This window comes from Melanotaenia boesemani, chromosome 1 (genome assembly GCF_017639745.1).
Source record: "Melanotaenia boesemani isolate fMelBoe1 chromosome 1, fMelBoe1.pri, whole genome shotgun sequence".
NCBI classification, from domain to species: domain Eukaryota; kingdom Metazoa; phylum Chordata; class Actinopteri; order Atheriniformes; family Melanotaeniidae; genus Melanotaenia; species Melanotaenia boesemani.
The window spans coordinates 12,803,762-12,916,818 of record NC_055682.1 but is presented as its reverse complement, the minus strand read 5'-3'; the positions used below and the strand labels follow the sequence as shown (position 1 = coordinate 12,916,818).

General features: G+C 38.2%; 5 protein-coding genes across 6 annotated transcripts; 2 read left to right on the top strand and 3 right to left on the bottom strand.

The window, feature by feature from the left end:
- Positions 1-13,976: 13,976 nt before the first annotated feature.
- On the top strand, positions 13,977-17,258 carry LOC121648088 (E3 SUMO-protein ligase ZBED1-like). Its single transcript, XM_041998402.1, has 3 exons — positions 13,977-14,996; positions 15,771-16,381; positions 16,605-17,258. Exons 1-3 carry the CDS (start codon positions 14,159-14,161, stop codon positions 17,016-17,018), a joined length of 1,863 nt encoding a protein of 620 aa, XP_041854336.1. The 5' UTR covers positions 13,977-14,158; the 3' UTR covers positions 17,019-17,258.
- Positions 17,259-27,512: 10,254 nt separating this feature from the next.
- LOC121639257 (SHC-transforming protein 1-like) lies at positions 27,513-45,590 on the bottom strand. Of its 2 annotated transcripts, XM_041984447.1 has the most exons (14): positions 45,353-45,590; positions 45,065-45,134; positions 44,437-44,978; positions 43,276-43,346; positions 40,016-40,076; positions 39,822-39,941; positions 39,663-39,716; positions 35,177-35,228; positions 34,946-35,066; positions 34,669-34,861; positions 32,331-32,403; positions 28,673-28,760; positions 28,416-28,563; positions 27,513-28,312 (listed from the first exon to the last, which is right to left on the bottom strand). In XM_041984447.1, the coding sequence occupies exons 1-14, from the start codon at positions 45,356-45,358 to the stop codon at positions 28,184-28,186; spliced, it is 1,728 nt and encodes a 575-aa protein (XP_041840381.1). In that variant the 5' UTR covers positions 45,359-45,590; the 3' UTR covers positions 27,513-28,183. The 2 variants fall into 2 exon arrangements, with proteins under 2 accessions (XP_041840381.1, XP_041840438.1); XM_041984504.1 differs by lacking the exon at positions 45,065-45,134.
- Positions 45,591-47,719: 2,129 nt separating this feature from the next.
- On the bottom strand, positions 47,720-65,552 carry secisbp2l (SECIS binding protein 2-like). The gene is made up of 18 exons (XM_041985936.1): positions 65,329-65,552; positions 60,296-60,504; positions 59,047-59,374; positions 58,773-58,911; positions 57,881-58,104; positions 56,038-56,062; positions 55,790-55,902; positions 55,351-55,461; positions 55,148-55,258; positions 53,199-53,366; positions 52,954-53,095; positions 52,636-52,811; positions 52,354-52,486; positions 52,115-52,277; positions 51,191-51,411; positions 50,725-50,879; positions 50,358-50,577; positions 47,720-50,216 (listed from the first exon to the last, which is right to left on the bottom strand). The coding sequence occupies exons 1-18, from the start codon at positions 65,347-65,349 to the stop codon at positions 49,612-49,614; spliced, it is 3,264 nt and encodes a 1,087-aa protein (XP_041841870.1). The 5' UTR covers positions 65,350-65,552; the 3' UTR covers positions 47,720-49,611.
- Positions 65,553-65,946: 394 nt separating this feature from the next.
- cops2 (COP9 signalosome subunit 2) lies at positions 65,947-72,263 on the bottom strand. Its single transcript, XM_041991495.1, has 13 exons — positions 72,108-72,263; positions 71,519-71,632; positions 71,361-71,438; positions 71,154-71,279; positions 70,975-71,064; positions 70,800-70,877; positions 69,203-69,377; positions 68,939-69,117; positions 68,658-68,710; positions 68,226-68,323; positions 68,066-68,148; positions 67,184-67,242; positions 65,947-66,867 (listed from the first exon to the last, which is right to left on the bottom strand). The coding sequence occupies exons 1-13, from the start codon at positions 72,159-72,161 to the stop codon at positions 66,723-66,725; spliced, it is 1,332 nt and encodes a 443-aa protein (XP_041847429.1). The 5' UTR covers positions 72,162-72,263; the 3' UTR covers positions 65,947-66,722.
- Positions 72,264-103,005: 30,742 nt separating this feature from the next.
- fgf7 (fibroblast growth factor 7) lies at positions 103,006-109,971 on the top strand. The gene is made up of 4 exons (XM_041987901.1): positions 103,006-103,775; positions 104,201-104,810; positions 107,754-107,860; positions 108,034-109,971. Exons 2-4 carry the CDS (start codon positions 104,525-104,527, stop codon positions 108,250-108,252), a joined length of 612 nt encoding a protein of 203 aa, XP_041843835.1. The 5' UTR covers positions 103,006-103,775; positions 104,201-104,524; the 3' UTR covers positions 108,253-109,971.
- The last annotated feature ends 3,086 nt before the right edge of the window (positions 109,972-113,057 follow it).

Below are 113,057 nucleotides of genomic sequence, written 5' to 3'. Positions count from 1 at the left end.
TGTATGTCAACTCATTTGCATACTAAACACTGATTGGTTGTTTTCTGTGGTGGTGGGAAGGACTTGTTGAAGACAGTACAATGGATCCTGTGAAGCTCCGACACACAGAGTTCAGTACAGAGGGGAGAGAGCGTTTGGAGAGATTTGCCCATTTCGGCGCATTTGATTGAGGGGGCAGAATGTTTGTTTGAGGGGGCACTGCCCCCTCTTGCCCCTGCGTAAAGCCGGCCTTGGTTGCCACTGTTTTCAGTTCTGTTCTTGTGTATTTTGGCATACACCAGCCTTTTCTTCCTTTTCCCCCTCAATTAAAAAAGTCTTCTTGACAGCCATCCTTCCATAGAGACCATTTCTGATGAGGCTTCAATGAACAGTAGATGCAGTAGAGTAAATGAATGGACAGAGCATCTCTCAAATCCTGAAGATGGATTTTTTGCCTATTTCACCCTCAGACACTGTTTTGTTTGTTTGTTTGTTTTTTTTGGTTGGTTGGTTGGTTGTTTGGTTGGTTGGTTGGGTTTTTGCTGCTTGTTGGTGGAAAAAATACAATTTCATTTCTCTCAAAATGTGTTATTTTTGGATTTTCTTCAGATGAAACTAAAGAAATTGGAATTATGTCTTTGCAACAGACTGTAGCTTAAAAAGCACTTTTAAATTAAACATTTGTTCTTTGCTTAGTTGTTTTGTTTTGTGGAGGCACAACATTGATTTAATTGTTTTTTTTAAATTCTTGAATGCCTCATAAGACAGGGTTGAGCAGTTTAATCAAAACACATAGAAGGAAAGTACTGAAATGAGTAAGAAATCAGTAAATATCCCAAGAAAGCTTTAAAAAAGACATCCAGAAAGCCTGGAGAACTATTGCTCAAGACTACTTTAAAATATTACAAGAAAGTCTGGCTCCTTGGGAGCAAAATGGAAAGAAATTAAGTAGCTCAAGAATTTTGCACAGTACTGTATATGACATTGATAAAATTCTTACATTATATATTTGGTAGACATCTAGTTATAAAGGAGATTTGATATCTATATATCAGCAAATTAAACACAAAAAGTAACCCTCTACCGTGAGCCTACTGTATGATGTCAGGAATTTTGTCCAGTGCAGTGATAGTTTTCACACACACATTGCCTCAGGTCTGCTGACACACCCTGTAAATACAGTCAGCCTAGTTGCCTCTGAAGTTTCTACCACCCTAAATCCAAAATCAGCCACATTATATTCTGCTATACAGCCTTACCTTGTCAGCTTTTTTTGTTCTGGTCTCTTCTCTACCCATCTGCCTTTCTCATATATTTAAATGAAGCCACAAGTTTTAATGCATGTCAGATTTAAAACTTGAACTGTTGCAAAAGACAGAGAAATGAAATGAGAGACATTTTTGTGCAATCAGTTCATTTTTGACCTGCCTCAGCTGCAGTGATCTCTCCTCATGTAGCATTTCCTCTGGTGTACCGGATTACACATCAACTCAACTTCCACAGCATTTTTCCCATCCTCTACCGCTGACATTGAGACACACACCTCCTGTAGCCTTTCTGACATCTTCACTTGGATGTCTGCACCACCTCCTCCTCAAGCTTAGCCTCAACAAAACTGCTGCACTTCTTTTTCTTCATAAAGTCCTGCCCTCTGCGAGGCCTCTCCGACACTGCTGACAAGCCCATGTTTACTCCTGAACAGACTGCCAAGAATCTCCATCCCTTCAAGACAGCCTACTGTTAGGCAGCAGCCAGAGTTCAACCACTGTGCAATCCTGCAGGTTTGCTCTGCTTCTAAACAGAGTCCTGACAGAGCATTTTACTTTTACTGTTAAACCATGTTTGGGCTACTACAACGTTCTCAAAGACAGGTGTCTTAAATGTGAACTCTTAGAAATTTAAGGGATGCTGCCCCATCTTTAGTTTTACCATTTCATTCTCTATGTAAACTCCAATTTCCTTTTTCATATTAATGTTATAGACCTCTTTTCCATGATGGCATGTTTTGCAAGATTTGATCCAGATTGTTTTGTTTATTTCATTGCTTTATTGTTTGTTTGTTGCATGATTTGACCAACAAGCTGTGCAGATTTTCACTTAGACAGGGGCTTTGTTGTATATCTTTGTGTTGATTACATCACTTCTGAATGCAAATATTTGGGGGTTTTCTATGTACATGATACACACAACTATACTGATAAGATCCAGATCTTAGTATTCAGTACTACTATCTCTACACTTTACTCGTGTTAAAACAAATTTTTCAAAACTCCTAAATTTATAATTTCACATCAGTGATTAATAAATTATTATTATTATTATTATTATTATTTTAATTTCTGTTGCTTTTCTAATTGTTTTATTTGCTTTTGGAATGTTATCCAGAATTTTATTCTATTCTATATTGTTAGGGGGTTCTATACTTATTTATTTATTTATTTATCTGCTGTTATGTTAAGGACTTTGTAAAGTTTGTTTAGAGAAGTGCTAAATAGATCAAGTTTTCCTATTACTATTATATTAATAATATAATTAACTTATTTACCATGTCTTTATCCCCTTTAAGTTAAGGTTTTTTCAAAAAGGTCTCAAAGTCTCTGGAGCCAGATCTGTTACAGATTGTGAACTTGTCTTTAATCTTCCCAGAGCTTCCAAAAACAGCTGGAATCGAACCTCTGCTAAAAAAGGGACAATCTAGACAAGACACAAATGAACAACTACAGGCCAATTTCAAATCTTCAGTTTCAAAGTAAAATCATTGAAAAAAGCTGTTTTTCATCAGCTAAATGACGTTTTAACACAAAACAACTGCTATGCTGTCCTCCAGTCAGGTTTTAGACAGCACCACAGCACTGAGACTGCTCTGACCAAAGTCATTAATGACATATGTTTGAATACAGACAATGGAAAAATGTTTGGACATCAGTGCTGCATTTGAAACAGTTGACCACCAATGTTGGGAGTAACGCGTTACAGTAACGATATTACTTTTTTTGGGTAACAAAGTAAAGTAATGCATTAAACTTAAAATATCGGTAATGAAATTACTTTACTGGACTACAGTAAGGCATTTTTCTACGTTACTTGAGCCGTGTTTGCCTAAAGTTTGTGTAAAGTCCTGATCTGTTTGCCTGGGCACATTGCCACAGAGATTGATTTGCATGACTTAGCTGAAAATAAAAAACGGAGCTGGAGACAGAGAAAGGGACTTTTGGTCAGTGGCGATATTCGCATTATTTTCAGTTCAGTCCAGTTTCAGTCCAAACTTGTGGTGAAACATTCTGCTCGCCGGTCAATGGAAGGAGTCCTTCAGCAGCCGACCCGCCTAAACAAGCTAAGCTTTTTTCAACATTCAGCAGCAGCCGGTAAGACAGAAATTAACATAGTAGTTGCAGTGTTCATTGTAGGAGACATGCTCCCCCTGTCGACTATTGAATTGCCCAGGTTTAGAAAAATACTAGATAAAATGATTGTGAGACAAGTGTGCCCATTTCTTCCCACAGACAGGGATGTTGTTCTTATGGTTTTAAAGCAATTTTGTTTACAATATACAATACACTATGCAGACAGGCAGTGATGATTCGGCTATAAAGTTTTCCATGTCTACACGTTGAATTAAGAAATGGTAAAGTAATAAGTAGTGAAGTTACTTGTCAAATGCAGTCACTAGTAATTACAGTTTACAGAAGTAATGAGTAACTAGTAACTAATTACGTTTTTAGAGTAACTACCCCAACACTGTTGACCACAATATATTGCTCTCTGGCAGTGTGGGCCTCTCTGGCATGACACTATGCTGGTTTAAAACTTATTTAGAGAACAGAAAGTACTTTGTGTCAATAGGTAACTTTACATCAGAGCAGACAAGAATTACATGTGGAGTTCCCCAAGGTTCCATCCTGGGGCCTCTTCTGTTTAAATTTACATGCTCCCACTGGCATAGGTAATAAGAAAAACAAAATTAGTTACCATAGCTACGCAGATGACACACAGATATATATATTACAATGTCACCAGGAGACCGAGGCTTCGCATAGGCTCTTGGTAATTGCACTGAGGAGATTAATGACTGGATGTGTTTAAACTTTCTTCAGTTTAATAAAAACAAAACTGAGGTGATGGTCTTTGGAGCCAAAGAGAAACAAATTAAAGGTCACCACAGAGCTTCAGTCTATGCCCCTAAAAACCACCAACCAGGCCAGAAATCTGGGTGTTTTGATGGACTCAGACCTAAACTTTGAAAAACACATTGAGGGAATCACAAAATCAGCCTTAAGAATTGTCACAAACCCAGAGATAGGACTCAAATAATCAGAGCTCCAGAGATAGGTAAAAAGGGATTTATTGAACAATAAGAATGTGCAGTGGTGTTCAATCCGGTCTCTCACGGTCAGCTCTTCTGTGGGGGTATGAGAACAGGTGTAAGTGGGCAGAAAGTCAGTGGCAATGATGCAGGATAATGTTACTCCACGTACCAGGTGTAGTTGGGTTGTCGGAGAGAGGGCCTAACTTGGCGGGGTCTGGGACTCCAAACGACAGAAGCGGGGGCTTCTGAAAATCTCCGCTGGGGCAGAGAAGATAAGTCCGTGATCCAGAATCCAAATCCAGTTAACGGTCCTGAGGTCAGTAATCCAAGAATCCAATAAACAAACAAAACAGAGTTACCAGACAAAGGGCAGGCAGAGATGAAAATCCAGGTCCAGAATAACAAGGTCAACGGCAGGCAGGCAGGCAGGCAGGCAGGCAGGCAGGCAGGCAGGCAGGCAGGCAGAAAAACAACGGCTGGATACGTGCAGGGAAGAACCAAGACGATCTGGCGGAGAGAAGCTGTCACAGGCAAGTATTTAAAGAGCGCCGTACAGGTGAAGCGCATCAACAATCAATATGGGGAAAGAGGGTGCGTTCAGGGAAGCTGGGAAGTCCGATAGTTATCAGACGAACCATGACAAAGAATAGCCTTAACTTTAGGAATATATCAAGGGTAAAAGATCTGATGTCTCAGCAAGTCTTGGAAAAACTAGTCCATGCTTTCATCTTTAGTCGGCTTGATTATTGTAACAGTGTTTTTACAGGTTCTACCTAAAACATCAGTCAGACACCTGCAGCTGATTCAGAACTCTGCTGCTCCAGTCCTCACTAAGACCAAGAAAGTGGACCACATAAGTCCATTTTAGAGGTCTGTACACTAGCTGCCTGTTTGTCAGAGAATGGATTTAAAAGTTCTGCTGCTGGTCTATAAAGCTCTGAAAGGTTTAGAACCAAAATACATCAGTGGCCTTTTGACCCAGTATGAACCTGCCAGAACCCTCAGGTCATCTGGTTCCAGAGTCAGAACCAGACATGGAAAAGCTGCATTCAGCTTCTAATTGCCACATGTCTGAAACAAACTCCCACAAAAGCGTCAGATCAGCTGAAACACTCAGTTTATTTAAATCCCATTTAAAGACCCACCTGTTCTCTCGCTGCATTTCAATTGGTTTTATTTAGAAGTCCAAATCTGCATCTGTTTCTTTTAAGCTTGAATTTTTAAACTTGATCATGTTTTCATACTGTTTATCTCCATACTGGAACTTTATTTCTTGCATTTTATCTATTTTATTTGAGCTTTTTCTTTCTGTTTTTATTTCTTGTAATGTTTGTTTTTTATGCACTTGTTATTGCTTGGGTCTTATTGTGGCTTTATCCTCTTAACGCATGAATTTATTTACAATTATATAAAAAATAAATACAGGAAAAAATCTGGGGGGAAAAATTCTGGAATAAAAAAAAAATACAATTAAATATTCAATGAATGAATAAGAATTTATTTTAAAAAAGATAAAGAATTAACAAGATAATATAAAAACTGAAAATACATTATACACAACAGATAAATAAAATTAATTATTTTGATAAAAAGAAATAAAATAAACAAAGGTTAGAAGGGGTTTAATTTCTGAAAACATGCATCAAAGGGTTAAGAAAATGCTGGTTTTTTTTCTATTATACTGGAGCTCACCATTAAGTTTCATTTTCAGTTCTGAAATGACCTCTTTTACTATGTGCATTGTCATAACTTAAAAAGTAAGATTGAATGTTTCAACAACGATTTCAGAAATGCCCATTTTTTAAAACATTTTTCTTATTATCAAATCTTTGACAACATGATTGGGCGTTTTCACGGTCAGTCAAGTCCCACTTTTGGCTCATTTAGAGTTCTCTGTAAAAATCCATTCAACTTCTTGTTCCTTCTTATGGTGCTATCAGCTTGTCACAAGAGTATTATACTATTCCTGTGCTCTCTAATAATAATAATAATAGTAACATAATGATAGAGCTGCTTGTAAGTGTCTTTGGTAAATGTGAATGGAAAAGATAACTGAAACTTAGCAACGTATGAGTCATTGTAAGATACTAAGATTAGCTTCTGTGCATGTTATTCAAGAGAAGCAAGAGATGTTGGCAGCGGAGACAAGAACTCACAGAATGAAAAGTCTTGTGTCAAGGAATGAGAGTCAGGGGTAGAGGTAGAGGGCAAAAGTGGCTGTTGCTGATTGGAGTGGTTGTTTTGACAGTAAGAAGGCCTCTCCCTCATCATCTTTCAGCCTCAGCTCCCCCTCTTTCTCTCTCTCTCTCTCAAAGCATAGTTGAGATCAACCTCGTCAACATAAGCATGACCTGGGTGGGAGCTAAGATGAGGTAGAAACATTGAGTTCTACAGTGAAAAGTGGTTTGGGGTGTATTGGAGGAAGGTAGGGATCTGTCTTTGACACCAGTAAACTCTTGTCTTGGGGCAGTGACCTGCCTCTTTCACATGTTCTCATTCTTTCTTACCTTGTCTGTATGCGAATATGAAGCTTCAAACAGCCAAAAATATATGCCAAAAAGTTACATTTGTAAAATGTAACTATACCCCACCAATTTTGGGGTACAGAAATACAATTTAAAGTCCTCTTTCACTAAAAATCAAGTTTTTTATCATTGTTGTCATGTTCATAAGGTATTTCTCATGTGTCAACACACACCATGAGCAAAATCAATCATTGTTTCTGTAACTGAGGGATTCAGCTTTCAGCCTCCAGAGCATCAGTTATAGTATCAGAGAGGTGGGATCAGACAGCCCATATGTTCCCCCCAATGTAGAACATTGGAGGAATCTATCCTGACTATTAAGGGTATTTGAATGTGCTGCAATGTAGCTACCAATATGGAAAAGCTACTTGCAGTTAAGATGGCAGACGTGACATGTTCTGCTGTGATGGCAGGAAATCAGATTCTCTAGGCCTTCATGTCTCACTCTGTTATTGAAATATGACAGCAGTGTTTGGAGAGATGGAGGGGTCTCATCACATCACCAAAGGAAGGAATTGGGAGGAATTCTCTAGAGATTGACTGACTCTGCCACACTTTGATCTATTCATTGAGACCAGGGCAACTCTGCTGGTATATCTGATAAGAGCATACAAGCAGGTGTCACCATAAAAAATGCATAAGTCAGCAGGCCTCATCATTGTCAGGCCTCATGCTACTGCTGTTTGTCTCCTACAATATGAGCATAACACAAAGCTTTTGAGCAGCAAGTAAGATTATGTGGAAAAATTAAGATGGGCCATGTTATTTATACATTGATACCATTTACTGAGTGAGGGATGAAGTGCAGGTGCCATATTACAACCATGAGTTTTTTTTCTTTTCTTCCTCTACCCAAACCCAGCCAGTGCTGCCAGAGTGATGCCAGTGACTTCAGAGCTGCATCTGTTTTTTGGGAAGCTTAAAGTCATGGTTCTCTTCAACGAGACAAAGTGTGGGAGAAAGCTGATTGCAAGCAGAGCTGGGTTGCTTTCTGCTCTTTCTCCACACAGAATGGGTGTCATTTACAGTAAGATACACCCCTTGGCCCCACCCCACCCACTCATCCACCCACCTCTGTGTCTCACCCCATCCTTTACTCAGTAATTCTTCTTACTGCTTGGAGCTAAGCATGGGTTTCATTTCAGGGAATGTTTACACCTCCAGCCTAAAATGGCTGAACTAAAAAGCCTGAAATAGCAAGACTAAAGCAGAGTTTAGATAAACATCTAACAAGTAGCTTGTTTGTGCTGAAAGTTTCACAGACAGCCAGGTTACTGCAGTTTGATAATAGCACACCTCATTCTCTATAATTTCCTTGTTCCTTGTTTTATTGTGGCAGAAGACCATTTTTCACTTGCTGCCTCCCAAGTTTTCTTTCATCATCTAATCTTGTGTTTAATGGATCCCAAGGTACTTTTCAATGGCTTAGATTGAGATTGCCTCTCAGTGTGCTGTAAGCAGTTACTGCAGCGAGACTTTCTCACACTGTGTGTTGTCTTTGGCTCCAGCAGCCACAGTTCATTTCCTTTTGTCTTCTGCAGCACAACTACTGCCAATATTCATGTGAAATATTTTAAGAAAAGGAGCTGCAGCAGAAACGACTCTCCCCATCTCCCCACTCTTCTTTCTCACACACTCTTCACATGTGTGTGTACATGTGTGTAATGGGACTCATGTGATTCAGCAGTTTGGCTTCCTTTGTTTGTGTTTTTAATAATATGATCATAATGTAATGATAGAATTATATCAACTTTTTTGGCTATTTAATATCACATATGGCCTCCTTTTAGATAAACACATGTTACATATATAGAGGCTTCAGCAGGAGTACAAACATAACCACAAAAAATCTTGGAGGAATCCTTTATGTCTCCGAATGGATCACTTTCCTTGTGTGTACCTAGCACTGCATGAACTCATTTCCCCTTAAAATTGTTTCCCCAGAGGAGTGAAATTGAATTCTTTGAGGTCGTAAAGAGTTGTAAATGGTCCTTTTTGTGGTGAGGATGCTTCTTCCATGAAATAAAAATGGGGGGGGGGTTGGGGGGGGGGGGGGGGGGGGGGGGGGGGGTTGAACACAAGTATGAGTCATATCTGAGTGTCCTGGGAGCATGCGGTTTAAGTGCTGATGCTCTCAACCTGGATGTTTCTTGTTCTTACTCATGCACTCTGAGAAGACATTTCAGATTAGCCTCCAAATATTTCCCTTATGGACGGAAGAAAGTAGTAAGTAGATGATTCCACCTCAGACTAATCCCTTTTAAGAGCTTGTTACTAGAGGAATGAATCACTCTTGAATCTGCTAGTATACACATGAAGTCTTTTTTACACATATGCACCCAGTGTACAAATAGTTCTTAGGAAAACAATGTTGCCTTCAAATCTCCCACTAATGTGGAAGAAATAAAAGATAAGGGTAAAAATGGTCACAAGAAAAGAAACATTTTCTTAAATGGTAGTAAGACTGATATATGATGTCATTAATCATTTCTACAGAAGCATATGTGAGCAGCATGTTACTGTTGTAGCTGCTGGAGGTGGAGTTATGCTGAATTCCTTTGAGCTCCATAGTGAACATTTTTATCCACAGAGACTCTGAATAACCAGCCAGAATAAATAAATAAATAAATAAATGGTGGAGTTGTTAAAAATTGTAGACACCTTTTTTTCTTTTGTTATTAGATTATTTATTACATTTTTGACAGACAGAACACATTAAAAGAGCTCAGATATGACAGGAGAGCAGAGCAATAGAGTATGGACATGTATAATAGATAAAGGATTAAAAAAAAATAAAGGATTAAAGAAAAAATGTAGACACTTTAAATGTGACCCCTGACTACACAGTGTTTCTTGTTGTTGGAAGCTAAAATGATTGGATGCCATTGGTTTAGTCTTAAATAAAATGTTGTAAGAGATTATTATTGTATTTTTTAAATCTTCATCTTAAGAATAATTCATTAAAGCTGACAAATAAAATGATACCACACGCAAAATGTCCCATGTTAGTCACTTGTATTCAAAAAGCTCACGACCTCACCTGGCCAGGGCTGGTAATCCTCCGGCAGCTCTCCTCAGATTCTCCACACCTGGTCCTGATCTGCTCATCATCATCAAGTCCAATCTGTCACACCTGTCCTCCAGTCCTTATAATCCCCTGTTCTGCCCTCAGTCTTCTTTGGACCTTGTCCTACGCAACACATGGACGCTGTTCCAGTCCCTTCCAGGCTCCCTGGTGACCCACGTCTGCTCTGCCTTGGTCAGATCCAGTAAGATTCTTTATCTGTGTTCTTTCCAATAAAGATCTGGTAACCTGTCCCTGTCTCCGAGGGGTCCATGCATTACAGCTGGAAGGCTTAACCTGACTCAGGGATCTGGACTACACTTGAATCAAATTTCCTTTGGAAATCTAATGAAATATGTGTATAAAGCTGCAGAAAATGTAAATGTTAATAAATATCTTGACATCAGACCATCAGACAGCAAACCAATGCTAAACCTACAGAGTTGCTGTGCATCTTAGCTTTCTGATAGTCTGAAATACACCTTCCTGTAGTAACAACACATTGCAGAAAAACAGACGGTAACCTCCATGGCTGGTCAGCCTGGTCTGTTAAATCATGATGCTCATATGGAACACACCTGTACAATGTAACAGGCTGTAATCAAGCCTGGTTTGAAGTGAAATGCTGAAAGTCTGTCTATCTTTAAGGCTAGGCTTAAAAATCAAACCTTTAAAACTCACTGAACCTTTAATACCAAATTTTTTTTATTATAAACGTCTCTATTTTTTACTTAATTTAATTTGCTTTATTGCATCATATTAGATTTTACTCATATGCCATTTTTTCTTCTAAACTGCTTTCTAAGTATTGATTACTTTTAATCTTAAAGGTGTCTATGTGTGGTTTTTTTCGTTTTTGTTTTATTATTTTTTTTTTTTTTTTTTGCGTCACCGTTCTATAGCAGCATGGGACAGAAATGTGCTATATAAATAGAGTTGAAGCCAGCTTTGAAGTTGGAGTCTGTTAATGTCTGTTAATAATTTGGAGAATCGTGAGCAAGCTAAAGCAAAAAGCCTTTATTCTTTCAATTTAAAATAAAATTCACATATTGAGTGATAACTATATTGTGTTTATTTACGCAATTACATAATCACCAAACCTTCATCAAAAAGTTGTTGACACTTTCTCAACTGTAGAACATCATGTAGTAGCTCAGTATGTGGTGCATTCAAAACAGCTAAATATGTTGCAATATGGACCATATTACACAAGCCTAGTCTGCGTGGCAATACAGCAGAAAACTGCTGCAGTGTGTAAATATCCACAATATAGTCTTGCTTGACATTTTCTAGGTGTGAATTGTTTTCTATGCTAAAAATTTAGCTTTTCTGGCATCCCCTTTTGGCCCTAGCTTTTAGCTTAGCTCATGAACTGGGAAGCAATCAGATTCTTGCTGACATTATCCATGAAACCCAACTAACAAACAGAGATGACTGACTGACTGACTGACAGACACAGGACAACAAAGAAGGCAGTACAGGAAAGACAAGAATTTGACAATGAACAGAACAAACCAAGGAATATTTATACAGGGGGATCTAATTGCAAATAAAGAGCAGGGGTTGCAATAAGCAACTGAAGACCAGTTATGACATGAACAGGGAGTAATAGAAAAAGAATAAACTGAATATCACTTAAAATGCTAGAAGTTACTTTAAAGGTCCCATATTATGCAAAATTCACTTTTTAATGGTTTTGGAACAGTCATACTGGTCCCCCCGCATGTGTAGGAGACCCGTAAGTGTGAAACTCTTTCAGGCGCTCTCTCTCCCCCCTGCTCCACCTCTAGGGAAGTAAGCGAGTTTGAAAGCCTGTACGTTAAGACGTCATAAGGGACAATAACCACTCCCCACAGAGCGATGGACCCGCTTACCGGCTCTCAAAGCCCGCCCTCTAAAAATCACCTAGCGCCCAGTGTTTTTCCTTTTCGGCAACCCTCGTTAGCGGACATGGCTAAGCGACAGAAGCACTGTTCTGTTTGTGGCTGCATAAATGAACACGAAAACGTTTTTTTACTTCCATCCACTGAACCCACGAGGACTGAGTGGATTAATTTTATTTTTGGAGGAAATGTACCCGGAAAACTTCCAAAGGTTTTGCATGTCTGTGGCCAGCATTCCAAAGAGGACTGTTTCCACAACATGGGGGCATGGAAAGCAGGCTTCGCCAACCGTTTGAAGCTGAAGCCAGGTTCAATACCAACTGTCCGTGACACAGCTGGAGAGGTAAGAGCTGGCAGTTATTTTATCGTTTCGGCCTTATTAGTCTGATAGCTTGAAAATATATTAGCACTGTTGTAAATGTAGCCAAGTCACTGTTTCTACTGTTTGTATCCGGTGCCATTGTGCATCAGATTGATGAGCGTAGCTAGCTGTGTTCTCCGTGCGTCGCGGTTTGGGTCGGTAATGGGGGCTTCAGGAATGGGTTCCGGTGTTCCGGCGTTTGTTTATCCTTCACTACGCTGTAATCAGCGTCTAGTTACCGCTAAGGCCTAACCTGTCAATCACCTCATGACGGGCGATGCGATGGGCGGAGCCAACAGCTGAGCTGCTCCACCAGGGTTCCGCCCACCATAAACGGCACATTTCTGAAGCTGCTAAAAAGAGGGAGGTGAAGAGAAGCCGCTGCACTCAAACTGAGGGTCGATTTGTCCATACCATGGCGGAAATATTTCATTTAGATATTAATGAATGGTCTCAGATTGGGAATAAAGTGTGTAATATGGGACCTTTAAATATGTTCCTTATGTTTGCTTGTATTAATTAAGTTAGCTGTAGTGACCATAGTTTTTGTTCCTACATTCATAGTCTGCCCTGGAGACAGTAACACATGTTTATTAGCACAGTGAGGCAGTCTTTTGTGAAGTGAACCCAACAGACATTACCTTGTTGAAATACAAGTGTTCAGCAGTGAATAATGCAAGTTAATGATAAATTTCCCCCAATATGGTGTTAATCAAACTCTACTGCATTTTTTTAGGGAGCGCTGTAGTTTGTAATATTGAAATGTAACATGATATCAGGTGTTAATGTTATGCTGTCCACACCCTGTGTCTGAATACACACGCATTTACTCAGGTTCTATCCCTTGTGGGGCATACTGGATAGTATCCAGGCTGGTCTAGCAGCCTACTTATCTCCCCTCTACATGTGATTTATGCAGTCTGTGTCTCTCCCCCAACACACACACACACACACACACACACACACACACAAATGTGACCATCTTAGGGATGGAAAACATTCCCTACTGTGTTTTCCCGCTGATGGTTCACCGCTACCATCTGTAGAAGACGCTCACAGATGGAGATGCATAAACACTCCTTACAAACAGAATTACACTGCCATTCACATCACTCCAGCATTAATGTGATTCCTCTATGATAGTGCATCAATCTAAGTATAAATATATATTCTCGTTGCAAAAGGGAGAGCAGAGGAGGAGTTGAGGAGGATGACAGGCAGGAGAGTTGTCAACAAAGATAAAAAGATGAGGAGAGTAGCAAAAGAATGTATTGCCTAAGCTCTAAGTTAAGTTGATTCTGGCTTAAGTTTCCAAAGCAAAGACTAGACCACACGACTATGTAAAAACAAGAGTAAGACTTGGTCATGTTTCCAGCTCTATGAGACCGCTTCTCATCTGAGTTCATCAGTACTTTGTGCTACACCTACATCAGCATACTAACATGGATACAATGTGAGTGACCTGATCAAAAGTGCACATTTTAACAACACACTTTATGCCAGCATTGCATGATTGGTGTGATTATTTTCCCCTAAAAATGTATAGCTGAGTGTAATAATGGCCAAATATTTCTCGATTTGTGCAGGTTTTTGCTCTGAGCATTTGGCATGGTGAAATTTGCTGTGGTGAAGGTGCATGAAGACAAAAAGGAATTTCTGTGTCTTGAACAGAGCTGGTACAAATTTGGGGAGTAGATGTGTCCTCAAAGTAAAAAGTCAAGGCATTGTGAAAGTCCTTACATTTTCTGGGGTGTATATTTATGTTTTAGATAAAGGTAATTAGGGGTGTAGTGATATTCCCAACAGGTCCTCCAACTGAAATTATCATATATTCTTAAATATAGGGCTGGACGATTAATCGAAATTTGATCGTGATTTCGATTTTGCCTTGTCACGATCATTAAAACACTGTAATCGAAGAAAAACGATTACTGTTGTGCATGTAAATTCCTGCGCTGTTAAGGCGCCATCAACACACCTCTGTCACGTGCAGCTGCAGCAAGCGTGCGAGATGTGTTGATTAATTGAGCGATTGACAACATGGCAGAAAGCCAGCCAGAACCCTTAGCAGAAAAGAAAGGTAGGACAACTTCTGTCATTTGGAGACATTTTGGCTTCAAATTGTCAGACGTGGAGCAGAAGGAGATTACTTGCAAAATTTGTCGCGCCGTCGTGTCTGCACCCCAAAGCAACACGACAAACTTATTCAACCATTTAAAGTTCAGCCATAAAGTGGTCTACGAAAAAGTCCTGAAGGAACAAAAGACCCCACAAAGCGCGTCAACTTCAGCCACCAGAACACAGTCTTCCATTGAGAACACGCTTTACAATGCCACTCCATATCCCACCGGATCCCGGCGACATCAAGAGATAACGGAGGCTGTGACATTTATGCTAGCTAAAGACATGTGCCCCATCAGTACAGTTAGCAACCCAGGCTTTAAGACACTGGTTAAGACTTTGGACAAGCGTTACGTGTTGCCATCACGTAAACACTTCAGCAGAGTTGCATTGCCTGCTTTGTACGATAAATGTCGCGCTGAAGTGGAAAAAGATGTCTCCACTGCCGAGTATTTTGCCACCACAACGGATTTGTGGTCAAGCCGCTCTATGGAGCCGTACATTTCCCTCACCGTGCATTACATTGATGCAGATTTTGCCATGAAGACAAAATGTCTCCAGACAGCATTTTTCCCTGATGACCATACAGGGATTAATATTGCTGATGGTTTGAAGCAAGCTATGGCGGCATGGAATTTGGAGGAGGATAAGCTTGTGTGCATTACAACTGACAATGCCTCAAACGTCAAGCTGGCAGCTGAACTCAATGGATGGATAAGGCTGCAGTGCTTCGGGCACAGACTTCACTTGGCCATAGGTGAGAAATGTTCTTTCTTCCTGTCTGTGTGACATATGCGATGATGTTATTTATTAAATGATACATTAGAATACGGTATTACTGTCACAAAAGTAGGGATAGGCCCATATTACTATAGTGGAAGTCACCTAAATATTTTACTTCAAGTAGTAAATTAACCATTGTGTTATGTTCGTTTCTAAGGTAGATCAATTATGTTACGGGGTCTATTTGATCCAGGGCCTTATAGCTTTCCAAAATGTTCAGAAACCAAAAATATTCCAGTAAACATATGTCGTTATTAACTATTAATATCCCATTCAATCAATATTTAGTGGATCGATGTTCTTTACCTCTCACAGTTCAAGGTTCAATGAGTATAATTTGTTTTTTTTAAAAAGAAATTCATGTTCAAAATGTGTTTATATACACTTTTAATACTTAAAGATAAAACAATACTTTGACATGACAAATGTTTTTTAGAAATTATTTTATATTTGGATTTTTTTAAATCAAGTTTTGTTGTTAAATTAATATGATACACATCTTCTGTATAGCATCCCAATGAGATATAAGAATTTGTTTTAAAAGAAACTTTATTTAACCACTCTTTTTATTAATTAGAAATTCACAAAAATCAAAACAAAACTAAAGATATTATATATATTATATAATATATATATTATATTAAATATATTATATTATATTACACACACACATACACACACACACACACATATATATATATATATATATATATATATATTTTATAAAAAAAATTTTTTGTCATTCCAGAGAATGCAATGAAGGACAGCAGGATTGAACGTGCGATGGGGGTCTGTAAAAAAGTGGTCAGCACCTTCTCCTACAGCTGGAAAAAAAAGAAGGAGCTAATACAGGCCCAGAGGGAACTGAAGCTGCCTGAGCACTCCTTGAAGACAGAGTGTCCCACCAGATGGGGATCCCGACAAGCCATGATCAACAGGGTCCTTGAGCAGCAGAAGGCAATCGCCCAGGTCCTCTCCAGTGACCGCAAAACCAGACATCTGACCCCAAGATGGCAGGACATTGAGGTACTAGAGGCTGTCAACAACTCACTAAGCCCTCTAGTTGAGTTTACGGATGCGCTCTCTGGGGAACAGTATGTGAGTGTATCACTTGTAAAGCCAACTCTCCACCTCTTCCACACATCCATACTAGCAGTCAAAGAGAATGACACAGACCTCTCCAAGTGCATTAAGCAGAAGATCATGGGTTACCTCAAAGAGAAATATGATGACTCGAAAACACAAGAGCTCCTCGACATGGCGTCTGCAGTGGACCCAAGGTTTAAGCTGAAATATGTGGCTGAAGAGAGTCGTGAAGCAATTGAAGCCAGACTGACATCTGAAATGAAGACTGTCATGGTAATACTACTACTACTACTGATACTACAACTAAAAAACAATAATAAAAATTGTTTTTACTATTTTAGCAATTGAAATGAATGTATTGAAAATACATATCTTACAGTAAACTCAATAACATCATGTAAACTTAAAATGCTGAGTAATACAATTATGTGTAACTACCATACTTCAGTTGAAATATAAATTCATATTGTCTTCTATTTATTTCCCCATCTTCAAGGAGAGGACCCCTACTGAGCCAATGATGACACCAGCTGCTGACACTGATGCTGCAACCGGGGGAGCACAGAAGAAGAAGAGGGGCTTGGGCAGCTTCTTCAAAACCACAGAAGACACGGTTCCAGGACCATCTCCTCATCAACCAGACCAGGCCATAGTTTTGGAGCTTCAGGCCTACCTCCAGGCAAGGCCCCTTGATGCTGAGGCTGACCCACTTGAGTGGTGGAAATCATCACAGCCATACTACCCACGGCTCTCCAAACTGGCTAGGAAATACCTGTGCATCCCTGCCACAAGTGCTGCATCAGAACGGGTTTTTAGCACAGGTGGAAATGTTGTCACCTGCCTACGTTCATCACTGAAGCCAGACCAAGTGAACAGACTGGTGTTCCTAGCCAAAAACCTCAGTTTGTAGTAAGTGAACCACAGGGAGTATAGACTGGGTATTCATTTTTTTATTGCTAATATTCTTTTAATATTATTTTACTCCTTGTTTTAATTTATAGCCGGATGTTTGTTCCAAAAGTTATTGAGGTGGATTTCTTTTTGGTGGTTCAATAAACACTTTTTTAAAATCAGTGAATAATTGTGTATAATAATCGTGATTTCAATATCTATCAAAATAATCGTGATTATTATTTTTTCTATAATCGTCCAGCCCTACTTAAATATGACCCAAATCTGTAATGACTGAGTATCTGATGGACTTACTGAAGGGCCAGTAACAACACTATAAAAAAAGATAAGGTTTTAAGTGGTTTATTAACAGATTGAATGTTGTGCAGGAACTAAGATGTAGTTAAGAGAATGCTGGCAATGTATGCTGAACAGTAATTCTCAGAGTTGTATAGATGTGTGTGAAGAACCAGGTACAGGAGACAGTGGGGCCAGAGGCAGAGATCAGGGTCAGGTCCAGAACAGGTCAGATCAGACTGACATTCAGGTGCAGGATACAGAAGTCAGTGGCTGTAAACAGGATTGCAAACTATCTGGCATGGGACTGGCCTGGGGTTGACTGGAGCCAGTCTGCTCGAGCATGTGACATGGAGTGAGCATTGCTCCAATACGGTGGTTCAGCAAGACAAAAGTCACATGACCACACCAATGAAGGCCTCGGTATGGCGTACGTGTATCGAGCTACTTCCGGGGATTTCGAAAGGACTGCAGCCTTGCAAAAAGCAGATTTTTAAGCTAAACATATAAACATAATCCAGACGCATCAGAGGAAACGTCCCGGTCTGCAGCACTAGAGGAACACCACAAGCTGTGGAACCTTCAACAGCTCAGCTGGTTTCTAATCAGCATAGAGTTATCCATCCATCCATACATCCATACATTCATACATCCATACATCCATACATACATACAGACATAGATAGTTGGGTCGCGGGGGCAGCTGCCTAAGCAGGGATACCCAGATTTCCCTCTCCCCGGCCACATTCACCAGCTCATCCAGGGGGATCCCGAGGCATTCCAAGGCCGTCCGCGAGATGTAGTACATCCAGCATGTCCTGGATCTTACCCAGGGCCTCTTTCCAGTGGGACGTGCTCGGAACACCTCACCAGGGAGGCGTCTAGAAGGCATCCTGACCAGATAACCGAGCCACCTCATCTGGCTCCTCTCGATGGGTTAGGGTTATAGGTTAGGGAGAACCGACTCTACTCTGAGCCCCTCCCGGATCATCGAGCTTCTCACCCTACCTCTAAGGGAGAGCCCGGCCACCCTGCAGAGAAAACACATTTCGGCCGCTTGTATTCGCGATCTTGTTCTTTCGGTCACTACCCACAGCTCATACCCATAGGTGATGGTAGGATCGTAGATTGACGAGTAAATCAATAGCCTTGCCTTTTGGCTCAGCTCCTCTTCGCCGAGACAGACCGATGCAGAGTCCGCATCACTGCAGACACCGCACCGTTCCGCCTCTCGATCTCCTGCTCCATCCTTCCCTCACTCGTGAACAAGATCCCGAGATATGTGAACTCCTCCACTTGGGGCAGGACCTCATTGCTGACCTGGAGAAGGCATTCCACCCTTTTCCGGCTGAGGACCATGGTCTCGGATTTCTCATCCTAGGCTGCGAATCACTCTAGTGAGAGCTGAAGATCATAGCCCGATCAAGCCAACAGAACCACATCATCCGCAAAGAGCAGAGACCCAGTCCTGAGGCCACCAAACCAGATCCCCTCAAGTCCTCGGCTGCGCCTAGAAATTCTGTCAATAAAAGTTATGAACAGAATCGGTGACAAAGGGCAGCCTTGGTGGAGTCCAACCCTCACCGGAAACGATTCTGATTTACTGCCTGCGATGCAGACCAAGCTCTGACACCGGTCGTACAGGGACTGGACAGCTCATACAAGGGGGTCCGGCACTCCATACTCCTGGAGTACCCCCCACAGGAGTCCCCAGGGGACACATTCGAACACCTTCTCCGAGTCCACAAAGCACATGTAGACTGGTTCAGTGAACTCCCATGCCCCCTCCAAGACCCTGAAGAGAGTGTAGAGCTGGTCCACTGTTGCACAACCAGGATGAAAACCACACTGCTCCTCCTAAATCTGAGGTTCGACTATCCAACTGACCCTCCTCTCCAGCACCCCTGAATAGATCTTACCAGGGAGGCTGAGAAGTGTAATCCACCATGTAGTTGGAGCCCACCCTCCGGTCCCCCTTTTTGAAGAGGGGGACCACCACCCCAGTCTGTCAGTCCAGGGGAACTGTCCCCGATGTCCACGTAATGCTGCAGAGGCATGTCAGCCAAGACAGCCCTACAGCATCCAGAGCCTTAAGAAACTCTGGGAGGACCTAATCCACCCCCAGGGCCCTGCCACCAAGGAGCTTTTTAACCACCTTAGCAACCTCAGCCCCAGAAATGGGAGAACCAACACCAGGGTCCCCAGACTCTGTTTCCACATCGGAAGACGTGTTGGTGGGACTGAGAAGGTCTTCAAAGTATTCCCTCCACCCCCTCACAACGTCCTGAGTCGAGGTCAGCAGCCCCCCATCCCCACTGTACACAGTTTTGATGGAGCACTGATTTCCCCTCCTGAGCTGCCGGATGGTGGAGCAGGATGTCCTGGAAGCCGTCCAGAAGTCATTCTCCATGGCCATGGCATAGATTTTTGATGATTGTGGGTAATTGCAATTTAATCTTTGTGTTTTTTTCAAGTGCAACCTCTCCTAAGCTGGAGAGCTAATGTGACAGAAGAGGAGCAGAATGAAGCCTAACATTATTGAGAAAATACATTTAAAAAAAAATAAATCTATGACACTTCACAAAGTTGCACAAGTATTTGACTCAGAATTCATTTTAATACAACTGTATGAAATCAATAACACAATCACTATTCCCATTGCACAACCATCCATTCTCTCACATGTTCTTGCTTACAAATACAAATGTAGCTGCAAGTAGCCGACTACTGTCGTTACAGATTAGTATATTTTAAATTACACCACAATCTTGTTACCTAAACCAATGTTACCTAACAGCCCCCTTTTATATGAACAACAGAAGAAGATATTAACACAGGTAGAAAACATCGTTTATTGAACACATATTAAAAAATGAGACAGGGATGACAGACGTGCAGTGAGGAAGCCTTGTCAATGCTGTCCCTCTGATGCATCAGACACCCACAGCCAGCAGATGGAGCGCTTTGACCATGTCAAAAGTTTCAACACAGTGAGGCGATTTCAGGCAGTTGTGTCAAAATTGACTCGATGTTTCATGAGGCCTCGGTTTTACCATCGCTAGGGTTGACACACCTCCTTATGAAGAAAGAGGGACCGATGAAACTGATTTGGTAAATAGTGACTTGTTGTTGTGAACAGAGAGAGGGTAGAGAAGTCACAGGAAACATGACCAAATAAGGCATGGACCAGGAAGCCTGACTGGAAACTGACAAAATCTCACAAAGTACTGCAGCAAAGCATTCTTGATGCAAGTTTGAGACCAATATATCAATGTAATTTGGACTTCTGAGTTGCATTCAGTTAATAACAAAAGACTTTACTGAAGCACTTTTGTCAATTAATTCAATAATATAGTTTGTCTAAGATTAGAAAAAGATCATGGTTACCACTAAAAATTTTTGCTCTTACTAAGGGGTGTGTGATACTTTAATTCAAAGATTAATTTGTGGAATAAATGCATTAATTTTTTTTAACACTTTAACAACGACGTTATTACAACATAAAATCCATATTTGTCATTATCTCGGTGAGAGAAGCTGGCTCTGGCATGTAGGTACCTTGTCATAGCAGTGGACCGAATCCACCAAAAACCACTTTATCTTCCTGATTAATGAAGATTCTGACCATTTTCAAGCCTTTCATTTAAGTATCAACGTTATCACACAAGTCAGAGATTCTTTAAACCTACAAAGAAAGTTATTTTGTCGTGCATGAGCAAACATCCAATGGGAACTTTTGAGCACTGTCTTGATATACCAGTACTGTTACACTGGAATAACATTGTTATTGTAAATGCTCTTAGCCACAATAATAGGCTCATGAAAATCCGATATTATGAGAGCCATAGTAGTAGTTGAGATTTTTAGGTTATGATAAAACACATATAATATATAAATATATATATCACATCTATATAAGATTTCACTGGATGTGATATATCACATCCAGTGAAATCTTTTTTTCTTTCATTTTTTTTTTCTCATGTGCTGCAGCATGTTTGAACATGTGCTGAGTTTATTAACCTAAAAGGAATCCACCCACAAGGAAATGCATGCACAGTTTATTAGTCTTAATTGTGTTATTTGGAATCACAAGTGATAAAAAAATAGAGTAAAAGAAATCTAATTCATCTTATCCTGGGGGCTCAGAATTTTGTGTAACACGAGAATGAAAAGAATCTCAGGTTTTTTGAGGGGTTTAAGCAGGTAAATTATTATTTTATTTACAGGCTCTGATGTAAATCATGACCTGAAAATCATGATTAGAAATTCTTGTAAATAATATAAAAAAAATAAAAAAAATAAATCAAGGTGATAAAACAACTAAGGGGCATGCTTTTTAAGCTGCTGCATTTTTTCAACAACCCCAGACAGAAAATCCTGCATGAGAAAGAGTCTTAGTCAGAGTCATCTCTCCTGCTTTTTGGAAGGATCCAAGCCTTTGCTTGAAGTCAGAGAGAGAAGTGTGAGCTGCTGGCCAAAGCATGAGGGAACGGCTGAGGAATGGAAAGCAACACTGGAAGAAAAGTCGCCTTTTGAAGTTGGCCAACAGAACAGTTTATATTCAAGTCTCCCACATCTGTCTGCTGCTTCATGCAAAAATCCTGGAATCCCCCACCCCCTCATCATCCCTGTGTCTCACACACACACACATACACACTACATACACAGAAATGCAAACTCGATTCCAATCCTCCTGCACAGAGCATGAAAACAAACATTTTTGAGGAAGTTCTTAAGCCAAATGGCAGATAAGCATGGCTGCTGCTGCTAACTGAACATGAATGTGCGCGCTCACACACACACACACACACACACACACACACACACACACACACACACACACACACACACATGCACATGCACAGCTGGAGCAGAAGCTAATGACATTAAACTGACACTGACCTATTTTCCAAAAAGGCAGTGATAAAGAAAGAGCGGAAAGACGAAGATTTGGAAGAGGTAAAGAAACTCTAGGGCATATTGTGCTTGGGGATAAAGTGTGTTGCATGTTAGAGTGTGTTTCTCTTTGCAGAGGCCTGCCAACAGTTCACACATCCATCATATCTTCAACTACAAGCTGTCATGTTAAGCCAGGGTAAAGAGCTGAGGCCAGAGAGCAGAGTGGGATAACGGCTCTGGTTGAGGTTTGCAAAGGAGTGAGAGGATCATTACACTAAAACACAAATGCATACATCCCACTCCAGCCAGCAGGGACGTACTGTATACTCATTTAACAGAAACTGTTGGCTCACTGCTCCACTGCACGCCCTCACGGGATCCTGACTTGAGGAAACAGGAAACAGAACCAGGCACAGAATTTGCTGTTCTCTTTGTTGATGTGCATTTGTTTGCAAACCTCACATGACTCACATGTCTCCTCCTCTGAGCTGTTTCTGGTGGAGCATAGGCTGCATGTTGTGCATGGAAGAAACTACTGCAACATGGCTCTCTCAGCAGCCAGGCCTTGCTTTATTTCCTTCCAGATCTGAACTCTGTGTGACTCTGATAACATTGAATCCAGGAACAATTTCATGCTCTTGTACACTGGATGCTTTTTATGGCTATAATTGTTCCATTAAGGCGCTTCAAGGTCTGGGAATGCTTTGTCATATGTGCATGTGAGTGTGTGCGTTGTAAGTTAATGCCCTCAGGCTCATCAGCGCTTCAGTTTATTCTACAAAGGAATTCAGAGAGTTCAGGCCTTTTCACACTCTGGATCTGACCCAAAGCTACAGAATTTGAAGATTATACTGAATGTTTATCATTTCCTGTTTCTGGGTCTGTCGTGACACTAGTTGGGTTCAAAGACTGCACATGCTAACAAATGCACAGTCGACACATGGTTGCATAATTTAAGGTCCCTACTGCGGTTTCAGTAGCTGACTTTTAATTCCCCAGTGCCTTTAATTAAACTTCGAACAAAAGTAAACTCAAGACCCCTTGGTGTCTTGTAGAGTTTGAGGAGCTCATATAATGTCTACATCTACTACTGGTGCTCCTGCTTTATTTTTATAATAAACCTCAAAAAGATCATTTAAAGTTAAATATGGAGGTGATTTTCAAGAAAAGTTTGGACATTATTCTGTAAGCTAAAAAATTTGTTTGAATAATTACAATAGTTTTAGATAATGGGCGCTGCACTTAAATTACCATTGTTTTGCTTGATTTGCATAACCATCAACAAAAAAAACTTTTCCAAATGTTTGCTTTAAAAACAGTCAAAAAAGCAGTTTGTAAAATTTCCAATACTATCAATACTGGAAGAAATCATTTCTGCTCTAATGGCAAGAAAATTAAATATTTTTTTGTTTTTCTTTTGTGACTGAAATATATATATATATATATATATATATATATATATATATATAAAGCTTCTATAAATGATAATAAGTGACGATAAAGTAATACGCTTATCATTCAAACACTACATTGAATCTAAGATTGTACAAAGACTGCTCACTAAATGTTATACTGTAAAAGTTCATATGGTTATTTTATAAGTGAAAATAAAATAAAATAAAATAAAGGCTGCAGTGGTAAAATGTATGACATAATTGTCATAGTGATATAATATAATTAGTCACCTATAAGATTAAAATGAAAATTTTTAAAAATTGGTCAGCCTCGTTGTTTTTCAAAGTGCTCTATAAATAAAGACGGCAGGGTCCAGAGACATTTCTGTACATGGGGGAAGAAGGAATGAAAAACAGTAATGAACTGCTGTAATCTTTGGGCCTTCAGAAGCAATAAAAAGTAATAAAAAATAGGCCTAATTTTACATCTGAAATAACTGCATGAGCTTTGAACACTTCTGAAAACCATCATCAGGGAACAGAGTTCACGATTACGTTCACAAATAGACTACACCTGCTCTGCCCCTGAGCTCATTTGAAAAAGATTGAGATGATTGCTAAACTGGCCAACATGCAGTCCAGACATGTCGGTGACTCAGAGCGAGGTTTGAGATACATTTAGCTTTAAAAGTTAGACCACACGGTCTCCTCAACTCCTCAACTACTCAGTGCTGCTAAAACAACAGTTGATGGAAACAGAAATAAATAAAACAATGTCCCAGTTCTACTGATGAGTATTTATTTTCAAAGAACACTATGGCATTGTAGACATTCACACGAGATAATCATATTTTTGTGTGCAGTTGCTCCTTTTTCACATGCAAACACTGCTAATGGACACGGGAGACAAACATTTTGAAAATGCCTTCCAACAACACAGAACCCACCATCAACTTTGAAGGTGGTCGACCTGGACTTGTTGGGGCAACTCCTGTTGTTAAAAATACCCACCTTCATGTGCACTTAACCTTAGTGGCATTTCTGATATTTTGCCTTTTGTCTTATTTTTACCATCACATATATGATTAAACAGATTTTTAAATAATTTTGAAATGTTTACATTGGTACCTTACACAGTATCCAACTTTCTGGAAACCAGGCTGTCCAACAATCTAATGTTTTGTCAAAGTAGCATAGCAAGGGGCCTAAAACTGCTCTTGTACAAACATCACACAGGTTGCTGTGGCTGTTTTGACATTAATAGGTAGTCAGAGGTCAAACAATGACCTCACAGCTTTGACAACATGTGACAATCAGCAGGCCTCACAGGGTTGACAGAATGGCATCACAGAGGAGGTCATTGTTGTTCTTGGTGAGTTGTTATGGGTGAGGTCCTGAGAGAAAGTCCACAGGGAAGGATTAGAAGTAGGAAAACTGCTTCACTTAGCTGAAAAATCAATGTTTTTCATGCTTCTGATCATTTCTATTTTAACAGAAGATAGTTTTCAGTTTGAGGAGGAATTCCTTTACCCTTCCATTTTTATTGACTGAATCAAAAGATGCTCATTATCACATTAAACTAGTGCATAAACTATGTAGGAAACAGCAGAGATAGCATTTCAAGCATGCCCATTTCCCGTCCTTTAAGACATCCCATAAGCTAGGAATTGTGTGAAGTTAAGAAGTCTGTGAATTCTATGATAACATCTGTCAGGATTATCTGAACAGAAAAGCTTCAAGTGTTGTTTTTCTTTAGATACCCTTTCAGAGTTTATCTTTTTTTTATATAGGTCCTAAGCAGAGCGGCTTCTTCCGCCATCAGCAGCCAGTCATTCCCAAATCTCTGGCTAACAAGCTGTGCCGAGGGTGATAAATGTGGGAGAGACCCTAAAAGCCTCTCTCAGAGGACAACAAGGGACACAGCCCAAAACTGTCAAGAGCATGCTTTCAGCACAGTCATTTTTATTGCACCAAAATCTACAAGTGACAGGGTGCTGAAAGCTGTTGCTGAAGTTGTAACAGGCTGTTTATTAGTAGCCATTTTCACTGCTCCATCAGAAACACATCTGTTGAAACAAGACCAAAACCACCATGGAAATGCAGGAAGTTATTGTTATTTATCGCCATTTCAGCAGACATATGTGATCACATGAAAAATGTATATTTAGAAATGTAGTCAGACGGTTAGTAGAACACAGTATTTTGGTGCATGATGTAGTAAAAAGACCTTCTTCAAAGACTCATAGCACCATCTTGTGGCTAAAGAATCAAAACAATCATGAGTTCTGACTATATTATCCAGAATACAGAATAGTATTTATAATTTTTCACTTCACATATCAAACGTTTAATAACCAAGTTCCATTATATCCTAAAAATAACCTGAACATAGCACTTCACTCTAGGATTTACTTGTGGTTCTTAGTTTCTAAAGCCACTATGTGAAGGCAGCGCCTTTAGTTATGAGGCACCTCTCGTGTGGAACCAGCTTCCAGTATGAGTTCAGGAGGCAGACGTCCTCGTTACCTTTCAGATTAGGCTTATACTTTTCTTTTTGATGAGCTTATGGGGTAAAGCTTACTTGGATGACACCTAGCCAAAATATATGCTGCTATATTAAGGATGTAAAACTCCATCTCTGTCCTGCAAGTTTTAGATGTTTTCCTGCTTCAACACACTTGACTCAAATTAATGGGTCATTGTGCAGAGCTTGACAACAACTTAGATCCATTTTATTTGAATCAAGTGTGTTGGTGCTGGAAAGCATCTAAAACATGCAGGAAAGTGGCCTGCAAGGACCGGACTTTGACATCCTTGTACTATAGGCTTGACTTTTGGGGAAACACCCATGATGGTCTGTGCTCTTCTCCTCACCCAGTGCTCTTTACCTTACATTTATATATGTCATTACTGCCTGGACTACATTTCTGTTTCCCTTTGTGCTATATATACCCAACCCGGTGTTATAGTGCTCATTGACGTCTTTGTCCTGTCTTTGCACATCTTCATTTGGTTGGGGCAGAACATCATCATCCCTGAATCTGGTTCTGCTGGAGGTCTGTTCCTTTTGAAAGGGAATTCTTCCTCTCAGCTGTCACCTGGTAAACCTCACGAAGGTTGGACTGAGGTGAAGATTCAATACGATTCATTAGTTTCCTTAGCTAGGGAATTTTACATAAATTGTCATTATGCTGTATGAATACAAATGTAATGTGATGGACTGAATTTAATTAAAATGAATCTTACCAAATTGGATTACACTGAACTGGATTGAATTTGATTATAATTTGATTAGACTCTATTGCATTAAGCTTGTATTCAACTTATTTACTTTCTTTTCAAAGTGCCATGAGATGACTTTTGTTGTTGATTTGTGCAATATCATAAACGGAATTGAATTGACTTTCAGTATATGTTAATCAAACGGAATCAGTTTTTATTGGCTGGCTGTCACCACAGTTTGTGCAGAAATTCATCTGCATTCAACCTGCATGATGTTAGTTCAGCCAGAGGACAGAACCACAGCAGTGTTATGCATGCGATCCCTTACCTGCAGTCCGTCATACTGTTGTGACACTAAAGTTTCAAACTTCATATGCCATTGATTGTTTTGATAAAAGAAGTCATAAAACCAAAAAAATGCTTTCTCTTTGTCAAACTAAGTATCCTAACTAGCTGTTACTCATACAGGAAATAAGACTTTTGCCATTTGTAGATTCTGCAATGTAATTTGACATGATTATTTTTGTATTTAGCTCTTAGATATTTTTTTATAAACTAATGAACTAATGAACACAATCTTTTTGTCATGACGTGATAAATAGACTGCGATTTTGGATCTGTTCATATGATTTGTAATAAATTAGTGGTTTTCCCATCACAAAGGGAAATTACAAACTCATTCTGTGAAAGAGCTGAAGATGAATTTTATTTCATGGGAAACAGATTATATCCAAATATTTTCCAGCTAATCTGAGACAAACAAAACCACCTTTTTTTTTTTTTTTTTTTTTTTTTTTTTTTTTTTTTTTGCATGTTCTTATTAAAAAAGAGCATTTGAAATGCAGACTAAGACAGCAATGAAAAGCTATTTTCAAAAGACAAGCATGGGAAACAGAGGCATTGGACTATAACAAGAAAATAAATCTAAACAATGAACATGAGACAAATTTAGCATGTAAAAAATGATTTGGAAAGTCAGCCAACATTCTTGTAATTTCCCCCAGCACCGCAGATTATACTTCAACTTTGAGTAAACACCAGTATATTCAGCCTGAGAGGGACCGGATGTTCTGCAGGCCAACGGTTTTTCTTGGGAATAAGTTGGGACTTTACTCATGTCAAAAGAAATAAATGAAAACCAAATTATCATAAAAACAACAAACATACAGCAGCGAACAAAGATTACAACATTGTCCTCACAAGTTGATACACATGTGACCACCAGAACTCATGTCCAACTGAGACCGCATTTTAATGTGATCGGGCAGCTAAAAGTGTTGAAGAGCTTTTACTTGGGTTAGATTTGTCTCAATTCAAAAACTGGTGGTCAAAGTTCGTTTATGCTTGTGACAGTCTGTGGATTTGTGTGCTAGTGTGTTTGCAGGATTGGCTGCCTCAGACACAGCGAACTGCTTCCAGAAATGATGGGCAGCTGCTTCTCCATGTGGAACCGCACCAGGTGACTGACACTGTGAAACACCTGGTCACGTGTACGCACCTGGTCATACACACACGAAAACACAAAAAACAAGCTTTAATGACTGAACCCTTTTTATGTTTTATCATGCTTGCATGCTCAAAACCGTGCAACATAACTCTACCTGACCATGTGGGTCAACCAACAGTAGGTGTCGCATGGTTTGTCCCTCCATACCACTAAGTACATACTGACCAGAGGCAGAGCTGCTTTCTCTGACCAGGAAGTCCCCACTACATGTGAGAAGTGACTCTGCCTGCTCTCTGCCCAACCTGGGGAAAAGTGCAAAAGGGAGTGGGAGATTTATATTTGCAGACAGACATTTCAAAGGTTGCAAGTCATTGATATAAAAAAAGAAGTCCAGATATAAAGATGACCTACCTGCCATGAAACCAGCCTTCTTCCTGGATCATGTCTACCTGGGTCTCAGAGACAAGACTGCATTGTTCAGGACAGCCTTCAGACCTCACTGAGAAATATACCAATGAAAAAAGGGTAAGTTGTGTATTCAATTTACTCCTGATTATATTATTTCATTTTAATTTAATTTTTACTTTTGGGGTTAATTGTAGATCACTTTAAACTGACATCTGATGTTTTCATGGTTGCATTTTAATGTAGCAAACAAAGCAGATTCTCCTACGGAAAAGTACCTTCTCCCATGTTTAATGATATTTCTGAATGATTTAAAAGAATTTAAGCCTTTGATATGAGAAAGAGTTTAACAGGGTTCACCCCATGAAAACATCTGTTTAATGCAAATTAAAATGAGAGCTGTTCATGAACAGTTATAGAGAGCGAGTTTAATTTGGACTGAGTAATGGATATCTATACACACAGACGCACACAGACACACGCACACACAGCTACACACACACAAATAGATTTTTTATTTGCACCTAATAACTGTTATCTGTTTATTTAGTAAAGACATGCCCATAGATAACTATAGTTAGCATCTTTTAGCAGGAAAACATACAGAAGTTCTTATTGTAATCTAAATGAAGAAATAAATTATTGGATAATTGGATAAATTTGGACAGTTTTTTTTTTTTTTTTTTTTTTGTAAATTAAGCTATTACCAGTATTTATTAGCTGCCATCTTTGACAGTATTTTCTGTGGTGATTGTATCTTAAAAGGATTAGTTCCGGTCAAATCAAAGTAATCTGGCCTTCCAGCTGTAAATCCCATGAGCCCTTTATACCCAGAAGTTGTATTATCGGGCAAATTATGTAAGAGACGGCTGACATCCAGACCTTATGACGTTGAATGTTAAGGGGCAGTAAGAGTCATGTATGAATTATCCTTACTATGTAAAAGCATCAGCAACCAAACTTGTTTAGTCCTTCAAATTGATTTAATTTATACATGCTAAAATGAATGGAACTGAAGCATCTGTAAGAAAGAAGCCCATTACTGAGACATTAGTTCAAAAACTGTTTTACATAAGGAGACACCAGATAAATATGATGTGTTATGAGATGATTAATCAGAGAAAAGAAGAAAGAGCCATGCATGTCCTCATAAACAAAATTGTTTTCATTTTTTTTTTTTTTTTTTTTTGTTTATTTGTTTATCTGTTTATTTTAATAGAGGAAGAAATCAGCATTTGGTAGTGGTGGTTGAGCATCTTGCATGACAGCTTCTGCCATCAGTGTGTGAATGTGTGTGTAAATGGGTGAATGTGATGTATATTGTACAGCTCTTTGGGTAAAAGTGCTATATAAATACAGACCATTTACCATTTGGTGAAGCTGTTGCTAAAATGTGACCCTGAGGACTAAGTGTTTTTTGCAAGATGCCAAAAACCAAACAGGTTTGAATTTATTAATCTAACCTGTAAAATTTGCTCTTTTTAAAAGCTAGTCAGTTTGTTAATAATGTAAAAGCTTCCACTTAAAGGTAGATGGAACTTTAGCTATCTAATGGCCACTGTCCTGCTTCAATAACCTGACTCAAATTAATGTGCTTGTGCAGAAATTGATGGGTTTTGCTGTAATACTGTAAGTTGCAGTGATAATTTGATTTTGAGACTTTTATTTTCTTTTAAGATTAAGGTATTTCAAATCACACCTACTCCTCTGGGCTCACTTTACATCAATGTACTCATTGTAAACTATCTGATAATTATTGGGTGGGTTCCCAGACAGGATTTAAATTATTCCAAGGATAAGTTTTTTAAATTGTGAAAATACTCACACCATGATAGAGTCATGAACTTAAGGAAACAAGACTAATTTAAAACCTGCATTTGAATCTGTTCAGCAAATTCAGTACAAGTGACAAAATGTCTACAAGAACAATCCAATTGCTTCAGGTAGGCAGGCTTAAATTTGTCTCCTGTTTATTCTTATTACCTGTAATTTGTAATGTCAATGGACTGGCATTTTATTTACTCACTACAGGATCTGAGGAAAAATGTAAAAAATGTACCTAAAACAGCTACAGAAGCCAGAACAGAGGTTTAAGATTGTTGGAGAAGCAACAAATAGAGACAATGACCAGTTAGATGGTTTACTGACAGGACTAATGGAGAAATTATATATTCAGCTTCTCAGTGGATTTCATTTGGCCTTTAATTTCTCTCCCTCCAAGCTATTATTTTCTCTTTCATCTGATGTGAAGTATTTAACATTTATTGCAAATGTATTTAATCATATAAACAGCTTTTGCTTCAAGGAGACAGTCAAACATACCAAACTGAGGAGTTGCAAACTAGCTTACAATCCAAATCCTCTGATATGAGAATAGCAGTGATTTGCGGATCCAAGTACATACACTTTCAGAATGTATCCATTTACTAATTGCATGCAAAAAAAAATTGTATCCCATCCATTAGAAAGTTACAAAAAGGTAAATCTGGGATTTAGTATTCTTTCAACAGTGCTTGAGAACTGTAACTAGGGAGTGCATACACCATGAACATTGATAAACAATTTACTAGAATAGCCATACTTCTGGCACTCTGATGCCACACAAATCACCAGTTTCTCTGAATGGTGACATGCACCAAAAACCACAAACTTATGAACACCTGCAGTCTAAGTGGCACTGCCCTTGCTCATTAGGTAAGAGATGAAATCATGGGCTCTTAGACTGAAAAAATCTCATCATTTTTTACTTCATGCATTTGAAAAAAATCGTGGAAAACTTTAAAAAAATTGCAACGAGTCACTTCTGTCAACAAGGACTTTTCTAGCGTGTGGCATTTGTTGATCTTCGCTGACATATTTCAAGTAATTCATGTATTTTTTAAAATAAATATTCACCTGAAGTTTAATCAATTTAATCCAAAAGTAATTGTAATTACATGGGTGTCTCAGTCATACCCAGGATAATAAAGAACCAGGTTGGTGTTTGCTGAAAGAGGAATCATGTGCAGACAGCTGATGATGTAACTGTTTCTTTGTGGTATAAATGATGTGACAGAGAAAAATAGTTTGAGCCTGTATACCAGAGATGCTGAACTGCTTTTGCCATTTACATTCCCTGATTGATCAGCTTAATAAATCTCAGAATGACAATTTGCTTGCTTTGAGAATCATTCACTGAGCCTTTATTTTAAATTAATGGAAATTAACTTAGTTTATTCAGAACTAAGCTTTAGTAAATATTCCGCAGTTGTGTCTCTAAACCAGGCCTACTCAATTCGGTCCTACGAGGGCCGCAATCCAGCAGGTTTTCCATGTATCCCTGCACCAACACACCTGAGTCAAATTAGGTGGCTCTAACAGCCAATCAGGTTCTACACAATGACTCATTAATTTGACTCAGGTGTGTTGGTGCAGGGATACATGGAAAACCTGCTGGATTGCGGCCCTCGTAGGACCGAATTGAGTAGCCCTGCTCTAAACTGTTGTGAAGTAGAAGTACCATGTAAAGAAATACGGAAGTGCCTCAAAACTAAACTTAAGGGCAATATTTGAGTAAATATATTTGGCACATCAATGAATTTAGCCTCACAAACACATGCAGACTCACTTTCAAACAGTGTATAAATGCATTAGTTTGGGCTGGGAGACTATTAGAGATTTTCACCTGCAGGTAGAGCTGGGGCGTCCTCTGTAATGGAGCAGTTCTCATACAGCGAAACAGGCCAAGACAAACAGACCTGCAACAGCACTTGATGAGTCACTTAACCCAAACATGACAAACATCATCGTTAGTGTGTGTGTTTAAATGTGTGTGTGCTCATTCGGGGGCAGTGATTGCCTAAAGGTTAAAGATGTGAAGTCGTGACAGGAAAGTCTCAGATTCAATTCCCAGACCAGCACAGTAATTCTGGGACGTGAACGAGCCATGCTGAAGAGCATACTTTATTACCAACCACTGAGCAAGGCACTTCCTGTTCAATTGCTTCTCCCAAGTGACAAACAAATGAAACTAGGCTGTCGTGGGCCACTCTAAGATGTAATTACAATTGCACTCAATGAAGCAATCTTGGTCAACGACAGAGCATAAAAAGTTTGTGAACAATAATTATTTTACTGGAATGACTATTTTTAACTCTACAGTAGAGTAGTAGCAACCAAAATTATCAGCACAGGCTGCCTAAACCTGTACTCCTCAAAGTCTTTAAACAAAATCACTTCTTTAAATTTAATTAACCTTTATTTAACCAGATGATTCAAATGAAAACCAATTCTCATTCACAGTGACAACCTGGGCCAGAGGCCACAACAAAATATACACTGGGTCTTACAAAATGCACATGTCAAATTACAAAATATTAAATTCAATATACATAGTTAAGTAAAATGAGAAAAAAATCCAATAAAACAACAGTTCCAAACATTAAGGAGCAGTTAATAACAGGAGCAGTGGTCATGGATTTTTTTTCCAACAAGTTTGTAAAAGAGGAAAATGGAATAAATGAGCCAAGTTTTAGATTCTGTTGTAAATGGTTATAGTCATTAGAAGCTGCAAAATGGCCAAAGCCTGTAAGGGCTTTTGGGATTAGTAAGTTAATGTAGTTAGTGAGGCCTAACTTGCTATCATTGTTATGGATAATGAGTATAGAGCGGGGGTAAGCAGGAGTTTTGCTGATTAAGATTTTAGAAATACACTTATACCAATGGATCAGCATCCGGGAGTGAAGTGATGGCCAATTGGCACGAGAATACAAATCACAGTGGTACATGTTGGAGAGAACGCTAGTAACGAAGTGAGTGACAGCATGGTAGATAGTGTCCAGCTTAATGAGGAGACTCTTAGCAGCAGTTCTGTCATCATAATCAAATAATGGGAGAAGTGACATTTTAACCAACAAGTATTTTGCAGTGTGACTGAAACATGATTTATTACGATATAAAAAAAAAAAAAAAATCCTAAATTTAACTTTGGAAAGCAAGATGCTGATGTGCACATCAATTGAGAGAGAAGTATCAAGCCAAATACCAAGTTTTTTATGGGTGTTAACGAATTGACATTTGCAGCCATTCAGACACGAGATTTTGCCATTGGTTTTGTGGTAAATTTCTTTTAAAAATTATATAATTTGTTTTACTTGTATTCAACAGAAGATGAAGGTTTGAAAAAGCCAACTGTAAATGGTTTAAACTGTCTTGTAAGGCAGTTAGAGCAGTGTTTAATGATGGACTACAGGTGTATAGAATGGCATCATCTGCATACAATTGAGTGTCAGAGTTACCTGTGGCATAAGCAATATCACTCAATATCACAGCAGATCAGACAGAGAGCCCCAACCTCTCACAATTGTGCACAATCAGAGCAATAACCCCTAAACCATGCCAAGAAACTAACTGAAAGTCCAATGTACTTTAGCCTAACAAGCAAAATGTTATAATCCAGTGAATCAAATGCCTTTGCCATATCAACAAATACAGCTACACAGTATTCTTTTTTGTTAATAGCACATATTATGTCATTTGAGAGTTTAAATGTTGCAGAGATACAACTATGTCCTGCTCTAAAACCAGACTGCATAGAAGATAAGATACTGTGGAGCTCCAGGTAATCAGTGAGCCCTTTGTTGACCTTTTTTTTTTTTTTTTTGAAGATTTTGGATTAACAAGGCAAAATCTAAATAGGTTTATAACAGTTTAAATCTAACTATTTTAAATAAAAATGTAAATATTTTAGCTACTCAGTTACTTATAAAATATACAATATACATAATATGGGGTTAATACATTAATATGGTATTGATTATTACTACATCATCTCCATAACTGTGACAAAAGTGTAATGTGAAAAAGATGTGGTCAAAAGTGTCTGAAACATTTTAAATGTTTGTTTTTTTTTTGTTTTGTTTTTTTTTTGCTTGTGTTTTCAGGTTAAATTTATGTTTCCAAAGCGAAAAGATACAGTAGCTCAACTGACACAGTTATTTAATAGTGTTTTAATAAACGCTCACCTCCTGTATGTCAGCATCATATATTTTTTCCTCCTTTGTGACCTGCAGATCCTCTTTTCCACCAGGTGGTAGTGTCTTTCCAGGAATGACATTGTAATAGTCTCTCTGGTCGGTGACTTTATCTTCCTGTTTGACCTTTAGGTCTGTTTTTGTTTCTTCTGGGCAGCAGTTGGGACAGACTCTCACTGCAGACCTGGATGTAAACATTTTCACCAAGTTTAGATGTTGTTTGCATGTGTGAATTAATTACGTTGTGTCACACCAACAACCCAACAACCTTGGAGAGAGGATTGTTGATGTTTGGCTGAGAAGCTGTCGAAAACGAGTCTCAAAGGCCTGACCAATGCTGTTGATAACCTCAGTAGCCCGACCCCTGGGACACTCCAAGATGTGACAAGCTGCCAGAAAATAAAAAAGAGACATGTTTCCATGATAACCACCATAAAGTCTAGATTTTTACAATGAAGCAAAAAATGTATTTTAGTTTGTAGCCCAAACTGTAACCTACCTCTCTGATTGATGGTGTCCTTTGCAACATAAGCAATGTAGTCTGCCATGTCCTGTAAAAAAATTGAGACACCATCATTAAAGTCATGGCTCAAAGCAAGATAATGTTTCTTCTGCTCAACAGCAGCCACAGTCACAACAAATGGTAATAACAAGACACTGAAGTAATACATACAAAAAGCATATACAGAAGTCCTTTTTCACAGCTTGTTTAAGGTCCAACTCTTATTGTGATTCATTGTTAACAAGCAAAGCAGCACAATAAACTGCTAACAGTATTGTTACAACATAACCTAACCTGTTCTCATTCAATCGTTTCCATATATCAAAAATGATGGCAGACATATTCACTAGTAGTCTTTTCACCATATTTCCTTATGGCAAAGTCTGAAAATGGTAACCAGTGATCCAAATGACACATTTGATGTTAATATTGACGACTTTTAGCACTTTTCACCTGGCTATGACACTAGCAATATTCTGTGGGCCAGAAGTGGCCAGAAGATCACTAGTTGATTCTAACTTGGGTTAGCACATAATGTATGGACCAGATATGATCCAACTGTCACAAGCTGACTATAACTTTGACAATGGAAAGTGTAGTGAAAAGAAAATGTAGTTTTGGGCCATATCTGGTGAATAAATGGCAGCTTTACATTGTTGTACATGGACAAGTGTTGGCTAACGATAACTGTAGGTGTGGGCCATGTTGGGAATATGAACATTGCCATCTAGGAATGTGATCATAAGACTTTGATTTGACCAAAATACAAAATTTTTCTGTGAATTTGCACTTATAATTTGATTAAGCTGTGCTGCATGCTGAGAGAGCACCAACATCTCATATGGAAAGTGCTCAGATGACCTCAGTTTACTTCTGTTGTTGATTATTTAGAGTTTCCTCTCTTTGAATAAAATGGCCAAATCTAGTGGAGAAGGGAAGAGACGAAGTGGGAAAGAAGATGGACTTTACAAAGGGAACTGACTTGAAGCACAACAACAAACTGGTACTGTGGTAAAAATCTGATCCCAAATTATTCAAGTGAAATAATTATACTTCCAAAAGCATTTAGTATTCATTCAGCACTGTGTTTATATTATGAAATTCACATATGGTGGATTCTATGAGTCATTATATTGATAATAAAGATATTATTTTATCTGCTGTAGACCAGCGTGTTTAGAACTTAGTTATGAGAATTAGAAATGAGTTGAGTTTTTATTTATTTTGAGTAAACTGTACATTTGGAAAGAAGAAATGCTAATTTAGGGTGTTTGCATACAAAAGAGCCTTAGAGCAGCAAGAATAAAACATGATGTTTAAACAAGCCGATGTGAGCTGTCAGCTTAGCATTCTTTATACACAACAGGAGAACAGGAAGTAAAAATTCAAAAGTCGGAAAAATGACTTACACAGAGGTGTACGTTGAAAATTTGTTAGCTTAATAGAAATCAATTAGTTAAGTAAGGTATAGAAAAAAACATCCCTGAATACAGAGAATGTGAAAGTACATCACATTGTGTTATACACTACATCTTGCAGGGAATGCGCTCCCATTACCTCCATTTCCAACAATTCCTGCCTTGTTACATTTTGTTTGATTAGGCTGTTAACGGTCAAATGAAGACGAGGAGACAGAAAGACATGAAGAAGGAGGGAAAGAATAAAAGAAGGAAAGTCGGATTATTCAGTGAGGAATGAAATGTAAGATTTTCTAATTACCAACGTGCTATTCCGGTAAAATCTCATATCCCACAAATTCCAACCCTGTTTTATGGTAAATACATTACAGTAAACAATGATAATACTTCCAAATACATACAGAGATGGGTTTTATATTTTATATGTAGTCATTTAAAATGGATTTATGAGTCACCATATTGATCATTAGGAAGTGTTTAAATATGGAAACTCATTAAAAATTTGGGATTTTTTAACATGTAGTCTACAGACATGATAAACACCTGATTATAAGGATTAGAAATTAACTGAGGTATGATTTTAGAGGCTGATCGAACCTTTTGTGCCAAGAAACAAATTCTGAAGTTACAAATCAAGGTCTGTGCATGTGTAAGACATTGCCAGAGCAAGCAAGAATTCAATATAGTGTATAAAAAAACTAAAAAAAAATCATCACCCCATGATTTTAGTTGTACATTCTCTATTGTGAATTGAGAGTGTGTTTAATTGCAAAGCATTTTCACTTTTTATTTCCACATGAATATTGATATTCATTTTTAGATTAACTTCTTTGTTTTATTTTCTTATTTGTGTTTAGATTGTCATGTATATAGTGACAGTGTTGACTGTTGTTTAAAGGCGTGTTATGTAACTTTTTGCCAAGCAGAGTCCAGAGGCTGAGAAACCGCAGTGTACAAATTTTTCATACCGGAGACTGTGTGACGCTGCAGTCGAGTTTCGCTTAATGCACCGTGTCCTACACAGCAAACAGATATAAAACACACCAATTTTGAATGCGCACTGTGGTTGATTCAGCAAAGAAATGCAAGAAGACATTACCGGAAGATGAGAGGGAAGAAAGAGAGAAAGAGACAGAACAAGAGATAAGAATAACTGTCTTTTACTGGCTGGAGAGAGCTCACAGTACAGGTAGGATGCAAGATGGATTCCAAACTAACTGTTGACAGGGGCGCGTCACTGAGAAGGCTGCAAAAGTTCTGTAATGCATCTAACTTGTACTCCTCGTTGGTGAGCTCATAACGTTTGCTTTGTGGTGGCAAATTTAATCAATGAAAACACAGCGGACATTTTTACTAAATGGTCGTCCATGTGTATCTTCTATTTGATTAATTCACTCCCCATCAGACGGACGCTGATACAAGAGCAGAGTCAGCTGATGTGTTTCACCACAAAGCCTCTGTGGCAGATTGATTTTAATTCCCTTAGCTCATGCTCCAAAGCCAGCTGAGCAGCGCAGCTTACAGCAAACCACAATATTATTTTAGCCAATTAATTAGACAGTGAGTTTTAATCCTATCCATAGCTTTGCTGGCATTGTGTTTCTCAAATACGATCCTGCTCTCTAATCTGCTGTCCTTGCAGCTACAGAGTATTTAAACAACAATGAAATATTACAGTGTGTGCATAGCATTCATTCACAGTTTGAATGAGTTCATGAATGACAAAATTTTAGCATCCAAATTAATTGCAGTGGTTGACCTGGATTAATTAGCAAGGGTGCATTGATTATATATATTTATATATTTATATATATATATGCATATATATATATATATATATTAAAAGCATGGATAGCCTAAATTCTGTCAAATGAAAGTAATCTGGCCCCAGAGAGAAAGTGAGGCTAAAAATATGATATTAAGACATTTAAGAGCATAATTGTGAGTAAAATAATTGACATGTATACTAATATTAAATGTACTGTATGTTCATAAGCTCATTTAGCAAATTACTTGTGTGGATGTTTTTTCTGTTTTGTTTTTTGTTTTGTTTTGTTTTTTTCTATGTAAATATCTGGTGATGTAATCTTTAAAAAAATAGACTTTCCTTGATGTTTTTTTTATTTTTTGGGGTCACCTGCTGTGGAAACAAGTGCAGATAAAAGGCTGTGAAGTGAGGGGTCTGGGTCTACAAGCAGCTGTTTCTGGCTGACACTTTTCTTTCTGAACACATGATCAGTCACAAGTAGAAGTAGAAGTAACAGTGAACAGAAGCAAGAACTTATCCCACGTACAGCATATAAATGAATTTTCTTTCTTACAGGAGTGCTAGTCTAGAGAACTGAACTCTGTTTTCTTCTTTGGGCGAGGTATGCTTGGGACAAAAAAATGTCTTTCTCTGTCTCCATCACCAATCAAAATTAGACCCAAAGTCTAGGAATAATGAATGTTTTTAGTTCTGCTCATTTACATTTACAAAATGCCTTTTAACACTATATTTATTCATCACAGGACAAGGACGTTGGAAGAGGTTCATGCTGTTTATTGCATTACTCGTAAATGGGAAAAAGAAAAGGAAAAGCATGTTGTGTAATCATCCATCAAATGTTCAGATCTGACTCCAATATCCAATGCTGTATAACATAACTTGTAGCTTATTTTTACACATAAAATTTGTATTGTTCTCTTATCTCACCTTTGTGGCTTTTCAAGAGTTTCTTTAATTAGCAAAAAATGTTTACAACTAGCTTTAATTCAAGGATCAGTGTTGTTTTTTTAGTAGCTTATTTCTTTTGTTCAAATCTTACACTAAATTTTAGAGATTCTCTTTTTCTACTTTGATAATCTAAGACTCTGACCTCTCCCTGCCTCTTAAAAGTATAGGATGATCAAGAGTTGTGGTAGGAAATAATATAATCCTCCACACATGGCAGCAAACCAAGCGGTAATCGAGCTAAATCAAATTACTCACTGTTGCGTGTGTTTACGCACATGCTACCCTGCTCGTGTCCCTGTCTGACCATGAACGTGTTTGTGCATGTGAAACATTGAAAACATGGACATACTGGGTCACCTCCAGATGCAAACGAAATGGCCTGCATGGGGTGGTCGGCAATCCTCTGTGGAAGAGAACGGAGGAGAAAGTACAAAGATGGGAATGGTTTTAACTCAGTAATCCAGGTGTGTGGCAGGTATTAAGCAGATATGCGTTTAAAGAATGTTACCTCTAAGGAGGAGGCTGTGACCAGAGTCATGCTGTCTGTGGAGACAGTGAGGATGACCCTGCTCCCTGAAAACTGCAAATTGATTTGACCCAGAACAGCAGACAGCCCCTTGCACACAGGCTGTGATGACAAGAATCACTGTTACTCTAGCAATGCCTTTGTTGATTATACTTGTGTGTCTGTGTGTACCTTACCCTTTTATTTTTCACTGCTGTTTTCGCTGATGTCCTCTCACATAGTCTGCTCATTGCCTCTCTGCACACATACACATATACACATGGATTACAAGCATGTGCACACTCAATCACAGAAGCACAGAGGTACCTTTGTAAATATGTGATCCGGTGCACCCTGTAACTTGCATGTAAGAATACAAGAGGAAGGAAACAAGATTACAAGCTGCACATCAACTCTAAAAGAGTTACAACATATTGTGATAGTCATTAATGCCAGCAAATAATTAAATTAATATATATATACATTTTAAAGTATAATACATCTATAATTTTTGCAGAGGTGTGAATTATTCAAAATATCAACATTTTTACTTTAACTACTGTAGAGATTAAATTTGCACATAGAACAACAACAAAGTTGGATAAACTTTATGTAAGACATATGTAAGACAAATTAAAATCATGCTTACAATCTTAATTACAGTACTGACAGCAGCATTGACTTTGTTCTGCATAAAATCAGTCTCTGCAATAGCTGTTCCATAACAGACTCATTTCCAGAAAGGCTGATCCTATGTTTACATGTACTGTTAAGTCAAGCTATGGCCATGTAGCTCATCTGGGGACATTTACTTGCACAGATACGGGAAGGGAATTTATTTATTGACCAAACTATGTTAGACTTCTCTACATCTGTCCTTTTCCTGCTTGTGATTCTGTTAATTGGTTACAAGTTAACAACTTTGCAGGGCATCACATTGCAAATCATTTTGGTAAGCATGAGCTTAACTAGATTCAATGGACTATCGGTCCATATATTCAAATGATTTAAAATCAAACATTATAAGACAAAATTCTGTTACACAACCAAGAACACAAAAAACAGGTTTGTGTATGTGTTGTACTTTTTCTAGGTAAAATCTAGGTCTTCCATTCATAAATATAGTGTAGGTACTGTAGTTAAGTCCTTCTAAAATGAAACTAAGCACAGGTATGAGGTAACATTTAAAACCTGAGATGTTCTTTTAAGGTAAATTAAAGCCTCACTAATAACATTAACGTCTCACTAATGAATTTAAGCAGATTCGTGTTCTTTGGCACCCTTAAACAAAAACTAGTTTAGTATCTGTCTTGCATGCAGACTCCTCTCTGAACTCTCTCCAGTCAGTGAAATCGGGTCAGATGGCAACTCTTGTTTTATCTCTTGCTCTGTCAGTTTCTTTCTTTCCTTTTCCTCGCTTCCTCCAAAAATGTCCTCTTGCATTTTTTTGCTCAATCAGCCACGGATTACGTTCAGAACACTCAGTGTGTTGCTATCCAGGTGCTGGTGTGATACGATGCCATACAGCATAAAGCAGCTGTAATGTGATGCTCAGCCTTGGGATGCTGCAGGGCTCCAGGAACGTCTAAAGTTAATGTGAGTGCACCATCAAAATGAGTCAGAATCACAGAGTTTAAAGCTGTTAAAGTTATGTAGTGTTGCTTTTAAAGGAGATCCTCTTCATTTGTGGTGCTTATATTATAAATACTCCAACACTGATAATGTGGTATGTTGCAGTCACTTGAGTCGGAGGGGTCAGAGCATACAAATATGCAGACGTAACATCCAGCTCTGTAGGTGGCAAGGCTGTTTTCCTGAAAGAACTTTCCTTCTCCTTGAAAACAAATTGTATGTAATGGATTGCAGTCTCTCTTTGGCTTTTTTTTTTAAATAAGACTATGAGAGATCATTAGGAGGAAATTCATCTAATTGAATTTTCTACATTCATTCATTCAGCAGCGCTGTTGTGAACAGAGGTTGCTGTGTGTTAGTGTCCTACACTAGGATGTCAATATCAAATGAAGACGAGAAAGCCCCGGTTTATGAAACATTATACATTTAATTTGATTTCCTCTCTTTGAAAAAGTTTTTAAATAAGCTACACATGTCTGGCTTGGCAAATATATGGTGGATGAATTTAGGGTAAAGCCATTTTTTCCTTTAGTTTTTGCTGTAGATGCATGCATCAGCTTATACAGAGCAGATTGTTGGTTACATGGTTCCGTGTTCAAATGTCATATATGAATGTAGACGATGCAAAGGTTTGACCTCCCCTAACTGCAATTGTTGAACATAAATAACTTAAAGATTACTTAAAGAATTATTTTAAAGAAGACACATTAAAGAAGACATTTATTCAATATTAGATGTAATGTTTTTATGTGCATCGTTTACCATTTTAATTTAACTTTGCAAGTTCAGTTTGTTAATAATAGCCCCTCTGCAAATATCAGCTGGTAAAAAAGACATTTTACAGTCAGTTGAGTCTTTAACTACTTGTTTGGGAACTTCTTGTTACAGCAAAACACAGTTTCCTGGACCGTCTTACAATCTCACCCTTTTCATGTCTGTCAACTATATTATGTTGTTTAAGGATTGACTGGACCATGAAAGCTATTGAAAAAACTGCAGATTGCTCGGTTTAGAGACAATAGTGACTTTTCAGGTTTATTTAGGATCATTAACCTGTTGTAGGAACCTTACTCTTTTCATCTTCCTCTTTCTTTTTAAATAGAAAAAGAAATAAATCCTATTTCACTTAATCAATCCACAGGTCTTTTTTTTGTCATGTGTAATTGTGTTGTTTAGCTGTGGTGTGGAGATATTCGTATTCTGATTTGTGTATGTTTTAATGTACAACAGACATACAAGTCTTTTGAAGTCAGTCAGGGGTTACCATTTGCCTTTCTAGGAATGCAATGTGCAGACTCAGAAACTTTACTTGAGTTTCCAGAAAGAAATTTGACCTCCATCCTTTCTGTTTACTGACATTTGTTAATCACATTACAAACTGAAGAAACAACTATACTCTGAAATTCTCCAGCTCCATGGGCATAAATTATTTTGGCTCAGAGTGCAGAAATGGCTGAATGGCTGAAAATTGTTGGACAGAGGTTTTGAAGTACTTCTAAATCATGGAAATTTGCAATACCTAGCCTTTTTTTAAACTATAAAAAGGCTATAGCCTAAATATGTAAAACCAGACTTTTGCATGGTGCTCCTGTACTTTTTTCTTCTCTTGAAAATTCTACAAACTAAAATGAATACAAATATTTTGCATAAAAATAATTTAGAATATTTAATCTTTGACTTTGAACCTTCTGAAAATGAGTTCATTTGCAACATATTTGACTCATGTTCAAATTTTGCAAACCATGAACAAACCAAGTGTGTCCATGCTTTTTTTTATGTGCATGTGTGTATAGTAGAGGTGAAATTGGTGGGGAGGGGTTCCTACCGAGTCACTTGCATTCTTGTATCAAAGTCGAGTGTTCTCATGGATTGGATCACTTCCACGCTACCCATGTACTTGGAAAAACACACACACAAAAAATACATAATTTACTCACTGATTGCAGAGTAAATTAACGCATAAGGAACAACTCCAGTAAAAGTCTAAGTGGCCTCAGACAGAGCTCTGATTCAGGCAACGTCTCTTTTCACATGTTGAAAGGTAGGAATTTAAGAGCAGGTATAATATTCAAAGTCTTTATTTAGCTGGTTAACATACTAAAATTTGCAAAGGACAACAGCACACAATCTACAGCTGATGCTGTTTAATTCTAAAGATGTGAAGAGGAAGGAGACCATTAAAGCAACTAGACAGCATGTGCACAGATATGGTCTCACCAGTCTCACTTCCATTGCTATGAGTTTGAATGAAGTAGACCCTATAGGCTGGAGGCAGGATGAGTAAGTCCATTGTTGGAACCAGACTTAAATCAATAAGTGTACATGTGGGTGGGGTGAGTGGGCGGAAGTGTAATATGTGTGTGTGCTTGTTTATAGGGGACAATCAGACAGTCCGTTCTCATTTCCATCGGTGGTCAGCTCACAGGCCTCATACCTAATCACCCATACGGACACACCTCCGGTTCTAGGACAGCATGAGCCCCTGCCGATACCGGATACACACACACACACACACACACACACACACACACATACATACGCATACGAGCAGCACTGATCTAGTGAGGAGCAGAGAGCCAGGATGAGTCACTACTGCCTACACAGGAAGCTCTATCTGAGAGGGAGGGAGGTGAACGTACTAAAGTGAGTGTGATGGTGTGGAAAGAGCTGAGAGAAATACAGTCTGTTTGTGTGTGTGTTTTTGATGTTTTCACGTGTCTGTTTTGGCACTGGTAGGAATTAAACTATTTGAGCTCTGTACTGGGACACTGGCTATCAGGAAGTTACACTTTCTTGCAGAGTTTAAAGAAGACACAGATGCAGATGTCACATTGTAGTGAAGCTTTTACATGCTAATTATTTTTGGGAAATTATCAATGTGTAGAAAATTAGATAGGCTTGGAATGGCTCACATATTTGTTGCAGTCTGTAACACAACTAAGACAGTGTGTATTCATGCCTTGTTGATATGTGTGGTCAGAGGTACCTTAATGTGATAGTGAACTGCTCTGTTCGCTGTCCTCGTCACTGCACAGTCATCTACAGCAGATAAAGTCTTCAAACGGCACAGATCACCTCCGTGTTGAGGACAGGGGAGACTGGTCATCCGATGTAGCGTGATGGGGCGTTTTGTGCAGAGCAGAGCCGGGTGAATTAGGTTTTGGCCAGTGAAGAAGGGCTCATTAGGAGAAGGGTGGCTGCAAAATCTCTCATCAGACCCTGAGACCCAATCTGTTCTGGACCGTGGTTTGTCAGTGTGTCCATTGATGTTTCTGTCTCCAGCTGTATTTGTCTTTCCCCCCGGACCTCTCAGGGAAATAGGGCTTTGCAGTTGAATGTTGGCCACTCTGGGAATGAAGTTTCTCAGGGTGGATGGCCCGTGGTGAGAAGGCGTCCCAGGCTCCAGCTGAGCAAAATCAGAGTCCAAACACAGATCCCTCTTCAGAGGCAGCAGTCTTTGGGAATGATCCTCTAGAGAGGTCAAAGAATCGTTCCGCAGACGACTGTATTTAGTGCGCTTCAGCATACCTGCAGAGGATGAATAAGAGCAGGTTACAAGTATAAGTACAACACTGATATCAGATAGTCTGTAATGATTACCAAAAGGGGCATGCCTGGTAAGAGTCCTGACTGTGATTTGAATCTGGGTACAGTTTGCTCTCTCATAATCAGGGGACTTGAACACTGGAACAAAGTGAAAAGAAAATAGGAAAATAATTGGATTCACAGTTATGACACACCAAGAAAATGAGAGTCATAATAAAATTAAAGAAAAGAAGTCCTGTGCTTCCGTTGTCTGGTGAATCAGCTGATCTTCAGGAAATTATCTAAGTATTGGACATGACGTATTATCAGATCATTTAATGGGAATCCTGCTGCACAATATACCAGATTCAACTCACCCGCATGGGATGGGGGTTGTCTTGTGTAGCCTAAAATCCAGTCTGCTCCACTGTAGTCATGCTGAGTAGTGTCCTGTCTCACTAAACCATTCACTTACTCAGTTTCCCGGCTTCCAGCTCTGCTTCACCTCCGCATCAACTTTTCTCCTGCTGTCTTTTTCTTACTGAGGCACAGCAGAAATGTGCAGCTTTTATGAATGAACTTTCTCTTTTTTATGAATGAGAGGCTCTAGCTCACTTTCCCCTGTCTATGGTGCAGATGAATGTGTGACTGGAGCAGAGAGTTTGACAGACGGCCCCTAAGGCACCGTTACCCCTCCCTCAACCGTAGACTAACGTCCAATCACAGGCAGGCAGGGTGACTCATGCTCTACACACACATACGCACCTACAGTTATCCAGTGAAGCAGAGCCAATGGAGTGCCAGAGTACTTTATCCCTCTCCTATAACATCACTTGCACCTCAGAGATGCTTTTAAAGTATGCTGCTGTGAATACATTATTAGACTGATTTTCTCCCCAGAAATGTTTTCACCTAGTTTGAGAAAAAATATAGAAGCATTGCTGAAACTGCTCAAACTCACATGAACAATACATTACTATACATTTCAGAGTGTACCTAATAAAAGTGTTATTCATATGACCAGCATGAACACGAGGAAGGAGATTAAGCAAAACATTTGCATTTCCATGTGATTCTGATCAGAGCAATATCCCAGGCGCCAGTAAGAGTATTTTACATAAGGTATTCATTCCTGATTAAAAGATTATCTTTCTTTAAAAAAAGAGATCAATATTTATTACTTTTTTATACAAATGAAGTAACATAGTTTAAACAGACTGTTATACAAAAAAGAAAAAAAAACACGGGACCACAGTTCAATAGGGAAACACAAAATGTTATGACAATAATGTAAACTATAGACTTTATTAAATAAATCCTTCGTGGCACATAAAATACATTATTATTGATTTCTATTGCTTATTTTTTATCTTATTGTTTACTGTAAAGATTTCACATACAGGAAAAATGCTTATTAAAATCTAACCATTTTGTAGAAGACATATTATATCATAGGATTCATATTTGCCAAAAGATGAATATCTTTTAAAAACAAGAGGTATGCAGATAAAAGTACTTCTGTACTTGTGGTGATCAAGTAACAACCACTTCATGACCTCAATTGTTTTCCTAAAACAAATAATGTAATTAAATTACAATGTCTTGGTAATTGTATCCTCTAAATATCTATATATATATATATATAAGTATAGATATATAGATGTGACTACAGAGATGAGACTTCCAGTCTAAGTGCATGAGGAGCTTTGTCTCCCCCTAGTGGCCATTCATTGAACTGTCAACCCAGGTCTGCAACAATAATTCTATTTGATAGTATAATTGATTCCTTGCATAATTCTTATTTAAATTTGATGCAGCTGTATTTCCACTATTACTAATATGATAATAAAACCTTTATGAAACTGTAACAAACCTTACCGTTATTGCTAAACAATTGAATAATGTTTGGCCATAATGGGCATCTAACAGCAGACAAGCTTAAAAAAAATCTGAAAAACTTATGAATATTGTCATTTAATTATGGTTCATACAAGCCTTTTCTGAACCCAAATCCATGATAAATGGATTAAAAAATTGGAATATTGTCATGTAATGTGTATGGAAAACATGCACATCTGTGATGGCACAGTTAATGCTGAATGATATGGAAGGTTTTGGAAGTACTGGCATCCACACATCCCTTCCAAGAAAGGCCTTATTTATTTTTTATCAGAACCATGTCAAACTACATTCTGCATGTTTGACAACAACATGGCTCTATAAAGAAGAATTCTGGATTAAATCCTACACAAGGGAGACCCCAGATGCAATGGTGGGGGGTTTATCTGAAGTCATTTCTTCAGCACAAATGGAAAACCTTTGAAATGGCTACTGGTGCTGAAGTGTTACATGCATTTTTCTGGCACATTTTTATTTATTTTTCTTTTATATATTTTTATATTGGTCTTTGTGGGTGTAATAGAGTATGTATGGTTTTGATTGACAAAATATAAATGGGTCCAATTATTTGGCAAACGGAGATTACGGGGAGGGGGGCTTTAATTCAGATAGCATTTCATCCAATTTTTCAACGCAAAACTTAAAAGGTACAAAGACATCAAATCTTAATATTTCAGTTCCAAAACAAATGATTATCACACTAGTTGATGACATTTGAGGGATTAATAAAGTACTTATCCATCTTCATCCAGCTGCACATACCAACTTCCTGTTGATGTGTTTAAGTTGCTCTGTAAAGTGTTAATGTATATGTTGGAGAAAAGTAAACAAAGTATCAGCCCAAATAATTTACTTAAACAACATTTTAATGATGTTAATCATCAGTCCGTATAGGTTAAGAGTGATAACATGATTATGAGAAACCGCCTCCAACAATGTTGCTAGTGATGAATAGTCAGAGGGAGACAATCTTAAATATCCATATAAAGACAAAGAACACACTTAAAATAAAAGTACTTCATTAAACCGTTTTTTTTTTCTTCTTCACATTAGTTACAAGACCTTTACCAGAAATGTATTTACATAGTGCAAAAACACACTTCTTGTCAAACATATTTCAAACACTTTGATGGAAATCATAGCAACAAAATGCACACACACGCGCACACACGTACACAGCGTACCTTTAATCAATCAATCTAGAAATACTTTAGATAATTTCCAAGTATCGGTAAGGAGACATCTCCCACCTCAGGGCTTCACATTGCATACAGCCCAGCATAACTGCATTTACCCGCTGTATCTCCACCTACAGGCTCAAAACTTACTGAGTCAATGTCAACTTGGATTCTAACTTTTCAAATGTTAACTATTAAATGGCTTCAGGAACAGGATGATTGCATTTTCAATACAATGCAAAACCAAAAATCTCTTTTATACATTTGTATTTACAAAACTATGTGACAGTGGTAACTGCGCTTCGAGGGAGCTTTTCAATTGTGGTGCTGGTTGTAGCTGGATGCCTTAAAAAGTCTGCTTATAAAATCTACTACAGATTGACAGTGATTCATATCACTTATAAACAACACTAATGATTTTTTGGGCATTGCTAAACTTTGTGAAGAATAGTAAACAGCTGCTTGTTCTCTAGGAACCTAATTCTTAATGCTGTAAACAACACACAGATTTCTTACATCACAAGTTACTTGACTTAGTTCCGAGTCGGTTTATTTACCAAAATGCTTGCAAAAGGTGTTTCTAGATGGAAAGAAGACCTAAATGTTAATGATAGAAAAGGTGTCAGGAACCTTGAAAATACAGTTTCAATGCCTCCTCCATCTCACTGGAGAGAACAAAGGAGGAGAACTTTTTCATTCTTTTATGAAGCACAGACAGCATCTGAAACTCATGATGATTTCATTTAGGGGGAAAACCAACCTCAAACAGTTTCACACTAGGCAAAATCAATATGATAAACCATTACATATTATAGTAGGGTCACTTAGACAAGGTTATATTCACAATGCTTATTTGTTTTGCTTCTTAGAAGTTAAAGTCATTTGAGTCGTCTAAATATAGAATGAGACACTCATTATTTGGACTTAAAAAAAAAATTATAATAAAAAAAAATATAATAATAAAAACACTGAAGACTGATGGGTGGGAGTGGTTTTGGTACAAAGACAGAACCCCTGACACTTTAATAATGTAATGAAAGCTAGCAGTTAAAGAAGAGCAGTCTACCTTTTTTTTGTGACAAACATATTTACAATGATGAAGCTGGTAAACAGCTAAATAAATGCAAAGTACACAAATACTAGCAGAGCTGTAAACCTCCAGAGCTTCAAATGAATAAAGGTTTTAAACTCCCTCGATGAGCTAGAGACAGCAGATCCCACTTGCTCACTTGCTCCCACATACATCTCTAAAAGAGTTCAACTTAGGAGGAGGGAATAATCAAAAGCTTCCCTCTGGATTCAAGTGTCGCAGGTTATGGGCTGAAGAAGTGAGGGCATCCTTCTGCTTGTAGTGATATTTAAATGATGGGTTACTGTCTCTCAAACTGTTAGCTGTTTGGTTAGCGAACCTGTGTGTCTGTAAGGTGGTCAGTTTCTCTGCAGTGTGTGAGTGTTGGTCAGTTGGTTGTATACCTGAGATAATGCCTGGTGTCAGGGGTTACACACACAGGAGAAGACAGAGGAAATGAATCCATGTGAGAGCAAATGCAGGAGTGGGTTCAACCGGTGACCTTCTTAGCCTCCACTTGATCTTCACCCTCCATTCTAACCTCTGTGATTTCTGCTGAATCGAGTTCCTCTTCGTCCTCATCAGTCTGCCCCTTGTCCTCTTCATCTTCTTCCTCTGTACTTTCTTGGCTTTTTCCCAGGTGCAAGTTTTCCAAAGTCTTAGACACCCAGGACTCAATGCGGCTGCTCAGGGTAGGCACCTCCACAGAAATAGGTTCAGGAGTGTAGTCTTCCTCCTCCTCGTCCTCCTCCTCTGCCTCTTCCAACATCCCTGGGACCAAGGTGGAAGTAGTGGAAGTGATGGAGGAGGTCAGCGGCCCTCTGCAGCTCCCATCCAAGGAGCCCGTCTCCGTACTCTGTTGAGAAGCCAGCTCCAGTCTGTCATCAACTCGGACCTCGTCTTTGTCACTGGAACTCTGCGTCAGAGGCCCCACTCTGGGCTGGGGAATAGTAGAGCTTTGCGAGATGCCATTGGTGTTGGCTACCAGTGCCTCACTGTCCCTCTGGGGGACTGTGGAAGGTGCAGGGCGACTAGGCTCGGTCTCTACAGGCTCTGGAGCATCTGAAGACTCCATCATACTCCTCCAGTTGGTCTCTAAAGAAAAAGCACAGAGACATTTAAGTACTTACAACATCTTGCACTTTCTATCTTATCCACTGCTGGCTATGTGTAAACCTGAACTAAAACCTTAACATTTAAAAAAGCAGAACACCAAGAAACGAAAAACTAGCTCACCATACTCCTTTTCATTAACCTCTGAGATGGGCTCAGAGAAGATCGAGCAAAAGGAGATAGCTGAAGCAGCTGAGTGGTTGCGGGAATGGCCCATGTGATGTGGGACTTTCTTATCATTTTTCAGAGCCTCCTCTGCCTGCTCCTGCTCCAGAGCTGACACCATATCTTTGTAGGCTTTCCTTGCCTCTTCTGTCAGAGACACTAATCTGTTGAAGAGTCCCTGAAAGGAGATACAAAAAGTTAGCCCACTGCTTCTAAGGTCTCTACAGAAGTTGTTTTTACCGTTTTACTCTTCACTTAAATGTCTGTAACTCCCTGTAAACAGCAACTTACTGCAACTGCTTTTAGTGGGAATGAAGTGTCTTACCTCAGCTCCAGAATAGTTGAAAATGCCCACAACACTAACAGGCACCAACTTGTTGACGCAACGTCCAAGAGCTTTTCTACCCAAGGCAAACACAAAGGGGATCTCCTGCTCTCTGGCCATGGCAATCACATTATATAAAGCTTCATCTAAACCACCTGCAACACAGAAAACAGTTCATGACTCAAATGTATTGAACTGTAGAAAAGAAATAAAAGAGTGGAAAATACCCAACAATGGCCTGAACAATAAAACACAAAATGAAGCGGTTTTTGGTAGCATCTATGCTAGAGTCAATAGTTAAGAGAAATCAGCATCAAGTAATATCATACTTGGTCTCTACTTGTTTGCTAAACAGCTAAATCAGTAATAAAATGTGGTGAGCTGCAGATTAGGGTGAGAATTCTCTAACACAAGTAGCCTTGTGATTTAAATATAAAAAAAAAACACTATACGCTGTAAAATTTACCTTTGGCCTGAATCTTCTCACAGTTGGGAGAAATGATGACACACTTAATCTTATGTAACTTCATGTGCTTGGTGACTTCTCTGAGACCCATCACCAGGCGGCGTTTGGATTTGGCCTTGGTAGGATCTTTCTGGTAGATACGCTCCTGGAAGCGAACCAGTTCCTGCAACAGCAGGGTAACGCTCTCATCGATTTCCTTGCTCAACACTTGGTTACAGTACCTGCAAAAGAAACAAACAAACAAAAAAGTTACATGTGTTTGTGACATTAATTTTAAATCAGCACTTGTGATGCAGCTAAATCGTTAAAGGTAAAACAAAAATGTAATAATTCTGATAACTGAAGTTTGTATTAAACATTTGCTGCTTGTGGTTGTTGCTTTTCTAACTCTTATATTTTATATATGGCCAATTCACCAATTTGTTATATTTTATAGAACAGTTACTGGAAAAATGACTGATTTGATGTTTCCAACAGCTTTGTGGTCTGAAGTATTTATCAGAAAGCCAACATGGTATGGTCTGACGAATGAGTGTCCTCATGTCAGAGCTAAGAGGAGGAGCTTGGCTACAGAGGCCTTTTGGAGGTTTTAAATGCAAAATCTGTTAGAGAAGGGTGGGCAGGGACAATGGGCCTTCAGCAGAGGGCACCGATGGACAAAGCCATGTTTGTGGGGCCTGGCATACATTTTTGCTGAGAAAGGACAATGTGATATACTCTCAATACTTCTTTGTACAGTTCTACCCTTAAAACCACCCGTCAACTCTCAGAGGATGCTTCTCAGAGCCAAGGCTCAGCAATGTTTAAGTGGGACAAATATTTGCTTTACTAACAATTTTTGTTACCACATATTGCATTTTTCAAACATTCTGATGACAGGGTTTCTTTCAAAAAGGCCCATGTGCAGCAAGAGTGAGCGCTTACTCTCTGAAACGTCTGCTGTGGATCTTAGTGATGGCGTTTGAAGCCATGGGACTGCCAATCCCAGAGCTGGCGGGAGAACCCTGGGACACTGGGGTGATGCTGTATGGAGAGTTTTGACTAGCTGGAGAAAGGGATGCATCACTGGGCACACTCAGACCGTTTTCTGTGGGACCAACAGAGACTATGTCAGTGGTGTAAAATTATATTTATGTTTTCACTTTTTAAGAAATTTTATTCACCTTCCTGAGAGACAGGCTCCCGAGCAAGATCATCACTAAACTGTGGACACTCGTCTTCTTGCTCTTCATGGCCCAGAGATCCTTGTTCAACACTTGGCTTCCCTTTCTTCCCTTCACGTTCCTTTAAAATTATCTAAAAGATCCAGAATAAAATCATGTCAAGATAATGGCACTTATCACACTTCCCTTTCTTTTTTTTTTTTTGTTTTTTTTAAACAAATTTTATGGCTCTATAAATCTTCCTTTCAAACATCAGTAAATTATTAACTTTACATCATGGACCTTTTTAAGGGCTGTTGGCCGTTTGACTTTGGGAATTTCCTTCTCCTTCCCTCTCTTGATACGGGGTGCAGTTGAATCTAAAGCATTATGGGGGGCCGAGTGTGGCTGCTGATGACCCCTCAACATGGACGGCACGCTGGTGGAGCCTGAGCTGTGGAACGGAGTGGTCGTTCCAACTGGAAAGAAATAAATTAGTATCAATACAAAGTTTCAAAAAAAATATTGGGTTAAATTACATTGCTGATGTTTAAACCAAACATTGATTTGTGTTTCACTTTAAAAAGCTACCCGTTTTTACAGGACTGAGTTTATGAATACCTGTAAAAGACAGCGGTTTGGTATTGGTGAGTTGCCTGGCCTTCATAGCCTGCTGTTGTTTTTCCAAAGCTGCCAACATGTCTCCCAGATCCAGCTCGACAGAGGTTTTACTCTTTTTCCCTGCTGCTTTAGTGAATGCTTCCTGACAGGTGAGAACAGAAAAGATGGAGTAAGATTATTCAAAAAAATCAGCTAAACAGAAGACCAGTTTGTCATTCATCAGGATGAGAGGGTTGTGTCTATACCTGCAGTTTCTTCTGTTCCATGCTGATTTCAGAGTACTCCTGTGCAGTGGCCAAAGCAGCAGCCAGAGCCTTCTTCCTCTGGCTCTTGGCCCTCTTAGGAACAGAGGTAGTAATGGGAATGGGTGTCTGCACAATGTTGATTGGGGAGTTTTCTGGTAGGTTATCCAACTAAAATGCAGACATGAACATTAGCAGGGATGTGAAGATTTCTCATATAACCTCAGATTTAGCATTTGAAATAAGAGGGTACAGATAATTTTATATATATATATATATATATATATATATATATATATATATATATATATATATACATACACACACACACACACACATATATTTAGTTAGTCGCGCATTAATGCAACGCTTAATTAACGCCGTTAATTTTTTTAATCGCGCGTTAAGGACGCTCGTGGCGTCCATGTCTCCCTTCCCTGCTGCAGCGGTGCGTCTGTTGTAATCAGGAGAGAGCAGGTTTATTAAAATGGAGACGTTTTCTGTCCGAAAAAAGAAAGAAGACGAAGAACCGACGTTTCCCTTTGTCAAAATACATGCAGATGGACAGAACATCGTGATTTTTGGATGGGAAACTTTTTATTTATTTTAATAAATGCGGTTTTAATTTATGCAAGAGAGCAAAGGTAAGACATTTTATGAATATGTTTTTACAAACGTAAAGCATAAATCGGGCCTTCTTCTGCCTCTGGTTCGGTGAATCTTGGTCATAGCGAGATGAAACTTCCAGCTGTGGAATCTGTGAGATGTGAGCTTTCAGTAGAGGAGTCGTTTGTTTGTGTTCATGCCGTGGGGTGGACATGGGGAGACATCATCTCTCTTTACATATTTTTCAGACTTTGTGTAGCTGCTCTTTAAATTGTTTGTTGTCTTAACTGTGTTTGGTGGTCATATAAATGGTTTTACTGAGCTGGTAGCTGAGATTCTGGACTTTCTGTGGATGCCACACATGTTTATAGTTACATCTACAGACCTGACGCTACACCCGGAAACGAGATGTTAACCCATTAACTCCCGGTAGCGGAGACTGCAGGTGCAGTCAAGCTAAGAATGAAAGTTTATAGGCCAGAAGTCTAGATAATGAAGCAGTAAAGGTGCATGGATGGAAGTTATTGTGCATATTGTGAATATTTCTCTCTCCCCACCATCTAGAACCTGTGAGATTCTAATCCTGCTTTTTGTCTGTTCAGCTGATGCTGATATTCATCACATATTGTTCCTTCTGTGTTTAGAAGGAAGCAGCTTCACAGCTTTAAATTCACCCTGCTGACTTTTTACCTTTTACTTAGTAAATCCTGAACATTCAGCCATTTCTTTCTCATAAATATTTGATTTTATAAATATATATGAAGAAATATTTTAACTGTTGCTGTTTAAAGAGAAAACTGCTGCTAAATCTGTTTATGTGTTTAGTGCAGGGGTCTGCAGCCTTTCCAATCCAAAGAGCCATTTTTCTCTCAGCCAGCTAAATAAAACTCCTTTAGAGCTGCAAATGTTACAAGACTTTACAAAAAGGCAAATTAATAGATATATTTTTAATGAAGAGCCACCATAGGATATTTGTTATTTTTGAAGAACCACATTTTTATTTCCATTTTTAAGGTTTTAAAATAAAGAAAACATAAAACATAAAAAAGAGGATAAACAGACTTTTTTCTAAAGTGATGTCGATATTTGTGGAAAATTTTGTAATAAAAAGTCCCTGGTTTCCAACCTAATGACAAGAAAGCTAGATTTAAAAAATAATTTTAGCCACATATTTAGAGGCATTGTGGAAAGTCCAGAGAGCCACCTGCAGCTCCAGAGTCGCAGGTTAGAGACCCCTGATGTAGTGTTTGTAAACCAAAATTTACTGCATTTTCTTTATATAGCTATAGGCCTTCATTTAAAGGAAAGAGACATTTTGCGCATAACAATGCGATTAATCCTCTTACCAGGTTTTTAGGCAGTTTTGTTTGTGTATGTGTTTGAGCAGGAGCAGTTTCTGGTTTGTTGCTGCGTTGAACAGACCCTCCAGTAGCAAGATCTGGAAACTCGTCTTCATCCTAGCAAACATGCAGATGCATGATGAGTATAATTTTAACAGTGCTGGGTTGAGAACTCACACTAAAATTCACAAAAACACATCTCCTCTCACCTCGAAGTAGAGGGGCTCAGGAGTGAGGTCGCTGCTGGTGACAGGTGCTGGCTGTAGCCTTTGGTCAGACTGGTTGGGTGGCATACGCCCCAGATAGCCACTGTTGAAATCCTAACAGAAAGATGCATACGGTAAGCATACAAATCAAAAAGTCATTAATCCCTGTGTTTTCATGAGCCGACTTGTCTTGTGAGGGGAATACAGTAGGAAAGGAGGCCAGATATCTGAAAATAGAAAATAGAACAATCCTGTGCTCATGAATAACGTAATTGTGGATCTACACCCATATCTACTATTAGAGAAATCTGTCAAAAACCAAAAAATTCCCTTTTTATTTGCCAATTTTTAAATTAAATAAAACAAACAAAGGAAAAAAAACAACAAACAATTCTTATTCATTCATCAATAGAAAGTCCAAAATCCAGAGCAGCACTGATACCTGCGAGAAGTTTCTCTGTTCAGGATTCTTCCTCTGATCTGCTCTGTGAAACTGTCCATTTCTGTCCCCCCAGGATTTTGATGTAGCCTGAGATGCTACATTTACCCAGTTACCTATATTAGAAGCAAAAATAAATAAAAATACATTTTTCATTATTTTGCAATGCTAATAGAGATGTGTGATAAATATAGGCATAGAAACATTGTGAAAATAGTAAGCTTTAGTCAAGAATGTTGCATCAAACGTACCTGTCATTACACCAGTATCAACCCCCTATGTAAAACACAGAAAACATGGAAAATGGTGAATAAAAAGATTGACTTTATGTATAAAACAAGGAAATGTTAAGCCTAAAGGACACCTTCCCCCTAATTGGTCCCAGTGTGCCAGATATTTTAATTTATCCTAGTTGTTCATCTCTGATCTTATTGAAACAATCTATAAGTTTTCTTTACTTCGGTTAATAACAGAGTACATAGGGAAAGACAAGTGTTCAAAATGTACTGCTCATATGCAATTAATTTAAAATGATTTGTACTTTAAAAACAGAAAATTAGTTTAACTATTTTAAATTTTGAAAACAGAATTTCCTAACCAAATTAAACCTACTGGTTTCTCTATATTACAAGAGGTTATGTTTATGTCTCCAATACCTTTTAGTTGCAACTTTATTGGATTAAGCTGTTTTTCCTTTCATGTCGTGTATTACACTTTATCACTTTAAATTAGTCACTGAAAACCATGTCAGAACCCAAAAATACAGCCTGGAAAAAATGTTAAATCTCCACACTTAAGTGTTATAGAATCTGGAAAACATGAGGTGTCACACAGAATTGAAGCATATTCTGCAAGACTTACCCAGAGTTCATAGTGTAATTTGTGACATAAAGAAGTTTTTGCCCTGCCTCCAGCAAATTGTGTAGGAAATACAGCTTGCACAAGTTTATGTGCGAGTTACAACATCTGGCTAATTGCTGTTCTCGTTATTTATCACATTTTTGTAAAACTGGTAGACATCTGCATATGTTTTATCAGAATCATGGCTTTACTGCATGTGTTGAACTCGAGGCCTGCGGGAAACATCCAGTTAGAATGAATTATCTTTGACCTGCATGATAATATCTGATGACTATTAAGAGTTGGCCCGCTGATATAGTGCATGCACCACCATAATACTACAGATACCACAATCCACTGCCAGTGCGTTGTAACATTAATCAGAGGCCCACGAGCGGCCTGATGGAGCTACTCACCTGTATCAACTTTCAATGACAACCTCTCCCCAAAAAATAGCTAAATGCAAAGTGGACTTTGTCTCCCACCTGCCTTGAAAGCCTGTTTTCAGAGTATATGTTTGTGATGTAAGAGGCAAAGCTGTGTGTTTGTGTGTCTGTGTGGAAACAGTGTGGATGTAATATAAGAATACAACGTTAAGACGACACTTTGAAACGAAGTACCACATCAGATACAAACATCGGGACACGAAACATAGGCTCCTAAAAGTAAAAGTGTATTTGAATTTGAAACCCCTGCTTTAATGTCTTTTGGTAGTTTTTGTTAAGATGTATAATGCAGAGTTTGTCACAAACTGAAATGGATTGCTAGATGCAAAATAAAAACCCAGTGTGATAACTGCCAAATTCATCTTGGTGTCACTTCTTTTTACTCTGTTTGATTAGCAATGCTGTTTGATTAGCAATGCTTTTTGGTGGTAAAGGGGTTACACTTTCAAATTACCCATGAATTCATGAATGAATCCATAACTATTTAAGCCCTTAAAAGAACGTATACATTCAATCAATAATCACTTAAGTCTGTGTGAGTCCTCGTTGGGTCCTAGGGTGGAAACTGGTATAGTTCTTCCGTGTCACAATACAGTGCCAGATTGGCTGCCAGAGTAGCACCAAAACCATTAGGAATGTTTTTAGAATAGAAATCGTTATGTGGCTGACATATTTTCTCATCTCATGTGTCTTTTAAATTCCCCAGTGTGGGGATTACATTGGGCCTGAATGTTTAAGTATTTCAGATACTATATGTTTTTCTGTGAAGTCTGATGAATCTGGAGCTGATGGCATAAACCATACATACCATGGGTGCTGCTGCGTTTTCTGCAGCTCGTTGTGCTACCAAAGCTGCCTGGTTGTGTTTGGGACTACAGTATCCACTATCACTGTCAATGTCTGCCTCACTGGCACCCTGTTCATTGTAGCTTTCAGCTGGATGGGAAGCCCGTCTTCTCTTTGTTCGGTTTTTCCACAGCAGTGGACTAACCCGCTCAGCAGCACACCGCCCTGATGCCTCACCTGGGAAATCTGAAAACAAGTTAATGGAAACTTAGACCTGAAAAATCACAATATATTTTACAGTGTAATAAAACTGTTATACTTATCATTTAAAAAGGGTAATAAATCTAATTTACTGATAGATCAATAGAGACTAACTGAACAACAAACATGGGCCAGTTTCATGTAAGCCAAAAGTATGACATTTGTGATTAACAAGTAAAACAACAAATGAGAAGACAAACTATTTGTTCACGCTTACAAATTTTCCCAAGATAGGAACATCATCATCATCATCACGAGCTGCACACATGTTAACCACTCCAACTGGAATCTAGTCATTCTAGTTTTTTCAAAGGTTAACAACAACAAGTATAATTAACATCAACTTGCAGGACCAGATGCTGTCCTTACTGACATTGTGTTCCTCTTCCTCAATGACAGGAAAGAGTCTTGTGATAAAGCAAAGCAGAGATTCTTTGCATAGTCTGGAATGTGCTCAGCTTAAGCTTCCTTTCAGTCACAGCTAAATGGAGATCATTACTGACATTTGCCGTTTTTAGACTAAAGCTTTCAACAATGCTACAGCTAACAAGCTTTCTGTTTCTTAGATGATCTTTTGTTTAGGTTGTACAAAACCTGCATGCTCAGACTACATGCATGCTCATATATTTTAATTATCAGTTCTTTATACTTACCAGTCTGCTGTGCTGCATCTACCAACATGACAGTCTTGGTCCTACCATCAGGTCCTAAGGTGCACACCTCCTTCTGCACAGCTACGTTTCTGGTTGGAGGCCGACGACCTCTTGGAGGCTGACACACACCCAGATGTTGCTACGGCAAAAAGAAAAGGAGAGACAATACCCTCACTTAACAGATCGAGGATGAGGCTGAGCAATTTTTTTCCTCTTCAAAAAGAAAAAAAAAAAAACAAAAAAAAAAAACAGCATTGCTGTTGATCTTCTGTACCTTTGGGTGAACATTAGTTCTGACCATGCCTCTTCCCCTTTGACTTGCCATTCCATATGCTGGCCCTAGTGGCAGAGGCCTTTCACCAACATCTGTTGAGACAGGATTGACCACTCCGGCTTGCACTGGTCCTGGATAGGTGCCAGTAAAGGGTTGGTAAAAGCCCATCACAGGTGGGCAAGGAGCAGGCATAATCTGGTAGTAAGCGTAGTCATTAGAAACAGGAGGTTGGGGTGAAGACAAGATGGGGTAGGCCAGGTATGGACTACCAGGGTTAGGGTTAGGCTGCTGCCAGCGCAGCTCCCCTCCATTGTACATAGGATGTTGCCTATAGAGAAGAAAAAAGGCAACATGTTCAATTTTTCTGATATTTCATTCTCTCAATAAATAAATAAATAAAGGAGGAACTGATGATGTGTAATTTGGTATAAAGTACTCAACAGCAGACCAACTTTAAAAAAGATGTGCACCTATGTTCGGTGAGAAAGAAACAAAATAATTAAGAGAACAGTGTGTTAAGTCCTTTGGAGTACTTTTGAAAACATTTCTCAGCTTGTATTTTTCTAAAAATAAAAACAGTATAAAATCCAGCTAAATAAAAATTATTTTAACAAAAAGAGATTAACATATGTGATGCACTAGTGATGTTCATGATGCTTGGTTTGTTAGGGGTATGTACACAGTTTGAACAAATGCTGATAAGAATCCATCTGACATTTTCACAGCCAGCCTACTATAGTGGGCATTTCCTTGCATTCAAATTGTGGAGAAGGAAACAAAGAAGCGGATGTGTGCAGGATACAACAGATCACTGTGGACAAAGAAAGAGCCACTGGAAACACAGTATGTTATGGTTCTAAGCAAACTCCAAAACTGGGAATGTTTACTAAAAGTTCAGACTCAATTTAATCTTTAGAGGATTTGATCACAATCTTTTGTGAAGCACATCAGGGACACAATGGCATCTTACTATAAATCAAATCAGAGTTTCTTTGATAATAGAAAAAAGGAAAACAAAAACTGTCAACAGTCTAGGAAAAAGATGATTGTTCTCAGTTAAGTCACCAAACTTCTCATAATAATCCAAGAAGCAACAATGATTCAAAGCAAAAGTAATGGGGCAATCTAAATGAGTCAAAAACAAGAATTACTGACACAGTTTGCTAATTGTTCAATAGGGTTCAAAGTGAATGCCTTTAGGAGTTCAAACCACCACTAAATATCTCCATCACTGTGGTAGTAAGAATACCTGTTGGGTTGGTTTTCCTGGACAAAAGGGTAGCAAGTGATGAGATAGCTGGGTATGGGTGTGGTTTCCATCCCTCCACTGCCTCCTCCGATTCCTCCACCCCCTCCTCCGCCACCTGCCTCACCAGAGAGGCTCATGCTGACAAGGGATCCTTCAAGACCTTTCCTTTGAGGGATGAATGGTTCCACTTCAGGTGAAAGCTTCACATCCTGCACAGAGAGAAATACGCAGCCATTGCTGTCAAACTGAGCAACTTCAGGTCATCACTGGCCACATGATGCATCTGTTAAAGAAACAAGCCTTGCTCTTAGGGACAGAGATGTCTTTGTCAAATTGCATTCTCAGCTTGATTTATAGGATGTTTCAAGTTAGAATGTTTTGTACCTGAACCTTAGAAGTACAACAGATTATATTGTATTGTTATTGCCACCTCACACTCTATAAATAGTTATGGGATGGAATCAACAAGTTATGAAAACACAGTCAGGTGCCTCCAACCTAAGTTTTACTGCTTGGATTTTGCAAAATGTGTTACACTACTTTAAGTCTTAAAAATTTCAAGCCTTTTTGCATAACCCTGCAAAAGCTGCTATCGTTTTAAACAAACTGTACCCAACTCTCCTTTAGTTGAGCACAATAAACATCTAAAAGAAACAGTGCTGTAATGTCTACAAGAAGATTCTCCAAACTAATAAGTTTAAAAGTAATCACAACTAAACACGTCACTTCCTCATCTGACCCAGTAATATTACAGGCTTGAGTATTTACAACTATCAATAAAACAAAAAGATAAGACTTTTACAACGGGACATGAAGTATTTTTAGTTCATATATAATGCACTTTGTATCTCTCATGACACGAACCTTTCAGAGGCTCTTAAAGCACACAACATAGCAAAACTGGTCCAAACATTTCTTAAAATCAGTTTCAGAAGAATTAAAAAAATAATAAAAAAAAGGTTAGATTTGTATTCATCAGGCCTTTTGGGAATGTGTCTTGGTAAGTCTTTATAATACCAATAATGTATTTAACTATGGTTAACAATGATAATTAAAAATAAAATAAAGAAAAATTAATTAACATGTAATACTGTACATACATTTAAAGCTTTAAATGCTGTGTTCATAAACTTTTTCAAAGCCAGTAAGAGCATCACAGGACAAACACTAGACCAGGGCTACTCAATTCCATCCTACAAGAGGCACAGTCCAAGCAGGTTTTCAATGTTTCCCTGCTCCAACACACCTGATTCTAATTAATAACTCATTGTGCTGAACTTCATAGACTGTTAGATGCATTTGAGTCTGGTGTGTTGGAGCAGGGAAACATTGACAGTGAAACGATGACAGTGGCCATTGTATGATCGAATTGAGTGGCCCTGCACTAGACTCAGTTGTTATGAAATGCATACTATAGACTCAGACATCTAATTTATAAAAGATTTTAGTTTTTGACCAGTTCTATGCCCTTATACAAAAAGTGAAAATAACAAGGTAGCTGATCAACTACAACAGTTTCATACTGTATTGCAAATGGACTCCGACATGTTTCACACAAATGTATGATCCTTTTCAAATGAGGACATCGAATCATTTGACTATTGCATAAAAATAAAATCTGTAGCACAGTTCACTCACCACATTAACCCCTTGTTGAATAAAATACACCCCACAGTAGTGTTTCAATATGAAAACAAGAGGAAGTACTGAGCCTAGTTTAAGTGCTTAGAAAATCCACTACCAATTACATTTTCTTCATGGAAACAAAAGCTACAAAATCAATGTATGACGCAATTCAGCTAATAAAAGAAATACATAAAGCACAACAACAATTTATGCATCCTGTTTTTGTCTTTATCTAATCATCATGGCTTTATGGGTGTCCAGATTTAAGATGGAAAATCACCAGGCAGATAACTTGAGCTACCATGCTCATAAGGCCATGGAAAGACACAAAATAATACTTCATAGAAGGGCAAACTTTAGACAAAAACTCAAAAAGTTAAATTTCTACAAGGGTAACTTTAGACAGTTTTATTGCATTGACATGGAGTCAAACGAGGAGGTTATGTCAGCTGATAACACAAACTAATATGTGGACTTTATCCAGTACCAGTCAAATGTTTGGACACTTTTTCCTATTAAATGTCATGGCAAAGTGGGCCAAAACTTTTGACTAGTTCTATACCTGTTAAATGATTGCCTGCATGAAAGGGGTTATGTGCTTGGTATATTTTGTTTGTGTGTTGGAATTAAAAAAAACAAAACAAACAAAAAAAAAAAACACTGTTGATATGACTTGCAGTTCAACCTAATGTGGAAGTGAAGCATGGTATTTGGCGATCAAAATCCAGCACTTGACTTTGGGAGGGTGGAAGTATTTGATTAATTTATTTGAAACCTTGTAACCCTTATTTTAAAAGTTATAACAAGATAATATAAGGTTATGCTTCTTGGTGATCAAATAAATAGAATATATATAATCTTTGCTTTAATGTCAAACTAAGTAAAACTTGAGAATAACAGAAAATAAGACTTTAAGAATTTTTTCCTTAACTTTTATTTTTTAAATTAATTTTGTTTATTTAAACAACTCCTCAAATTGTCCCGATTTTCCCCTTGCTATCTGTGAGTATGACTCCCTTTTGAGCATCCCTTGCCTTACACCATGGTGACATTTGTTGCCATTTGTTTAATTCTAATTTGCTGTTTTGCAAAAGGATGAGAAGAGGTGACAGGGTTCAGTGTACAAAGGCATCCCCTCACTCTGAAACTGTGGTTGGGATGTATGAATAGAGAATCAGCACACCCAGTGGATGTTAGACAGACAGCTATTGTCTACCACTGCTTCTGTTTGCAAGTGGTTCTCTCACTTTCCCTAAGGTGATCTTAAGCTCCCATCTTATCTAGTCTAGATAAACCAAGCCTGTTCTGCCTGTTTAGTTAAGAGGACTAAATCACAGCTGTAAAGTGAGATTTCTGAAACTCAACACCCCCCACCCCCCAACAAAGTGACAGACTCCCAGCCCAGACTGATATGGCTACAGGCTTTACTTCTGCAGTCCTAGTCGTGGTCTAAACGATACTACAGTGTAGCTGATAGGTTGTTGTTATGGGATTAAGTTTGAGAGGATAAAGTAGGGACAGTGCAACAGGATAAGCTAATTATCAATCGAGCCATAACATGGATGCCTTGTGTTCTGTTGAAGTGAATCTTGAATTCTGGACCATGGCAGCGAAATCCAACAATTTAAAAAAATGTCAAGAGAGTTGGGCAGATGATTCATCTCTCAATTCAATCATGTTTGTCTTTTGTGTCTCTGTGTTAGTGAGACTGTGAGACTGAGAATAGCTGTGATTGTGAAAGAGACAATGAGGTCAGACCCAGATGTGCATCCGTTGGGGATGACAGAACTCGACTGAATCGACTGGGATCTACTGATTTCACAAGCCACTGCTTGTGCAAGCATTTAATCTCACACAGGCTGCTTTTTTGGAGGGAACTAGACACAGATTACTTGACAGTACCTGGTTCTGTGATGAAGCAGGGTAGGCTGTTTGTGTACCATAAAACAGATATATTGAAGCTTTTAACTGATGCACATCACAGCATTGTTACATTGGCTGCCTCTTCAAAGCAGGATTAAATATAAAATAAAGTAGATTAAGTACTTAAATGGTGTTGCCCCAAGTTATCTGTTCAGCCTGTTGCTACCTTATGCTCCACGTTGCTTTCATAGCTTATTTGACCACCAGATTTTAGTAATGCTAAGATTCAGAGTGACATTCAAGGCCGGTCAGGTTCTATCTGTATAATATTCAAAACTCTGGAATAGCCTAATCTTCGAGATAAGGCTGTCTTCACTATTAGCATTCAAAGCTAAAAAAAAAAAAAAAAAAAAAAAAAAAAAACAACTAGCCAACTTTTTCTTTCCATTATGCATTTAGTTCCAACATCTAATCATTTATTTATTTTTAAATTGCATACAGTATCAATGCCCCCCTAGTTATCAAATAATCCATGGACCGGTTTTAATGATTCTTATTCAGGTGGTTTAATTTAGTTTGGCTTTAAATTGTCAGATTTAATGCAGTACTTTGGACAAACTATATTGTATCAAAATGTGCTATATATAAATTAACTCAAAAATATCACAACACTGAACCACAAAGTTCCTGATTCAGCTCATTAGGAATGTTGACCCCTAAACAGCATCACCTAGTACTTCAGGTAACAGGAAAATTTATGGACATGACACTTAGAAAAAAAAAAAAAAAAACACACTCAACTTTCTGCATAGCTGACAGCAGCAGAAGAATGACATATATGCAGAAAAACCAGACATTCCTCTACAGACAGTCCACGAAACGACTCCGCCTCTCCTAACAACAACACTCATGCATGCATTCCTTCTTGACTGAAACCTTTATTGAAAAGTCTTGCTTAAAAAATAATTAATTACATTTTTAAAAGTGACAAAAAAATTCAAATATGAATTAAACCTGACTGTTTTAGCTAAGCTGGCAGCGATTAAAAATGACAAGCGCAGACAAATAACAGCTGAGTGTGTTTAGGTTAGCTTTAGCTAGCAGCCAAGCTAATATTTAGGACTGGACTAAACAGGACACAATGCAGAGGAATATAGTCTCGCATATATCTAATCCATTTGGGGGGGAACATACATGCACTGTGACTAAATTTAAGGTGTGGCAGGTAACGTTTCTTAACAACCTTCTGTTACCGTTTTTTTTAACGTTTCAGTGTTAGCTTACTAGCAAAATATGATAAATGCTTATCTAGCTTTTCCCTGACAAACGCCGAATCCCATTGCGGTGTTAGTATGAACAAATACTCCAGTGAGTAATTTTAGCCAGTAAGTAACTGTTATTTGCATGGACAGCAAATTAGTGTTCCCTTCCTGAATTACGTAAAAAGAACCCAATTTTTTGGCCTCGCCATTATAAACCAACGCTGCCCTATTTCCACAGGCTAAAACATTAGCATATAGACATAATAGTGTAAATAACTGTACCTTAATGTCACCAGCGTCCATGTCAGTCACCAACACCGCCACAGATCGTCATTGACCACAATGTGGACGTCAGGATGTAGACCCTTTTAACTTCTTCATTGTCAATAATTATTACTAAAGGCTTTGAGCGTTTCACGGCAACTGAACTCCGCCGTTGACTGCTGCTACTGCGTCAGCTAGCTGCGTAACCCACAAACTAGCTTGTAGCACTGGCTTTTTACGAAGAGAAAACGGCTGTCAGTGAGGAAATGGGAGTCACCTGGAACGGAAGCCGTTGAAGACCATAAAATGCGGACTGACTGGAAAACACCGTCATGCATGTACAGAAACATACTCAAATGATTCAAAGATCACTCGGTTCTATTTTTTTAATGTCTTAATTTCTTTCTAAAATCACATTTAATCCGCAACACACAGCCAAAACAAGCAAATATGATCTTTTTATTTTCAACTTCCCAGATTGCTTACATTTTCCAGTTTCTCTGAAATCTGAACCAAATAGAAATATGGCTACTCCACACAGCTATTTTTAAAATTTTTGTAATATTTTTATTACGAGTCCCTAAAACCCACATAGAAAAAAAGAGAAACACTTTTGAAAAAACTACAAATATATTGTAAAATGCCACATTTTTTTTTATTGGAAACCACCATTTAAGGGTACAAGTTTTAACAGTGAAATATCTATTTGTAACGTTGTTACAAGAATTTATCATTAGGTGTTCAGATATGACTAAATATGATCATTTAGTCAAACATGTTGCTTTGCATTAATGTCCTGTTGACAGTGTAATAAAATGAACACCTCAAGTTGTTTTCTGGACATGTTCTCTCTAGTTTAACAGAGTGACATGAAGGTAGAAAATACTACAATCATTAACATTTATTTCCTTCCTCCCGTGGGATCTCACTTTAACATCTGTGTTTAACTTACGACACATTTTAAATCTTATGACTAGTCAAAGGCAGTCCTTGTAGTGCTGAGAGAAATCTATTTATTACAAACAGGCAACAGTATACATTAAAATACTGTGTACTCGTTTTCATACACATTTTTAGACAACTGAAATATTTGAAGCATTTTTTTTAAACAACTGAAACAATTGTCTGCTGTTCATGGAAGAATTTGCCAATCAACATGAAAAACAAAAACAGGTGTCAAGTGATTTCCTGCCATCAGGACATTAGGGGAAAAAGAAAAAAAAAAACAACCAAAAACAAAAATAGAAACTGAACATGTTCTTGGTGTTCTTGGAGTCTTCTTGAAACTGATGCATTCTTAAAAGCTGTGGTGTGTATCTTGTCTGGCCAGATATACTTGAAGAAGCACAGTAGCATACATTATGGATGTATTAAAACATGCCATTTTCTTTGTCTCTAGATTTGACATCCCATCATGTGAGCTTGCTAACAATGGCTTGGTTCAAGGAGTTCAGCTGATTTGTCCATTTGTCTAAAGCTGTGTAGCGAGCTCCTCCTCTTTTCTGGTAGTCCAGTTCTAGTAGCTGGTTGACCTGGTCGATTCGTCCATGGATTGTACTGTGAAAGAGAATTTTTTACATTTTTTTTCCATTGCTGGGTCAATTTAATTTTCATTACAGTACAGGAAGAGAACATACACATAACTTTGTAAACACAAAAAACGTGCAAGCAAATAGAAGGCGTACAAAAAGTGCAAAAAAGAGAACATAGCAGACATTATCGATTAAGTACAAGATAGAAATGAAACTCGGTTCATGCTGGTAAACTACCTTACAGGCTAAAGGATGCAAACTATGAGGAACTATCACTACTTACAGGAAAGGAAGTGTTTTTTTGTTAAACTTCTCAGCAAATATGAGGGAGACATACGTACTTATCCAAGATGCACTGCACAAGCAAACTCTCCACATCACATACGTCAATGTTCAGCTCCTGAAACACACCAGAAAAAGACAAGACTGATGCTCACATCTGTAAAGATGTTTGTCAACTGCTAAGAAGAAGGCACAGAATTAAACAAATTGCAGAATGTACAGAAAATGACTGTTTCTGTTATATAAACCTGTGGACAAAGTATAGTCAAATAAACAACAATAGAAGCGGTGCAGAGCAATAAATGAAAGTCTATTAACAAATTTAAAATATAATCATGAATTTCATTAATAACTACAGTAATCCAAATATGTTTTCATTATATTGATACATATTTGCTTATCCTTTGTAGTTATTTTGTGACAATCAAAATAAATAATTTAATTGACTAACGACTAATCTGAATAAAAACAGTTAAGAATAAAATTATTAAAAAGACTAAAATTGTTTTACACATATAACAGTATTTATATAAATGTTGTTCTTGTACATCAAAAATGTATCATTCTTTTTATCATTTTATCAATGATGAACTTATATTTAATCTTCTTATATTATGCCAATGAGTCAATTTGGGAGCTCTGGCTTTGCTACAAAAATGCCACAACAAATAACTATAATGCAAAAGGTTAGAAGTACACAAAAGTATATAAAAAAAAAAGATATTGCTCTAGAAGATCTGTGAATTAAGTATAAATGGCTTTAATCACAAAAATTCCCTTTTTTCATATTTGACTTAGTGTCAGCATCCATCAGTTAAAGTATAAAAAACTCTTCTGAGCAATGCACATACGAGTCAGAAGGTCATTCGTGTAAAACATTCTCAACATAATGTGATAGAGAAAATTTTACAATGGGACATTTACCAGTTTTGTAGACTCACCTTTGAAATAAAGGGGATGTGTATTCTTGTGTAAGGTTTGATGAGTTTGATAAGCACTTGAGTTCTAATGTTTCGCAGGAGCTCTGAAACGACAGCACAAAATCAGCCAACAAAAAAGGAAGAAAACAAAAATTTGAGTCAAGTCACGTTCACCACTCACCCTCTATGTGCTCTCTAATGAAGGGGTCGTCCATTATGTTACTGTGATTTGTTTTCAAGATTTTCTCAAATTCGGTGATGTCATTGTTCTGGTAGGCGCTGAAAGGAAAAATATTCACAGTTGTTTTCCCATTTACATTGTGTGTCCATGATCATGAAAACTCTCATTCTGTTGTAAAATATTATTAAACTTTCTTCTAAACACTATTCTTCTGACAGTTTGGGGTGTGCATTCTTGGTTTCTTGTTTATGTAATAAAACTCTTATATCCAGCAGTTATAAGGAAGCATGCAATGGCACAGTTGTAAAGTGTATCTTAAACACATCTGGTGACAAGAGGTAACTGCATGCAAAGTTTTATGGAGGCATGTTTTAGTAAAAGCATTCCAAGTCAAATGATGTATTTTACATTTTCACATAAATAAGTACTTACCTTACTAAGTTGGTCATTGCTAGGATTTCAGGGTCATTTTTGTAAGGTTTGGCCTTTGGAGGAAAAAAAATGTTAAATTGCTGAATCTTAAATAAACGTTAACTGACTGTACTTAAAGCAAATCACTGTGATTAGAAATGTTTGAGCTGTGCTTTATCAAAAATCTGTACTCAATGAACTAATCTTGTAACCTGCTTGTCTCTCTTGGTTGCATTCTTAGACACAACATATGTACATTTACTGAGAGCTAACATTTAGCATAGTTACAACTGCTTTCATACCTCTTGGGAGTCAAAAGGGTTTATTCCTGACTTCATCAGCATGTTTGCTAGGACCAGGTACTTCAGGCATGTTGTTCTTCTTGGGCTTCCAGACTCATCGTAGTTTTTAAAGGCCTCAAAGAAGTCAGTGTGAGCTTTCTCAAACTCACCCTCTCTAAGATGCATCTTCCCTCCACACTCTGGCCAGGACAAAACAAATTATTCAGCATACATGTGACTGGCACAGCTCAGACAAAATACTGCTCTACTAACAAAAGACCATACCTCTGATGACTCCCATTATGAGTGGGTGGGGAATGGCAGATTTAATATGAAGTGACTGCTCGTAGAGGGCTTTCAGTTTCTTGTTGTTTTTCTGTGCGGTGTACATTTGGATTTCTAAAGCGTAGATCTCCAGCAGTTGTGTGCCTTTCTTCAAGTCATCCTCTCCATCATCGGTCTGTAGTTAATAAAGAAAAGTTTTATGTAAGAAATTAAATATATTAACATAGTTAATTTAAAAAGTCCACACTTATAGCACACTTGCCATTTTATTTAGGTTCATTTAGGTTATTTGCATTCCACAAAGTGTGGTACAATGGTACCCAAGTGCAGTCATACAGTGCTTATTCTTACATATTTGAACTCTATAATGGGAGTAACCAGCATTATGAAGGTTGCTGTGTTATGCCCAAAGACATGTGGAAGAACTTGGGATTGTAGACAACCACTTTACCACTCTAATCACTGTTGCTCAGGTAAAATGCTTTCTTCTATTCAAACATATTCTCATGCTCTTAGATAGGTACTCCTTAGTGATTACTTCAGAGATGAATTAATCATTTCACTAGATGAGCAGCTATATTATGTTTCAGAGGGTCACTGACTCCTCGTTGTGCCACAAACTGTTTTCATACACGTAATGCCTTTCATCCACCCATCCATTCATTTTCTATACCGCATATTCCAATTCAGGGTTGCAGGGAGGACTGGAGTCTATCCCAGCAGTTACTAGCTGAGAGGGAGTACATGCAATGCAGTCTTAACATTTGGGTTGAGCCTTCAAACTCCTTTCTGCAGACCTATACACTGCTTTCTACTCATCAGTATTGTATTTAAATGTAGTATTGATAAAAGTAAAACAAAGAGCTGCATTAATTTTTGACATTTAACCAAAACACAGCACAATTGCACATACAAACATATTGTTTACATCAAGTCCTGTCCCCTGAACATATTTACGACAGACACCACCTTCTGTGAGGTAAATACATAAAAAGCTACTGCAGATAAAATATTAATCAAATTGTCTGTAAATTCTCAAAAAAACTAATTTAGGCTTTGTGTGCTAATGCATTAAAAAAAATTAATGCATTTAATTGCAGTTTGCATTCCAAACAATGTGGAACATTTGTCAGTGCACGGTTTCCGTTACACCGATAACAGCGACACATTCAAAGCTGCTGCCGGCTGATCCCCCCCGGCTTACTGTCAGATTTTAATGTCTACTAATGAAGAGTGTAGATGAAAACATTTAAAAAGTTAAAAGTACTGTAACATGTTGGAGACTAATTAGAGAACAGCTGGAGCTGTTAAAGTACATACAATAGCTTTAACTTTCGGTCTGTTCACTTTTGGCCAGGGATATTTTCTAATTTTTTTCTACTGTTTTGAATTGAAATGCAATTAAATGCATTTGTCCAGACATTACTAGAGCTTGTGTTTTCACTATTAATGTCTGTGTGTATTATTTGATTCAGTTGTCCACTAAATGTTGCTCTTTGGGCCAAATAGTGTTATGCAATTAAAATGTGATTAATCTAGCTAGCTAGATAGATAGATAGATAGATAGATAGACAGACAGACAGATATCACTGATTACCTGACATGACTGGTGAAGTTGCCTAAGGATCTTTTGTAGTTTTCCATACTCTTCTCTCTCTAAGTACAGCTTCCCCAACTGAATAAAATTAAACAAAAGTGAATATTTCAGAGCACAAAAGGAAAACAACCATGTAGAACTTCCTTAAATCTTTAAAACAAAAATCTTTGTATACCTTTGTGTTTGTTTTAAACCACAATCTGTCATTTTTTGCATCTTTCAAAGCCTCCAATGTGGTTTCATAGAACTCCTGCAGCAAATCCATCTGTTGACACAGTTAATGGACTTAATGGAAAAACACAGCAATTCAAATTGCAATAAAACATCCTAGTCACATTATGCCTCACTGCATACCTGTTTGGAGGTAGATATGTAGTCCAAAATGGAGTTGATGGACTTCTCTGAGTAGTTTCTGGTGACAGCACTTCTAATGTATGTAAGGAGCTGTTTGTACCGGTTCATCATCTCTGGGAAATTGGTCTATAAAGTGCACAAACAAAAGATAACCATCAATATTTTCAATCAAACAGGTTATTTAAGAAAAATGTATAGCATACGTACCAGTTTAAAGTTGATTTTGATCATCTGTTTAAGTGCTTTGAATCCCCATTCACCTTTTTCTCCCTCGAGTTCCAATACCTGAACAGAACAAATCAAGAGATGTTAGTAAATGTTGCGAAACCGTAACCACGGATCGTTTATATGGAGTGCAACTCCACCTTCTGGAAACTGCTGAGCGCTGCTTTGGGATCGTCCTCCTTCAAGGCTTTGGAGTTATAGTATTGGTTCTCCAGATCCACATTTGGCTCTGAATTACTGTCCTCTGAGTATTCCTACGTTTAAGAACACGATTGCATTAAAGTACAAATCATAACAAAGTAAATTGGATCTACACTTGAAACTCTGTACGAGCTAGCGTTAAGCTAAGCATGGCAAATGCAATGTTATGCTGCAGGTATGAGTCATGAGCTAACCTTGTTAGCCAACGCCATGGGTTGGTAACTAACTCAATGACTAGATTTTCATGACACCAATCCAAACCCAGAGACAGTACAACACATGCCCACAATGCTAGCTTTAAAATAACTTTATTGTTAAATACAGCTCAGCTAGATAGTGGCTACTTGCAAGAACAGTTAGCCAGCTAAGAAGCTAACATTTTTCTTCCGCTGACAGCTTGATTTTAGCCAGCAAGCTAACTAAACATCTAACGTTAGCTAGCCCGTGCTGTCGGCACTTAACTGTAAAACCTCAGCGGACAAACGGCTAAAATCTATGCGTAGGCTAGGTTATATCGGTTGTAAATACCAGGTCATAATCTTCTTCATCATCGCACATGAAGTCATCTTCCATGTCAGACATCTTGACGATGTTTCTTGTTCTTATTCAGAGACAATCTGTAGCCCGGCCTGCACTGTGTTTTGCAGCGGTAAAGTGGTGAGACGGTGCGGTAAGAAGCAGTAACATATTTCCCTCCATAGATGGCGCTATTGGATCGTGTCTGATTCACTTTGTAACTCTTTTTTTTTTTTCAAACCGCGTGTTTGCCCACAAGATATGGCTCAAATTTGATTTATTTATTTATTTTTTTATTGTACAATTATATATATTTGATTTAAGTTCAGATATAATAATAAATGGACTGCATTTAATACGTTTGAGGCATTTAATTTAAATTTAAAGTCTTTTAATATCTCTGCTCTACTACATATCAAATAAATTCTTAGTTTTTACTGCGCTTTATATGAGAAAATATGGATTTAATTTCAAGATTCAAATAGTATAATATCAGAACAGGACATATTTTGCTTTAATAAAGTTTTAATATGTAGATCAAATGAAACAACCAATCAAAAGTCAAACTGCTTTTCACACATTTACACATCAGTAATGTTCTAATGATATAATATATGGCTTCACAGCCCATTATCTTGCATGGTTATTTATTATGTTTATAGGTTTTACATTTTTATTTTCTTCATTAAAGTGGTTTGGGTTGCATTTCTGCTTGAAAAGTGAGTTAAAAGCAGAAGTTTATTAAATAAATGCATTATAGTGACAATAAATGTGTACTTCTCATAACTAATATTGCAAGTGGGCTGTTTATCTGTAATGCGATCATAACATATTTAGCAAATGTTAGTTATATAAATGATTGTGGGAACCATAGTATTATGTTGGTAATATATAAATTACATATAAATTGTAAAGGTACAACACTGTACTTATATACAGCTCTTAGAAAAAGGTACTATAAAAATTCCAAGCACTGTAAATATCCCATAAGCTCTAGTTGTGCGTGTCAGACTTTTGTCCACCCTGTGAATCAGGTTCATGTCAAATGGATTTCGTGATTCTCAACAGTGCTGGCTGCTACACAGAGAGACCATTGGCAGCATCCCATTCACATCCTCTCTGCCTCACTCTGGGGCTCATTCCACATTGGACCCTGTAGAAGTTTTTATTATCAAAGAGTTTAAGTTCCTGTTCTGAAACTTTACGTAATGGGGTTGAGTGTAATCAACATATGTGTCATAAGTTTATTACAAAAAATGGATGAGTACTGGTGAAAAACCCAAGTCAATCATCTGATGCAGTCAGGGTGACCATAATATTTACAGAATCTATGCACAAATCACTAACACCAATACTAAGGGGCAGAATGTATTGACAGAATGATCTATTACTTTAAGTATTAAAAAAAATTCTAAGTGACATTTTTGCAAGTGTGTGTTTATAAATGTGTCACAGACACATCTGTGATTTATCTTTCACATTTGCAATGACAGAGTTATTGCTTTTTTACATGATATCCTACAGCTATTGACCAACTTCACATTTAAGCCAGACTAATGTAAAAACCATGGGCTGATGATGTGTTTGCAAGTGTGTTTCATGTAGTGACCTGGTACAGTCTATGAACAGCCATTTGTTGCATGCACAAGATGCATAATGCTAGCATAAATGGTGAATGTTGTGTCTATCTGCAACTGAAAGGCATAAGGAATCAATACCAGAAAAGCTGGGGTTCTGAGACAGAAGACACATACATGCTAATACATCATAATATATCATCACAGAGCCCACACAACCGGCTTATCCAAATGCTTGAAATAAACCATTATCATCACTAAAATCTCAAAACAATAAAAACTCCAAAAGCATGCATAACCCAGCTGGTGTGAAGCTGCAGCATTTGAAGGGTAAAGGGGAATGCCTCCCATCTCAAACTACAACTCAGTTCTACATCTCAGGAACCAGTATAGAGCAAAAATTTATTTTTCTAGCACAAACTCATGTTTAAGGATCATGTAAACTTATTTATTGTGTAGTGATCCAAATCTGAGGCAGTAAACTTTAAAAGGCAGTCCTTTGTCTATTGTTGTTTTGTTTGATAAACTTAACTAAGATAAACTGTGATATTATTCCCTTGGCAATATCATCTTTAACTATATATTCTACACAAATGAGCCTTGCTTTTAAGTACTCACACAAAGGTGAAAACCTTTGCTGTCCTGCTGCCAACTCACTTTTAGATCATTATTCATACATTAACACAAACGCACACACAGTAACACTCCAAAAATCTGCAAAGTTGGCAGCCAATCTCAGCCTACCCTTAGGCCATCGTAGCTGCTCTCACTTCTCAACTTGTGCAAGATGCGTGACTAGCCAGTTGGTTTTTCCCTTTTTTTTTTGTTCCTGCTTTTGTTTTTACAAGGTATGTTGAAGCATATCTCAATTTTATGCAACAATCTCCATGATGTGGGGGCTGTTATTCCAAATGAAATCCAACTTCACTGCAGCCATCCACACGCACTCCTCCTCCATCACACGCAAGCATACTGTGATGCAATATGTGCTCTGAGTGGGGTATGAGTGTTTGAATTTGAGGGTGTTGGGATAAGTGGTGTATTCGTGCGAGTTCTGTGTGTATAGAGGTTGAAAAAAAAACAAAACAAAACAGTAGATACTGTTACTGTTTAATTATGGGGGGGATTGTGACGAGACAAAGTACTTAAGACAATCTTGTTCTTAGAGCAGAAGAAGCTTGACATTCATGATCTGGACTGAAGTAATCTGGGTATGGAGGTTTGGGTTTAGGACTCAATTTGTCAAATAGCTGTAATTTACACAGTAATAAAGTAAACCAATTATATCTTTGCACTCACTGTGTTGTACTATTTCTTGGTTGGTAATTGTCTCAGGACTACTGGTTTTTAGTTTGTCATGTTGAACAATCGTGTCAGCCACATATCTGTCAACAAGAATTTAATAAAGTATCAGAAAAGTTTAACTTGAACCTACAGTACAACATGTTTCTACAACTCTGAATACAAGTACAGTTTTCAAGATTTTTATGTTTCATAACTGCAAATATGCAAAAAACACCAGCCGTCTAAAGCTTTCCTTCTACCACAAAGCACCAGAACATCCCACCCACGCTCACTGATGTGACTTTTCTCCAACAATGGGATGGTGGGCTTACAACTCTGTGCTTCCCTGTTTTTATTATCTCATTTGCAGATCAAAACCAAAACAGATGTGGCTCAAAAGCCAGTCCAGCTTTCAGGTCAGGTCCAGGATACAGACAGCAGAATGGGACTCTAAAACACCAAAAAATCTATCTTTCCCTCTTCTTTCTCTTTGTCTGTCATGTTTGATATCTCTTATCTCTTTTACCATTTATCACCACATCTAATCATTGTTTCAAAAATCAAACCAACAAATTGAGTATACTTAGACGCCCTTATATATTTCAAATGCCACGGCTGAAGAATAAGGGACAGGGGGTTCATGAAAAGCAAAAGAAGTGCATTCAGTTTAAGTCTGAAAAAAGATGTCTGACACTTCAGATGCTTTCATTTACAAGGTCAAAACTCCATGCAGGTCAGATGCTGATTTATACAGTCCATGAACTTACCTTCTGTTGTCACAAGGTTGACCTTTCAGAATTAGCAGAGTAGTTTATGTGCATTTGCTAACAGCCAAGCAGAGATGAGGTACAGCTTTAAAGTATTTCACAGAAGTGGAGTGATAAAACATTCACTCTAAAGTAACCATTCTCCTGTTGGGAGGCTTGCATGTGTTTTGAGCTCACACATAATGTAATTATACAACTACAATACCTATTTCTGGAAGTGCCCAGCGTGTTTGCTATCCTTGGCTCCCAGTTTCCTTCTGGGCCTCTTTCTCTTCATGCAAATTTCACCATTTAGTCTGATTTACCAGCTATTTTTTGTCATCTTTAACTGGTTTGTGGCTATCATGGGAAAGAAAATGACAGCAGGCTTAGCGAGACTGAAAGAAATATTGGAATTTTAACCATTGCTCTTTGTTGTAAAAAATGTTCAGTAAACTAAGAACTATAATATTTCTCTTGCACACTTTATCTCAGTTTTTAGTACGCTGTCTACAGTTTTTCAGAACAGTTTCTTGTCAGTGAAACACAGATGGGAACATGGTGTAATATATCCGTTCCGTGCTTTCTTTTCTCAGTCCGTAAGCTGCTCTGATTGATCTAGCCTCCCCAAATGTCATCCGCTGTTTTCGGTTAATAACTTCACATTGTGGTGGAAATGCAGAAAATAAAAAGTAACATGCTTGCAGAAATATGGATACAATCAGTGCCTCTCACTAAAGTGGTTGTCAGTAATTTATGGCTAAAGATCTGTGAGTAACTGCTTGTATGTCATTCACTGCTTATTGAGTAACACACTTTAACATAGCTGGATTCAATTAAAATCCGTTTGCTGTACACATTTGTTTCCATAACAATGTTGTAAATTTTCTTATAAGCTAAAAGAAAATTATAACAGTTCTTAAAATAACAAAGCAATAGAAAGCCTAAACATTTTGTTGACTAGAATTTTCTTTTTGGGAAAGAGCCATTGATCACAGCTGAATGGCGGAACAGTGCAGTAAAATGGTTAGTTAGTGAATCTAAACGGTCTATATAGCACAGAGGCTGTGTTAGCCCCATATATCCGGCCTGTCGTCTTTCCAGCAGGTTCTTATTCCTGGAGCTAAATTTTACAAGTTTCTGCTGGATCAGATAAAAGCTCTCACACTCATCCATTAGGATCTTCTCTGCTCATTTCTCTTCTGCATCGCCAATATTGCAAACTGAGACTGGTGGTCTGTTACCAGGAAAGCATGTGAAATTTCCCACAGTCACTCACAAATAGTAAGTTTCCATTGCATGGAATCAGGGTACTTGTTGAGAGATAACACAATCTCTGCCCTCAGTGAATTAAATGGAAGCAAATTACATTTCGAGGAAAGGTATTTAAGTAGGAGGAATACATCTTGATCCTGGGTGGATTATTGTCCATTCTCTGGCTGGAGCTTTATTGATGTTTATCTATGTGCATAGCTGTCTGTTGGTGTGCAAGTGTGTATTGGTAAATCAGTGTTGATGAAAGCTGTATCTGTCCCTGTTGCACAACTTCCCCAAAGATGGACTATCCTCTACAGACTTCCATTTCCCACATAAGAAGGAATCACAGCTGAGATGAGATAAAGAGCTGCAGTGAAGGTGATACACTTAGTTGTCAACATTTAGGTCACTGCTATGAGGCAAGTGTCAGCTCATCGAAATTATTCCTTTGCAGTTTATCATAAACAGAGACACTTAACAGGATGCATGCTCAAACACACATCAAAACCACATTTGTTGTCCCCTCGACAGGCAGTGAATGTGTAAACTACAACACCTGAGGGTGTGGTTGACAGCTTTTAGACAACGCAACAAGCAGAGGAATAAGAAGGATAAACAACAGGTCAGCTCTTAGCTTTTTTCGTCCTTTGTGGTTACATATGAGTTAGAGACTGCTGATCATGAGATATGGCTGAACGATAAAGAAAAGCCCAGAAAACAGCAGAAGCTGGAGCAAGACCAGCTGTAGCACTGGACCACGGCAAAGGGTGGGGCCTAAGCCAGTATTTAAGATACAAGAACCGCCAGGGTATGCCGCATCAGATCATCAGATGACACTTTGCGTGCAAACATTTTTCTGCTGTCAAACTCAGCTGCCAAGTATTTTATATTTATGAGCATGTGATTCGTGCTAAGTATAATAAAACAAATATTATTCCACATATCACGATCTATTATTGATTTAGATTAGGCATATGGCTCCGGTTAAGCCATGACCACAGTCAAGTGTGGCTGCCAGCCAATTCTTCCATGTGACCCTTGTGCTTGGAATAAACTCACTGCCTTTATGTTTAACATGTAACACAATACACTAATATCATATAAATATACAGTGTGTGTATATATATATATAGTGAGAGAGACAGAGATAGAGAGATTGACTATATACTTCATACAAAAAGTCTGCATTATGTCTAAGTCTACTTATCATGTATTTACATAGAGACATCACAGAACAGTATAGCATGTGGAGCACATAAAACACCATGGAAATGATTATATGTGACCAAACATGCCAGGTTTCAACCAGAAAGAGATACTGAATCTACGAATGACACTTTTTTTTTATTTATTGTTTTCTTTTTTTGGTCTATCACAACCCATAGAGAGAAGGGTCAAGAACCTCAGCAGAGTAACCTAATATAGAAATCCAGAGTTACAATCTGTAAAGAGTTAGGAGGCAGCGGAGAAGAGGATTTACAAATGGTTCTGGGCAGGTTTCCCACAAAGGCGGGAATTCCATTTCATCTCACCAATCTGGAGATGTTTACCTACAAAATGTGGAAGCATGATGCAGTGTCTATGTGTCAGTTTCAGTGTGTATGTCTGTGTGCTTTTGTGCGTGTGTGGTCAAAGGAGACCCTTGGCTCTCGTGACTCTGGCTGGGGATAGGAGCGGGGGAAGGGAAGATTTTATCAGGCCTTGATTTTTGTGGTTGTGATGACATCCAGATAATAGCAAACACACACACACACACAAAACAAAGACACATGCACGAGCACATTTTCTGCTTCAAGTCAACCACCACTGGCCTCTCAAACAAACACACACGAACATGCACACAAAAAAGAAGAAACACAGACACACACACAGCAGAGCCTGAAAATTACAGCTTAGCATGCAAGCGTTGAGCAGATGGGTTGCCTAATGACTGTTGTGTACAGTGCAGAGGGAGTGTGCTCCTTTCCCATTACATGTCTGCCTTACAACCCTCTAGAACCCAAAGTGCAAGTCTGGCTTTCATTTACTTTATGTCTTAACTGGCACAAGCATGACACATTCAAGTTGCAGGTGGTCAGACTATGAAGGAGAAGAATGAAAACATACTGGAGACTTCTTTGCACTTGCTTTTCTGCAGGAAGGGAGGGGGCATCATCACCTGTCAGATGTGATATGAACATTTTTTTTCTTGCACTAAATCCCTCAAATGTGATATGGTTATTGTACCTTTTTGTTAACTAATTGCACACAATGATGAAAGGATATCATCTAAACAACAGTGCTTTTTGAAGTTGGCTTTAAATGACATCAGTGTGCTAGCGTGAGAGTCAGAGGTAGACTGCTGAGGATCTCTGCTGATTGCTGTCAAAGCATGATTACTTTAAGATGATCTAATTTAATGATCTAATATTTTTTTAAAAAAAATCCCCTAACAGTAACATACTTCTTATAATCAACCTGGGCTCTATTCATTCTCCTCTGAGAATATAAGATAATATCAGAAGATCTCCAGGAAAAAACAATAATTGTGAAATTATTTCTTTTTTAAAAACAGCTGAAACAAAACGGGGAATTGTAAATGACCACTGACAATTTTTATTAAAACGTTTTGTATAAGTTGCCAGGCTATATTGTTTTATATGTATTATTTAGCTACTTACTACAAAGGTGAGTTTCATTTAAACTTTCAGCAGTTTCCATTTTGACAAATAAAAGCAATAAAAACATATAATACTCTAATGAAATTTAAAGAGTCTTCAGAAATCCCAGCACGTGAAAGCCAAAGCTGGAAACCATAGCTGGACACACCTGACTTTTGAGCCATTAGTTGCACTGACTGCATGAAAAAGTTTTGCCTTCCATTCTACCTCCCTACTTGACAAAGAGGACAGCAATATACATAACAGTCCTGCTTTGAAGGCACAGTGTGTAAAGGGATGACACCATTCCCAGAAAGTCACACACTTGAAAATAACTATAATTTGTGGAGCCAAACCATCTACATTACACATTAAAGAAGCCCACATCAGATCACACACAGACACTTATCTCTATTGACAGCTCCTTATAAATAAAAAAAGGTGATGTGTTGAACAGCCATGAAGGTACGGCTGCTCTGAATTACATCACTTGGTGAGGATGCCTTTGTTTCTGTGAAACCAAACACATTCACATGAATGACATGGCAAACTGGCTGTAACTGAGATGTCTATGTAAGAAGGCACACTGAACTTCTGTTAGTCTCAGTTTCTCCTCGTCTCGCACGATATCTCATCTAGGACCCCCCCGCTCCTCCATCTTCATAATCCTCATCACTCTGTCTCTCTGTGAGGCACACCACTGTGATATCCTATACAGTTTGCACTTTTGACCAACTAGGTAATGGTTTTCAGACTCTTCAAGGTGGCCTGAACTTGTGCCAGAGCTGAAAATGGAAAGCAAACACCAGTCCACCACCCTCTGTTTCTACTTAACTCCAATGTAAGCTGATTATTCAGGTTCTTAGAAAATTCTGTCATGCTTTTTCATGTAAGACTCCTTCAATGATTGCACCTACATTGCATGAGTTTTTCTTTTTTTTTTTTACCACCTTTATGCAATACAGTAAGCTATGCTGGGATCAGTAATTCCTTTAAGAAAGGATGATTTCCAAGAAATCTAGTTATCATACATCCTTGTAAAACCTATATGTGTGATCCAGTTCTGTTTGATGAAGTTGTTACAGGCTTCACAGGGTGTACACACAGTGTGGTTGACCATCTCTCATGCATTATTCTGTGTGCTTTAAGAAGTTTCCCTCACATCCCACAAGACTTTGTGTGTGGTTCCATAGAACTATGTTTACTTTAACCAACCTCTTTTTTCCTATTCATACAATTATTGTGAGTTTGATCTGCCAAAGACTTGTCAAGCATTTCACAATTCCTCCATGGTCTTACTACTGAAGTTCTGAAATGTGAAATTAAATATTATAATGGCAGGATCAAATTTTTCAGTGGAATTTGCTCCATGAATTGACACAGTTCTGACTCATCATTCCTCTGACTCAATCAGAGGAATGATATCTCATTCCTGTGAGGTCTCAGTGACCACAAGGCACCAGACAGCTGGGGCTTCCCCCCGAGTTGGGGTTGTATGAAAAATGCAAAAGTTTTCTCCAAGATGCCTCGCCTTGGCTTTGGTTTTGTCTGGGGCGGTCTCATCCTGTCGGGTTCTCTTCAGGGGTTGCGGGGCGCTGGTTCTCTGTGCAGCCTGTGCCTTGGTGCCCGCCAGGCCTGCTTGCCATTGTCCTGTGCTACCTGGCACCCCTGCTTCATGGCACTGGGAGGTCTTGTGGGCCTTCTCTGTTCTCGGCTGGGTGGGTGTGCAGTTCTCCCTGCTTTGGCTCTCTCTGGCTCTGTACTCTGTTGCAGCTTCTTCGTAGGCACATGGTTTATCTCTGTGGCGTGGTTACACCTACACACTCACACGTGCATGCACACTGAGGTGCTCCTGTTTAATTCTGCTTTCTGCTGGTTGCTACTGCTGTTCTATATCTGTATTTCTCTCTCTGCAGGTGCTATTGATGATAATCTGTTCTCTCATGGACATTGTACCATGCTTTCTATTTCCTTCATGTCTAGAAGTTTTTTTTTTTTTTTTTGTATTCACTTATTAATATTATTATTTTAATTTTTATCCAGTGTTATGATTATGGCAGCCTAATCTCAAGTTTCATTTCTCTTTTTTTGTCTCTTCACTCCTTTGATTCTGTTTTGCTCTTTTTTTCTGTTGTTCTCCCTGTCAAAGTCAGCATTAATATATCAGTTTATGGCAACAAAAAATTAAAAACTAAAAAAAATAATAATTAAAATAATTTACAGAATGCCTTCAAGGGCAGGCACATATACAAGATGCCTTCCTTTTCAGCACACAGACCACTTTTCTGTAGGCCTGGACTGATCCAAATGGGAGCTGGATAATTCCTGGGCCTTAAATAATAGCCTACTTTTATATAAAAAAAAAGAAAGTGACGATGCACTACACCGGTGTGGCTTAATTTGCCTGCCTGGTTCAGATTTCACTAAAAAGCTATGCTGATAGGGCAGTAGCCTAATCAAGATTTTTTTTAAAGATTAATCAACACGAACAAAGCTACTGAGGCGGAACAGCTGAGAGGAAGAGGAAGGTGGTGGCGCAAATGCACTCGGAAAAAAAGAGAAAAGGGAGCGCAGAGTGGGGCCTTTAAAAAAAATAAAAAATAAAAAGCACTTCAGGATGAGGGACTGTTCTTATATTTTCAAACTCCTCACTAGCAGCAGCTTGCAGCAGTCAGCAGAAACAGACTGGTCAATAAATACAGTCTGGTGACAAGCTGCAGATGTATATCTGAACATCACATGATGATTACTAGTTGAGATTCTTCATGACCCTTTTTATGTAGCTGTAATAATGACCCTTGTACTACTTAGTGTCAAAACTTCATTCTATTGTTGCTGTGGTTTGTTGCAGAACAGCTATATCTCCAGTGCTACTGGTTATTCCAAACTTGGATATAAAGTAGGTCACATTTGGGATTTTCTGGTATCATAGATAAAATATCAGTTAATATAAAGTGCTGTGTTAAACTGACAGGAGGATATTTTGATACTTGGTCTACACAGGTCCACATCTGTCCTCATCCAACTCAGAAACAGTTGTAAAACTGTGCCAATGAGGAAAATTTTATTAGTCCAGGTTAAATACTGATGAGGGAGTCTTTAAATTTAACCAGTGTGTCAGTGTATTTATCTGGTTATAAATGATGTAACTGCAGCTTTTTATGGTTGTTGGTCAAATGTTGATGTCTAAGGTTTTAGGTGACTACTCTATATGGAGTGTGTGGTTGAGGATGTGCTTCTGTTTACAAGGTAATGACATGGCTTATTTTGCTGCATGAAATATTTGGTGGGTCCTGATGGACCAAACATACATCCATAGGTGAGCTGCCGCATGGTAAAGTTTGGGAACCCCACTTAAAGTTGGAAAAATAAATAAATAAATAAATAAATAAATAAATAAATAAAACATAGACGGTAGTATCCAGGAGCATGCAGCAAGTGTGAAGAAGAAAGTCTTGCTTAATAAAGTTATAAACTACTTTTATAAGAGAGAGACTTTAGATTTTCTTATGCCAGCTAAACCAAAAACAGTCTATTATTCTCTAAAGGTCAGTTCAAAACTACACCATTACCGTGTCATGAGGTTAATCACTCAGTAGCACCTACTGGAAATGAGTTACATCAACATACAGCAAAAGATCCCACTCTGATGTAGATCAGGCCTGTTGTGGTCACATGTACATAGTATGAGTTTTCATGAGTTTTATAGAATTAGATACAGAACAGAACTGAACACACTGAACTGGTGACACTTTCAGTAACCAGAGAGGGGAGCTCCAATACTACTAATACAGACAGTTTAATTATGTTTCAATACTTTCTGTTCTATATGAGGAATCAGTTGAATGGAAATTCCATCTTTACCTTAAGAAAGTGATGCTAATGTCAATGTCAAATTTATTTAAAGAGCACATTTAAAAACAACAACCATTGACCAAAGTGCTTCACAATGGTATGAGCAGTCATAAAATAGCAAATAGGATTAAACAATAAATAAAGAAAGCACATAAGAGTTAAGATGAATAAAAGGTATTTAAGCTCTCACATTTGGTCAGTGGAAGGCCAGAGAGAATAGGCGCATTTTTAACAGATATTTAAAAGCTTGTATGCTCTGAGTGGTGCAGACAGGTAGTGTGGAAAGTTATTCCACAGTCTTGGAGCTGCCACAGCGAATGCTCAATCACCTCTATGTTTTAACTTTGATCTTGGAAAACTGAGGAGGAACTGGCTGGTTGAACAGAGTACTCACATAGGTGTGCGGATGTTGAGGAGGTCACGTACATAGGGAGGGGCAAGACCATTTAAAGCAGCAAAAGTAAGCAGCAAAATTTTAAAATCAATGCGTTGACAGATAGGAAGCCAATGGAGAGATTTTAAGACCGGAGTTAAGTGCTCATGCGTCCTTGCAACAGTCAAAGACGAGTTGTAGCATTCTGAACTATTTGTGAGCGCTGCAGGAACGATCCATCTAGCCCAACTTATAAAGAGTTGCAAAAGTCCAGACGAGAGGTGATAAGTGCATGAATAACCTTCTCGATATCCTTAAAAGACAGATGAGGTGACAGTGATGTGGCACTGTCTCTCTGCCAAAGTTTTCATGTTTTTCAACTACACATGATTACTTTCAAAGTTCTCACAAAAGAAAGTTACAGTCATTTTCATTGTTGTCCTCTTTAAAGTAAAGACACACATGCCATCAACACTTTGCCCTGTGATGTCCTATGGCCCTAGATTACATAAAATCCTCAGCCTTAAATCTTTCTTTTTTGTTGTTGTTGTTTTATCAGCATAAATAAATAGGACCTAACAGATCCCTGTGCATATGCAGATTTCAATAGCAAGCCCACATTTTGCAACATCACTGGTAACTTCTCTGCTGTGGTCTCTAAACTATTCTGATGCAGATGAGTAGCGTGACCACAAAGACATCACACAGCAGAAACTTTATTGATGAACTCTGAAACTCTGACTCAGAGAGCTTTTCATTTCCAGGATTTGAGCAAGTGTGTCCAATTGCTGAGTAAGGAGACAGAGACAGAATGTAACTCATTGGGCACTCACAAATTGTGAAATACAGATCAGCAGGCGCAAAACCCAAATTTTTTTTCTCTATTTTTAATCAAAGATACATCAATAGAAAATGTGTGTAAATCCTTAAGCCTAATATTACTTCTAGCCTATTATAGTTTTTTTTTTAAATGAAGGATGTAATTCAGAGTAAAAATGTAAAGCAGGAGCAATAATCAATAAGCAAGAATCACGACCTTAACCAATCTACCATAAGGTTTTCTCTCTCTGTATGCTATCATCAGAGGTAGTTTTGTGGGGTTATAATATTCCACCATCTCCACACACCTTTCTTCACCACCCTATAGGTGCGAAACGTGTGTCAGAGTGTGATGGGAGCAGGGCAGGCGCTTCTGCAGTCTTAAGAGGTGACGAGGCCCGTAAATCTGCACAGAGGGGGTGGTCTATAAGGCTGCCCCAGCCTTGGCAGGACCCCTGGGCCCAAATTGAAAACAGACGTGTTTGGAGTTCATTCTCTGAGTTACTACTGTTCAATTGTGATTTACAAGAGTGTGTGAGATATGGAAATCTCTCACGCAACTCAAGATATGGGCTGAGTGAAAGCACATTGTGGAACAGGCCCCTCCGCCCTGTGGGAAGGACTAATCTGTAAACTCATGCTATCCTTCCATTTGGCCAGGGCTGTTTATTCAGTGTTTTCATTCTTTTAGCCACTCATCTTCTCAAATAGGGGGAACAATGCCTTCTTTGGCTAATAGAAAAAGCATGCCAGTGAGGCAGGAAATTCAGGCTTTTCTATGAGGGAAGCAAGGTTAAAATGAGATGATGTTAGTAAGTGAAGCGAAGGTGCTAAACTAAAACTTTATCTAAAAACTGCATGGCATAAGATGGCACCTTCTTTCATAATAAACACATACAATGTCTTAACGTTTGTCTAATATCTAACATAAGGTTTATTCATTCCTATTTTTTTTTATTCCATTTTAGTTCTATTTTAGTTTATTCATATCTTTTCATTTGGTTTATGAATAATAATAATTTTTTTAAAAAGATATACAAGCCAGAGCTAGTCAGTTGATGTACACTGTTTTTGAACTTCTATCCATCCATTATCTATACCGCTTTGTCCAATGAAGGGTCGCGGGGAAGCTGAAGCCTGACCCAGCATTTAACAGGTGCGAGTCAGAGTACACAGAGTACAGAGTATGCATAGGTCACCAGCGCATCACAGGGACAACACAGAGAGACAAACAACCATTCACACTCACACTCACTCCTCCTGTTTTTGGTGGTGGGAAGGAGCCGGAGTACCTGGAGAGAACCCACGCATACACAGGGAGAACATGCAAACTCCACCCAGAAAGGTCTCTGATTGAACCCCCCGACTGAGGCTCGAACCAGTGACCTTCTCACTGTGAGGCCATGGTGCTAACCTGGTGCACCTGGTGGTGCAGCAGTTGGTGAACTTTGGTTTAAGAAATAATACAATTTGAAGCTGATAAAGAATGTTTTTATTTCTTTTTTTTTTATTGCTGGAGTGGGGAAGTAGAAAATATTACAAGCTGTCATCACGTATGGCCCCCAATAAGATTTAAGTGGACATTGCTCAGCTTGTTGAGCTGTACCTGTTCAGATTGACAACCCCAATAAATATGGTTAAAACAGCATACTGGGATTAATGCATTTCCCTAAATGCATAGATGGAATATTTGAAAGGCTGCTACAAACAAACAATATGTATCAATACTTCTATCTTTGCTGTACAGGCAACATCTTTAAAAAGATGTTTCCACTTTAAAAGATAAAATAAAAAAAATTACTGTAAATTTGTTACTTTTCATATTTAAATATATGTAAAAGTTTAATGGTACATTGATAAAATAAAAGCAAGGAAAGAAAAAAATAATAATAACTGTCTGCTTAGTTTATCATTTTCATCCAAAAATGTTACTAAACAGAGTGGCAGTTCAGTAAACATTTCAAGTGCTTTTTATGACTAATTCCCTTCAACAAATGTCCCAGGTAAACAGAAACACATGTCACCCTTGTGGGTTTGTGGTTTGTTTTGCTCAAGGAGTTGACAGCAGTGCAACTTTTGTTATATACCAGGCCAACTCAGGACATAACTCTTCACAAAAGTTATTTCCTCTAGCCTGTAGCCTGGCCTCTTGCATGCATGTTGCGTCACATGGGTCTCTATTGGACACACACATGCTCCCTTTCCTCAACACAGCACCTGTTCTCCACACGTAAAACTCCCATTCATCCATTTCTGTCTCAGTGCCTTCCCTTATGGCATGACTCAGTTTCGCAGGTGAAAGAGGACTTTAATGAAACACTATGAAACTCTGACCTGTAACCCGAGAAAAATAAAAACTTGTACATAAAGTTCAGTAGTCAGAGCAAGATGAAGGTGGTGATAAAAGGATGGAGGAAATTAAGACAAGAGAAATGGAGGAAAAGCTTGTGTAATTCCATGATATAGATCATCACCTTATCACGTAGCAACTTCAAGGCCAATCACACGAGACAGATGAAGGGACTTCCTGGTAAGTTAGAGGCTATCAGGAATCTGCAGGGGAAATGTGTTTGTTCTCCCTCCAGTATCAGTTCCTGGTCTCCAGCCTTGGACTGTTATTCCCACCTCCATCATTAAAAAGACATCCATCCTTACAATGAGACAGAGGGGAGGCACAACAGAGGCACTGTTATCTTAAAACCACACACAGCAGTGCTTTAGTTGTCAAAAATAAAACCGCATGGATACATCACATGGACATGCCTCGGCATGTTCACACACAAACGCTCACCGATTCAGCAATTATCAATTCATCATGAAAGATGAATAACTTGTGGATGCAAATAAATACGGAAATACCACAGAGATTTTGTCAAGTGTTGAAAGAAATAGATGTAAACTTGATAGTTTTTTTCTGCTGTACATGCTTGCAAATAAACTCTTAGTAGTTTTTGTGTGTGTCCGTGTCCATGAACTTGTCAGCCTTTCGCAATGAGGGTTATGTGAATAAAACAGACAAAAAATAAAAAAAAATACTGCTCCTCATTAACTTTTGTCACATCACATGACACAGACATTCCTGTCAGAAGCCAATGACGAGTTGAGTGACTCAGTGTTATGGTTATGGCTCCACTTAAGCCAGTAGCTATGAGAAGATTAAGGACTTCAGATGGATCCAAAACGAGCTCGACCTACAAGGAATTTTATTTAGACTTTCATTTGGGAGAGATTAATCCTGATCGGGCTTTTTTTTTTAGGGTTTTTTGTGTGTGTGTGTGTGTGTGTGTGTGTGTGTGTGTGTGTGTGTGTGTGTGTGTGTGTGTGTGTGTGTGTGTGTGTGTGTGTCTCAGCTGACTGCTTCCATCACTGGCCTTTGCAACCACAACTCAAGTGTTCACAAACTGTTTGCTTTTTGTTTGTTGTTGGGATTTAGCTTTTTTAAAATTTCAGTTAAATCCAGTTTTGGTATTTTTAGATACTACTGCTTATCATACCTGTACGGCACAGTGCCAGTGACATAAGAGAATATCAAAAGTGTGGACAGTTATCATTTCCAATTTTCATCATCTTTATCAACTGTACATATTATCATTGAGTACAGTTATCAGATATGATATTCATCATCACCATTGATAAAATAAATCAAGATAAACATTCTTGACAGATGCAACTATCTCTTGCTGTCACATCCTTACTGGTTACATGTCATATGTGATAGCCTATAAACAATTAATTAATTTATTACAATTTTCATTTAGCTTTATATTAACTATTGAATTTCTGTTTTAAGATAATGATGGTGAGTTCTCTTTTAACAAAATTATGCAACATGTAAGTATACAAATACATTTCTAGTTTATGATATGCTAGTTATTATGCTGGAGTTTGTGTGATACTACATTTTGACACCAGAATTTTATCTTATACTGCAGTTGTATATCTTTTCAAATTATCAGTTTTTAGTCTCCTTGATTTAAAAAAATGATCACATTGACTCCTAAAAAGTTTAGCCTATTATTTGATGTCCAGCGTGCACTTATGAGGACCATAGAGGTGACTAAAGATAGTCACCAAGTAATAATACGCTGTGTATAGGCTTCTTTTTGAGCTGTGCAGCAAGGGTTATGTAAAAAATTAATTAATTTCTCTGACATTTCTTAAATTTCCTGAATATTTTTGCATGTTTTCAGTATTTGTCTTTGGTAAACATGGACTCATACACTTAAGCTGTGTAAAATCCTTCAATCTGGATCAATTGTTAATTGTTGTACTTCCGGAGATGTTACTCCTGTAGTAGAAAGTGCCACACATGTTGTGGGCATTTGCTGGCAAGAAGTTCAGCCTATGCAGCCATGGTTTTCTACTGAACATGAAAATATCAGCATTATCCAAAAACTATAGCTTGAACCAGCAAATAAAGTGGACAAATGTCTTTGTTCTGCGTGTATCAGAAGCTAATGAAGTTCTGGACTAAAGTATGTTTACAACTTTGCAATGTTGTAGATTGTGTGCAAAAACATTCAAAAGGTTTTAAATGCAATTTTCTGTAGGCGATCACTGCACATGTACGTTTAGTCAAATTAGCTGCACAGACACAGATGTTGTCGGATGGCATTAAGTTTATAAAATTAAGATTGTGTTCTAACCTTTAACAGTCTGGAAATGATTTAAGCGACCACAGGTTGACACAAAGTCTTAAAACACAGCTTCACAGACACAGTGAATAACATGTTTAGCTGTCTGTCCACATAAACAGAAAAATATGTGAATGAGTGCGGCTTCAATAAGAATTTGGCTGCATTAGGCTGCATTATCTACAGTTATGTGTTACAGGCAAAAGGATGGAGCATCTGAGAACATGTGAAGCATCTAGGTCTATTTGAGTCTGGTTAAGAGGATGAGTAATTCAACAAATTTTCCTCCAACAGTTTATTATAATGTGTAACAGTGGTATAATCTACAAATGAACATCTGGCTATTTAATATAAGTTGATGGTTTAATGACAAGACCAGTGTGAATATTTGTACCTGTATGTTTTACTTACTACCTCATTGTACAAAAGAGCTATACAAATACCTTTGCCTGGCCTTGCATGCAGAGTAATAACAATGTCAGGTTGTCTACTTAGCTAATCTGTTATTTTAAAAGGAGAAACTCCCCCAATATATAGGTTACTGAGTAAAGTTTGGCAAAAGTCCCCGGCGATCAAGCCCTACAAGAACTTTAGAAACACCATGTAAAACTTTTTTGTCTTGCCAAACCCTCCAGCACTTCAACCCCCTCCGATCCAGCTTCATGCCAGATTCATTAAGTGCCCCATTTAACTCTGTGAAGCCCCATGTATAAGTGTTTTTATGAAGTAAATATGCTTGGTGTGTTTGAACCTCACACATGTTGTTATCATTGCACCCTGCTGCTTAGAACCTCTCATACACTTTTTATGATGAGACTAGAGTGTAAAGTGCTATGCCTAGATGAACCATGGCATTTTATTAGCATACTATTCTTTAGTCTGTTTTTAAAAAGCACATTATGGAGAGGTTTTAACACTTTTTATTGTTTATTTAAGGGGAAAAATGCCCTTGAGTTCTATGGCTAGGGACATATAAACACGGTGAATGTGACAAAGAGGTAATGGTAATGAAAGGATGAAAGCAGAGAGCAAATGGAAAAGTCATCTGGAAGCATTTTGAGTCAAAAAAAGAAAGCAACTGTAGTTCTGAAATTGGTCGTGACAGGAATCTGTAAGAGCACAAACTGTTATCTGACATTTTCATTTCAGATAATTGCTGAAATGCAGCTCTCTTTAGCTAACAGATGGCTGCTGGTAGTGGTCATGATTGCAACTTCTTTACATGCTCTAATACGGATCTTAAATTTCCATGAACAGATTATATCTTTTAATAAAGGAATTTCATATACACAAAACTAAAAAACTTAACACATAGATGCAAATAGGAAATGCAGAGATGGAAAATGAGTTGTGTATTCAGAGCTAGGCTGAAATGTAGGAAATCTATGTAATAATAACATTTACTTCAAATTTCCCATTTTTAATCTCAATTGGGAAATTAGCCTTTGCATTTGACCCATCTCTAGATTTACAGTGTGCTACGCATGGACTCCTTGGAGACAAAAGAGGATTAACAGATCTTTATTTAACACCAACAACATGAAGGCTTGTTCTTACGGAGGCAGGTAACAGAACTGTGGAGCAAGGAAAGGAAAGGGAGTGAGTTCATCTGGTGGGTGGATTAAGGTCCAACAGGGAGTGACTGTGGTGCTGGTGCATATGAGGACTGGTGAGTCAATGGGAGACAGGTGTGACAGGTTGGCTTGATTGGAGAGATGGGATCAGGGACAGGTGTGGAGGATCACGGGAGTGCCGACGGAGGATTGGCAGGACAGGATAAGCGCCTTTCCAGAAACTAAATTAACCCCATCTATAGCCATATTCATGAATTTTTGGGACAGTTGGATGTTTAGAGGGAGTAGAGCAATGGGCACAGCACACAGCCCTGAGGAGAGCCAGTGCTGAGAGTGTGGATGGGCAAGAGGTGGGGACAAAGTCTCACGCGCTTGGGCAGGTTGATCAAGAAGTCCTTTATCCAGGTGCACGTGGGTGGTGGAAACCCCAACCTAGATAATTTGGAGATCAAAATGTCCAGAATTATTCTGTTTAATGTTGAGCTGAAGTAATTGAAAAGCACACTGTCGTAGCTCCACTGTTTCTCTAGGTGGCTCAGAGCCAAATGGAAAGTGATGGTTTTGGAGTTCGCAATTGCTCTATTTGCTTCGTATGCAAGCTGGTTCATGTCCAGGGTGAGGGGTAGGCAGGCTTTGATGTGTTTTAAAACCAGTTTCTTAAAGCACTTGGTGATGACTGGGATAAGTACTATGGGGCATTGAGGCTGGCTGCATGCCACTTTTTTGGATTTCAGGCAAGGTGGGATGATGGCCTGAGCCAGAGACAGGCTGTAAATGTCAGTGAAAACCTGTGAGAGTTGGCATATGCCTTGAGCATCTTCCCAGGTACTACATCTGGACCCGCAACTTTCCCAGGGTTCACTGACCAGAGAACTCATCTTACGTCCTGCACTTCTACAGTGGAAAGGGGGACACTGTAGGATGGAGGGGATTGCAGTGGTGTGGCTGAGTGCTGCGTTTAAGTCTCAAACCAGGCAAAGAAGCTGTTTAGCTCCTCTGCCAGTGCTGCATTTGAGTCTCCAGATGTTACATCACAACCTCTGTAATTGATGATACTCCCAAGGGTTGCTGGTGTTCAGATAGTCCTCTATTCGTCTCTTTTAGTTTGCTTTGGCAGTCCTGGTGCCTCTCCTCAGATCAGCACAAGCCACGTTGTACAAAGCTCTGTCATCTGACTTAAAAGCTGATTCAGGGGCCTGGAGGAGCATGCGCACCTGGCTCATCATCCAGGGTTTCTGGTTTGGGAATACCCGAACACTCTTATCCACAGTAACGTTGATGTTACCAGGCGTGCATGGTAAAAGGCATCCCACCGTGTGTGTTCAAAGCAATCCTGAAGTTGGGGAAAAGCATCCCCAGGCCAAGTACTCATGGTCATCTTGGAGGGATTTGTTTGCAGACTGAGGAGGCTCTATGCACAGATGAGATGCAAGGAGAGGTGGTCTGACCAGCTCATGCGGAGGAAGGGTGCAGCTCTGTATGCATGCTTGTTGTTGAAATACTCATCATCCAGAGAGTTTTCCCCTGAAGTTGGGCATCTGAAATTTTGGAAGAATAGATTTCAGATTTGTCTCATTAAACTCTCCTGTAATAATGTGGGAACCATCAGGGTGGGCCTGTTGGTGTTTGTTGATGTCTAATGTTGTCATCATTACTGCAGTATATATACCACCAGATTACCACCTAATGTGCGTCTGGTGGTATATAGACTGCAGTAATAATGACAACAGTTAGCTCTCTCTTTAAGAAAAAGGGTTTGCATCACACCGACAGGAACTCCAGGTTGGGGATCGGTCCTCCATTCAGTAGATGCAAAGCCCCCTTCCCCTGTACTTTCAGGAGCCACTATTCCTTTTCCAGTGGTGTAGTGTTTTGACTATTGTTGATTGTTGATTTGCAGCACTTTGGAGACTTGTCTTTGTTGCAAAATGTGCTTTATAAATAAAGTGGATTAGATTGGATAGTGTGTGACCTGCAAGCTGCACCATAAAATCAGGAATTTGTGAATATGGCCATGACAATGAGCACACAGCATTTATGAACTTGGCGATTAGCCAGCGATTAGCCAGCTGTAGTTCGAAATGGTCCATTTTATAACTATGGATCTGGCATTGGTACGGTAGAGGCTTGGCAGCGGAGGTTTAAGTGGCTGCTTCCTTACCCTTTGGTTCCACCGACGGTAGAGGCATTGTGAAAGCAATGCGGAGTGGCTATGTTGAGTTTTCCACTTGGCACCCTGTCCCACTAGGAGAATTTCAGAGCAGAGCGTCTCTGCCACGGCTCAATTCTCAATCTCACTCACGTGAGAATTGCAACATTGCATGACAGTTGGGGCACTTATGGGCATTTAAAGAAAACAATAAACCAGCAAAAGGTTGTTTGACCAGTCTGACCCATGTTCACCTGCTTTATAGTCACGTGTTTATAATAGGGATATGTGGTGTCATACAAAATTGTGTGACTTTGCACCTCCATGTCCATGGTGTAAAGTATCAAGTGAGACCATCCCTCGTCTGATGGCTTGGTGCATGTGCCACCAGTTATGATGTAATGTTGATGTTTCAGGGAAAAATGTAATCCAAAGTCTGCACATAGTGTTTTATTTTTAAAGCAGATTGACTTTCTGCCTGACCAATCTGCTCTGCTCTAAACTGACAAGATTTCAGAATGGCAAGTAGCAAAATAGAACAGCCGTGTATTTTTGGTAAAGAGGAGCGTCGAACGCTACAGAAACACTTCAGAAATGCTGCGCGGTGGGCCTGGTCTGTTAGCCTCGCCAGTAGCCCGACCCTGCAGCCATGCTTTTGTTTCCTCTCGCACCTCCACCTGCATCCCAGTCTCCCGTTGTCTTGTCCAGAATGTTGTAATTCTGGTTATAGTTGCTGGAGATGGCCATCTTCTGTTGGCACCTCATGTCCAGTAAGTGCAGGAACATTTCTGACGTTTCTGATAGGTATATTTAAAAAGCAAAAAATCATATTTTCATTTAGTGAAATAAAAAAATTTCAATATTTTAAACTTTATTACAAGTCATTTACTATTAATAGCCTCTGCATCTGAACATACAACAGTAAACGATGAAGATAGAGATGTTATGGATCCAGCTGTCACACAGCAGAAATAACAATAGAAAAAATCTACTTATATGAGAATATTTTTTCATTTAAAAGCTACATGTATGATTTCAAAATTTCACATTTTGTCCCACAAATATAGCTCATATATATAGTGTCCTAATGTGATAAAGACATTTTATATAGTCTTTGCAATGATAAGTTGATTTAAATTCAAATGTGTATACTGAAACTCAATCATATACAATCATGCTATATTAAAAAATTCATTAAATTAATCAAACCTGCTAATACAACAATCAAAGAAAGAACAACAGGAAAAAAATCTTATGTAGAAAGAGAAGATGTAAATATGACATTACAGTACATGAAAGCCAACTACAAAGTTCTTGTTCTACAAAGAAATTGGTTAAAAGCTACTGAAAAATTACAGGGTGTAAAATTGACATATTTATACCACAGAAAACAGCTGGTATCTTTTCTTCATGGAGTTACGCTTCAAATTATAAACATGAACTGAATTAGAGGTTACATAAAGTCTCCACTGTTTTGACTTGGAAACTTTAAAAGTGCTTATTTTAGAATCTCCTTCTCCTTTAAAGCCACTAAGGTAGAGCATGTTTTCATAAGGAAGGCTCTGTTCTTTCTGATACATGAGCAGATATGGTGAGGGGTTAAGACTGATCCCTAACAGCTGTTCCAGCATTAGATGGGATCAGTATATTCCCCTGACAGTCAAGCACAACACCAGTTCACATTCTCTAACAAGGCTGATTATACTGGCCCTAATGCATGAAAACTGAACCTGTAGTGTGCCTAGAAACAACTAAATTCACTGCTTCACTAAAAACCTCTGAAATAATTGATACGCCTACTTATTTAAATCACATTTGCACTCAGCTATGATGAGTCATTAAGAAAAGAAAAATTCCATGTTTTCCATCAAATGTGACTATAAGTTAAATAACCCCAACCCATATACAGTCATGGAAAAAAGAAAATACACCTTCATTATAAGGTTTCACAAAAGATAACATAATAGGAAATAGAATTACTTGAATAAGAGTGACTGATCCGTGAGCATAAAGTTGGCAAATTGCAGATCTGGAACACAATTCCAAGAAGAAAATACATCATTGGTGATCTTAAATAAGCAATAGTTGTTCTGGGCGCCCAAGACCAAGGCCAGACTTCTCCACCTTGCACCTCTGCACCTCTGCATTAGCAGAGCACCACATTTGATGAAAACCAAATTCCTCATACCACCTGTCAAACATGGTAGTGGAAGGGGTGATGGTTTGGGCTTGGTTTGCTGCAACAGAACCTGGGCCTGGGTGTTACAGAGACAAATGTGAAGCCATCTTTCCCAAAGTTAAAGCTTGAATGAAATTGTATAATTTAATAGGACAATGATTCCTAACACAGCAGCAAATCTGCAACAACAGGCAATTGCAGCTGAATCATGGGGTGTATTTAGGTTTTTTCCAGAAAATAGTTTACTTAATTTAAAACCTGGTTAGGATCAGAGGATGACTTATGATGTTCTGATTTGTAAAGGGGGTATAACTTCTTTTTTTATGACTGTACACTGGAATTTTTATAGTTTGAAACAATCTTAAATGATGGAGAAACAGTATTTTCCATCTTTGTTTGTGTACACTTTTCAAGCATGTTATCATTACCTTTGGTAGGACACGCTTTAACCAAAGTACTGATTTTATCCTTTTCATAGATTACACAGTACAATATTTCCCAGACTTGTTTAGCAACACAACCTGCGTGGCATTCAATCACATTTTACAGGATGTCTTATTTGAAACAGATTACCTGTAGGAACTCCAGTGGGCAATAACATTTATTATAAGACACCAAGCAACACTAGAAACATTAATCTTTCACCTCAGAGAAGACAGAGGAAGCAGGGACATCCTGAGCTGTGGCCATGTGTTGCATTTTACAGCACTAACACTTGCATGTCAGCAGGACCCAGGAAGAGATGCTTCAAAGAGCCTAGCAAAGTGGCAGTTTGTGACATTGTATATACACACGTATTAACTAAAAAGCCTACTACCATGAAGCTTAACTATTCCTCTTTGTTTAATACCTTAATGCTGAGTATAGTTAACACATGACATGTGTTGCTTTGGTCAACACAAATGCAATTTTGCAAAGATCTGTATGAAGAATCTGACATATTTATATATGTAGATATTCTGCAACGGTTATTAAATTAAACTTTTAAGTTTTCAAAGTGTTGGTGTAAGACTGCAGTGCATGCATAAGGAGGGTCTGTTGTAAGTTACAGTTATTTATAGTTGGAACTAATGTTGTCAGGCTCCATCCCAAGAGATCCCCAATTATCATGGAATTTAGAAAGCAAAAGCTAAACCCAAACAGTCAAAAACAGTGCTAAGAATAGAGTGACCTTAGAGATGAAACATTCTCTCAATATAAAGGCAGTCGTATCACAAGAAGACAGGGTAAACAACACACACATAGAGACACAAAGAGACACAGAGGCTCTTCTCTCTTCAGGAATGCTTTTAGACTGTTGAGAGCAGATACTGTGCACAGGCAGATGTCTTTACAGTAATAGTGGAAACTATAATAAATTCTGGATTTAGCTTGATGTGCTAACAATCTGAGAGGTTCTTGAGATATAACAGAAGGATAAATCAGATGGCAATATTTCTGTCCAGCCTCGAAGTATTATAAACAACTGACTAATTGCTTATCTGATGGCTGCTACATAAATCCTGCAACAATGTTTGATCCATAACAATAATACAAAAATCTCTAAACTGTTTGAGTGTATAATGTTAGCTATTGATGTATTAACTTTAAAAAAAGAAAACTTTAAAGTATACACAAAACTACTAAGACAAGTCCTCTGTCTTCAGTTATCTTTATTACTGTTAGATGGTAAAAACATGCAGGAAACATTTATAAAGACTTAAGTAACAAAGAGACCAAATTATGATAATTTTGCCCAAAGTTTATGTTGGATGTAGTCAATAGACAAACATCAAATCTCAGAAATTGGAGCTGCTGGTTGGTCTGGATTTGAAGTTGGAATGGGATTAAGCTCATGGTGAGCTTACTTGTTTGTGTGTTACACTTCAATAATCTAAACCTTCAGACCTGCTGGCTTCAGACCAACATTTGACCCAACATTCAACCATAGGGATAAATTAAAAGGAGTTGTCAGATTTTAAATGTTCACTGTTATATCTCACAACAGCAAACACATAAAAGATAAAAAGAAAAACAGAGATACAGTAAATAAAGTAAATAAAGTAAGGCAAATGGGGAATGAAGGCATTCAGTCACTGAAATCTAAAGAGTCTCACTCACGCAGGTCTAGTGGGCCTGCCTCACGGCCACTGCACTTCCTATGCTACTGTAAACTCCAGACAGTTGCTGGGCCTTTGATCCTGGAACAGCAGCAGGCAGCTATTTAGCCTATAAAACCAAACTACCTGCACACACACATACAAGCAAGTGCAGAGATCTGTGCACACACACAAGATGCAAATGGACTTTTTCATTTCTATGAAACTACCAGAAATTATATGGTTAGCAAGGACTAATAATCTTGTTAGTAAATTCAAATGTCCTATCACACAAATACTATCAACCCTACAAATAAAACTATCCGTGGCACTTCTTCATGTCACTGTTATTGAAGGAAAGAAGAGACCCAAAAAAAAGAAACAAAAGACAGTAAAAAATGAGTGTCTCCAGATTAGTTTTATGGTGTGATTTAAAAATGAGATGAAGATGAGAGTAATTTTTTACTGGGATCATTTTATAATCTCAAAAGCCCAGTGATAAAAGCATAATGGGATGGATGTGATGTAGCATGAAGAGAAATTTCACAGGCAAAACAGGCAATGACTTTTACTTTTTAGGAACACTGTTGGAAAATTGAATTATATGTTCAAAGGATGTATCTCATATATGTTTTATGTTAAAGTAAAGGTCACCTGGGTGTACCCGTAGATTGTGAAAGAACAAAGTGTAAGGAAATGTTAGGGTTGTTAAAATCTGTATAAAATTTAAATCTACAACCTCCTCATCTCCCCTTTCCTCACCTTGTAAGGTTGGTGATGCAGCTGTTGACCTTAAAACTAAAATGAGGGATATTAAAGCACTGAAATCAGTTATTCAAAAAGAGCTCCAGCTGCTGTTCAGCTTCAGCAACCCAATTTAGTCTTCCACAAGCAGACCCCAAACACATCACCTCCTGGTTTCCACTGATTAAACCTAAGTGGGAGCAAAAGGCACTGGTAAAAAAAACTGCTTAGTGATCTATACTGGTCATTCCACAAGGGTGACAGTGAAGCATACACAGATGTGTTGTGGGGTTAATCTTCTCCATGAATGTTCTGCTCTGCAAATGAACTGCTAAAACAGGCCTGGAAGCAGGCTCGATACTAGCTCTTTGCACGAAATCATGATTCATTACATTGCACTCTTCAACAGGCTGTATCATGCACCTCCTAGCCCCTAGATATGTAAGTCACAGGGGGTGAAACTGACAGTCACTGGAGTCTCTGGGTTGTAATAACCATTCATTTGTAAATTCTTGTTGACTCAACTATGAAATCATTCAATTATAAAATTCTATATCATAGCTCAGAGGTTTGGCAATGTTCACATTTTGAAAATGTTGAGTAGTTGACATTATTTCTGAACGATCTTGTGTGGGTTTTCAGCAGCATGTAACGTTAGTTCTGGTGGGTTCAGTGTGTTATAATGCTGATGATAGGTTATACTTTACAACCTGCTACTTGAAATGTAAATTAAACCTTTCATTGTCAGGAATAGTGTTGTGGTCTCAGCATATGTGATTCAAGATTCCTATATTGTCACTTGACAGAGCATAGTAAAATTTCAAGTGCCCGTAGTGACAGATTAATTGCCATATATACCACAGTCCAAGCTAAAATGTTATCAGTTCCAGCCATTGTCCCAGAATAAGCTAATTGTCATATTTTTAAGTCAGTGTTTGTATAGCCAATTGGACATCACTGAGAATGTAATTGAGTGTTACAACAAACTATTCCTGCATGCAGATGAATCCTTAGATGTACAGTATATGTGTATGCTCTATCTATAGTTTTTAGAGATACAGTAAGCCTTATGATATGGGATAATAGTTGAGCATTGCAGATGCTTCACTGCCTTTGGGAATAATAGGACTTCAGTTTGATCCTTTACTGCACTCTGTTCTTGGCAAAGGGCTGTGTTCCCCTTTGAATTTGAACTATTTCCATCAAGCCTTTTATAGTAGGTGATTGGCAAAGTTAACTGCCTTATCATCGCTGTTTAGGAGCTTGGGTCTGGCAAACACAGTTGAGCACTGCTTTCTGTCCCTGAGTTGCACGCACACATTTTACCTTTATGCTCCTCTTGGATAAAAAATTACAGAAATTTAACATTATTTATCACAGCTATGCAGGCTCCTGATGGGTCATGATTGAGCGCCTTGCATGGCAACTCCCGCCGTCAGGGTGTGAATGTATGTGTGAATGGGTGAATGCTTTAGGTAAAAGTGCTATATAAGTACAGACCATTCCAGGCACAGAAACGCGCTGTATAAACCATTTACCATTTAATAGTCTTTTAACAGGACTTTCCAAAAAGACCATTAAACATCTGCAGCTCATCCAAAATGCTGCTGCTAGAGTTATAAAATGGCTTCCAGTCAGTCACAGAATAGATTTTAAAACCCTTCTGATCGTTTACCAATCCCAGAACGGTTTAGGCCCAGCATACATCGGTGATATGTTTAACGAATAAAAACCTTGCAGAGCTCTTAGATCCAAAGACTCTGGCCAACTAGTCCAGACCAGAGTCCAGACTAAACATGGAGAAGCAGCATTTAGCTATTATGCTGCAAACAAGTGGAATAAACTGCCAGTGGAGATTAAACTTTTACCAAATATAGACACTTTTAAATCCAGTTTAAAACCATTTCTTTTCTCATGTGAGTATGCAGAAAATCTGCATGGTAACTTTTAACTTATCTTACTTTTAATCATTTTACTGTAATTTATTATTTTACTGTGATTTTTTGCTATTTGTTGCTGCTTTTCACTAGTTTTTAATGCTTTCTTTGCACCATCTGTAATGCTTTTAATGCTTTATGTAAATCACTTTGAATTGTCTTGTACATGAAATGTGCTATACAAATAAATTTGTCTTGCCTTTGTATTGATGTTGCATATAAAGCTGTCTGTTAGGTAGTGACAACATTTTTTTCAATTTTATTTTATTAAAAAATTTTCAGCATTTTGAAAAGGTGCCCCTCAGCGTCTTAGAGAGCATAATTGGTCAGCTTAAACCATCAGACTCATCAATGGATGTTGTGCCCCTCATCTTTTTAAAGATCTCATGCCTGTGATTGGCCCTTACATCATTAATGTTACTAATGAATGTAAACACACAATCATAAAACCACTTATCAAAAAAACCTGTTTGTCAGAGAGAAGCTTCTCTGCGAGTCTTGGAGATTTTATGTCTTGATCTTGTCTTGGATTCTTTGTCACTCTTTCTTAAGCCCATTGTTTTGAGTCTTGGCGTAAAGACTGACTCTGAGCTGAAACTGGACAAACTATGGTAATGCTCTGTATGTTGGTGTTAGTCAAGCTGCTTTCTCTCACCTGCAGATTGTTCACAATGGAGCTGCTCACTTGTTCACAGGCACCCGCAAGTCAGAGCACATCACTCCTCTTCTGGCTTTACTTTATTGGCTTTCTGTTAGTTTTAGAGTCCAATTTAAAGTTATTCTTTTAATGTATAAATCCTAGAATGGTCTAGCACCACTCTAGCTATCTGACCTGTTTCAGCCCTACACTCCGTCATGATTTTTAAGGCATGCTGACCAGCAGCTCCTGGTCGTTCCTAAGATGAGGCTGAAACTTAGAGTGGATCAAACTTTTGCTGTGGCAGCACCAAAGCTATAGAATGACTTCCTTCAAACATAAAACAGGGCTCCTCACTGTCTGTTTTTAAAACTCTTCTTAAAACCCACTTCTTTTCTTTGGCTTTCAACACTTGTCAGAGTGATGTTTTTATGTTTATTAAGTTTTTTTGTTTGTTTGTTTTTTTGGTAAATTTATAAATTCTTGACTGTTGTTGTTTTTGCCCTATCTTTTAGTGTATTTGTTCATCCATCCATCCATCCATCCATCCATCCATCCATCCATCCATCCATCCATCGTCTACTGCTTATCCAAGGTCGGGTTGCGGGGGCAGCTGCCTAAGCAGGGATGCCCAGATTTCCTTCCACCCGGCCACATTCACCAGCTATTCCAGGGGGATTCCGAGGCGTTCCCTGGCCAGCCGAGAGATGTAGTCCCTCCAGCGTATCCTGGATCTTCCCCAAGGTCTCCTCCCAGTGGGACATACCTGTAACACCTTACCAGAGAGGCATCCAGGAGGCATCCTGACCAGATGCCCAAGCCGCCTCATCTGGCTCCTCTCGATGCGGAGGAGCAGAGACTCTGAGCCCCTCCTGGATCACAGAGCTTCTCACCCTATCTCTAAGGGAGAGCCCAGCCACCCTGCCAAGAAAACTCATTTCAGCCGCTTGTATTCACGATCTTGTTCTACCCACAGCTCATGACCACAGGTGAGGGTAGAAACGTAGATCAACCGGTAAATCGAGAGCTTTGCCTTTTGGCTCAGACCCCGAGATACTAGAACTTCTCCACTTGGGGAAAGACATCAGTCCCGACCCGGAAAAACCACACCACCCTTTTACGACTGAGGTATTTATAGATATACATGTTTTGTAAATGATTTGTTGTTGTTTTATTGTTCAGAACTTTGGTCAACAGTGTTGTGTTTTAAGTGCCATAAAAATAAATTGGATTGGATTGAAAGCATTTATTTAATTCTTGACAAAACAAATCAATCAATACAAACATAAATTACAAACACTTGAACAAAAATGAGCAGCAAGAAGAAAATTCATATAACCTAACCCTCTCACACAAATATTCAAGAGTTGTTCGTTGTTCATGCTGGAAAACATTTTTAAACAAAAAACAGGTATCCAAAGTGATATCATACAAGGTAAAGAGGTAATGCTGGTTTATCATGTCACAAAACAACAGTTAATGTCCAATTTTATTGCCCACTTGGAGGGAAAAAAATAGGGTTTTTTTGTTTGTTTTTATTTTTTATGAAATGCCAGCAGAAAGTGCTATCCAGTACCCCTGCCCGAGAAAAGGTACTTTTTGGACACCACTCTAAAAACAACTGTAAGAAAGTTAGAAGTGTTTGTATGGCAAAGCCTACCATGATTATTTCTATTTTCCATTGCATGTAAATCAAATAGATCCAACAGCTTCTTGTCAACTTCTTCACAATGACCGATTAATATCAGTCAGGTAAGTTGGAGCAGGGAACCAACAAAAACCTGCAGGATAGCAGCCTTCAAGAACCAGATCCTGACACTTGTGACCTAGAGTCTTAGAAGATGTTGACACTGAATAAAGACAGGCAGGTGGCATCCCTCCACCATGAAAAAGTATCTATCGTTATCAGTTTGGTAAAATCATCCTAATCTGTGGAAAACCTAAAACATATCTTCATAATTACAGCTACATATATCACATAATTATATTTCTGTTCACATTACGATACTAAATTATGAAAATCTAGGTTATAACATTCATTTCTAAGTCAAGGTGTCTGGTATTTATAATATGGTATTTGCCTGAAGTGGTGTTTCCTTGGCCTACACATTCAAAAGACCAGATCATGAACTGTCTCTGAGGTGATAAAAGGGACAGCTGAACAGGCAAGTGTGACAACTAATACATCAGGTCTTTATGACCACCAGTTAAGAGATGAGAAGGAGAACTGCTGCAGCCAGAAGTCGCCCTCTCTCTCAGGCCTGCTGTCCTGACCTTCCCAGGGGAGATCGTCATTAGGGCCCATATAAACTTTGAAGTAGCGAGTCCAAGGAAAGGCCAGGTATGTAGAGCAATAAATTGTGACTTTAAATACAAACACGAAAAGTGAAAGAGTGCATGACCCCCGACATGGAGATGACTACCTCTGAGCAGTGATGTCTTCTGTTTTTCTCTACTTGGATGGATACCTGCCAGACATAATTTATTGCTTCCCACTATTACGCTCGATAAGAATGAGAACTAAAGGACTTCTTTGAAGTCTTTTACTTGAGTCAGTAAATCCTTACCAATGATTCAGGGCAGCTCGGTAAAACCACTAATTGTGGCACTGAAAATTATAGATTGTAAATTATTTAAAACTTTATCATTAGAGCAAATTTCTAAATCATCCGATAAATGGGTGAGATCTTTAACATACACAGCACAAACCCATTTAAGGTGTTACTAGGATAACACAGAGAGGAAGTAGCAATTTTTGCACAATAATTGTACATGCAAATGTTTTTAAAGTATTTAGGAGCGCATACCAAGGAGAGTCTGGTATTCTAAGAGTTTATAGCTCCCTCTCATGTCTGGTGAGTGAGTGACGGAGAGGGGCAGGCAGAGGGTGTTTCTCCACTGCATCTCAGCCAGGGACAGCTGACTGGTTGGGATCTAATTGCTTTCAAGTGAGGTCAGCAGGAGGCATTTATCTAAGCAGAGTGCACAGCAACAGTGGAAGATGCACAGATTCAGCCTGCCAGAATCAGAGAAACATACTTGGGACTTGACAGAAGCTCCCAGCTCTTGCTCTGCTTTACTTCATCACTGGACTTGGTTTACCACTGAGACAGCTTCAGATCCACAGAGTCTTCACGTTAAAACTGTTGCTGAAAGGAAACACATCTCTGTCAGCTCTTGTCATCATTTAGAGCACATGTAAGTCATCAAACTACTGATGTATTTTCTGTTTGTTTGTTTTTTTGTTTTTGTTTTTTTTTTTCTTTGAAGAAGAAGAAGAAGAATTGTGGTATGATTTTTTTGTTGAAAGTACAATTTTTGAAACAGACTGTAGACTGCAGATCTGTGGAGCGGTTCAACAGTACTGACGAAATATTTTATTGTCGTGGGTCAATGACAGGAAGCCACATGTCTGTCATAAAGCCATGTGTTTTTCAAAGTTGTTTAAAAACCTATGGCAGCTGCACTATAATACTGGGTTATTTCCAGCAGTTATTTGATTGTAATATTATTTTTTTATTTTAAATTTGTATGTACAATTTCTTAGAAATTAAACTGATCTTTTTCTGTCTTTCTTTCTTTCTTTCTTTCTTTCTTTCTTTCTTTCTTTCTTTCTTTCTAAGTGACAACCTGTGCAACATTCCTTAACCTGGATTATGACGGCACTTGTCGGAATATGGTCTCAAGAGGATGGAGCGGTCAATGAGCGCTGTCGTTGAGGATTAACAACAGACATTATCTCCTGATATCAATTGATCCAAACCAGCCTCACAAAGTCTCCCTCACAAATGCCCTGTCGTGGCACCCCACCAGGAATTCACACTCCAGAAACAAGGACTTAAGGGTCACAAGTCGGGGGTGGGGGTCACGGGGCTGGGGGATAGTGCACAGTTCTCTATCTCACATTTCAGTATGTTGTTCAATGATCCCCACTGTATTGTACGATAATGCACAAATGGATGCTGACATGGAACCTTCAGAATCTGTTCTCGGGACTCTACCTGCATGCAATATTTCTGTTTGGCAGTGTGTGTGCGGTCTACAGTGACTGCACTCCAGAGCAACTTGCCGCCATCATGAACTGCTCCAAACATGAACGCCACACAAGGAACTATGATTACATGGAGGGAGGAGACGTGCGTATCCGACAGCTGTACAGTGGCACGCAGTGGTTCCTAACAATTGATGACTCAGGCAACATCAATGGGACTCAAGATTCCACCAACTGCTACAGTAAGATTCATTCCTTCTTTAAGATCTTGTTTTTCTTTTGTTTGATAAATAATAACAAAGATTTATTGTGAGGTTTTTTGCCTTAAATGTTGTAACAACCACTTATTAACTCCCTTTTCTAACCACAAACTTTGTCTCAGAGTAAAAAACCTCAAAAGTTTAGTTGTGGGATCTTTCTACTGAGTCATTAAAGAAACATTGGCTTATCAAGGTGACAGAGACACATGGGAGATGTTATTGGACTGCACTTGCCACAGTATAATCACAGTGTTAATGAGTCATTTTTCTCTGGTAGAACAACCAATATTGTAGAGGTAAAATGAATCAGGTGAGGTTTTGGCTCGTAAACACCAAACACAGGATGCCAGACCTCTGTGACCCAGATTCACTTCAGCAAAAACTAACATTTGTTTAGCCAATTTACGCTTTAAAAACTTAATGTTAAATTGGCTTTTTGGGAAAAAGAATTTGTGATTTTTTTTACTTTTAGTAAACTAAGATTTAAAATACTTACATTTGATGACCTTATAATTAGCTGCTGGCATTGCAGACAGAAAAACAAAATATTTGTCTTTCTTAAAACTACTGTTCCATTCAACTACAAGCTAAATTCATACACAAAACAACAAATCAATGGCACACTTGGTATCAATAATAAATCCCATTTAAAACCAGTTCTTGACCCAAGATTTACCAAGGCTTATGTCTACAGAAACAACTTTAAATCTCAGTCAAAGTGAGAATGTTTTACGCAGTTATTACTTCCTCCTATCTGGCAGAGTGGCAGAGGCTGGAATGTTGGCTGAAAAAAGAAATGCCTCATCAAAAGTACTTGTGCAACAGCTGGAAAATCAATACACCATTGCATGCTAAAAGCAAAATAAATTTAATAAACATCATAGCCTGATGTGGACATGTATGCAATTAACCAGTGACGCATTTATTTTGATTGCAAAGAAAACAAAATGTGTGAGAATAAAATGTACAAACTTGTTCTTTGCCTCTGCATTCAATTAGCCGCTTTAACAAAAGAATTACCTCCAGTAAACTAATTTTCTTCAACAAATAACATATTTGATGTGTGTTCATTAACTTTAAAATTGTTTCCTGAAGCGCAATTCACAGCATCTGAAAAGTGGATTTTGTTTATTTTTCCTGAATCTTTTTTGGTAGAGAATATGCAAAAAAAAAACTCAGAATTGGTTATTAGCTATCATTCAGCAAAATTATTTATGTTCATATCTGTGCTTAAAATAAATAAATTGTCAGGGATATTGTCAGTTGCCAGAATAATTTCACTCCAAATGTTTCGGTGCATTGTCACAAGCATACATGTTAATATAACAGATTTGTATCTTCACTATCTTTACTTACGTCTAACAAAATATTAAACAGTGAAAGTTTTGCAAAAATATTTTTGCAGAAACAATCAAGCACACAAACAAACAATCAAGCTTCTTTTTAATAAATATATCAGGTGTTTGGAGTTTCAGTGAGATTATGGATTAAACATGCTTTAAAAATGCATAAGAAAAATTCCATGAATTAATCTATTCTTTATATATAGTCAGAAATAACTTGTGTGTAATTACAAGGAACTCACTATAAAACTGGATATTAAAGGCTCTCTGCACCATTTTAACCAGACAGTTTAATCATGATTCCCAACACTGTTCAGAGAAAGCAGAATTAGGGGTTACCCACAAGTTTATTTATTTCACAAAGGGCAGAAAAGATGGCAAATTTGTTTAAGCTGGGGATTGCCTAAGAGTTTTTCTGCATCAAAGCCGAAATTTCAACAATACATGTATGCATGTGTTAAATCTTCCCACATTCCATCACATGTAATATTAGTTTGGCAGTGGATAAAACTATAAGATGTAGTTACATCAACAGCTCCAAACATTGTCAGAACTATTGTAAAAATAAATGGTGAGTTAACTTTGAATGTAAATATAAGAGATTGCCTTTACCTGAAATAATGATCAAGTTAAGTGAAAATGAAGAAATGGTCAAAGGGCAGAATTATTAAGTCAAATTTAGCACAAACAGAGCACGAAGAGCATTCCAAGATTAGGCAACTGCCATCTGTTTGTGATCTGGCCAACACTAAAATGCACGCATGCTCAGTGTTATTCCCAAGAGCGTAAAAGAGTTTCCTCCTCGCTCCTGCCTGTCAAATGAAAGATTTCTTTGCAGTAAAATAATTAAACTGAAAAGGTTTTCATATACCAAAAAATCTCTCACCTGGACCTTATTGTTCTTCCTGAAATGAAACACGTTGTACAAGAGAAAAAAAAATCTTTTAGCTTCATCACTATAAATTTACTGTATAATGGTCACATACATTCAATCACAAGGACTAAGAAAAGAATGCATACTGTAATGTATGCCTTTTTTTTTCTTGAAGCATCTAACTCGATTGACCTTTAAGTTCTGAATACACGATCGGTGGTCTGTGTAGCTGTAAATATCGCTGCCTTACAATTTGATACGTTACAGCCTCACGTAAGTCATATGTGTTTTAAAAAGTCAAACATGTAACTATCATTCATTACAAAATCTTGAAAAATTGCAGGAAACGAATAGCCTAGCTTAAGTGTTTTTACCCTCCCACAGATTTGAAGAGCAGCCCTAAAATGTAGCGTGCAAAGCTCATGCAAGGAGGTAGTTTTCTCAATCCCAGGGGAGACAGGCCTAATCTGTCTCCCATATGTGCAATGGCATAGGTTGTGGTTTGTGTAATGGCCACCCAGGCAAGTTAACAAGACTTGAACAAAGCCAGAGAGACCACAGACTGATTAATCACAGGAACTTCCATCTCCTTTGTTAATGAAGATGAATGTTGACTGCAGTGCAGAGCTGGAGTGAAGGATGGATGTTGACAGTATCTTATCTGTTCTGCAATGTGTCTCATTTTCCTAAATGTCTGCTGTCTGGCAGGTATCCTGGAGACCAGAACTGTCGGTGAGGGGGGCATTCTGGCTATCAAAGGTGTGAAGAGCCAGTATTATATCTGTATGAACAAGGGTGGACAGCTGCAAGGCAAGGTAATATTTTTCCTCTATGAGAAAATCATGTGCTGTTTCGTGGTCAGTCAATTATAAAGCAGTGATAGAAGACTTCCACAATTATCCATAATCATCAATACCAAAAGCTAACAAACAAATGCTACTAACTGCACACTGCATTGCAATAATGGTTTGATATATTTCCATTACAGAGGATCCACAATGATAACTGCAACTTCAAGGAGATTTTCCTAGAAAACTACTTCAATGCTTACTCCTCAGCAAAGTGGACTAAAAATGGCAAAGAAATGTTCATAGCCCTGTCTCAAAAGGGAAGGCCACAGCGAGGGAAAAAGACCAGAAGGGAACATATAGCATCTCATTTTATCCCGATGCAATGCAGAGGGGAGGAAGAGAGGAGAGTGGAGTGAAAAAGAGAAGGACTTTGTTCCAAACTGCGTATGATTTCAGTCACATTTCTGTTAACTGACACATGTAGCCTCATTACCGACATCACGCTCCACTCTTCTCCAGATATAGACGAGACAATGTTTTATAATAAGCTGTCATTTTCATAACAGAAAAAAAGTATCAGATGAAAAGATTAAACGGCTCCAGTCGATCTCAGAGCCTGAAACCTAAAAATATGAAAATACCACTAAAATTACTGTGTCATTGTTATTTTGAATTAACAGTCAAATGTATGACAGACAATCTTCCAAAGATGATCCACAACCTGCAAGATGAGGAGAACTGTACAATCAACAGAAAGGTCCAGAAAGGAGATTTGGCTTGATGAAGAAGTGCTGAAGCAAGCTGGACTTGTCTTTTTTTATTCTATAAGTGCTTAAAGTACACATAGACAAAGGCACAATAGCATATTCAATAAATAAATAAATAAATAAATACACAGCGCACACAAGACAAACTATTTGTGAATAATGTGTTCAGATCTGTCTGTCTTTCCTGCATGGAAGACCAGACAATGGTCAAACGCACTGCTGCTGCTCACTGACGCTCTTTTCATTATTAAGGTGTGATTTTGAAATGCTAAAATATTTTGCTGCTGCTGAAAAGATCTCCAGATTAAAATGTAAAATGAACAACAGAATAAATGTGTATGCTACAAAATCTCCTTAAGAGTTAATAATCTTATACATTAAAAGGTCACATATTTATTTGTAAAGAGATTTTCTTTAGTTTTTGTTTGTCAGTTCTATTGTACTAAGCATTACAAAGAATCTATAATGTACTAAGACATTTATCTATTTTACCACAAATGATGCAATATTAACTTCACACAGTATCCCAGCTATTATTATGATATTACAGTACCTTATACTTTGTAACTGTAAGTTATTTTTTCACCTTTATATAAAGAAGAAGATTTCATATATTCTTAAGTTTCCCCTATCCTTACAATGTACATTGTTTAACTTCAGTTTTGTTATGTTTTGTTTTTTACTGTGAAACAGCCGAGGCAGTTTTACAATCTGTATTTATGGGATTTTCTCCACAAGAGGGTATAACAGACCTGAAAATAAACTCACATCCGCCGGCTTATACAGTTCCTTTTGTTAACATGTCATCATGCAACTGACCCACAAGACAACCAGGAGAAAAAAAAGTAAACTGAACATCTTTCAAATGTTGTTTTTGGACAACAACAAGTATTTCTACCTGCTTTAGCCTGACACTTTGTGCTTCTTGCATTTTTAGATAAAAAAAAACTGCATGTGAACCATAGTAACAATGCCTCTATCCTGCAATTAATGAAGTTACAACACTGAGCATAGCAAGTTCTAGAAGAAGATGAGAAGTGTATTATGGTTACACACAGCACACCTGCAATGGCAAATATGTTTTTTCAATGATCTATTTATTCTGTCTGTTAACAAATATTTCAACTTTTTAAATATGAGTAATCCCAACTCTGACTTAGCCACGTTTTTAAATAAAACGTTTGATTTGTTATTTGCTGTGAATTGGATATGACTGTTTGAAATCCTACTGTACAATTCAGCATTACCTTTTGTATAATCCTGAAGAGAAAATATACAACCAATGAAGCAATAAGTGTTTCAAATTGGGACAGTGGTGTTGTTTTTAAGATGGTTAATTGCCCAAAACAAATAAACACTTGGAAAGTTTTTGTCTCCTTGGATAATCCTAATAACATAATTTGTTTTAGTCTAACAATGAAGGCTGAGATGAGATACTGCCCAAGGATATATCCATGAAATTACTATGCAAGATAAAAATAAATCAGACTGGCCAAAGTTTATGCAATATCCAGTATTCTTGTCAGTGGAAGAAAATATCGCAGACATATTGGCAGGTTGCCCACACATGAATATACTCATATAAACACAAGTGTGCGGGCTCAAAAAAGCACGCCAACACTGAGAAAAACTATTACCTTTTGCCTGGGTTCACATCTGGCTCACCACCTCCCCATCAGATGAAGACAGTCAAATTGAGAGAGCAAACCTCTGAAATAGGTTTGACCCAAACAACATCTGAGCAAGGTGAAGGCTTCTGCCAAGTCACGCAAAGTTAGTCTTAGCAGATAATTTGTAACATGCTTCATATGTAAACACATTTCAGACTCAAGGCTGTGTATACTCAGCAGAACGAGGAGAGGCTGAAGCCAACCAGCATGAGGGAACTGTCACAGGCATGACGCTGAGAAAAAAAAGACGCCACACAGACACACCAGATGCATAAATCACAATTTACAAGGTGTTCCAAAGGAATTGACCTGGTTTATTAAAATGCTCCTGAAATCACAAATTATTTAATTATTCAGAGTGAAATTATGAAAGTGACTGAACACTTGCCAGTAGTGACACAGATTACATTCCATTTAAAAACTTTGTCTCATAATATTATCAAAAAAATAAATCCAAGTGAAGTTAAACTATGTCTAAACAGTTTTAACTTTGTTTTAATAATAATTACATGACATTTACCTCTCACCATATAGCCATAACTTAGTGACAAATGTTGAGGTTTAGAATAATAAACCCAAAATTCTATTTAAATTGAGTTCATAAGGCTTCAAAACGAAGCAGAATATATCAGTTTGAAGTGTTGTCATAAACCACATATCTACACTTCTTAATTTCTTGGCTTAAAAATAGTCAACTATATGGCTACTGTGCAATTTGATGAACCTCCAGGGATGAGAAATAATTCTATAACAATGATTCACTCTTCATTGCAGCGCTTCCCAACAGCAATATTACCCTTTTGTGTAAGCATAAACACAGAAAACCACATGTGTCACATATTACCAGCTACATGTGCAGACAAGGGCAATGTCTACAAGAACAGTAAAGTCTGTGTCTGGCTGTGAACAACATAGCCGAAGCACAAGGAGAGGGGGGTAAGAAAGTAAGGCAGGCGAAGACAAATAGGGAGGGAGGCTGGAAAGTCTCATGCGATGTAGAGAGGTAGTTTTGGGGCACAGAAAGAAAGGGGAGGCCCTGAGGGGGAGAGGGAACACGGAGCTGAACTTGATACATTTCAGGGCCATAAACCTTCATTTCCCCAAAGGAAATCTGTTGTTATGCAACCTGGGGAATTCTTTGTTTGCAGCCCTTAGCACGGAACCCCCAGAAAACCAACGCACAGGCAGAAGAAGGTAAAACATCCAGTGACTCACTGCAATTTCATACTTTTACTGAAACGGAATTAAATCAACATGGGGAGAAAATAAGTTATGATTAAACAACATCTGCCCTCACCTATATAACACATTCAGTCACTATGAGGTCAATAATAAAACTCGAATAAAAAATAATAAAAATGAAGAAAACATGCCAGTGCTCTGGTGTTTAAATCCTGTTTGATCATACTGTGTGAGTCTCAGCTGCTAATTGTCTCACCTGTTCCTTGTTTGTAATTCACTATAAATACTCATTGGGTTCTTTAATTCCCTGAGAAATGTTTGTTGTGATCATTAAATTTCAATTCTGTACCAGTTTGTCTCTGCTTCATAGCTTTACTTTATCTGTCAGTGAGTCTGTGAAGAGTTTTGTTATTAACCCATGGTTAAACTTCTGTTATTCTGCTAATGCAATCCCTTTTATTTTATAAAGTAATTTTATTCCAATGTGCACATCCTCCAATGTTCTTCCTCTTCACCACACCATGACCAATACTGATCAAAAACAATAATTCTACATTATCAGTTGATCAATGTAGTCATGCAGATTCATGAACATAAATATTACAAAGAAGTCCAAATTAATTACCTTTTGTGGGCATAATGTATAGTTACTTTTACACCTCGCCTCTTGAGCAAGACAGTTTTTATCTTTTGTTAGTATTTTCTCAACTGAAGAATGTCCATGTTGTGTCATTGCATGCGCATACCCTGTTTCTCATCAGTGGAGTATATCAAGAGTTGTGTTAAACATGTTTTATAGCTAACTGCTAGGCAGTACTTTTGCAGAAACTTAAAACATAGCAAAAGTTAGTGCTTTTACAGGCTTTTCACTCATTGACAGTATTTCAGGTTTTAGTTTATTTTAGACATTTGATTTACAAAACAAACAAAAATTACTGAAAGTGAAAAATGTTTTAGTTTACACAATTATCTCGCTCATATAAGAGAAACATTATCTGGAGTTTTAGTTTCACTGAGGTGTCAGTTAGATGCAAACAAAGATGCTGTAAAACTGCATTTCATTTCCAAGTAGGAAAATAGCTTTCTCTCATTTCCTTGACTAAATGTTATCTCAGGGGTCACATCTTTAAAATTCAAAATGGTCCGCGGCAAATGAGTCCCATATGTCTTTACACTTGGTAAAGTAACACAACTCTTACCTGCCATGAATCTCTGCTTTTAAATTACTGCACTGTTTATAGTTTTTACAAGGCTCACTAAGTGTATTTGTTCCAGAAAGAAAAGCACAGGAGAGGCTGTATGAACTGGAGGTACTAAGTCATTGTTTCTTAACACAATGTACAGGAATCTGTTAAGGTTGTTCCTAGAAATACATCTTTATGGTTGGTGAGGCGAGAAAAGTCACTAAATTATCTACCAAAAATTTGGGTCAAAATTTGTGCAGAGTTACTTGCGAACTACAGTTGTAGTTGTCGATGTACTTGTATTTGTATTACAGTTATGATTATATAAACTACAAGATACTCATAAAGATATGTCACTAGGAGCTAGTGCTTTTATAGCAAGGATGCAAAATGAGAGTAAAGCTTGATGGATGACAAT

What these genes read in the sequence shown, in the direction of transcription:
- LOC121648088 (XM_041998402.1), top strand. Translation starts at nt 14,159, where the DNA reads ATGGCAGAAAGCCAGCCAGAACCCTTAGCAGAAAAGAAAGGTAGGACA. An exon ending in CAGACTTCACTTGGCCATAG is followed by an intron (nt 14,997 to 15,770) that starts GTGAGAAATGTT and finishes TTGTCATTCCAG; the next exon opens with AGAATGCAATGAAGGACAGC. An exon ending in CTGAAATGAAGACTGTCATG is followed by an intron (nt 16,382 to 16,604) that starts GTAATACTACTA and finishes CCCATCTTCAAG; the next exon opens with GAGAGGACCCCTACTGAGCC.
- LOC121639257 (XM_041984447.1), bottom strand. An exon ending in ACAGTCAGGACTCTTACCAG is followed by an intron (nt 44,979 to 45,064) that starts GCATGCCCCTTT and finishes CATCCTCTGCAG; the next exon opens with GTATGCTGAAGCGCACTAAA. An exon ending in TCAACAATCCTCTCTCCAAG is followed by an intron (nt 34,862 to 34,945) that starts GTTGTTGGGTTG and finishes GTTTACATCCAG; the next exon opens with GTCTGCAGTGAGAGTCTGTC.
- secisbp2l (XM_041985936.1), bottom strand. Translation starts at nt 65,349, where the DNA reads ATGGACGCTGGTGACATTAAG. An exon ending in GGCCAACAGCCCTTAAAAAG is followed by an intron (nt 52,487 to 52,635) that starts GTCCATGATGTA and finishes TGGATCTTTTAG; the next exon opens with ATAATTTTAAAGGAACGTGA. An exon ending in GGTTAATGAAAAGGAGTATG is followed by an intron (nt 50,217 to 50,357) that starts GTGAGCTAGTTT and finishes CTTTTTCTTTAG; the next exon opens with AGACCAACTGGAGGAGTATG.
- cops2 (XM_041991495.1), bottom strand. Translation starts at nt 72,161, where the DNA reads ATGTCTGACATGGAAGATGACTTCATGTGCGATGATGAAGAAGATTAT. An exon ending in ATGAAGAAGATTATGACCTG is followed by an intron (nt 71,633 to 72,107) that starts GTATTTACAACC and finishes TCTTAAACGTAG; the next exon opens with GAATACTCAGAGGACAGTAA. An exon ending in CGCTCAGCAGTTTCCAGAAG is followed by an intron (nt 71,439 to 71,518) that starts GTGGAGTTGCAC and finishes TGTTCTGTTCAG; the next exon opens with GTATTGGAACTCGAGGGAGA.
- fgf7 (XM_041987901.1), top strand. Translation starts at nt 104,525, where the DNA reads ATGCACAAATGGATGCTGACATGGAACCTTCAGAATCTGTTCTCGGGA. An exon ending in AGATTCCACCAACTGCTACA is followed by an intron (nt 104,811 to 107,753) that starts GTAAGATTCATT and finishes GCTGTCTGGCAG; the next exon opens with GTATCCTGGAGACCAGAACT. An exon ending in GTGGACAGCTGCAAGGCAAG is followed by an intron (nt 107,861 to 108,033) that starts GTAATATTTTTC and finishes TTTCCATTACAG; the next exon opens with AGGATCCACAATGATAACTG.